The sequence below is a fragment of the Oncorhynchus gorbuscha genome, linkage group LG05 (genome assembly GCF_021184085.1).
Source record: "Oncorhynchus gorbuscha isolate QuinsamMale2020 ecotype Even-year linkage group LG05, OgorEven_v1.0, whole genome shotgun sequence".
NCBI classification, from domain to species: Eukaryota; Metazoa; Chordata; class Actinopteri; order Salmoniformes; family Salmonidae; genus Oncorhynchus; species Oncorhynchus gorbuscha.
The window spans coordinates 64,051,315-64,195,493 of record NC_060177.1 but is presented as its reverse complement, the minus strand read 5'-3'; the positions used below and the strand labels follow the sequence as shown (position 1 = coordinate 64,195,493).

General features: G+C 42.4%; 3 protein-coding genes across 10 annotated transcripts in view; 2 read left to right on the top strand and 1 right to left on the bottom strand.

Annotated features, from left to right (window-relative positions):
* The window catches only part of LOC124036292 (glutamine--fructose-6-phosphate aminotransferase [isomerizing] 1), a 23,569-nt gene extending 2,444 nt beyond the window's left edge, over positions 1-21,125 (top strand). The window contains exons 2-19 of the mRNA XM_046350667.1: positions 1,276-1,383; positions 1,700-1,807; positions 2,015-2,140; positions 2,733-2,791; positions 2,914-3,048; positions 3,148-3,209; positions 3,326-3,405; positions 3,496-3,610; positions 3,807-3,970; positions 5,147-5,242; positions 5,393-5,490; positions 5,707-5,827; positions 6,144-6,301; positions 11,956-12,070; positions 17,265-17,392; positions 17,927-18,094; positions 18,594-18,755; positions 18,874-21,125. Of these exons, the coding sequence (XP_046206623.1) occupies positions 1,276-1,383; positions 1,700-1,807; positions 2,015-2,140; positions 2,733-2,791; positions 2,914-3,048; positions 3,148-3,209; positions 3,326-3,405; positions 3,496-3,610; positions 3,807-3,970; positions 5,147-5,242; positions 5,393-5,490; positions 5,707-5,827; positions 6,144-6,301; positions 11,956-12,070; positions 17,265-17,392; positions 17,927-18,094; positions 18,594-18,755; positions 18,874-18,918 (2,048 nt within the window). The 3' untranslated portion in view covers positions 18,919-21,125. The remainder of the gene's footprint in view (positions 1-1,275; positions 1,384-1,699; positions 1,808-2,014; positions 2,141-2,732; positions 2,792-2,913; positions 3,049-3,147; positions 3,210-3,325; positions 3,406-3,495; positions 3,611-3,806; positions 3,971-5,146; positions 5,243-5,392; positions 5,491-5,706; positions 5,828-6,143; positions 6,302-11,955; positions 12,071-17,264; positions 17,393-17,926; positions 18,095-18,593; positions 18,756-18,873) is intronic.
* A 31,053-nt stretch (positions 21,126-52,178) lies between these two features.
* On the bottom strand, positions 52,179-102,811 carry LOC124036291 (anthrax toxin receptor 1-like). 3 transcript variants are annotated; one of them, XM_046350665.1, is made up of 19 exons: positions 102,687-102,811; positions 102,131-102,310; positions 90,750-90,821; positions 88,340-88,411; positions 87,303-87,384; positions 87,093-87,126; positions 86,859-86,938; positions 86,002-86,070; positions 85,787-85,867; positions 82,983-83,043; positions 82,241-82,339; positions 76,409-76,478; positions 76,223-76,301; positions 75,938-76,033; positions 74,599-74,640; positions 72,852-72,947; positions 71,698-71,865; positions 70,440-70,520; positions 52,179-53,687 (listed from the first exon to the last, which is right to left on the bottom strand). In XM_046350665.1, the coding sequence occupies exons 2-19, from the start codon at positions 102,289-102,291 to the stop codon at positions 53,244-53,246; spliced, it is 1,887 nt and encodes a 628-aa protein (XP_046206621.1). In that variant the 5' UTR covers positions 102,292-102,310; positions 102,687-102,811; the 3' UTR covers positions 52,179-53,243. The 3 variants fall into 3 exon arrangements, with proteins under 3 accessions (XP_046206621.1, XP_046206620.1, XP_046206622.1); XM_046350664.1 differs by lacking the exon at positions 102,687-102,811 and having other exon boundaries at positions 102,131-102,656; XM_046350666.1 differs by lacking the exons at positions 102,131-102,310; positions 102,687-102,811 and adding an exon at positions 101,306-101,594.
* Positions 102,812-118,224: 15,413 nt separating this feature from the next.
* LOC124036290 (KAT8 regulatory NSL complex subunit 3-like) lies at positions 118,225-134,949 on the top strand. 6 transcript variants are annotated; one of them, XM_046350658.1, is made up of 22 exons: positions 118,226-118,472; positions 119,017-119,289; positions 119,470-119,640; positions 119,830-119,920; positions 120,032-120,217; positions 122,593-122,724; positions 124,241-124,357; positions 124,445-124,543; positions 124,956-125,027; positions 127,053-127,127; positions 127,274-127,431; positions 127,753-127,816; positions 128,000-128,188; positions 128,283-128,439; positions 128,721-128,798; positions 131,115-131,291; positions 131,534-131,621; positions 131,799-131,926; positions 132,357-132,463; positions 132,574-132,772; positions 134,156-134,268; positions 134,360-134,949. In XM_046350658.1, the coding sequence occupies exons 2-22, from the start codon at positions 119,078-119,080 to the stop codon at positions 134,360-134,362; spliced, it is 2,616 nt and encodes an 871-aa protein (XP_046206614.1). In that variant the 5' UTR covers positions 118,226-118,472; positions 119,017-119,077; the 3' UTR covers positions 134,363-134,949. The 6 variants fall into 6 exon arrangements, with proteins under 6 accessions (XP_046206617.1, XP_046206614.1, XP_046206613.1 ...); XM_046350657.1 differs by having other exon boundaries at positions 134,153-134,268; XM_046350661.1 differs by lacking the exon at positions 131,799-131,926 and having other exon boundaries at positions 118,225-118,472; positions 132,373-132,463; positions 134,153-134,268.
* Positions 134,950-144,179: the final 9,230 nt, after the last annotated feature.

Below are 144,179 nucleotides of genomic sequence, written 5' to 3'. Positions count from 1 at the left end.
TTACCTTGGCTTACTGCATTTGCGTAACAGGCAGTCTCCTTGTGGAGTGCAACGAGAGAGAAGCAGGTCGTTATTGCGTTGGACTAGTTAAATGTAAGGTTGCAAGGTTGGATCCCCCGAGCTGACAAGGTGAAAATCTGTCATTCTGGCAGGGCAGTTAACCCACCGTTCCTAGGCCGTCATTGAAAGGCCGTCATTGAAAATAAGAATGTGCTCTTAACTGACTTGCCTAGTTAAATAAAGGAATATAAAAAATCAGCGCCCAAAAATACCGATTTCCGATTGTTATGTTTACTTGAAATCGGCCCTAATTAATCGCCCATTCCAATTTATCGGCCGACCTCTAGTTTAAACCCTCTGCCATTGTTCTTGTTGTGAGTTAATGTATGTGGGTTGTTGATGGCAATGGGGCTGGGCACAGGTAAAGGGGCATATGTAGGCAAACCTCTTTTCATCCTGTCATTTTTGGAATAAATGTCATTGTTTTCAATTGGTATCATATTCCTTTCAGATGAGTTCTAAACCTCACAGTAGCATAACCTAGAGCAGCTCTTGTGTAATGGTAGTGTAGTACCCTACACCTGGTCCTTCTGTCAACATATTGCCCCAATAGTAGAATGCCCTGTTCCACTTTCCACTGAGTCTCCTACATCTCAAGGTGACTCCCTATGTAAAAACCTGTCTGGTAGCCTAACATCCAGGGCAGGCTGTGCCCTCAGCAACTGATGGGTGTGTGAACTACTGTGTAGTTCCACACAACTGTTTCCAATTAGGCCCAACTACCAGCCTGAAACACCATCCCAATCCACAAGAGGTTGAACAAGTCGGACTGCTTTCTGTTCTTGTTTGTTGACTTACTGTCAATGTATACACAGTTTCAGGTCACTGTTATACTGCAATTCCTACAAGATGACTGACTCCATAGCTGCTTTACTTGCGTTACTGTTTGAAAGTTTTCACCTGTGGAAATTCTTGGTGTAGTTGTTGTTTTTAAGGTTGCTGTGAATTTTAATGAGACAGTCATTGAACAGCCTGCATATTACAATCAGCTAGGCTAGCTAGTCAATGGAACTGTCAGCGTCTCCTCCACAATACTCCTATTTGAAAAGAAAGCATGCATATTGTTTTTAGTTTTATTGACTTAATCACAGAAAAACCAAAAGCAAACCAGTATTAGGCTTTGTTCACTTAATCCCTTAAAACAGTTCCTTTGCTGTATATTTTGTTCGTGTTCCCTAGTTGAAATCTGTTTCTCTGTTCCTTCCTTCCCGTCAGGAATTTTTGCCTATCTGAACTACCATGTGCCACGGACTCGCCGGGAGATCCTGGAGATCCTCCTCAAAGGCCTGCTGCGTCTGGAGTACCGTGGCTACGACTCTGCCGGTGAGCTGATAGAGGCTGCTTGTGTCAACACACTGGCTGCGTCTGTCTCCATGTTTATCTGCTGCCTTTCCCTGTCACTGTAGACCCGTCGGCAGGCATCAGTTATTCTGCTGCTTATCTACAGGAGTCCATGTTTTTGTTCTTTCTCTCCTAATGATAAAAAAAATGCCCTAGTCTTGAGCAGGACTATCTAATCACAGTTACATTTCTGCTCTGTCTGCTGTCAGACTGTAGTATGTGTAAAATAACTTCCAAAATCACACAACAGAGGCATATTTGAGTACTCTGTAGAAATACAATTCTCTCTCCTTGCCAGGAGTTGGTATTGATGGCGGGAACGGCAAGGAATGGGAGGCCAATGCCCGGTCTATTCAGCTGATCAAGCAGAGCGGAAAAGTGAAGGCTCTTGACGATGAGATCACCAGTAAGACTACATTTTATGTGTCTTTGATGGCTTATGTCTGTGTTCAGCATTTGTAAGAATGTTTACTGATTAGATAAGTGGATTTGACTGAAATGAATAGAAGGCATATACAGTACAATGAAAATGGCTCAAACCTACTTCATGTAGGGTGCATTTGAATTGATTTATGAAGCTTGCCTTTCAACAGTGTTTGTGTTGGTCCCACAGAGCAGCAGGACATGGACATGGATGTGGAATTTGATGTCCACCTTGGCATCGCCCACACTCGCTGGGCTACCCATGGTGCCCCCAGCCCTGTCAACAGCCACCCACAAAGGTCTGACAAGAGCAACGGTCAGTACTACAGACATTTCCTAAACTTGTTGTAAAATTAAGGCCTCTCTTCGGTGTCGACAACACATTCTCCTAGATATTGACTGACTATATATAGTAAATAGGGATTTCTTTTTTATTTTGAAATGGTATTTTACCCCCTTTTTCTCCCCAATTTCGGTCTTGTCTCATCGCTGCAACTCCCCAATGGGCTCGGGAGGTGACGGTAGAGTCATGCGTCCTATGAAATATGACCCACCAAACCGTGCTTCTTAACCACCCGCTTAACCTGGAAGCCAGCCACACCAATGTGTCGGAGGAAACTCTGCTCAACTGACGACGAGGTAAGAAGTCTTTAGAGCGCGATGAGCCAGGGAAGGACCCCCGGCAAAGCCCTCCCCTAACTAACCCTGACGTTGCTGGGCCAATTGTGCACCGCCCTATGGGACTTGCGATCACGGCCGGTTGTGATACAGCCTGGGACCAAACCCAGATCTGTAGTGACTCCTATAGCACTCCAATGCAGTGCCTTAGACCGCTGCGCCACTCAGGAGGTCCAAATAGGGATGTTTTTATTTTAAAAAGTGTATGTGTGTATCGTCTTTTTCTTTAGAGTTCATTGTCATTCATAACGGAATTATCACAAACTACAAAGACCTGCGGAAATTCCTGGTAAGCAGAGCAACATTTCAACATATTAAATATTTTGCCTAAAGCACTCTGTTTCTTTCATTAATCAAGACTACCAGCAAGAGTTATTAGACTTCCATGACTGACATTCTACCATTCCACAGGAGAGCAAGGGTTATGAGTTTGAGTCCGAGACAGACACAGAGACCATTGCCAAGCTGGTGAAGTACATGTATGACAACCGTGAGAGTGAAGACCTCAGCTTTGCTACTCTGGTGGAGAGAGTGACCCAGCAACTAGTAAGAGCCTGTTTCTCTACAGAGATTCTCCTAAAACTGTCCAGAGATCAGGTCTCGTGACCCGTCTCGTGATTAACACTGTTCTATCTTATCTCTTAGGAGGGAGCTTTTGTCCTAGTCTTCAAGAGTGTCCATTACCCTGGGGAGGCAGTAGGCACTCGGTACACTGCTACTACACTTCTAGTTACTCCTTGTAATGTAGAGGAATACTATCCAGTCATGATGCATCTTTCATTTTCTGTAATGATTGTGATTGTTTGTGTTTCTATGTAAATAGGAGGGGAGGTCCTCTGCTTATTGGGGTGAAAAGTGACCACAAGCTGTCCACAGATCACATTCCTATCCTGTATCGATCATGTACGTTATTAAAGTAACTGTTCTCAATGTCAGAATGGAAGAAGGTAAGCAGCTGTTGTGTGTCTAACGTACTGTATTGTATGTCCCCAGCCGGTAAAGACAAGAAGGGCTGCCCCACCCTGCCCAGGATGGAGCAGGACACCTGCCACACACTCTTCGCTGAGGACAAGAAGTCTGTGGAGTACTACTTTGCCTCTGATGCCAGGTCAGACTCCTCACTCTTTTACTCTATAGTAGTGATATCCCACTCATACATTGTTAGGTTTATTTTAGAATACCCTCAGAATCAGTCTAGACAATTGTTTGGTCAAGGTCTCCTCCTAGGAAAGTGGGAATGAACAACTTCATAACATTTGCACAACAACTAATTGGTGTTGACTGTTGCTCTGTTGTCATGGCAGCGCGGTGATTGAGCACACCAACCGGGTGATCTTCCTGGAGGATGATGACGTGGCAGCGGTGACGAATGGACGACTCACCATCCACCGCATCAAGCGTACAGCCGGAGACCACCCTGCCCGCGCCATCCAGACCCTGCAGATGGAGCTGCAGCAGATCATGAAGGGTGAGGGGAAGGTGGAGGGTAGAGGCTGGGTGCACAGCACTGTCATGGGTAACCCTCTGTAAAGATGATGGCGTTACTGAGGAATTGATGAGAGCCCTAGAATGCTTGTAATGGATTATTATCATTGTCAATATAGTCACAAATAGTACAGTATACAAGGGTGATATTTACTTTGGCCTCTACTGCACTCTACAGTAATAATGTAGAAACAATGCTTGTTATTGCAACACATAGCACTCACACAATTTCCCCTGTCTCTTTCAAGTATCTAAGGCCATATGTGTACAGGTACACCACCATATTCTAATGTTTCAGTATCCTGCCCTGTAATTTTAGTCCAGGAGCCTGTTTTTACTGTGCAGCTGTAAATAGCAGCAGGTTTCAGATCTGTTGTACTTTTGAGACACACACACACACACACACACACACACACACACACACACACACAGCTGGGTGTTTATGGGGATGACTCTGGTCCCCAGGGAAGAGGCCTGCATCAAAGGCTCAGACACCCTGGCTCCATCGCAGAGATCACACCAAGCACTTCTATATTGAGCTCACTGCTTGGAAACATCAGTTTCCTGTGGAGTAGACTGTGACTAAAGCTTTCATGATCTGAATTCTCAGAGTTCTGCTGTAAAGAGATGATTTTCCTCCTGAAAATCAGATTTCTCCCACTTCTCCATGTCTCCAGCAGAGGATGCTGATACACTACCTGTCATTTTCAGGAGACATTCCTTTGAGGTCCTGTCATTTAAGCCCCTGCCTCTCTCTTCTCCTAAGCCTCCATTCCAGGAGCTCTGCTGAAATAACCTAATTTGCATGACCTAAATTACGGTCAGCGCAAAAGCAGTCTGCAAAACATTCTCGTATTTCATTGTCACAAAGGGTGGTGCAAGGAAACCGCCATTTCCCTGTTGCCTCTTGTTTATTTTATTTAGTGAAGACATGCCTGATGATGTAAGTCTGCATTTAAAGACACAAGATCATTGTTATTTATCTCCTGTGTTATTTAACTCCCAACAGCTATAAAAGGCTGAATTAGATCAGCAAAACAACATGGTTTCCAGACTGGCTTACTTTAGTAGTCATTATGTGGCAACAGTAACCTTTACAAAATCTTTTTTTGTGATGTTGTTGAAGACTGAACCAATGTTTTTTTTGAACGCTTTTCAGGTAACTACAGCTCCTTTATGCAGAAGGAGATCTTTGAACAGCCAGAGTCTGTGGTTAACACCATGAGAGGAAGGGTCAACTTTGATGACAACACGGGTGAGATGACAGTTCCAGTGTAATACACAATGTCTGTCATTATATCCATCAAGGTTGTATCCTCATGATCAACTTCTATCTGAATACATACCAAGGAAAGGGATATTTGATTACTGTATTTTGATTGGCTGTTTCTGTTTGTGTCTGTAGTAATCCTGGGTGGACTGAAGGATCATATTAAAGAGATCCAAAGGTGTCGACGGCTCATCCTAATTGCCTGTGGCACCAGTTACCATGCTGGGGTGGCGGTGAGTACCACATTCCCTCTTATAAAGGCAGCAATATTAGGTCACTGGCATAAAATCGCATCGACTAGAGCCTAAGGCTTCAAGATAGGAAAAACAACTATACAAACAGAGACTTAAAAGTAAGTTATTGCTCTGAGTTGTACATGGAAACCTGTTTTTCAGTGTGGATGTTTTGTGTGTCCAGTACTGATGAACAGTGCTAATCTTTCCCTCTAGACTCGCCAGGTACTGGAGGAGCTGACTGAGCTGCCTGTTATGGTGGAGCTGGCCAGCGACTTCCTGGATAGAAACACACCAGTGTTCCGTGACGATGTCTGCTTCTTCATCAGCCAATCAGGTGGGAGGATCGGTGTAATCTGGAAGTGTCTCTTTCTCCAGGGACCTGAACATTGTCACGGTGTCTGTCTTTGTCTGTACACAATACGGCTTGTCTCGTACAAGCGATGTCTCATTCAAGTAAGTGCTCAGCCCTATGCCAATGCACCCAAAGCAATTCCTTTATCTCTTTACTGCTTGTAACTTCATGTGTTGATACTGAACGTATAGGCTTGACGATATCCAGTATTCTTGTCTATAGAACCTGATATTGTAAGCAACCTCCTTATAGTATTTAGCCTTTAGAGTGCTGATTGCATTGCTATCATTGTGTGCAGGTGAGACAGCAGACAGCCTGATGGCCCTGCACTACTGTAAGGAGAGAGGAGCCCTGACGGTGGGCGTGACCAACACAGTGGGCAGCTCCATCTCCAGAGAGACCGACTGTGGGGTGCACATCAACGCTGGGCCAGAGATAGGAGTGGCCAGCACCAAGGTGAGGGGACAGAGTCACTGCTGCTCGTAGCATAGCATTTCTCCAGACTGATGCCTTTCCCGTTGTTCACATACTGTTCTGTAGACACTCTGGCTGTTGAAACAGGAAACCTTCCCTTCACCATCCTCAGCTCTGGTCAAAACAATGTCACTTCTGTGGTGGGAAACGCAGGCAGGTTTTTAAAATTGTACCTTTATTTAACTATGCAAGTTAGTTAAGAACAAATTCTTAATTTCAATGACGGCCTAGCACGACAGATTTTTACCTTATCGAATCCCTGAGTTGACCTTGCAACCTTTCGGTTACTAGTCCAACACTAACCACTAGGCTACCTGCCGCCCCAGGTTGAAGTGTCTGTGAAGACTCTCCATTCTGGGTAGACTGTTAGTATTCTCTCAGGGTAGGGAAAATCCTCTATCCAGCTCCATTGTGTTTCAGTTAGTCAGACGGCACAAAGTTTTTTTGGAGATGAGTGGAACTCACCACTGAGTTCCAAACAGCCTCTGGAAGCAACGTCGGCTCAATAACTGTTCGTCGGGAGCTTCATGAAATGGGTTTCCATGGCCGAGCAGCCACACACAAGCCTAAGATCAGCATGTGCAATGCCAAGCGTCAGCTGGAGTGGAGTAAAGCTTGCCGCTATTGGACTCTGAAACACTGGATATGCATTCTCTGGAATGATAAATTACATTTCACCATATGGCGTCTGACGGACGAATCAAGTTTGGCGGATGCCAGGAGAATGCTACCTCCCACAATGCATAGTGCCAACTGTAAAGTTTGGTTGGGGAGGAATTACATTTACATTTAAGTCATTTAGCAGACGCTCTTATCCAGAGCGACTTACAAATTGGTGCATTCACCTTATGACATCCAGTGGAACAGCCACTTTACAATAGTGCATCTAAATATTTTAAGAGGGGAAGGGGGGGTGAGAAGGATTACTTTATCCTATCCTAGGTATTCCTTAAAGAGGTGGGGTTTCAGGTGTCTCCGGAAGGTGGTGATTGACTCCGCTGTCCTGGCGTCGTGAGGGAGTTTGTTCCACCATTGGGGAGCCAGAGCAAGGAACAGTTTTTACTGGGCTGAGCGGGAACTGTACTTCCTCAGTGGTAGGGAGGCGAGCAGGCCAGAGGTGGATGAACGCAGTGCCCTTATTTGGGTGTAGGGCCTGATCAGAGCCTGGAGGTACTGAGGTGCCGTTCCCCTCACAGCTCCGTAGGCAAGCACCATGGTCTTGTAGCGGATGCGAGCTTCAACTGGAAGCCAGTGGAGAGAGCGGAGGAGCGGGGTGACGTGAGAGAACTTGGGAAGGTTGAACACTAGACTGGCTGCGGCGTTCTGGATGAGTTGTAGGGGTTTAATGGCACAGGCAGGGAGCCCAGCCAACAGCGAGTTGCAGTAATCCAGACGGGAGATGACAAGTGCCTGGATTAGGACCTGCGCCGCTTCCTGTGTGAGGCAGGGTCGTACTCTGCGGATGTTGTAGAGCATGAACCTACAGGAACGGGCCACCGCCTTGATGTTAGTTGAGAACGACAGGGTGTTGTCCAGGATCACGCCAAGGTTCTTAGGAATAATGGTCTTGTGCTGTTTTTCATAGTTCGGGCTAGGCCCCTTAGTTCCAGTGAAGGGAAATCTTAATGCTACAGCATTCTAGACAATTCTGTGCTTCCAACTTTGTGGCAACAGTTTGGGTAAGGCCCTTTCCTGTTTCAGCATGACAATGGCCCCTTGTGTAAAGCTGTATACAGAAATGATATGTTGAGGCCGGAGTGGAAGAACTTGACTGGCCCGCACAGAGCCCTGACCGCAACCCCATCGAATACATTTGGAATTAATTGGAACACCAACTGTGCGCCAGGCCTAATTGCCCAACATCAGTGCCCGACCTCACTAATGCTCTTGTGGCTGAATGGAAGCAAGTCCCCCTACCAATGTTCCAACATCTAGTGGAAGCATTCCTAGAAGAGTGGAGCCTGTTATCGCAGCAAAGGAGGGACCAACTACATATTAATGCCCATGATTTTGGAATGTAAGGTTCGACAAGCAGGTGTCCACATACATTTGGTCATGTAGTGTACTTAATTTTGCAATAACAGGACATTTATGCCAATATACTGCACGGTTGGTTTTCTGTGTAGTTAATGCAAACCCTGAAGCACTTGGGGACTAATGTCAATACATAGTGCATGTACAGTTGAGGTCTGAAGTTTACATACACTTAGGTTGGAGTTATTAAAATGTTTTTCAACCACTCCACACATTTCTTGTTAACAAACTATAGTTTTGGCAAGCGGTTTAAGACAACTACATTGTACATGATACAAGTAATTTTTCCAACAATTGTTTACAGACAGATTATTGAATTTATAATTCACTGTATCATAATTCCAGTGGGTCAGAAGTCCACATGCACTCAGTTGAATGTGCCTTTAAACAGCTTGGAAAATTCCAGAAAATTATGTCATGGCTTTAGAAGCTTCTGGTAGGCTAATTGACATAATTTGAATCAATTGGAGGTGTACCTGTGGATGTATTTCAAGGCCTACCTTCAGACTCAGTGAATCTGCTTGATATCATGGGAAAATCAAAAGAAATCAGCCAAGACCTCAGAAGAATTGTAGACCTCCACAAGGTCTGGTTCATCCTTGGGGGCAGTTTCCAAATGCCTGAAGGTACCACGTTCATCTGTACAAACAATAGTACACAAGTATAAACACCATGGCCGTCATACCGCTCAGGAAGGAGACGCGTTCTTTCTCCTAGAGATTAACATAATTTCATGCGAAAAGTGCAAATCAATCCCAGAACAGCAGCAAAGGACCTTGTGAAGATGCTGGAGGAATCCTGTACAAAAGTATCTATATCCACAGTAAAAATGAGTCTTATATCGACATAACCTGATAGGCCGCTCAGCAAGGAAGAAGCCACAGCTCCAAAACTGCCATAAAAATGCCAGACTACAGTTAGCAACTGCACATGGGGACAAAGATCGTACTTTTTGGAGAAATGGTCTGGTCTGATGAAACAAAAATATAACTTTTTGGCCATCATGACCATCGTTATGTTTGGAGGAGAAGGTGGAGGCTTGCAAGCCGAAGAACACCATCCCAATCGTGAAGCACGGGGGTGGCAGCATCATGTTGTGGGGGTGCTTTGCTGCAGGAGGGACTGGTGCACTTCACAAAATAGATGGCAGCCCCCCCGCATAACATCTCAAGACATCAGTCATGAAGTTAAAGCTTGGTTGCAATTTCAATGTCCCCAAGCATACTTCCAAAGTTGTGGCAAAATGGCTTAAGGATGACAAAGTCAAGGTACTGGAGTGGCCATCACAAAGCCCCGACCTCAATACCATAGAAAATGTGTGGGCAGAACTGAAAAAGCGTGTGTGAGCAAGGAGGCCTACAAGCCTGACTCGGTTACACCAGCTCTGTCAGGAGGAATGGGCCAAAATTCACCCAACTTATTGTGGGAAGCTTCTGGAAGGCTACCCAAAACATTTGACCCAGGTTAAACAATTTAAAGGCAATGCTACCAAATACTAATTGAGTGTATGTCAACTTCTGACCCACTGGGAATGTGATGAAATAAATAAAACCTGAAATAAATAATTATCTCTACTATTATTCTGACATTTCACATTCTTAAAATAAAGTGGTGATCCTAACTGACCTAATACAGGGAATTTTTACTCGGATTAAATGTCAGGAATTGTGAAACTGAGTTTAAATGTATTTGGCTACGGTGTATGTAATCTTCCGACTTCAACTGTAGTTAACCCCTCTGTCTCTTGAAATGAGAACTTCCCCTGAGAAGTTTCTGGATCCTTTCGGAAGAGGTTATTTGAAACCCCTATATGCCACTGCCCTACACAAAACGCATAGTGCCTGATATTCTCATTTTTACACTGTAAAATGTAGGAATCCATGGTTCCCCTCCTCTACTCTGAGCAGTCATCCTACAGTGAGTTCCATTCAGCAGTGGAGTTCCAGTCCCAGCTGCAGAGAAAACGAGAGGCGGGCCCCTCCCTTCTCAGGCTTGGCTCAGGGACCCTCCAGTAGGTCCAAGTCTCCAGCACAGAGCAGAAAGCCTTCAGAGCACGTCTCAGACTCCATCCTTTACTGTTTGGCTGGCCCAGGCCCACACACCCAACCCAGAACAGCATAGCTCATCACGTCAGAGGAAATGAAGTATTTCACCCACTGCTCAATACACGCTCCCGCTGTCTCTGTTTTTTGGTAACTTTTCATAATAATAATATTATTTAGATGAACTTTCTGGGGGACATTCAACTGGATGCTTCTGAAGTTTTGTTTTTATGATTCGTCCCAGAATCGAAGGCTTTCCTCAGAACTAGGCCTGCTGAACAACGTCCGGGTGAATGAAGGGGGTGGTTTTGCTCAGCTCCACACCTCTTGTATATATTTCACCACTCACTTCACCGCCTTAGCCAAACAATGGTGATTGTGGGAGTGAATGTAAGAAAATTAGAGCCTCCTGTAGTCTTTGTCCAAATAGAACATTTGGAGCATGCTTGTACACTTTAAAATAAAAAATAAAAATGTATTTTATGTAACTGCTTGTCATGCTGTATTGCCTGACATGAGAAGGAATGCTGCAGCAGATTGAGGCCTCTGGGACATGGTTGCGTCAGTGTGTGACAGGCTAGCATGTGGCGTGAGCTGCTTTTCTCTGTCCACATTCTGGACAGAGTGATGGGGGCTTTAACATGGAAGAGGACTGTGGCTGTGGCTTTAATATGTGGATTAAATGCACTGCCACAAATCTGAGTGGATGCCAAGGATTGTCAGAGTTGTGAGGCCCTGTGGTTGCACTGCTGTCAATGAAAATAGCTGCGTGAATGTTTTACAACCATGCCCTTGGGCCTTGGCTTTAGATGCTGGCACTCCTGTGTCCAGGGGTCCCGTCAAATGACTTGGCTCCTCTTGAAGAACATTGATTTAAATCTCCCAAACGGGTTCAGCGAGTCTTCTAATATCATCCTCCCTCCCTCCAAGAGTAGGAAGGATGATGACTGCAGGCTTGGGCTGAGATGTGGGGGTTTGTGAGTGGTAGTGCCATTTTTCAGAAGCATAAACATGAAGCGCATCATGGTTTTACTCTCTTCAGTTCTAGTTAAGACCAGCTGTTTACGTGCTGTTTGTTTTTCTGGTGTCTTATTGTGAGGGGATGTGTTCATCGGTAGCGTTGCCAGATTGTGTGCTCATAATGCTAGCTAGCTCTCCACTGTCCTGTCCTGCAGTAAAGGGCATATGGGTGTCCAGCCCAGCTCTCCATCCACATTTCATCAGGTCCACATTATTGTGGAGCTGGAGACCAGCGCTGGCAACCAGAGCAGGTGGACAAGACGCTACAGCTCCAATAACTGTACTGCAAAGCAAACAACGGGGGGATTTGCCAACCCAGGCGTGTTGCTGAGCTCAGGGTTCTGTCAACTCTGGCCCAGGATAGAGAGCGATGACTGTTAGGATGCCTTTTGTTTAAATCCAGCAGCCCTAGATAGGTGAGAATCACATTTCTGAGAGGGAACAGCAGCTGGGCGACAACTGGGACCTCAAGCTTTCTGTACTGTCTGATTTCTCCCGGAGCGTTAAATGCATTATGTCTGTGTGTATTCTGTTTTGCAGGCCTACACCAGTCAGTTTGTGGCTCTGATCATGTTTGCGCTGTTGATGTGTGATGACAGGATCTCCATGCAGCCACGGCGACGTGAGATTATCCAGGGACTGAGAGTTCTGCCAGGTAGGCCAGACCACATGCACATCTTCCAAGACATTGCATTGTACTGTTCATGACCATAAACGCTAATGTCGGTGTGACGCTCACAAGGGATGTGCAGATTCTTTGACACTTGTTGTACTGACCTACTGTAATATAGACAGCAGTAGGTAATGGTCGGGGTTAATGGTCGGAGTTGGGTACAGTGGTTCCTCCTTTTAAAAGTTGTCATACTGCAGCACACCTTGTGGTTGGCGTTACTAGAGATTTTAAAACTTTTTTTTTGTAAGAACATAGTATATGGGATTGATTTTAAGATGTTGCTTAATTAATTTGATTAACATTATGGTGTTTCTATTCCAAGAAAAACTAAACCCTTGGGGTTTCCGTTAGGATGTAACGGAAAATATGCCGCCATACAACGTGATGGTTGGGAGTAGGCTACAGTTCTAAGAACATAAGAGGATTGGCGGATTCAAAATTAATATCTAAGGGTCATAACATTTCCACACTGTAATTGTAGTGTAACCAATACCCAAACGGTGATTCAGTGAAAATAAAAATCTCATTAATTTATCAAGACCAGTCCCCATGCTTGTCTCAGAGCAGCGAGAAACGATGCTGAAATAGTTATTGCTTCGAAATCTTATTGCTTCTAACTTCAATATGCTTTTAAAATAAATTAGACCTACACCACTTCAGCACATTACTCAACACTAGTGAGACTCATTTTTCCTACAGTAGGCTTACAGTACATCTAAATAAAAATATGTTGTTTCAATGACATGACTCCGCCAATAGTTACATTTAGAGGATTTGAGGATTCTAAATTAATATCTAAGGGGCATTTTTCATTAGGATCTGTGAGAATATCGAAGTGGCATTTATATAATTCTAAATTAATAATATAATAATTGCTTTGTTTAAAAATGTACAATATTTTGGAGATTATTTTCTTTTCATTTAACCTAGAGTGAGTGAGGGGGGGGATAAAAGCCATTCTTGAACATGGGGTGAGACATTCTCACAAATTTGTAAATAAAGAAAATTTGATATTTAGAATTATTTCTGGAGAAACCAAAAGCCGCCTCATGTATCTCCTGGTGGCGGCTGGCACGAATATTGGACCAGCATCTGTTGCAATGCGGTTTGCACTTCGATGCAGTGTCTTAGACTGCTGCGCCACCTGGAAGGCCCCATCCACAAAGTTTTTCATGCTGATCAATTGCCTTGCACAAAGTATCAAAATACAGAGAGGTGTTGGTAAAGGTATATTGATTGTCCTGCTAATAGCTCATAATGGAGTATTATAATACTGTACATGGTGTCCAGGTCAGGATAACCAAAACATTTCTTTATTAAATACTATCAGAGTGAATGTTGGTACTTATTTATTTTGATCCAAAGCCATGAATGAGTGAGTCACTGCGCTTTATGTAGGTGCCAAGGCGATATGATTGTGCCATCAACTTAATTATGAATAACTTTTATATTTTGTATATATTTTTTTAGATTCAATTTTTTTTTTTTTTTAAATATAAAGATTTGTAATCTGAATAAAGGGAAAAATAAGATTTGTGAAGGCCAAAACATTTTTTTCTGTTTTTGAAGGGAGAGAAACACTGGGCCAATTGTGCGCTGCCCTATGGGACTCCCAATCCCGGTCGGATGTGATACATAATACTTTTCCCCCTTCCACATGTATTAGATTCCAATTGATAAATGCATTTTTTTTTTATCAATTAGGATATTTGAGTTTAACCACAATATTTTATCTATTATTTGTTCTGTTTTCTGGTGGATTAAACTGAAATTGCAACCAATCACGGCCGGTTGTGATACAGCCAACCTAACTAAGAAATACATTTGACGATAGAATTCTCCCCCCACCCTCATATTAGGCAAGTCTATTGTCCTGCTAATAGCCCAAATGGCACTGTACAACATGACTGTGTGTTTGGAAGAGTATTTTCCAGTAAGCAACTATTTGTTTACCTTCATTAGCCTACTTTGTTCCAATATTTCTGTCATTCTGTGATATTTATTCCCATAGTAATTTGTTATGGATCTGTAAGGAAGTAGACATCTCTGTTTTGAAAGAGTATTTTTACCATTTTATTAACGAAAGCATAAAGATGCTGATAAAGCATATACTGTACAGTACTTCATCTGGCATTTTCCGGTTGAATAAGGTCGCCCACACGCACTTTAAACATTTGGATAATAAAACATTTAAATTATTTTGAAGATGGAAGCCATTTGCATTTGTTTGTTAGGCTACTGTGCAGTCTGACAAGTAAACATGGTAAAGTGCCTAATTCCTTACATAAGGGAGAGCAGACCATGTCCAGACTTTCTCGGTGACCTCAAATACTCATTAACTCTTTCTTTAATGCTTTTTCGCATTGCATTAGTCACAGACAGAAACTTCTGAGACACTGTATTAATGATGAACACCTGGAGATTCACTGGTAAGCCAGATTTGCCTCAGGATCCATCCCAGTTGGTATTCTGTGTCTACTTGTGGTATCTCTCTTCAGTTACACATCCTTGGAATATCAGAACAGTTTAACGGTCTGGGCGGCCCTTGCTGTGCTCTGATCCATGTGCACCTTCATCAGATGAGCAGAAGGGTACTGCCCTGAGCCCCCATCGTTTACAGTGGCCTATGATAGAAACGGTAGATTAATTAAATGTGACTCAAAACACACAAATGCTGTGTACACATAAGAATCTAGCAAAACTAACCACTTTCTTGGCAACCATGCGTTTTTTCGGTGCGGCCTGTTGTCCAGCCCTTTGTCCACTGATCTCCACGGATGGTTGTCGACATGGTTGTAAGCTCTGCAAAAACACATTCACGTTTTTAGCTCACAATAATTTTTTATTTAACCTTTATATATTGATTTTATTACGCTGTATTCCTACACATATATAATGCACTGAAATCAAAATACCTTTAGTTTTGGTGATCCTCTCAGCTCTGGCTCATTTTCAAGTCCTCTTGAAAATCCTATCTCTGGAACGGTTGGCACCATAGAAAGAAGCTGGCTTGATGAAAACGATGTTCATTTCGTCTGGGGGATGTTCACACCTACAGTAGCCGGGCTATGAAGAGTCTATTGTCCTGCTGATAGGGCTACACCTACAAAGTACACTGTCCTTCACTACTGTAAATAAAAACATAGCATCTTGTTTACATTCTTTATTGTAACCACAATGTCACAAATAATTTGTAACTACCTTTCCAATTACTTTTAGAGTTTGGGTTTTACAAATGTGCACTTTTCATGCCAATTTTCATAAAATCCAGTTTGGATTTAATAACTTTTGACTGACGCCTATAGTGAGAGGTCTAATTCTTTAATATTTAATAATATCTGCCCTCTGAATTCACTTCTAAGGGGCTTTTTTCATGCAATTTATTAGTTCCATTGTTTTATTAGTTCCATTGTTTTATTTTGAATGTGCAGACCGGCACTAAGAACAGCTAAAACGTTTCCCTAGTCAGTGCTGTTATTAATGCAATGCCCCTTAGTGTTGGTCTGTGCTACCCAGTGGTTCGGGGGTCCACCCTCCCTTCACCATGGGCTAGGTCTGTCTTCTGTGCTCTGCTCTGCGGCCCGTGCCTCCTGCCCTCGTGCCTTGAACCTTGTGCGTCTACCCCTATCTCAGGGTAAAGCTGGAGAACTGCAAGGCAATCCAATTGTGCGCCACTCTGGAGCAATGACCAATATTTATTGTCATGCAAGAAATGTTGTTTGCAGAATTCTCAGCCTACTACGCTTGTGAAAAACAGGGTTGATAATATATGTAAGAATATCTAAGGGACATTTATATCCTTCTAAATTCATTAATAATAATAGATTTGTTTTCAAATGTAATGTGAGCGAGGAGAAAGGCCATTCTTGAACATGGTGAGACATTGTTTTTAATTTGTTATTTAGAATATATATCTGTTTTTAGAAGGAGAGAAATCAAAATCCTACCATCACGTCACGGTCGCAGCCGGCATGAGTATTGAACCAGCATCTATAGCAACGCAGTTTGCACTCTGATGCAGTGTCTTCGACCGCTACTCCACTCAGCCGCTGTACAACGTGACCGGTCGGGAGTAGTCTACAGTACTATAAGAGCAAAATGATCCTAACATTTCCACACCCTAATTGTAGTCTGTTTCTCTTAAAATAAAAACCTTAGTCTAACAACAGTAAGTAATACAGATGAGTAGTAACAAAATATGTTTTTCCAGGTGTGTGCTGCAGGACAGAGGAATAGTAATTATTACACTATTGTTCTAAATTCCATCAGTACTTTCATCATTCAGTTCATTTGAAATTACATTTTGAAGTCGTGCACAATTATCAGTTTCAGTGTGTCTTATGTCACCTATGCATTGTCAGTTAGAGACACAGTAGTGCTTTGGGACCCAAAAGTATAATCAGTGCTCCAACTCCCCCCTGCTCTGGTCTGGAGCAATGAAGTAGTGATGCAGGATACTGTAATAAACCACAAATGACCTCTTAAGTCCCGCAGCATAATCGCAAAGCTTTTAGTTGAGAACCACTGTAATGGTCGGAGTCAGGCAGCCAGAGAGAAATGGGGAAAGGACATTCATGTTCGTAGGCCTCCTGGGTCTGTCTTCGTTATCTGGCAGCCACGTCGCTCCAACTTTACTGTTTTTGTATGCTTTGATATCAGAGAGCTAATGCAAGGGCTGGGCTGTGGAGGCTTCCTCAGGGAGAGGGAGAGTACAGGGGAGAGGGGGGAGGTTTTAGTAGCTGGGTCAGTCCTGGCTATTTGCCCTGGCACACTCCCCTGGACCCAAAGCCTATGATGGGATCGGGTTTCCCTTATGGTAAGCTAATTTGGTTCGGAATGCCACACTGCTCTTTCCCCTGACCCAAGCCCCCATTGACCCCAGCCTCCAGGACCTGTTAACAGTGGCTTGCTGGACTGTGCCTTAGGATGGGTGTTAGAACTGTAAACTGTCTCATCCAGGGGGTTGGTGTGATAATCTATTTTCTGATGTGTTTGAAGACATTCAACAGATCATTACGTTTTTGTTTCTCCCAGATGTATTGGAATATTATCAGCTAATATGATCTACCTCCTTTTTGTCTGTTTGTATTTGTCTATCTGTGTGTGTGTGCCTTCTCTTGTCCCTTCTCTCACTGTGTGTGTGTATATGCCTGCTCCTGTCCGCTCTCTGTGTCAGACCTGATCAAGGAAGTGCTGAGTCTGGATGATGAGATCCAGAGACTGGCTGCAGAGCTGTACCAGCAGAAGAGTGTTCTCATCATGGGCCGAGGCTACCACTATGCCACCTGCTTGGAGGGAGCACTGGTCAGCTCACCTACCTCTATTTCCCATTCATAAAGCTATCATAATGTGTCTTCAGACATGAATTCTACTGGAAACTCCATTCTCAACTCCTAAATGAGATTATCATCACTTTCTAATAGCCCACAATAAGCCTCTGCACAGCTGTGTAGAAAATATTCTGCGCCAGAATCACGTAAGCCCTAGTGGAGCCTAGCCTGCAGGAATGTCTGCTAAAGTGTTTTGGATCACAGCAACTAATTAGACTGCTCTAGAAACGTCTCTCTTACATAATTGCAACAACACTCCACATTATTTATGGATTCTTAAAGTACTATGTATTGGCAATCCTCCAGTATCTCAAAAAGAGGCACACCAATGTGAAGGGAAATTGTTTGCTCAGTGTGCAGTACTCCTCAGTCTGTCCTAGTGTTCCCAGGCCAGTCTACTGATCCCTTTAGAATTTAAGATACTTGGGTTGAGTGTCTTTGTGTATGGGAGTCGCAGTGGGTGGCTTCCTATCTGACTGAGGTGTTTGTGCCTCTCTCTCCTCTCCAGAAAATCAAGGAGATCACGTACATGCACTCAGAGGGCATCTTGGCTGGGGAGCTGAAGCACGGCCCTCTGGCCCTGGTCGACAAACTCATGCCCGTCATCATGATCATCATGCGAGACCACACCTACACCAAGTGTCAGAACGCACTGCAGCAGGTGGTGGCCCGCTCGGTAAGAATTGCCAACACGTGCAATATTTCGAAACACACGATTTAGCTTTCCACCCCCCAACTGTTTGAAGGTTGGAACCACAGTAAACCATTGCCAATTATGTTATCTGGTTGTTAAAATGGTAGATTTTTACCACCTGTTGTAGTGACCACTTACCTTCCAGTGTAAAATAAATATGACTCAAAGACATAGATATTAATGGCTTTATGCACACATACTTTACACATTAGATATGTTATAACAGTAATATCAAAAGGACCTCACTATTCCATTCACCACAATAGTGGGAGGAGTTATTTCACCATGACATCACCACTCTCACTAATCGACCACAGATGTGGAACTGAGTTTTGGGTTTGCGACATGAAAATAAAGTGAAAGCAGGTATTCTTCAGGTGAAGTACCAAACTATCACGTTCACATTTCCAAACCGAACTCCAGGTAAAAGGAAATGACACGCGGCGTTGTCCTGGAAACACACCATTTGTTTTGTTTACAGGGCCGACCCATCGTGATCTGTGACAAAGATGATTATGAGACTGCCAAAAGTTCGAGCCGCACCATCAAAGTGCCGCACTGTGTGGACTGTCTGCAGGGCGTTCTGAGTGTCATCCCCCTGCAGCTGCTCTCCTTCCACCTGGCTGTGCTCAGGGGCTTTGACGTGAGTACTGCATGGTCACTGAGTTGGGTTCTTGCTGTAGGCCTTCATAACAGGTAGTTTATTTCTTAGGGTTATAACTTGGCAAATTTAGAAATATCTAACTCTTCTCCCAATACAGGTGGATTTCCCAAGGAACCTGGCCAAATCTGTGACGGTAGAGTGAAACATGCCATTTGAAGCCCCAAAAACCCATTTCACTTCACACACACACACACACACACACACACACACACACACACTACGCAGGAACAGCTGTCATATGGATACCAAGAGGAGCAGAGAGAGCACACTTTCCTGTTTTATGTCTTGTCATATTTTTATGCAATTGTTACTCTTGTACTCTAAACATTCTGTATCTCTGTCACTTCTCTCAAAACACATTTGAAGGCATTGTTATGAATTGTATTGCTTTTTTGTCAAGTGTGGTAAGGTAAGGGTTGGCAGTAATGTTGGCATTTAGGAGCTCACGTCGGTTACTGGAGTGCATGCAGTTAATGATCCAACTAAAGGAAAGATGCAAAAAATATCTATTTTGGATGATGCCGAACAGTGCTCAAAACTGAAATGTGCACATCTTTTCAATGTTTACTACTTGCAGCTGTTTTTTCAGTTAATTCAGCTGTTTGTTGGCTGAAGTCGAGTCTATAGGAAAGTCTTACTGAAGTTTCTGGTTCTTTTGGTGTTTCATTGGTGCAATGATTTTGTCTATTGAGATCAGTTTTCTTTGGCAGCTACAACATCTATAACCGTCATTTGAAATGTTTCTGTTACTTTTGTGTATGTTGAGTGATGTCTTAAATCATTCCCAGTCCTATTGTAGTCCCAACTCTAAATCTGAAGTGCTTCCAGGAAGAAAGTCTGTTAAGTCATGCATTAGCCTACTGACCTGTGCCAGAGGTTGAGAACTCCCCCTTGGTTTTCCTCGGAATGCCATAATGACAAATGATTTTTGACTTGTAACTTGTAAAAGTTTTTGAATGTTTTATAGTACAACAAGAAACTTGTAACATGCTTGCTTGTGTATACTATTGTGTAACTTTTTTAGTCATTGGCTAGGTTACAAAAGCAACTTGCAGTGATGCACTCCTTGTGGTTTGGCAGACCTCCTATAGGAGAGTTAACAAACTCTCGCCTAAACCATGTGGAGCATCTGAATGATTGACTGTCCTGGCATAATAATCATGCTTTTAAAATTCTAACAGCTACTGTGTCTGAGTGACATGATTTGAATAATTTACCCAATCATTTGAAAGATGGCACCGTACAATGTTAGACATCTACAATGAAGACTAGTGAAATAATGAAATTATCACTTATCTCTCTAAGCCTATGTTACTGTCATTGTGACTTGGTGGAAGTGTAGCAATATTCAAAACTCTTCAATTTCACTGGTCTTGTTGACCTATTTTCTGCCTTGTTGCTGAGGAGGCTCAATGTGGGTCTCTGGTCTACCATATAACTCTAAATAGAAGAAGTACCAAGTGAAATGAAGTTGCTGCTCAGAGTGCTATTTGCACCAACATTTTGCCTACCCCATGCCCTGCCACCATACCAATTTTAATTGCAATATTGGGACCATTTTTTTTTTCCTTTCTATTAATTTGTACGTGTCGTCTCATTTTGTTTACTTGGTAGAGAGCTTCTTTTTGATCTGAATGTGACTGACATTCAAGATGTCCCCTGTACCCAAAAAAGGTCACTATTTTACAATCGCTTATGCAGTCAACAACCAAAAAACCTTTTCTATGTTAAATTTGCTTTGAGTAACCAAAGGTATGGTTTTAGAGATTATGTTCGTAGGGGTTTGTGTGTACTGTACGTGGTCTGTCCAGAAGAGGCCTACAGGGAAATACAGCAAGCTTGTTAAAATATGTAGCTGCTATTGTAGATGGAACTCAACATGTCAGCTGTGTGCTCTCCCAAATGTCTAATAAATTAGTTTTTTTATAAACCAAGGTTGAAGCAAAGCAGATACACTGGTTTGCATGTAAAATCACAGAGAAGAAAAATACTTTCTAAATAATGGGCCATTCTAGTTATTTTATTTTCAGTTTAAGATCTTTGTCTTGCTGTTGCAATCAAGCCTTAAAATTTGAGTTTTTAGGCAAATCACCTGAAAAGTGGTCTCTATTCAGCCTGCATCTGTTTCTTCTTAATTGTATTGCATTTACTGAGCCAGTGTGTACTGTATGCGCCCACGTTGACTAAGGACCCTAGCAAAGACCCAGTTTTAAACTGGACATGGGACTATTAGAAGTGATTTTGTAACCCATGAACCGCTTTAGGGTCTTTCTATAAATAACAGGGCCAACGTGTGACATTGGGATCAAAATTTCTAAATGGTTTGAAATAAAGGCTTTTCATGCAGTTCCACATGTGTACTTAAATGAATAAAAGTGAATACATGCAAATTGACTCCACTCCTATACAACATGGGCCTAGGACTATACATCTATTAAGCAAGGTTCATACAGATATTGGCATGTCGAATTCAGGACTTTCAGGGACTTTTTCAAGCACTTAATTGTAATTTTCAAAGACCTTTATGTTATACAAATGTTTAATTTATATAGTGCCTTCAGAAAGTATTCAAACCCCTTGACTTTTTCCACATTTTGTGTTACAGCCTGAATTACAAAATGGATTAAATATATTTATTTCTCACCCAACTATACATACACACACTACTCCATAATGACAAATTGAAAATGAAATACAGAAATATCTCATTTCCATAAGTATTCACACCACGTCATTACGTTGTAGAAGCACCTTTGGCAGCGATTTACAGCTGTGAGTTTTCCATACCCAGATTGTACATTTTCCAATTCTTTAAGCGCTGTGAAATGTTTTTGATCATTGCTAGACAACCATTTTCAGGTCTTGTCAGATTTTCAAGTAGATTTAAGTCAAACTGTAACTTGGCCACTCGGGAACATTCACTATCTTCTTGGTTAGCAACTCCAGTGTAGGTTTGGCCTTGTGTTTTTAGGTTATTGTCCTGCTGAAAGGTGAATTAATCTCCCAGTCTCTGGTGAAAAGCAGACAACCAGGTTTTCTTCTAGGATTTGACCTGTAGTACTTAGCTCCATTCCACTTCTTTTTTTATCCTGAAAAACTCCCCAGTCCTTAAAAATACCCATAACCTGATGCAGCCACCACTATGCTTGAAAATAGAGTGGTACTCTATTCAGGACAAAAAGTGAATTACTTTGCTAAATATGTTGCAGTATTACTCTAGTGCCTTGTTGCAAACAGGATGCATGTTTTAGAATAGTGTTATTATGTATAGGCGTTCTTCTTTTAACTATCAATTGTGGAATAACTACTGTTGTTGATCCATCCTCTTTCTACAATCAGTCATAACTGATATAAAGTCAAGTGTTTTATCATTGCAATGCCTCACGGTGAAAAAACTGAGCGGTGTCCTTCTTCTGGCAACTGAGGTAGGAAACACTCCTTTATCTTTCTAGTGACTGGGTCTATTGATACACCATCCAAAGTGTTATTAATAACTCAAAGGGATATTCCATATCTATTTTATTTGTTTACCCATCTACCAACAGGTGCCCTTCTTTGTGAGGCATTGGAAAACCTCCCAGGTCTTTGTGGTTGAATCAGTGTTTGAAATTCACTGCTCGACTGGGGGACCATAATTGTATATGTGTGTGTGTGTGTGTGTGGTACAGAGATTAGGTAGTCATTCAAAAATTGTTAAACACTTATAGTCCATGCAACTTATGACTTGTTAAGCAAATGTTTACTCCTAAACTTATTTTAAGCTTTCCATAACGAAGGGGTTGAGTACTTATTGACTCAAGCCATTTCAGCTTTAGATTTGTAAACATTTTTAAAAACAATTCCCCTTCGACATTGTTGTATTGTGTGTAGGCCAGTAACCATATATATATATTGAATCCATTTAAAGTTCAGGCTGTAACACAACAAAATGTGGAAAAAGTCAAGTGTGAATCATTTCTGAAAGCACTGTAATTGTACATATAGAACACCCCCCCCCCCCATGAAACAATTTGTAAATAATTATCACGGACTTATTAACAGCTGTAACAAGTTGTCCACTGTAGGAAATCCTCAGTGGTATCCTACTTAAGAGTTTCCCAAACTCGGTCCTGGGCACCCCCTGAGTACACGTTTGTTTTTTTGCCCTAGCACTATACAGCTGATTCAAATAGTCAAAGCTTGATGATGAGTTGGTTATTTAAACCCGCTGTGTAGTGCTAGGACAAAAAAAAACGTGCACCTGGTGGGGCCTCAGGACCTAGTTTTGGAACACTGCCTTAGTTTATAGAAAGACCCATTAACATTGAGGTCCTGCAACATATGTTGGAAACTATTGTGTTATTGTAGGTGTGGGGTGCTTTATGATCTGATTTACTAGAACTGATGTTATATTAAAGTATTTCTCTTTCAGTGTCTGTTTTTAGAGTCTTTAATATTGACAGTGGGATTAGGTACTCCCAGAAGTATGCCCCTAGAGTAACAACTTCAAATCCAATTTATTTCTAAAGCCCTTTTTACGTCAGCTGATATCTCAAAGTGCTGTACAGAAACCCAGCCTAAAACCCCAAACAGCAAGCAATGCAGGTGTAGAAGCACGGTGACTAGGGAAAACTCTCTAGAAAGGCCAGAACCTAGGAAGAAACCGAGAGAGGAACCAGGCTATGAGGGGTGGACAGTCCTCTTCTGGCTGTGCTGGGTGGAGATGATAACATGGCCAAGATGTTCAAATGTTCATAGATGACCAGCAAGGTCAAATAATAATCACTGGTTGTCGAGGGTGGGACTGGTCAGCACCTCAGGAGTAAATGTCAGTTGGCTTTTCATAGCCAATCATTCAGAGTATCTCTACCGCTCCTGCTGTCTCTAGAGAGTTGAAAACAACAGGTCTGGGACAGGTAGCATGTCCGGTGAACAAGTCAGGGTTCCATTGCCGCAGGCAGAACAGTTGAAACTGGAGCAGCAGCACGGCCAGGTGGACTGGGGACAGCAAGGAGTCATCGGAGCAGGTAGTCCTGAGGCATGGTCCTAGGGCTGTTTCCTCTACTTCGAGAGAAAGAAAGACAGAGGATTAGAGAGAGCATACTTAAATTCACACAGGACACCGGATAAGACAGAAATACTCCAGATATAACAGACTGACCCTAGCCCCCTGACACATAGACTACTGCAGCATAAATACTGGAGGCTGAGACCGGAGGGGTCGGGAGATCCTGTGGCCCCATCTGACGATACCCCCGGACAGGGTCAAACAGGCAGGATATAACCCCACCCACTTTGCCAAAGCACAGCCCCCACACCACTAGAGGGATATCTTCAACCACCAACTTACCATCCTGAGACAAGGCCGAGTATAGCCCACAAAGATCTCTGCCACAGCACATCCCAAGGGGGAGCGCCAACCCAGACAGGAAGATCACATCAGTGACTCAACCCACTCAAGTGGGGATGAAAGAGCACCAGTAAACCAGTGACTCAGCCCCTGTAATAGGGTTAGAGGCAGAGAATCCCAGTGGAAAGAGGGGAACCGGCCAGGCAGAGACAGCAAGGGCGGTTCGTTGCTCCAGAGCCTTTCCGTTCACCTTCACACTCCTGGGCCAGACTACACTCAATCATAGGACCTACTGAAGAGATGAGTTTTCAATAAAGACTAAAAGGTTGAGACCGAGTCTGCGTCTCACATGGGTAGGCAGACCATTCCAGATTGTCAGATTCAACAGAATATCTCTTTTGTTTCTTGGGACCTAAAACAAGCATCTCTGTTTTGAAAGTAGAACATTTGCAGCCATCCACTTCCTTATGTCTGAAACACAGGCTTCCAGCGAGGGCAATTTTGGGACTTCACCATGTTTCATTGAAATGTACAGCTGTGTGTCATCTGCATAGCATTGAAAGTTAATATTATGTTTCCGAATGACATCACCAAGAAGTACAATATGTGTCCTAAAACGGAACCTTGAGGATCACTGAAATGTACAGTTGAGTTGTCAGAGGACAAACCATCCACAGAGACAAACTGATATACAAACTGACAAACTGATATCTTTCCGACAGATAAGATCTAAACCAGGCCAGAACTTGTCCGTGTAGACCAATTTGGGTTTCCAATCTCTCCAAGAGAATGTGGTGATCGATGGTATCTAAAGCAGCACTAAGGTCTAGGAGCACGAGGACAGATGCAGAGCCTCGGTCTGATGCCATTAAAGTTAATTTACCACCTTCACAAGTGCAGTCTTAGTGCTATGATGTGGTCTAAAACCAGACTGAAGTGTTTCGTATGCATTGTTTGTCTTCAGGAAAGAAGTGACTTGCTACGCAACAGCTTTTTAAATTTTAATTGAGTGGAATGGGAGATTCGATATAGGCCCATAGTTTTTTATATTTTCTGGGTTAAGGTTAGGCTTTTTCAAGAGAAGCTTTATTACTGCCACTTTTAGTGAGTTTGGTACACATCCGGTGGATAGAGAGCCGTTTATTATGTTCAACATAGGAGGGCCAAGCACAGGAAGCAGCTCATTCAGTAGTTTAGTTGGAATAGGGTCCAGTATGCAGCTTGAAGGTTTAGAGGCCATGATTATTTTCATCATTGTGTCAAGAGACATAGTACTAAAACACTTGAGTGTCTCTCTTGATCCTAGGTCCTGGCAGAGTTGTGCAGACCCAGGACAATGCCTGCCCTTAGTATCTCTATTCCACTGCTCCTGCCATCTTTGCACCACCACTGTCCATATCAGGCTTTTTGTCTCTGCCTTGCTCATTGAAACTACAACATCAACATCCACACTACTATGTACTTGTTTAGCCAGAACATCAACTGCCACGTTCCCCTCCACCCCCACATGAGCTGGGACCAGTGGAGGCTGGTAGGAGGAGCTATAGGAGGACGGCCTCATTAATGTCTGGAATGGAATTGAGAGAACGGAATCAAACGTGGTTTCCATATTCTTTATTTGTTCGATACCTTTCCTTTGATTCCATTCCAGCCATTATAATGAGCCTGTCCTCCTATAGCTCCTCCCAAGTTAATCTTATCTGTATACCCATCTGTCTAATCATGCCATGGGTTTGTAGTACACGCATCGCGCCGACAGAAACATACATCTCTCTGGTAAGAAGAGTGGCGGGGGCGTATGCCTCATGACTAACGGGACATGGTGTGATGAAGGAAACATACAGGAACTCAAATCCTTCTGTTCACCTGATTTAGAATTCCTCACAATCAAATGTAGACCGTATTATCTTCTAAGAGAATTCTCTTCGATTATAATCACAGCCGTATATATCCCCCCCCAAGCAGACACATCGATAGCTCTGAACGAACTTTATTTAACTCTTTGCAAACTGGAAACCATTTATCCGGAGGCTGCATTCATTGTAGCTGGGGATTTTAACAAAGCTAATCTGAAAACAAGACTCCCTAAATTTTATCAGCATATCGATTGCGCAACCAGGGGTGGTAAAACCTTGGATCATTGTTACTCTAAATTCCGCGACGCATATAAGGCCCTGCCCCGCCCCCCTTTCGGAAAAGCTGACCACGACTCCATTTTGCTGATCCCTGCCTACAGACAGAAAATAAAACTAGAGGCTCCCACGCTGAGGTCTGTCCAACGCTGGTCCGACCAAGCTGACTCCACACTCCAAGACTGCTTCCAGCACGTGGGCTTTAATATGTTTCGTATTGCGTCAGATAACAACATTGACGAATACGATGATTCGGTGTGCGAGTTCATTAGAATGTGCGTTGAATATGTCGTTCCCATAGCAACGATTAAAACATTCCCTAACCAGAAACCGTGGATTGATGGCAGCATTTGCGTGAAACTGAAAGCGCGAACCACTGCTTTTAATCAGTGCAAGGTGTCTGGTAACATGACCGAATACAAACAGTGCAGCTATTCCCTCCGCAAGGCTATCAAACAAGCTAAGCGTCAGTACGGAGACAAAGTAGAATCTCAATTCAACGGCTCAGACACAAGAGGCATGTGGCAGGGTCTACAGTCAATCACGGACTACAGGAAGAAATCCAGCCCAGTCACGGATCAGGATGTCTTGCTCCCAGGCAGACTAAATAACTTTTTTGCCCACTTTGAGGACAATACAGTGCCACTGACACGGCCTGCAACGAAAACATGCGGTCTCTCCTTCACTGCAGCCGAGGTGAGTAAGACATTTAAACGTGTTAACCCTCGCAAGGCTGCAGGCCCAGACCGCATCCCCAGCCGCGCCCTCAGAGCATGCGCAGACCAGCTGGCCGGTGTGTTTACGGACATATTCAATCAATCCCTATACCAGTCTGCTGTTCCCACATGCTTCCAGAGGGCCACCATTGTTCCTGTTCCCAAGAAGGCTAAGGTAACTGAGCTAAACGACTACCGCCCCGTAGCACTCACTTCCGTCATCATGAAGTGCTTTGAGAGACTAGTCAACATCCATGGTCCTCAATGAGGAACGTCCAGCCCCCCACTTCTTCCCCGTCAGACAACGAATCACATTTAGCACCTTACACTTTCCCACCACTCTCTCAATGTGTTCTGCCTAAGTCATCCTAGTGTCAAAGTACACCCCAAGGAACCTGAAGGCCCCCAACCTCTCCAAGGTTATCCCATATAACCTCAAGCGTACTTCATCTCCCACCTTCCTCCTGGTAAAGAACACTGTCTGGATTTACTCTACAGAGAACCTGAATCCCCACATTAATGCCCATTGCTCTACCTCATCAATCGCTTCCTGTACCTTCCTGACTATATATGGTACATTTCTTCCCCACTTCCATGAGGCCCCATCATCTGCAAATAACAACCTCCCAATATCAGGCCGTACCTGAGAGTAAACATCATTGATCATGATTTAGAACAACAGAGGACTAATCACACTCCCCCGCGGTGTATTGTTATCCACCAGGTAGCTTCCTGAGACTTCCCCACCCTCACCTGGATAGACCTTCCAAACAGGAAATCCTTTATCCAGTTGTACATTCTTCCTTCTAACCTTTTTCATCTCTGCCATGGTAAATGGTGTATTCAACGCATTATTTACATCCTGCCTCCTATCCAGCACTCCAGGGTGCTCCTCTCTCGTTCTTTCTCTCCCCCTCTATGACAGATTTTCCGAGCTATGCACTTAGACAAACGCTTTGGCCATCATCATCTCTGCCTTCTCATCTGTTACTGCCATGTCCACCCCACTCGTCAACACTGGATAATCCCACTGCCTTCTGACCCCACCCATCCTCTTAATCATCCTCTACAGGTGTCGCCCTTCCAATGGTGTCAGAGAACCGAAGCCAACATGACCTTTTTGCCTGATGGATTGTTCCCCCCACAAGGTCCTGGGCCTGCTTATACTGAATCAGATGTTGTAAATTATACGTTATTTTCAGTACTCTAAATGCACTGTTACTAGTCCTCACCATTGCCCCGCACTCCTCCGTCCACCATGGTACTGCTTTCCTCCTCCTCCCTTATCTCTTAGATATAGCCCCAGTAGCTGCCCCCACTAATGCTGTTCTCAGTCGTCTCAAATAAAACTGTGAAGGACCTCGGCATTACTCTGGACCCTGATCTCTCTTTTGACGAACATATCAAGACTATTTCAAGGACAGCTTTTTTCCATCTACGTAACATTGCAAAAATCTTAAACTTTCTGTCAAAAAATTATGCAGAAAAATTAATCCATGCTTTTGTTACTTCTAGGTTAGACTACTGCAATGCTCTACTTTCCGGCTACCCGGATAAAGCACTAAATAAACTTCAGTTAGTGCTAAATACGACTGCTAGAATCCTGACAAGAACCAAAAAAAACGTATCATATTACTCCAGTGCTAGCCTCACTACACTGGCTTCCTGTCAAGGCAAGGGCTGATTTCAAGGTTTTACTCCTAACCTACAAAGCATTACATGGGCTTGCTCCTACCTATCTCTCTGATTTTGTCCTGCCGTACATACCTACACGTACGCTACGGTCACAAGACGCAGGCCTCCTAACTGTCCCTATAATTTCTAAGCAAACAGCTGGAGGCAGGGCTTTCTCCTATAGAGCTCATTTTTTATGGAATGGTCTGCCTACCCATGTGAGAGACACAAACACGCACTGACCAATTTACAGTAGCTATTACAGTAACAAAAATGCCATGCTATTGTTTGAGGAGAGTGCACAACAACAAAACACTTTTATCACAGCAACTGGTTTGATACATTCACCTCTAAAGATAAATAATGTACTTACATTCAGTAATTGTGTTCTGATTTGTCATCCTGAGTGTCCCAGAGATCAAATGAAGCATAGTTTTGTTTGATAAAATATTTTTTTATATTCAAATGTAGGATCTGGGTTCTACAGTTTGAACCCCTGCTGTCTTTGGCTCCACAAACACACCCTGCCCGGCCATCTAGATGTGTAATAGTTAGCATATAAGCTTATGATCCATCATGTATGACATTCCTGGGAATGTGTAAACTTACAAAAAGTATATGGTAATAAAACATGTATGTTCTTTATAGTTATGTGCTTAAAAATGTATCAATTGACCAATTCTGGAACATTTGGGCTGACTTAATATTTAAAAAAAATATTGTCCAGTATTGCAATGCTTCACTGGATCAATCTGGAACTTTGCACACACAGTGATGCCATCTAGTGGCCAAAATCGAAATTGTGCCTAAACTGCAATATTATATTATGGCCTTTCTCTTGCATTTCAAAGATGGGACAAACAAACAAAATAGAAAACGCATGTTTTTTTGTTTGTATGATCTTTTACCAGATCTAAATGTGTTACTCTCCTACATTAATTTCACTTTTTTTTTACATTACAGAAGAAGACTACGACAACTATTGTGTAGTCCATTGACAGTTTTAGTTGTATGTTGACTGTTGATGCCTGCTCCTATCAGTTTAATGACTGGGTGTGTTCAACCAAGGAGCTTAACAGAGCACATGTCTTAGAGCAGTAATCAGTTGGCTTTTATTGCAATTGGAAAATACTTAACTGTTAGCTTCCCAGAAGAAATTACCAGATGTTTTTTTCTGGATTCACCGGATTCAGGATTATTTTATGACAGACAGAGAGACATGCTACCATATTTTTTCAAAGTATGTAGGGGGAACTGTACAAAACATTTAAGAACACCTTCCTAATATGGAGTTGCACCCAGCCCCCCCCCCCCCCCATGTTGCCCACAGAACAGCTTCAATTCGTCAGGGCAAGGACTCTACAAGGTGTTGAAAGTGTTCCACAAGGATCAACAATTAAAATGCCACATATAATTGGAAAGAGACAACAGTCTGTGCTACATAACATAAGAAACATACAAGGTCCAATTCCTCACTAAGCCCTTGAGGGTGTAGAGTTACAGACTCGGGAGAGGCGAAGGTCGAGAGCCATGCGTCCTCCAAAACAAGACCCTGCCAAGCCACACTGCTTCTTCACACACTGCTCGCTTAACCCGGAAGCCAGCCGCACCAATGTGTCGGAGGAAACACCATACAACTGACAACCGTGTCAGCGTGCATGTGCCCAGGCCCGCCACAGGATTCACTAGAGTGTGATGGGACACGGATGTCCCGGCCGTCCAAACCCTCCCCTAACCCGGACGACGCTGGGGCAATTGTGCGCCACCTCATGGGTCTCCCGGTTGTGGCTGGCTGTGACACAGCCCGGGATCAAACCCGTGTCTGTAGTGATGCCTCAAGCACAGCGATGCAGTGCCTTAGACCGCTACGCCACTCAGGAGGCCGGGTGTAGAGTTTTTAACTAGAAGATCTATCGTGCTTCTCACTAGAGAAGACGTTCATCCATATTGCGGCTTGAGAAAACATTGTCAATGGCACACAGAGAACTGGAGATCAGTCACAGCATGATTAGCCTCATGAATGTCTGGCCATTGGTGGTTTTAGGTCATTTCTTCAGATGGCACTGCGATGCTCGTTGATGCGTAACCGTAGTTGTCTGCGTGTAATACCAGTGTATTGCAAGCAGCATGGACAAGACAGCAGATACAATACATTGTTAAAACCTCAGGTAATTAATCTATTGATGGTGTATTCTTTATTTGTGACGAATACCTGTACAGGCCACACAATTGCGGCTGGGTAAGAATCCAGTAGCATCATCCAGATGTTCCTTATTTTGATGTGTCATAAGTGCCTGCACTCACCAGCATGTCCCTTATGCCTCGGTCACACCAACAGCATTATTGAATTTTGATACACCAGAAGTACATTCATTTCCAATGGAACGCTGTTTGCCTTGCAGCATTGCATTGCAGAGGCAGTTGCAGTACGTTGCAGTACGTTCTGTGTGGTGCATATGCTGGATTTATCGAAGTATGCGTCAAACTGTATGCGTAGACGGTTTGACAGAAATGGTAGCAGAAGGTGAATGTTGAACTTTTCTTTCACACATATCCAGATGATGCGTACTATTTTGCTCAACGCAACGTTGCAGGGCAAAGGCAGCATTCCGTTGGAAATCAACGTACTTCTGTGTACCAAAATGTAATTATACTGTTGGTGTGATCGAGTCATTTACACCTCAAACACACCAACTGTGGCATTGTGTTTTGGTACACCAGATGTACATTCATTTCCAATGGAATGCTGTGTTTGCCTTGCAGCGTAGCGTTGCAGAGGCAGTTGCAGTGCGTTTTGTGAGGTGCATATGCTGGATTTATCGAATGCATGCATCAATTTGTATAGATAGACTTGACAGAATGTAGCAAAATGTGAATGTTGAACTTTTGTTGCACACATATCCAGTAAAGAAAACAGTGGGATTACATAATAAAATTCAATATTTTATTCATTTATTTGCCAAGCAGCATACATATTATTTATTCGATGACATCTACAAAGAATTATGACAGCCTATAATATAATTTCCCTCCAAAATGCATAGTTTTATACGACATACAGTTAGTATTATAACAATGGGAAAGGGTAACCTAGGGTCCATACCAATAGATCTGCAAAGGTGTAGAAAGGAAATAAGGAGATATATATTAGATACTAATAAACAAATGAAACAACTGACTATGAAATTTGTTTTCATTGAATAAGTATTCAAGTACAGGAAAGAACGTGACAGATATGTGTGTTGTGAAAATGTTACAAAAAAATAAATCAAGTATTGAAAGAGGTGTGTGTCTGCATTTATGTGCGTGTAAAAACACAAAACTGTATGTGTAGCTAAATCCATGTAATCTGTAAGAGAACAACAAGAGTGTATTTTTGACACAACTGCAGGCAGATACAGGGACTACTCATATGCAGCCTAGACATAGTAGGGGACTTCAGACATGGCCATAAAGAGAGAGTGGGTTGGGCACTGGAGATCTGAGGTGCAGAGAGGAGTGGAGGAGGAGTGTGTGTCTGAAAAAACTAAAAGTTCATGTGTAGCCAACATTTAGGTCAACACAAATTTCACCTTTAGTTTCGTAAAATAACAAGAGTATCTGAATTCTCCAGTGTGTGAGTTTTAATTCAGTCCATTTTCATGCAATCTATGTACAAGTAATAATGATTGCTATCCTAAGTATTTACGTTATGAATTCCATCCATTTTATACTCAAAAAGCCTACTAACAAGGACATAAGGTTTAAGGTAAGTTACCTTAAGGTAAGGTAAGTTGGAAAATCTTAATTAAGGTAATTTAGAAAATCTCAGTTGCATTTCCTTGATTCCTCGGGTCCTCTCTCCTCACCTCCCGGTTCAAAACCCATTGGAGGAGGTCAGTATGAATGAACCTGACATTCCCTCTCTCTAAGCCTTCCTCCAATGGTCTTTGAGAAGGAGGCAAAGAGAGAGAGGACATGAGGTTGTCAAGGAAATACAGTTGGTATTACTCTCTCTCCAAAGAAGAATCTAGACAGTCAACACACCCCATCACCAGTCTGCCTGCCTTCTACCCTCTACCTGCATCTGCTCCATCCCTATGGTTAGCCACCACCATTCATCTCAACAGCTACCTCAGGCAGAGGGAGATAAAAGGGAAGGGCACTGAAAATGTGAGGTGCCTCGAGGAGAAGAGCAGTGTGCCTGTGTGTCTCTGTCTCTGAAAAAAAATTAAGAATGTGTAGCCATAACACAGCTAAACAAACAAATGGCCCTTGGACGTCATGGACCAGTCGATGGAATGAATTCTCAGGTGTGTGTGTTTTAATTCAGTCAATTCAGAAATCTATGTAACATTAATAATGAATGCTATCCTAAGAATTTAGTAACAATTTACTTTATGAATTGAAATGGAATTGACTCATGTGTGAAAGGAAAGGGAGGGTGATCAAAACATAAACCAGACAACTCCTCTCCTCTTGTCCTTCCTGTGAGCTGGTTGGCTAATTTGACTCCATCTCTGGAATGGAAAAGAAAAACAACACATACACACATTACATATTATAACACCATAGAAGGTGAGATTTGTGTTAACAAATACTGCTTGTATAGTGTAGTTAGTGGCATAAATATTGGAGCAGTGCAGTAAAGTTGGGAACTCTTGCTGTTTACTCATGGAATTTGTATTTCAGATTAAAAAATATGATAGGCAAATATTTAGACAGCAAATTGTTGTTTCAGGGTATTCTCTAATCCAGAAACAACAGCTATAAACTTGCCTCATATTATTCCTTTGTACAGTGCATTCAGAAAGTATTCAGACCACTTTCCATTTTCCACATTTTGTTATGTTACAGCCTTAATCTAAAATGGATTAAATAAAACATTTTCCTTATCAGTCTACAAACAATATCCCATCATGACAAAGTGAAAACAGGTTTTTAGACATTTTTGCAAATGTATTAAAAATAAAAAACAGAAATACCTTATTTACGTAAGTATTCAGGCATTTTACTATGAGACTCGAAATTGAGCTCAGGTGCATCCTGTTTCCATTGATCATCCTTGAGCTGTTTCTACAACTTGATTGCCTGTGGTAAATTCAATTGATTGGACATGATTTGGAAAGGCACACACATCATCTATATAAGGTCCCACAGTTGACAGTGCATGTCAAAGAAAAAACCAAGCCATGAGGTTGAAGGAACTGTCCATAGAGTTCCGAGACAGGATTGTGTCCAGGCACAGATCTGGGGAAGGATACCAAAAGATGTCTGCAGCAATGAAGTTCCCCAAGAATACAGTGGCCTCCATCACTCTTAAATGGAAGAAGTTTAGAACCACCAAGACACTTCCTAGAGCTGGCCGCCCTGCCAAACTGTTAAATCGGGGGAGAAGGTCCTTGATCAGGGAGGTGACCAAGAACTCGATGGTCACTGACAGAGCTCCAGAATTCCTCTGTGGAGATGGGAGAACCATCCAGAAGGACAACCATCTCTGCAGCACTCCACCAATCAGGCCTTTAAGGCAGAGTGGCCAGACGGATGCCACTCCTCAGTGAAAGGAACATGATTGCCTGCTTGGAGCTGGGAGACGAGATGAACAGAGAAAAGTACAGAGATATCCTTCATGAAAACCTGCTCCAGAGTGCTCAGGACCTCAGAATGGAGGGAATGTTCACCTACAGTACACACAGACACACACACACACAGTTATCTGACCAAATGATCAGGGGTAGTTTCTACCATCATTTATATTACTATATATTTGTCTCAAACACACACACACTTCATTGGCTAGGTTAGCAAGCTAGAGAGCTAGCCACATCTACAACTTCATTACTAAACTGAACTGGCAATCCTATTATCGTGGACACGTGTCACCAAGCAGAATTTTTTGTGTTTATGTCCCTGTAGCTGTCAGCAGTTGTGTCAAAATGACACGGCTTTGAGGATACTTTTGAGGTATCTACACATGTGTGTAAATACCTGCATTCAGTATAGTTGCATAGCTGCGCAAAATGTCATGCAGCATTGATGCAATTATGCTGTCTTTGTGATCACGGCATTAGGCTGCGGGACCTAGAATGAGTGAACATGTGAAGATCATGAAACACATCAGGCCCGCAGTTTGCAATACATGCTAGTGTTGTCTGATCATGTTTTTAATGTAAGGAGTGTATGAGGTACAGTACACCACAGAAATGTATTACTGTTTTTCTTATTGCATTTGCCTTGTAATGTGTCACATTGGTCCATAGCCCGGACCTGCTGTGGAGTAAACCTCTGTGATGGAAATCCAATAACTATTTATTTGCTTCCATGATAAAATCCTAATTTCAAGTGCAGATGTGTCTGATGTGTAAGAATTGGTTGTATTGCAAGGCCCTCTTCAAAGAGCCAGAGTGGTAGCTTGATGCGTGAAGGAGGCTGTTTTTATCCGTAGGTTTGACATAGAGGGTAGTGTGAAACGAATTGTCAAAAATTGCACGTGTCTTGAAAATGTATCTTGGCAGGGTCCCTTTCCAAACTGAAGTTAATAGAATCAAACAATCAAACAATAGAATCAATAGAATCAAACAACAGAATCAAGCCCTATCATCCTTGTTCAGCTTTAGTTCAGATAACTGATTGATGAAATGACCTGTGTTTCTTAGGTAGATGATGTGGAAATCAATTAAATTAGACAAATGTTCGGATAGAAAGTCATTAATCGCCACAATTGGATGTCCAGGGGGAAACTCCTGGTAATCCTTTTGTGGTTTTGGTCAAATATTTATAATGGCCGTGGTAGGCTGCTTGTTGGTGAGGTAACCCCACTCCCTGTCAGTCAGATAGCCTGCCTCATGAGCTCTGCTGAAAAAAAAAATGAATGTTGGTTTTATACACACAGGTAGGGTCACCTTTGAGTTTGCGGTAAGAGTAAGTGACAAACATTTGTCTATGGATTTCTCCATCATAATAAGATCTATTAATGATTGCCAATCCACCTCCTTTATCACAGCCCTTGAAGATAAGGTTGGGATTTTTAGAGCTGGAATGAAGCATCTCCCTTTGTATCTTGCTGCAGTTGGAAACTTATTTTGTATTTCCATTAGCAACAAATAATGTAACAACATCTCTCTCCACAAGTTGGCAAAACATATCAATAGCCAAGTTATTTACAGGGTGGTCGAATGTGCTCTTTGATCTGAATACTGGATGGTTAACGTCATTAGCATTTCAGACCTCAAGAGGTAATTCAGCTTAATGGAATAAAAAACACTTGAAAAGTTCTACCTTGGTTAGTAAGGTGTTGGTTCTCTGTGTAGGGACAAAGGAAAGTCCCTTGCTAAACATACTCTCAGTGAAGATGAAGAGACTATAAGCAGATAGGTTGACTAGTAGTGGGTCAGGACCCTGTTCGCACCACGCCGGTTGTGTCTGCGTGGTGGCCTTGCCTCTTCTCCTTCTCCTCCTGTGTTTTTTGAGCCCCTGGTCTGGTAGCGATGGTAAAGTTTGGTCAACCAAGTAGAGAGATCAAAAAATAATGATCTGCATCAGATTGAGGGCAATTCTTATACACTAGATTCAAAGGTTTGAATGTCGCATCTAAAACGGATCTGTTTAGATAGGGAGGAAGTTTTAGGTTTCTGTCTGGGTACCAGTACGTTCCTTCTGTGTGAGGTCAATGACAAGGACAGGTCCAGAGAAGCCTTATTAAGGATCTCCCACCATTTAGTGCAATACTACAACAGTGGGTTGTGTCGGACCACAGTAGGCTCTTTCTGTTTTCAGAGTCCTCTCTGTATTATTTCAGTGCGCACATACTAACTAAGAGTGGAACCATTAAGAAATTGCCTTGACCTTTTTTGGGACAGAAACTTGAGTTTGCAGGTGATATCATCAGTAGTCACAGATGGAGCATTGAGGGTCCCATTGCACGGAAAAAGGATAATAACAATGTCTTATTTTGTAAAAGTACACTAGATATGTGTAACAGTGCCTCTTCAACCTCAGGAGGCTGAATAATTTTGGCTTGACACCTAAAACCTTTACAAAAGTTTACAGATGCACATTTGAGAGGATCCAGTCAGGCTGTATCACCTTTTGGTATGGCAACTGCACCTCCCGCAACCGCAAGATTCTCCAGAGGGTGGTGCGGTCTGCCCAATGCATCACCTGGGAAAAACTAACTACCCTCCAGGACACCTACAGCACCCGATGTCATAGGAAGGCCAAAAAGATAATCAAGGACAACAACCACCCGAGCCACTGCCTGTTCACCCCACTATCATCCAGAAGGCGAGGTCAGTAAAGGTGTATCAAAGCTGAGACAGAGACACAGAAAAACAGCTTCTATCTCAAGGCCATTAGACTGTTAAATAGCAATCACTAGCACTTTAGAGGCTGCTGCCCTATATACATAGACTTGAAATCACTGGCCAATTGAATAATGCAACACCAGTCACTTTAGTAATGTTTACATATTTTACATTACTCATATCATATGTACGTATTCTATTCCATTCTACTGTATTTTACTGTATTCTACTGTATTCCATTCTACTGTATTTTAGTCTATGCCCCTCGTCCAAATATTGATATATTCTTAATTCCATTGCTTCACTTTAGATTTGTGTCTATTGTTGTGAAAATGTTACATATTACTTGTTAGATACTACTGCACTGCTGGAGCTATAAACAATAATTTCGCTACACCCGTAATAACATCTGCTAAACATGTGTATGTGACCAATACAATTTGATTTGTGGACACCCCTTCAAAGTAGTGGATTCGGCTATTTCAGCCACACCCTTTGCTAAAATCAAGGATACAGCCATGCAATCTCCATAGACAAAAATTGGCAGTAGAATGGCCTTACTGAGCTCAGTGACTTTCAATGTGGCACCGTCATAGGATGCCACCTTTCCAAGTCAGGTCGTTAAATTTCTGCCATGCTAAAGCTGCCCATCAACTGTAAGTGCTGTTAGTGTGGAAACGTCTAGGAGCAACAACATCTCAGGCGCAAAGTGGTAGGCCACACAAGCTCACAGAACGGAACCGCCGAGTGCTGAAAATCGTCTGTCCTCGGTTGCAACACTCACTACTGTCATGATGTTGGCCTCTTTTCTTATAGCAAGCCCCATCCCCCTCTCCCTGCCTCCCCCTTGCCTCCTTCAACTAGGTTGTTGTGGTCAGAGAGGTCGGAATTCCTGAGGATCTCCTTATGGACACACAGTATAGAGAGAGTAGATTTTCATGGAGAACAAAGGAAATCCTTCCACCTCACAGAACTTGAGGTACGAACAAATTTCATGTTCCGAAGAAAGTATAAAAGATTGGTGAAGAATCCAGCTACGAACTGGTCCGTTTGTCACAACTTGGGGAAGCTCATGGGAGACGGTGTGGCCACATTACCATAACGCTGTTTATATAATAGCCTCAGATATGAGGTTGAATGAGTGAGTAATGAGTGAGTATGATACTGTTTGTATAATTGTGTAATAGGATTTTGGACTGTTTAATGAAGAAAAATACAATTCCCTTTTGATTTGAACTAAATCTGAGCCCAGTTAGGGTCAGGCCTCCTGGGACAGCCCTTTTTCAGCCCTTCTGAATAAAACCCCCACTCGGGTTTTCGATCAGCAGACCGAGTTTAAAGGTTAAAGGTTGCAGACCATGTTTTTTTCCATTAGGGGAGACAAAGGTTGTAGACCATTGCTGAATCTTTTAACCATACCACGTGGTTAAACTCTTAGACTATCGATACCGACAGAATAAGAACAAGTCTTTGATATTAATTACTAATCTGCAGCTAGGAATTCGGTATCATTGAACGCGAAGAACGACAACCGCCGAAACATCCATTCTATAATGAAATGAATGAATGTCACTCTGAACTATCCATTATAACCACGACAGTGAGAGAGAGGGAGAGAGATGGACAATTCTACAAAAGAAATGAACTTTTCACCAGCAATCAAGATGACACACTGAGCGTAAATATATATATTGATTGCAGTTGTTCCCGAATGAGTGAGTGTTCATGTGCAAAGCATTAGCATTTCAATTGTTATAATTATCACTATGTAGTGACTTCTTAGTCGACCCCCACTTCTCCTTTTGTCTAACAAGCTGCCATGCCGGTTCAGCCCATTAGGGCACATTCTCATTTCATGTAACCACATTTACCATATTTAATGTTTGTTTATGCAGTTCTGTGAATTACTTAGTTAGTAATAAATAAATGGTTTAAGACAATTGATGTATGGATGACTCATAGTGAAGACTGAGTTGGAGCAGATAACCAACAATTTACGACGTTTGGAATGAGACTAACATGAGGTAAAGTAAATAATTAATTAATCAGAAGACTATGGATCAGATATGAAAATATCTGAAAAGTTATTTTAGGAAATTAATACTTTGTAATCTGAATATTTTTCCTTGGTGCCCCGACTTCCTAGTAATTATGGTTACATGATTAATCAGTCTAATCGCGTATTAACTAATTGCAGAGAATCGTTGATAAAAACTATCAGTCTTCAGTTAATGTTAGTAAAGACACAACACTTCCGAGTTCCAAAGGTACAGGGGGGCTCGAGGTCTGAGGAGACCCCTAAACAATTCATATCAAGTCTGAGAAATGTAAGTTTGTAATGTTGTCTATTCGGCCAAAAACGGAGTCTGCAAGAGCAGGCCACAGCAAGCCCGTGCCCTAACCTGATTTACCCCCGCCACCGGATGCTATGGCTAACTCTCGGCCCCACGGGAACACTGACTGTGTAGCTGCTACAATCCATGATGGGCACCCTCTCTACCAATCTCAGGTCAGAAATATCAATGGTCAAAGACAAGCTTAAAAATCTAATGAGAATATACAGAATAAGCTCGACGCACACGGAAAGGCCTTATCGGAGCTCGAGCGCGGTGCTACAGACCACAGCACTCGCATTAGCGAGTTAGAGGCTAACGTTGGCTCATTAGCAACTAGGGTCGCATACCTCGACAATAGATGGAAAGTAGAATGCGGAGGAACAACATTTGTCTTCTGGGAATACCGGAGGGAGTGGAGGGCCCAAGACCGACAGAGTTCATGGCCCAGCTGCTTCAGGAGCTGCTTGGCCTGGAGGAGAAGCCACTGCTAGACCAGGTCCACTGCACCCTGCATTGCCGACCCCGGGATGGAGAACCCTCGTGACCATTTGTCATCAGGGTGCATTTCTTTCATATCCGCATCTCCTCTCCTCTACAAGACTCTTGATATTTGCGGACTACACCACGGCTGTGGCTAAGAAGCGGGCATAGCTTCGGAGCTGTGAAGCACCAGCTATGCGCCTGCCTGGGCAGGAAGTTCAGCCTCATCTACCCTACCCTTCTGAGACTGATTTTACCGGACGGCTCCACTACAGATTCGAGGACCCGGCTCTAGCAGCCGATTTCATCAACAAGAACGTGAAAGCGTCTGTTGTACCGTATGGTGTGGAACAAATGGTTGGTTAGCTGGTCTTGTTAGCAGGCCAGCTGGCAGACTGGTTGGCTAGCGTAGCCAACCTTTCTGGGTTCATTGACACTTGAATGTCGTTATTTTTTTCTTTTCATTACCAACCCATGTTGGTGAGTATACAATTGACTCCTCACTATAATGTGATACAATGCAGATATGCATATATATATATATATTCTTTATTCCACTCATTTTACTGCTTTTTATTTGTATCATTACTATTTTACTTTCTTCTTAAGCCGCCTCAAATGCCAATATCTGGCTGTTTTCATGGTTCAGTTGCAGTTTTTCCACTTTTATTGCTCTTAAATCTCTCTTAACCGAGGTTAGTTTTCCTTAGACTCTATGCATGGCTGGTTTACTCTTGTTAATTAGTCACAAATCTCAGATAGCAAGGAGAGTTATCATGCTTTACTCAAAAAAAATGTATTTAGGGTTTTGCTTGAATCTCAGTTGGGGAGATGCTTCGGCAAGGGAGGTCGTGAGGGAAGTGGTTTTTCCCTCTTTATTTGTATATAGTTTGTATATGTTTTTTTGCGCTTTGTTGCTTGTCTTTGTTTTTTAAATTTGCTCTATTAGGGTCAACTAAGATATTTAGTTTACATTGTACCTTGTCCTTTACATGTCCTCTCTCTCTCTTAAGACATGACTCAGCCTAGTGAAGTCCACCCAGCAGGAGGGAATGGTTTTAATTTTCTTAATTGGAATTTCAGGGGCATCAATAACCCAGTTAAACGTAGTAAGGGGCTCCATCACCTTCATCAATTGGAAGCTCACATCATCTTTCTCCAATAAACTCATCTGAAGGTATCACAACACTCAAGTCTTAGGTGCAGATGGGTGGGTCAGGTGTTCCATTCCTCATTTCAGAGTAAGGCAAGAGGGGTGGCTATTTGTCTTCACAGATCGGTACCTTTTACATGTTCTAATGTGATCGCAGGTCCCCATGGTAGATACCTAATTGTTCGTGGTAGGCTGCTCAATACGAATGTACTTTTTGTTAACATATAATTGGGACAATGGTGATTTTTTTTTCAAATTGGTTTTCTCTACACTCCCCGATATGTCCCCCCCATATGTTGATCTTAGGTGGTGACTAACTGTTGGTTAGACCCAGATTTGTATCGATCCTCCACTAAACCTACTACCTTGTCAACCTCAGCTAGAGAATTTGCAGTTTCAGACCCTTAGGGAATGTTTAATCCATCTGGAAAAGTATTTTTTTTTAAATCTCATCGGTTCACCACACTTTTACACACACAGACTACTTCCTTGTAGATGACAGACTTCTCCATTCCATATCTTCAAGTTCATATAATCCAATTGTTGTATCTGACCATGCCCCTGTTATTATGGAAGTGGTCTTTCAAACGGTTGTCAACCTGCCTATGGCAGCTAAAGACTCAACTGCTCAGTAATGAACACTGTCAATTTTGTTTTGGGTCAAATCAACTTTTTCATGAGTACAAATTGAACCCCAAACATTTCTGCGTCTACTCTCTGGGAAACTTTGACAGCTTATATCAGAGGTGAAATTATTTCCTACACAGCACATGAGAAGAAACTGAAAAATATAGGTTATTTATGTTAACACGCTGTATTGCCCAATTACATCACATTTATGCCGTTTCACCATCTCCAGATATTTATAAAGAGCGTTTAACTTTGCAAGCAGAATTTGACACATTATTAACAGACCAGGTTACTGAACTGCTTGTCAAGTCTAGAAGCACTTACTACGAACAAGGAGATGAAGCCAGTAAATTATTAGCTCACAAGTTACATCAACTATCATCATCACACCAGATTCCTAAAATGTGTACATCGTTTGGGATATCATTAGACCCTAGGGGGAGATCAGTGATGAGTTCAAGATATTTTACCAGTCTTTATATACTTCTGAAAGTAAAGCGGATAAATTGGAATTGGATTATTTCTTCCACTCACTTGTTTTGCCTTCTGTCAGCCGGGATTTGGTAAAAATATTTGAGCAGCCAATCACTGCTGAATAATTGTCTAATGCTGTCAAATCCCTTCAATCCGGGAGAAGCTTCTCTCCAAAATAGCCCCTATTCTAATTGAAATGTACAATGAAGCATTTGTAAATGGTGCTCTCCCACAGACTCTCCCACAGGCAACCATTTGTCTTATTCTTTAAAAAAACAAACACCCTCTTGACTATGTATCATATCATCCAATTAGCCTGCTAAATGTCGACTATAAAATTATAGCCAAACTTCTGGCAACGCGTCTGGAAACAGTCCTCCCATCGATCATCATTCCGAATCAAACAGGATTTATTAAAAATAGACACTCATTCTTCAATCTTCAACAATTATTTTATCATATATACATAATCCCTCTGTCACCAATGCCTTTGAAGCCATTTTATCCCTGGATGCAGAGAAAGCGTTTGGCCCGGGTGGAATGTAAATACCTTTTTTTACACTAAAAAAAATAGGCTTTGGCTCCAAATTCATTACTTGTATGACTTCTGTACTCATCCCCTCAAGCCTCTGTCAGGACTAATAACACTAAATCAGTTTGCTTCCCTTTGCAACAATCGACATGCCAGGGTTGCTCTTTAAGTCCCTTACTGTTTGCCCTCGCCATAGAACCCCTTGCAATAGCACTTCGCTCCAACCCACTTATCAAAGGTATAGTCAGATACGGACACGAACACAAACTGTCTTCATACGCAGATGATTTATTATTATACACATCCAACCTTTCTGTTTCTGTTCCTGCTGCCCATGCCACTTTCACATCCTTTGGTGAGGTATAAACTGAATCTCAGCAAAAGGGAATTGATGCTGCAAAAAAATTCACTTTACATAATTTGCCATTTAACAGTAGTTTTATTTATCTCGGGGTGAACATCACAATCAGATTTGAAAACCTTTTTTCAGGACAATTTTGCTCCTCTTTTAACCCATACTAATGACGATTTGGAACGCTGGACTTTGCTACACCTCTCCTTAGTTGCAATAATGAATTATATAAAAATGAATTCTCCCTCATTTTTTATATCTCTACCTGTGCCTACCGATTTTTCTTCCCAATACGTTTTTCAAAAAGATTGACGGCGTAATTGGACCTTTCGTATGGGACAAAAAGCCAAAAGCAGCATTTGCAGAGGCCCAAACCAGACGGAGGTCTAGCACGACCGGATTTCAGATTCTGTTATTGAGCCGCTAACCTTAGGATAATTCAGTACTGGTTGCAGAGCAGAGATATATTCCCACCCCCAATTTGGCTAGAGATGGAGGCCGCCTCATCTATACCAGCATCATTGTCTTCCCTCGCTCACTCCTCCGTTGCAGGCCCTCCTCCTTTACCAAAAATATATGTGTCAAAACAACATTGAAGATCTGGAATCAATTTAGATCCCACTTTGGGTTTCAGACAACCTCTTCTTTCACTCTGTTGGCCTCAAAGCCAGCTTTTCCCCCATCTATGGTTGATGGTGCTTTCTTAACATGGTCTAATCTTAGTGTTAAAAGATTTAAAGATCTCTATATTAACAATACATTTAGTACGTTTTAACAATTATCAGCTAAATTTGGTCTCCCCAGACATAATTTCTTTAGGTTCTTACAAATCCGGAGATATGTCCGCTGCATAGATCCCAGATCCCCCCCCCCTCCACCCTTCCTGGTGAAAGACAGTTTGACACATTTCTTATCCCACTTCCTACTCTGAAAGGCACCATGTCAATAATCTATAATAACATTTTCTCACTACAAACCACCTCATTAAACAATATTAAATCCTCATGGGAGGAGGAACTGGGTGAGGAAATATCTCATGAACCATGGGAAGGAGTACTTTAAAGGATTATACATACCTCTTCTATTTGTTCCTCGGCACGATCTCATTCAATGCAAACTCATTCATAGGGCTCACTGGACCAAAGCAAGACTTCACAAAATTTACAAGGATGTGAACACTAATTGTGTACGATGTAACCAGTCTCCTGCTAATCATGTACACATGTTTTGGTGTTGCCCATCTCTGGTTGGTTTCTGGGAAGACATCTTTAACACACTCTCAGAATTAAGCGGCACACAGATCGAACCAGACCCTTTTACTGCATTATTTGGGGTTTCCTTACCCACATTACAACTGACCATATAAGGCCAAAATGAATAAGGCACTTGTTGTCACTTTGTTAGCAAGACGATTCATTTTACTGAGATGAAATCCTCTGCACCCCCTTCTCATGCTCTTTGGATTAAATCCTCTGTACCCCCTTCTCATGCTCTTTGGATTAAATCCTCTGCACCCCCTTCTCATGCTCTTTGGATTAAATCCTCTGTACCCCCTTCTCATGCTCTTTGGATTAAATCCTCTGCACCCCCTTCTCATGCTCTTTGGATTAAATCCTCTGCACCCCCTTCTCATGCTCTTTGGATTAAATCCTCTGCACCCCCTTCTCATGCTCTTTGGATTAAATCCTCTGTACCCCCTTCTCATGCTCTTTGGATTAAATCTGTTTTGAATTGCATAAAGTTAGAAAATATTCAACACACACTCAATGGGTCTATAGACAAATTCTGTGCTATGTGGGCTCCCTTCTTATGACTATATTTCCCTGCAGTTCCAGAGTGATGTATATTTATATATTGGTGATGTAAGAGACCTGGTATGTGTATACACGGCATCTCAGATGTTAAGGATGACTATATTATCTGTGCTAGTTGACCTGTAACAACTGTATCAATATATATATATTTTTTGTCTTTGTTTCTTTGTTGGTATATTTCTTTGTTATATGTGTTGTTTTATATTACTATAACTGCAATTATTTTGTAAATGCTGGTGTTGAAAATCCAATAAACAAAGTTTTTTTAAATGAATACTATATAGGAATAGATTTAAGTTATTGAAGTATAAATCATCAAAGTTACGATAGATTGCCATAGATTCTCTGTTAATTACCAATATTACTGAAGATTCCAGTAAATTAGGTAAATTACAGGTAGCTTTGCAACACTAGTCCCACTACTGTATATGCCCAAAACACAGCACACCTTTCCCCCAGTCTCTCCAAATTTCCTGAGGATGTCTAATATTTTCTGAGATAGCTCACTTCATTTGTACGTGACATAATTTTAGAAAATGAACATCTGAATGCTGTTAGCTGCAGTACACATTTTATTTTCTTTATTCTATGATTGAGGCAGCGAGGTACAGTCTGTGCACTGCTAGGGACTCAATCACACTCAAGTTCAAAATTGCTAAATGGTGCATTATTTGTGAACCCAATGCCAGTCCATTGTCCTGCTGACTCCAACATCCTTAAGAAAGGGGATGAAAAACATATTTCTCCAGCTGGTAAATGTAATGTTTATCTATTGTATTCATTTTAGTAATGAACATCTTTAAGAGAGGCTTTAAAATAGGTACAATAATAATGGCATGTGGATGTTTTACCAGAATGAGTTTGAAGCATGCTTATGATCCAGCTGGTATTTGTGGATAAGGGGGTGGCTTTATGAAACATGAGGTAAGTCTTTACAAGTCTCTGATGATGTGTTAAAACTGTGGGTCATTGCCAGTTTGCAACTTGTCACTAGGAGCACCATGAAGTAAATCTCAATAGTACAGTGCACAAGGATTTAACCAATCTGCTTTAAATCCGTGATTTTCAACTCCAGACAGTGCTCTAAATGTCACAAACAAGCGTTATACTGTGTTTGAATGACAACAAACCATATAAAAAGACACCATCTGAATACATTTCTTCATGGTTTTAAGGTGTACTTCATCAATTCTAAATAAAAATGGATTTCACAGCAATGACAGGTAACACAGTCTCCAGGCTACACTTCTGCTTATGTTGTGAAAGCCTAGCAGGTACTGTCATGTTTTGTCATAGATTGTCATGTCTTGTCTCTGTGCTTTCTCTTCTATTCGTTTCCCCCTGCTGGTCTTATTAGGTTCTTTCCCTCTCTCTATCTCTCTCCCTCTCTCGTTCCGTTCCTGCTCCCAGCTGTTCCTCATTCTCCTAACTACCTCGTTTACTCTTTCACACCTGTCCCCTATTTTGCCCTCTGATTAGAGTCCCTATTTCTCCCTCTGTTTCCGCTTCTGTCCTTGTCGGATCCTTGTTTGCTGTCCTGTGTCCTTGTTCCGTCCTGTCGTGTTTTTGCCTTCTTCAGATGCTGCGTGTGAGCAGGTGTCTCTATCAGCTACGGCCTGCGCCAACCCGAAGCGACCTGCAGTCTGTGGTCGCATCTCCTGTTGTTCCCCTCTACTGACTAGAGGATTTCAGTTATTCCTGTTTGGACATTACCAGTGAAAGAATTCAGGATTAATCGTTTTTTGTTAAGACTGGAATAAACTCTTTCTGTTAAGTCGCTTTTGGGTCCTCATTCACCTGCATAACAGGTACAAGTAAAGAACTGGAAACAAGTCAATAAGTCTGTCATGAAAAAGTGATTTCATCACAAAGGAACACAGAGTGACTACACTTCAAGTTTTCTAAAATACTTCCTTCGCTACATATATTCAGACTGCTAAATATTTGGAAGTGCCTTTAACTATACAAAACCAGACATCTGCACATCAACTTGACTCAGTACAAAGTCAACTTTCCATTATGAGTGCCTCCAATCTTCCTACTATGGATAGGTAGAAGGCACAGGAGGTTGGTGGCACCTTAATTGGGGAAAACGGGCTTGTGGTAATGATTGGAGCGGAATCAGTGGAATGACATCAAATACATGGTTTCCATGTGTTTGATGCCATTCCATTCACTCCGTTCCAGACATTTTTATGAGCCGTCTTCCCCTCAGCAGCCTCCACTGGTAGAAGGACTATATTACACCTCATCTGGAGGGATAGAGATGACGACTTGATGCTACAGGGAAGGGGATACTTGGTCAGTTGCACAACTGAATGCATTCAACTGAAATGTGTCTTACACATTTTAAACCAACCCCTCTGAATCAGAGAGTTGCCGGGGGATGCTTTAATCAATGTCATTGGTGCCCAGGGAGCAGTTGTTGTTGTGGGCTAACTGCCTTGCTCAAGGGCAGGACGACAGATTTTTCCACCTTGCCGGCTCTGGGATTCGAACCAGCAACCATCACTCTTAACCGCAGGGGTACCTGTCGCCCCGATGATACTGATCCATTGTGTGGACAAGACCACAGTCACTGGACCAAAACCACACTCTGATGCCTACAAATGTGTATGAGTGTGAAAAGACAAAAGTATTCATCCCCCATTGGCGTTTTTCCTATTTAGTTGCATTACAACCTGCAATTCAAATGGATTTTTATTTGGATTTCATGTAATGGACATACACAAAATAGTCCAAATTGGTGAAGTGACATGAAAGAAGTTACTTGTTTCAAAAAAATCTAAAAAAGTCAAATTGGAAAATTGGTGCATATTCTTTCCAAAACTTTGAACATCCCACGGAGCACCATAAAATCCATTATTAAAAAATGGAAAGAATATGGCACCACAACAAACCTGCCAAGAGAGGGCCGCCCACCAAAACTCACGGACCAGGCAAAGAGGGCATTAATCAGAGAGGCAACGAAGATACCAAAGATAACCCTGAAGATGCAAAGCGCCACAGCGGAGACTGGAGAATCTGTTCATAGGACCATTTTAAGCCATACACTCCACAGAGCTGGGCTTTACGAAAGAGTGGCCAGAAAAAAAACATATTAAAGAAAAAAACAACTTAAAGAAAAAATAAATAAATAATAACACGTTTGGTGTTTGCCAAAAGTTATGTGGGAGACTCCAAACATATGGAAGAAGGTCCTCTGGTCAGATGAGACTAAAATTGAGCTATTTGGCCATCAAGGAAAATGTCTGGCGCAAACCCAACACCTCTCATCACCCCAAGAACACCATCCCCACAGTGAAGCATGGTGGTGGCAGCATCATGCGGTGGGGAGGTTTTTCATCGGCAGGGACTGGGAAACTGGTCAGAATTGAAGGAATGATGGATGGCGCTAAATACAGGGAAATTCTTGAGGGAAACCTGTCTGTCTCCCAGAGATTTGAGACTGGGACGGAGGTTCACCTTCCAGCAGGACAATGACCCTAAACATACTGCTAAATAAACATTTGAGTGTTTTTTGGGGGAAACATTTAAATGTCTTGGAATGGTCTAGTCAAAGGCCTGACCGCAATTCAATTCAAAATTTGTGGTATGACTTAAAGATTGCTGTACAACAGCAGAACCCATCCAACTTAAAGGAGCTGGAGCAGTTTTGCCTTGAAGAATGGGCAGAAATCCCAGTGGCTAGATGTGCCAAGCTTATAGAGACATACCCCAAGAGACTTGCAGCTGTAATTGCTGCAAAAGGTGTCTCTACAAAGTATTGACTTTCGGGGGGGTGAACAGTTATGCACTCTCTAGTTTTCATTTTTTTTGTCTTGTTTCTTGTTTGTTTTACAATAAAAACATTTGCATCTTCAAAGTGGTAGGCATGTTGTATAAATCAAATGATACAACCCCTCAAAAAATATATTTTAATTCCAGGTTGTAAAGGCAAGAAAATAGGAAAAATGCCCAGGGGTGAATACTTTTGCAAGCCACTGTAGTTCCATCAAGTGTGTTTACATAAGACTCATTATCTCCTACTGGCAAGAGGAAGTGTTACATAAAACACCTGGTGCATTAAATCTTTTGGCCCATAGACTGCCTAAGACTTACATGCTGACCACACCGCTCACGTTGTGTGTGCGAGCATTGCAATATAAATGTACACATACAGGTTAATCAATAATTTCACCCACACTGCTCGCACGCGTTAACGAGTGTGTGCGTAACCAGGAACTTGGTTCTATTTGTGACGCTTGAAACACTGCAGGTTCTGCCTCTCCCATCTCCTCATTGGTTTTTAGGAGCATTTACCCACGTGGGTGATTGAAAGATGAACTGAGGTTCACATTCCAGTCCAGTTGGTGGTGGTAATACACCTTAAAGTTGATTGCCAACCGCCATATAAAGTCCAAAGAAGAAAAAGAAGCCTGAAGGAGGAGAGATTGAGTTTATTATTTGAGTTTATTAAATTTTTACAGGGACAGTGCACATTAATCAACGTTTCAGTAAAAGTGCCGGTTTTAGCGAGCCGGCTAATTTTCAACCGCAGTCCCTGGGCAGGTGGACCTCAGTTCATCTTTCAAATAAACCCTTTTATCTGTGGATTAATTGTCAGAGTAGAGGAACTTCAGGTCAAATAACAACCCAATGATTATATCCCAGGATAAATTCGCTAGCAACAGCAAGCTATTTAGCTAAATTGCAATACATTTTTAAGGCTTTTCGACCTGTCCCCAAATTAATGTAGTTGGTTCAGAGTTCGTTTTGATATTTCAACCTGCGTGTTCTGATCAGGTGTGAGTGGACAAAATCATCAGGCGCACGATGGCGCGAGCGGTCTAGTCAGCATGTTAGTATCAATGGGTGAAGTCGTCATAGCCTGGTTTAGAGGCTTACCAACAATGACAAAATACCATGTGAACCCTGAAAGGCACAACTTGAAGAATCTACTGTAAGGCCAAGGATATGTTTGTCAGGAATTGTATTGATTAAATTTACACTACCAAAGGTATGTGGACACCTGCTCTTCGAACATCTCATTCCAAAATCATGGAGATTAATATGGAGTTGGTCGTCTAGAATGGCATTGTATGCTATAGCATTAAGATTTCCCTTCACTGGAACTAAGAGGCCTAGCCCGAACCATGAAACAGCCCCAGACCAGTATTACTCCTTCAACAAACATTACAGTTGACACTATGCATTAGGGCAGGTAGCGAATTTGTCTGTCAGACTGCCAGATGGTGAAGCATCACTCCAGAGAATCTCATTTCCACTGCTCCAGAGTCCAATAGCAGCAAGCTTTACACCACTCCAGCCGATGCTTGCATCGATGCTGCTCAGCCATGGAACCCATTTATTGAAGCTCCCGATGAACAGTTCTTGTGCTTATGTTTCTTCCAGATGTAGTTTGGAACTCTTTAGTGAGTTTTGCAACTCGGTAGTGGGTGTTGCATCCATGGACAGACCATTTTTTACACGCTTCAGCACTTGGCGGCCCTGTTCTGTGAGCTTGTGTGGCCTACCACTTCGTGGCTGAGCTGTTGTTGCTCCTAGACCTTTCCACTTCACAATAACAGCATTTACAGTTGACCAGGGCAACTCTAGCGGGGCAGAAATTTGACTGACTTGTTAAGGTGACATCCTATGATGATGCCACGTTGAAAGTCACTGAGCTCTTCAGTAAGGCCATTCTCCTGCCAATGTTTGTCTATCAAGATTGCATGGCGGTGTGCTCGATTTTATACATCTGTTAGCAACGGGTGTGGTTGAAATATCCATATCCACTCATTTGAAGGGGTGTCCACATACTTTTGTATATATAGCGTATACAAAATGAAACCCAACTATGTCACATTAACCATTAATACTGCTGACATGAATGTCATATAATTGTTAATTGAGGACTCGTTTGCACACATTTACGTTAATCTATTTGCAATAATTAATTTGTTCACTGTGACAACCATACTCCAATGCTGAGTGAACAATACAAAGACACAGACATTTATACACAATGTATACAAAAAAATGTTATGAATGATAAACTAACAAACACCCATTAATTAATCAAACACTGTTACATGCATTAACAAATTACTTAAACCACGGGAATGTAATTGCTCTCAGATAATATTGTGTTTTTAATTAAAGCCCCCATGCAGTCTTTTGAATTTTTATATCAATGTATGTCTAATAAATCACTGTGTGTTTATTGAAAATAACTCCAAATATACAGTACCAGTCAAACGTTTGGACATACCTACATACCCTATTCAAGGGTTTCTCTTTATTTGTACTATTTTCTACATTGTAGAATAATAGCAAAAACATCAAACTATGAAATAACACATATGGAATCATGTAGTAGCCAAAAAAAGTATTAAACAAATTCCTAAAAAAGTAGCCAGCCTTTACCTTAATGACAGCTGTGCACACTCTTGGCATTATCTTAACCAGCTTCACATGGAATGCTTTTACAAACCTCTTGAAGGAGTTCCCACATATGCTGAGCACTTGTTGGCTGCTTTTCCTTCACTCTGCAGTCCAACTCATCCCAAACCATCTCAATTGGGTTGAGGTCAGGTGATTGTGCAGGCCAGGTCATCTGATGCAGTACTCCATCACTCTCCTCTCTTGGTCAAATAGCCCTGACACAGCCTGGAGGTGTGTTGGGTCATTGTCCTGTTCAAAAACAAACAATAGTCCCACTAAGTGCAAATCAGATGGGATGGCATATGGCTGCAGAATGCTGTGGTAGCCATGCTGGTTATGTGTGCCTTGAGTTCTAAATAAATCACTGACAGTGTCACCAACAAAGCACCCCCACACAATCACACCTCTTACATGCTTCACCGTGGGAACCACACACGCAGAGATCATCCATTCACCTACTCTGCGTCTCATAAAGACACGGAGGTTGGAACCAAAAATCTCATCAGACCAAAGAACAGATTTCCACCAGTCTAATGTCCATTGCTTGTGTTTCTTGGCCCAAGCAAGTCTCGTCTTCTTGTTGGTGTCCTTCAGTAGTGGTGTCTCCTCTTAACAGTTGATGTTGAGATCTGTCTGTTACTTGAACTCTGTGATGCATTTATTTGGTCTGCGATCTGAGGTGCAGTTAACTCTAATGAACTTATCCTCTGCAGCAGAGGTGACTCTGGGTCTTCCTTTCTTCTGGCGTCCCCATGAGAGCCAGTTTCATCATAACCCTTGATGGTTTTTGCGACTGCACTTGAGGAACCTTTCAAAGTTCTTAATTTTTCACGTTGACTTAAAGTAATGATGGACTGGCATTTATCTTTGCTTATTTTAGCTGTTCTTGCCATAATTTGGCAAGACAAATTAACAAGGCACATCTCTTAATTGAAATGCATTGCATGTGACTACCTCATGAAGCTGGTTGAGAGAATGCCTTTGACAGATTTGCACTCTTGGCAAAGGGTGGCTACTTTGAAGAATCTCAAATATATTTAGATTGGTTTAACACTTTTTTTTGGTTACTACATGATTCCATGTGTTATTTCATAGTTTTGATGTCTTTACTATTTTCTACATTGTAGAATAACAGTGAACAAACAAAAACCCTGGAATAACTAGGTGTGTCCAAGCTTTTGACTGGTATTGTATGTTCTATCATTTATTTCCCTGAGCCTTCTTTTGCCATTGAAATGCTCAGACTGATTGTGTGGGTGTGTAGATAAAAAAAAAAGGTTTATCAGGTCTTACACAAAAAGGACATTATAATCATTTCAGAGTGTACTTTCGACATTATAGTCTAGAATACTAAAAATACAAAAAAAACATGGAGAAAAAAAATCACATTAACTACACTGCCCATTTAAAAGGCTCAATAAGGCACTAAATCATCCTCTATGCTGACATTATGCAAACCTGCCATTGACTTGACAATTGTGCAGTGCAGCAGGGTGATTGGCACTGGGACTTTGGGATTCATCGAGATATTACATTTACTTACTGGATTTAGTTTGGCTAATCTCTAAAGAAACTACCACTGGCAAAAAATAATTCCGCTGCTCATAATAACTTATTTGTCTGTGAGAAACAAATATTAAATGTATAAAATTCAGACTGATACATTATTGGAATGTCATTTGGAGACATCTCTCCATTCTTTTCTGAATATAATACCTAATATAATGCCAACTCTCTAGAGCCTTAAGTTTTTTGAAAAAGATGCAAACATCCAACACTTGGCTTTGCTTTGTCACAACGATATCCACCCATTCTTGTTGGTTCTAGAATGGAAGAGATGAGCTTAGCCCTCATGAACTTGACAAGGTAACAGACCTGGCCATCTATGGACAACATAGATGTATTTCTATGAGGAAAGCTGTCCATCAGGAGACGTCTGTAGAACCTTAAGTACAACTTATCTTTGTACTATTGACCTAGATGTGTACATGGGCCACTGTAGACAAATAGTTGACAAGTCATCAGCTGGTTGTTTGTGGTGTGAGCCACACAGATATCCTGACTGGCAGTGGAATGAGGGGACAGTCAAAGACTTAGGGGAGACAGGACAAATTCCTGTTGATCTTCCTTGTCCTAGTCATCCCGGGTCCCTCTCTCTTCCAATCACTACTGAGGATCTACAGATGGGCATGGTGGTGGGCGGGTAGGAGGTGGTGGCAGGGAGCCTCGTCCTGGTGGAGGGGGTAGAGCGCCGGTTGGGGATGCAGGTGGTGGAGGGGAGGGGGGGGCACATAGGAGGAGGGGATATATACAGAGTGGTTGGAGGAAGGGCTCGAGTTGGAGGAGGAGTGTAAGGTGGAGGTGTAATAGTAAAAAAAGAAGAGGGTGTTGAGGGCAGTGTGGAGGTGGAGGATGGTGAAGGGGAAGCTGGGGGGCTGTTGGGGGGAGGGGGGAGCATGCCTTGGGGAGGCGGTGGACTAGATCCTCTTGGAGGTGTGTAGATGGTGGCTGAGTGATGGTTGTAGTGGGGGTAGCGAGGAGGAGGATTCAACTTGACCCGGGTGAAGTTCATGCATCGGCCCTGAAACGTAAGACAGAGACAAGGTGAGAAAAACGCAATGTACTACTTCTGAATCCACTGGTCTGTTGTAGAGGTGGTGTGCTTCATAGTAAAAGGCATTAAAAAGGTATGCATTATCCAGTCTCCATACATATCTAAAGCCCTGTTTATACCTGCCGCTAACATGAGTCCTTCATCCTGATCTTGCCCGTTTATACTTATAAGATCTGATCAAAATCAGTTCCCAATGCGTCTTTTAACTACACCTGTCAAAAATTGTGGGCACATCAGAATGGGGACAAGATCAGGGCAAATGACGCATGTTTGAACCAGGTATAAAAGTGGCTTGAGAGACAGAGCTCAGGATTAAAATTAGGAAAGTCAGTCACATTGATGTTCCACAGACACCAGTGACAAGACACATCACAGGAGGTTGGTAACACCTTAAATTGGGAAGGACGGGCACGTGGTATTGCCTGGAGCGGAATCAGTAGAATGGTATCAAATACGCCAAGCATGTTTGCTGCCATTCCATTCGCGCCGTTCCAGCCATTATTATGAGCTGTCCTCCCCTGAGCAGCCTCCACTGATACACTTTTATTTTATTGCTTTGTCAGGTGAGCTGGTCAGTTGAATTTGCTGTTAAATGAAATAAATCTGGAGGCATAACAACGTGGAATGGACTGATCGCTACACTAGATGTTCATTATGGCAACCAACTACATTATAGCAACCAACTACATTATGGCAACCAACTTTTTAAGGGCATGTACCTTGTCCGTCGTCTACACTTCTGTTTCATATCGCTGGGTTGGGGAGACAAACACACATTCTCTGATTTCCCCTCATGATTCATGTCTGCATAGTGTCAGTGCTAAATCCAAAGAAATATCCTTGTTGCAAAAAAAATCCTCAAAAGAAGATATTTGTGATGCTATCCCATGCTAAACAATGTCAAAGTCCTAATCCTTAAAAGGACAAAGATCAGAGAGTACCTATGATTGAAGATTAATGTATTTATATTCTAAACAATAGCCAGTGGTTTGGAACATTAGAAAACGGCAACATAAAAGTGTCTTAATAGGGCGTTGCGTCACCACAAGCCAGAACAGCTTCAATGCACCTTGGGATAGATTCTACACCTTTCTGGAACGCTATTAGGATGTCTACTGCTGACTACCAGAATTTTGGTATCTTATAAGGATTGTATGTAATTATCACAAGACATCTAGTGTTTAGTTTATTAATTCAAACAAAAAAAAGGCACATACAGTCTGGGACTTATTGAGACAAGATGGCTAGGCAAGATGCAACATTGTTGAACACAGTATGACAGCGAGATGATTATAAAACTAAAACAAAGCAGAGGAACATATCTTATCATTGCAATTACATCGTATGGTACATTCTAAATGGGCACAGAAGGCATCAAATAGTTTTTTTACTTTATTTTTAAAGCTGCCCACACTGGACAGTTTTTATGGGCAGAGGCAATTCCTCTCTGAGGCTGCTGTATACAAGAAAATACCTTTCCCAGCATACTCCTGAACCTGTATAAGCACACATTTGCAACACCTGATCAGGTGCTGTGAGTGAGTGTGCATCCCTAATATGGAGAAAGTAATCAGTTAGATTACTCCTGTAAACCAAACCCAGTCCATGGACTCACTTTCAGTACTACCCTGATCAGCTTGTTCTGGGCAATATGAAGCTTCCCCTTCAGAAGCTTAGATAAGCCCCCAAATCGGGAAGTACTAGCGTAGTCAAAATGGCATTGAATGAGGGCAGTGGCTAACATTCATGGAGTCCTTGTCAAACCACTTGGACTTTTTTAGCCAAAACGCAGTCCTGGCCGCCTTAACCTTCCCTAGCACTTTAGTGGCCATGCTCACACCTCCCAGGCTTACATCAAGGATGCGTCCTAGGTAGCTAACAGAGATTTTAGTAGTCAGCACCTCACTCCCTAACTCCACTCTGATTTCAGAGGACCTACACAATTTAGGTCTGGACCCAAAAATAACTGTGTCAGTTTTACTTAAGTGCAGCGCATCATCTCTAAGCCATTTTTTAATGTTAGTAAGCTCTGTGCTAAGTATGCTCTCCAACATATTTGTACTTTTATGAGACAACATAAATGTATAGTCATCCGCATAAAGGAAAAGACGGCAAGAACAAGCATCGTTCATAACAGTAGAGGCCCAAGCACGCTCCCTTGCGGAATGCCAAAACTAATTGGTTTTGTCAGAGACAGTGAACCATTAACCTCTTCCACTTGCTCCCTACCTGACAAATAGGTCTTTACCTAGCCTATAGGGATACTGCTTAACCCTAGTGCCTCTAGTTTGGAGATTAGGAGACAGTGGTTAACTGTATCAAAGGCCTTCTGTTGGTCAAGCAGTACCATTCCACACAGATTTCCCTCATCAATCTCTTTCCTGATGAAGTCAGTCAAGTAAAGTAGATGTGAATAAGTGGAGTATGTTTCTCTGAACCCTGACTGAAAATCATATGTTAGACTTGGTTGACATATTCATAAATTTGCTTATGTACAAATCTCTCCAGGATCTTTGATGGTATACCGAGGATAGATACAGGCCTATAATTCCCAGGGTCAGACTTTATCCCCTTATACAGAGGTATAACTTTAGCTTGTTTCGTCCCTGGGAAAGATGCCTTGTTCAACAGAAAGATTAACAATATAGATAATAATATCAGCAGAATCTCTAAGAAACCTCACATGAATATTATCCAGGCCTGTGGTTTTTGAGCATTTAAGCTTCGCTAGTGTACTGGCTATTTTAGCTGTTGCTACCTTTACAAAAGAGAATGTTTGGCTCTGCATAATACTTACTGACTTGATTGTTTCCATACAAACCAGAACTGGTGGGCAGCTTGCTTACCAGCTTACTGGCAACAGAAGTTAAAATAAATCAAATAAAATTTTCCCCCTGATGTTCAGTTCAATACTGTTTAGTTTGTTTTTGGTAGAACTACTACAACATAGTTCCTTAAAATGATTTCCAAAGCTTTTTAAGAGTCATTTTTTCTCTCAATGATTTTTAAAATCAGCAAGGTAACCCCACTTAGCTTCATCCATCCTTCTCTGTGCTTCATTTGTGACGTTTATATAGGAGAAGAATCAGGCTGCTCTTGAGTCTAGAATGTCATGATTAAACCAAGGGCTCGCTCTGCTTTACCCTGACCCGTCTTAGGGGAGCCATCACATTTACCAGATCAAGGAATCTACATTTCGCTTCCCAGGCACTGTCTACCCCTACACTATCCAGCACAGGTGACCAGTCAAGTTTACCCACTTGCTCCCTAAACATTTCAACACTGTTGTCTAACAGTTTAGTGACACCTAAATATATCTTAAAAAACTCTCCTTGTGCAAAATGTAATAAAAATATATATTACTATTACTCTGAAAAATGTTGGATTTATCAGACATCAATATTAAGTCAATCATACTTTGCACTGTTTCACATACCCTGGTGGGATCTTTTATCATTTGGGTCAGAGCAAATGATATACATAAGTGCATAAATATAGTCATCCGGTTGGGCTATCCAGGTTGGGTTATCCCTTTTGCAGACATCAGTATTGAAATCACCTAACAAAATGATTTCCTTCACCAGGGAATCACTACAGTTTGACAATTTAGAGACCTTAATAGAATGCATTCTGATTGGCAGGCCGTAACACACCCAACAAAAATCGTCTTGTTATTGGGAAACCAGACATCCAGCCAGACAATGTCAACATCGATTAAATCCAAACTGACTTTATAAGCAATATTCAAGCTTACAAAGGCAAATAAACCCCCACCGTTCTGATTCCGATCCTTCCTGACAGAGTAATTGCCCATCTCAATTTCTGAGTCACGAACAGATGAATCCCACCTTCTCTGTAAAACATAAGTCACCCACCTCTGATTTGCGAACCAACAGGCGTATCTCATCAATTTTCGGTAGTAGGCTTCTGACGTTTAAATGTAAACCTCGCTGAATTCCCGATCCACTTGTAACCGCCTCCCGCTGCACTGCCTCTGCTGCTATGGAGCACTCCTCCCCAGGTGCACGCATTGCCAGCTCACCTACCGCTGCTCTGTCGTCCTCACCACCACGTCCCCCGCCTCTGGTGGCCTGTGCGCTGCTGTGGAGCCCCCCCTCCTCTGGTGTGCTCTCCATCCTAGGTGAGTCCTCTGGTCCCACTCCACCTTCGATGCTCACACACCCCGCGGTACAGCACACCGACAGCGAAGGTAAGTTTCATTGACCCCATGCCCAAAACTAGGACGGCTGCATTTTAGATTAATCAACTGCACGCATTCCAATCATACCAATGCTTTGCAGTTAGTCTTAACCCAACGTTTGCAGGAGGTGCATAGGCCGTTTAATGGCGTTTGTGATAAACTGAGGTGGAGGGCATTGATGGATATCACTCAATAGGAGAAGGCATAGAGTTATTATAAGATCTCCACAATTAATTTGTGATTTCTTACTGGCCTTGGATGATCATTTTGGTTTGTGCCATGGTCTATTGAAAGTTTGGTATATAACATTCCTTCCAATTCCGAAGTGCTGGATGCCATCAAAAGTGTTGGCAGGACTGAAAAGTTGCTGAGAATTTACCATTCTTTCATCTAGATGCAGATGCAATTATTTCCAGTGATGTTTAAAACAAACAAATTAAAAGTGCTGCCACCATGCTAAATTTGCCGATTGCCATCTTGCACACACTTTTAGTGGCCCTTGAGTACAGCAGATTATCACAGGTGTCTATAATTATCTCTGGCCGTCTGTGCGGCCTTATCACGTGGAAGATTAAATTAGATGATTTTAAAATAATCGGTATGACAAAGATGTAAAACATTATCCTAAATATAAACCAGCAACTTAGTGAATACCATTGGTGTTTGATATGAGGGTTTAAGCATGAAATATACTTTATAAATGCACATGCACCATGTCAATATGCGTCACACTGGTGGCGTTTGTGGAAAAAGTCAATAGTTGAAAGAGTTCATTGAAAATATTGCCAATGATTATTTAATAAATTTGGCAATGTTCTCTTGAACATATGGTCTATCTGCTAGAAACTCATGAACAATATTGACACCGATATAAAAATGAATACTATATATGGATATATATTTTTTAAAGATTGGTAATTAACAAGAAATCAATGGCAAAATTACTGAAGATTCTGGTAAGTTTGATAAATGACCAGTAGCTTTGCAACCCTAATGTCACCACATCAACGTTTTCCTTGTCTCTAATTGAAATCACTACAGCCCCAACACAGGGGCAGCGGAGGAAGCATGGGCTCAGCTCTCTCCCGACTAGCACTGTCAGGGCACTGGAAAATTGGATAAAGGGCATTGGACTGAGTAGGTAATGTCCAGAGGCAGTATTGATTGTGTCCTGACCAGTTTCTGTCCCTCGTAGATGCATTGATTTGAGGGGAACTAAAAACAAATGCCTTGACTTGAGATCTTAATTGCAACCAGAGCAAACTTGTTCACTGAGAGTCAACAAGAAAACTAGAGCTCTCCGCCTAGCTTCCTGTGTACTAATTAACAGCTTTCTGAAGGTTGAACTCCTACTTTTAATTATGAAAGGCTTAGTGGTGATTAAAGCCAGCAGTCATCTATAGTGTGATAGGCAATAGTGTAATTTTTATTTTGTAGCTTTTTTCTCATGTGCTATGCTTTGCTTAAGGCAATGTCATGAGTCATGACAACGTTCCACATTTTCTGATGTCTCTGTGTCATTTCCACGGTCTCTCGTCACCATGTTACGGTGAAGAGTGCAGGCCAATGGAGCTGCAGTAAACAGTTCTACCTAAGAAAACGGCATTGGTCTTTGTTTGCAGTCAGTGTCCAAAACCTTTCATGTGCCCCCTGCATGCCCCAGTGCTTACCCTCGCCCTGCTGGGTACCTTACACACACAAAGGGTTCCAAAAGGGTTCTGCGGCTGTCCCCATAGGAGAACTCTTTTTTTGTTCCATGTAGAAAACTCTGTGGAAAGGGAACCCAAAAGGGTTCTACATGGAACAAAAAAGTGGTTATTTTTGGTTCTAGATAGCACCTTTTTTTCTAAGAGTGTACTGTAATATCCTCACACTCATCAACAAGTCACACAATAACCCACATGGCGTTATATACACGGAAGAAAACGAATAAATCAGCCACATTGCACAATATTGCCAAAATCTTTGGAAAATGCAAATATCTTTGCAGAAATCATTGTTTGTGCCCATCTCTCAGATGACATGATTGAAGAACTTTGCTGACAATGCACTTCAGTTCCATCCACCCTGAATAGCTAAACATTAATTCAGGTTTAAGTGAAGGAGCAAGTAGAGTCTACAGAATCAATATTCCTCTCTGTTCTCCCTTCCAGCCCCCAGCCCAGTCACAGTGGACCACAGCTCTTATCACAAGCCTGTAACTCTCCAAGGACAGGCTCTGAACAGTAGAGGTCAGCCAGTCTGGGAGGAGGAGTTGTCAAGAGGGGTTATATTTAATTTAAGTCGCTCTGGATAAGAGCGTCTGCTAAATGACTTAAATGTAAATGTAAATGTTACCTTCTGTTAAAAACATCTGAGGTCGATGTCCGTGGCCGCGCAAAAAATTGTTGACATCAACACCTTTTATTAAATAAAACCCTGTGTGTTTACACTAGAGACTTCCTGTTTTTGCATGGGCTGCATCACATCAAGGCCCAGGATTCCGGTCTGGAAGCACGCTTTCAAATTACCAGAGGATAGTTAACTAACCTACGGTCCAGCAAGACAATTCCCATAGACAGCCCCATAGAGAAGCCAAATTAGAAAATTCCTAATAAGAGACTTTAGTCATCACATGCATTGAATTATTCAAATGATTGTCGCTGATGCCGCCCTCCCCCCCATCACTCACAGCCGAAGATAGGAACATTTTATATTCATACTCTGACGTTATGAGCCCAGCTGGCGAGGGGGAAGTGGCGGTTGGTTTGTTTAGCTGTCCACATGCTTGGCACACTCCCTGAGCTGGCTGAGTTCCTGGAGAATGTTCGCGTGATCCAGCGGTCTGTCCATATGTGTAGTAATCCCAGTAAAACCGGATCTAGAAAGATGGCAGCAAATTCGAAATGGCGTATGTGAGTGTGAGTAGTATACGTTGAAAACAACGGTTGGTCATCTTGGACGCTGTGTCCATTTCATTAATAGCTCAATGGTCGCAATCCACTGAATCAGAATTGTTTGAGCCAGTAACTATTTGGATCTCACTATCGAAACCTGAGACTCAGAGGCTCCACAAGAGTCGTCTGAAGGTAACCCGGTACTGGGTGGTAGAAATGAATACAAGTGAATATGGGGTAGAATGTGCCAAAACAAAAGGGGTTAAATATATGTAAAAACAAATATATATATATATATATATATAACCTTAGCTTTCTCATATCACTCAGATACAGGACAAACACTTAAAAACAAACATTCTTCCTTTTGATTATTTTTTTTTTTACTGTTTTCCAATGTATAAATGTGTTATTCAATGCATTTCTATGGGTTAACAGCAGTAAGGCCAAATTCAATGTTTCATCAAATAATGTTTGTATACTTTGTTTATGCCTACAGGGGTTCTAAAATAAAATAGCAAAATGATCAATGGTATAACCATCTGAAAACAATTCCATATGTTAGCTTAGTAGATATCACCCTCTAAAGTGAGTTGAGCGGACGGGGGGTGAATTCATTAAATTGGGATACATTATGTCTAGTTTCTGAAGTCAGTTTTCCCTTCAGTTCTCTCTTTCTATGTCTGCTTTATTGCTAACAGCTGTACCTATTTCGGTTGCTACATTTTCTGTTGTTTCAAAATGTACTCCTGCCAACCCCTATGCAAAGCCTGATTATTGAGTCACCAAATAAAAACAGACTGGCTTTATGGAGGTGGTGGGAGTGATGGGGTTAATTATATTGCCTCCCGAGTCTATTGCCTCCTGAGTGGCACAGTGGTCTAAGGCACTGCATTGCAGTGCTAGCTGTGCAACTAGAGATTCTGGGTTCGAGTCCAGGCTCTGTCGCAGCTGGCCGCGACCGGGAGGCCCATGGGGCGGCGCACAATTGGCCCAGCATCGTCCGGGGTAGGGAGGGTTTGGCAGGCAGGGATATCCTTGTCTCACCGCGCACTAGCGACTCCTGTGGCGGGCCTGGGCGCAGTGCACGCTGACACGGTCACCAGGTGTACGGTGTTTCCTCCGACATATTGGCGCGGCTGTCTTCCAGGTTGAATGGGCATTGTGTCAAGAAGCAGTGCGGTTTCGGAGGACGCATGGCTCTCGACCTTCAACTTTCCCGAGTCCGTACGGAAGTTGCAGCGATGAGACAAGACTGTAACTACTACCAATTGGATACCACGAAAAAGGGGGTGAAAATAAAAAAAAGATACATTTTCTAACCAATATACCTAAATTACAAGTAAAAATGCAAGAAAGGAATTTCACTTGTACTTGTGCACGTGACATTAAAAACCTAATTCCCTTTTTGCTTGGATTTCATAGTTCCCTATTTAAATATAACATACATACTCTACCAGTCAAAAGTTTTAGAACACCTACTCATTCAAGGGTTTTTCTTTTGACTATTTTGACTATATTCTACATTGTAGAATAATAGAAGACATCAAAACTATGAAATAACTCATGAAATAATGTAGTAAACCCCAAAATATTTTGTATTTGAGATTCTTCAAAGCTTTGCACACTCTTGGCATTCTCTCAAACAGCTTCATGAGGTAGTCACCTGGAATGCATTTCAATTAACAGGTTTGAGCCAATCAGTTGTGTTGTGAAAAGGCAGAGGTGGTATGCAGAAGATAGCCCTATTTGGTAAAAGAGCAAATCCATATTATGGCAAGAACAGCTCAAATAAGCAAAGAGAAATGACAGTCCATCATTACTTTAAGACATGAAGGTGAGTCAATCTAGAACATTTCATCAAATTTGAAAGTTTCTTCAAGAGCAGTTGCAAAAATCATCAAGCGCTATGATGAAACTGTCTCTCATGAGGACCGCCACAGGAAAGGAAGACCCAGAGTTACCTCTGCTGCAGAGGATAAGTTAGAGCTATCAGCCTCAGAAATTGCAGACCAAATAAATGCTTCACAGAGTTCAAGTAACAGACAGATCTCAACATCAACTGTTCAGAGGAGACTGCGCCAATCCGGCCTCCATGGTCAAATTGCTGCAAAGAAATCACTACTAAAAGGACACCAATAACAAGAAGAGACTTGATTGGGCCAAGAAACACGAGCTTTCGTCTGATGAGTCCAAATTTTGGATTTTTTGTCCCAACCGCTGTGTCTTTGTGAGATGCAGAGTAGGTGAACGGATGATCTCCGCATGTGTGGTTCCCACCATGGAGCATGGAGGTGGTGGTGTGATGGTGCTTTGCAGGGGACACTGTCTGTGATTTATTTAGACTTCAAGGCACACTTAAGCAGCATGGCTACCAAAGCATTCTGCAGCGATATATCATCCCATCTGATTTGCGCTTAGTGGGACTATTATCTGTTATTCAACAGGACAATGACCCAACACACCTCCAGGCTGTGTAAGGGCTATTTGAGCAAGAAGGTGAGTGATGGAGTGCTGCATCAGATGACCTGGCCACACAATCACCTGACCTCAAACCAATTGAGATGGTTTGGGATGAGTTGGACCACAGAGAAGGAAAAGCAGCCAACAAGTGCTCAGCATATGTTCCTCATGAAGTTGGTTGAGAGAATACAAAGAGTGTGCAAAGCTGTCTTTTTTTTGTATTGTTTTATTTGTTTTTTTGTTTTTTTAATAATATTTGTATTTTTATCGTTTAACCTTTATTTAACCAGGTAGGCTAGTTGAGAACAAGTTCTCATTTGCAACTGCGACCTGGCCGAGATAAAGCATAGCAGTGTGAACAGACAACACAGAGTTACACATGGAGTAAACAATTAACAAGTCAATAACACAGTAGAAAAAAAGGGGAGTCTATATACAATGTGTGCAAAAGGCATGAGGAGGTAGGCGAATAATTACAATATTGCAGATTAACACTGGAGTGATAAATGATCAGATGATCATGTACAGGTAGAGATATTGGTGTGCAAAAGAGCAGAAAAGTAAATAAATAAAAAGTGTGGGGATGAGGTAGGTGAAAATGGGTGGGCTATTTATCAATAGACTATGTACAGCTGCAGCGATCGGTTAGCTGCTCAGATAGCTGATGTTTGAAGTTGGCGAGGGAGATAAAAGTCTCCAACTTCAGCGATTTTTGCAATTCGTTCCAGTCACAGGCAGCAGAGTACTGGAATGATCAGTGAGATACACCTGCTGGAGCGCGTGCTACGGGTGGGTGTTGCCATCGTGACGAGTGAACTGAGATAAGGCGGAGCTTTACCTAGCATGGCCTTGTAGATGACCTGGAGCCAGTGGGTCTGGCGACAAATATGTAGCGAGGGCCAGCCGACTAGAGCATACAAGTCGCAGTGGTGGGTAGTATAAGGTGCTTTAGTGACAAAACGGATGGCACTGTGATAAACTGCATCCAGTTTGCTGAGTAGAGTGTTGGAAGAAATTTTGTAGATGACATCGCCGAAGTCGAGGATCGGTAGGATAGTCAGTTTTACTAGGGTACGCTTGGCAGCGAGAGTGAAGGAGGCTTTGTTGCGGAATAGAAAGCCGACTCTTGATTTGATTTTCGATTGGAGATGTTTGATATGAGTCTGGAAGGAGAGTTTGCAGTCTAGCCAGACACCTAGGTACTTATAGTTGTCCACATATTCAAGGTCAGAACCATCCAGGGTGGTGATGCTAGTCGGGCATGCGGGTGCAGGCAGCGATCGGTTGAAAAGCATGCATTTGGTTTTACTAGCGTTTAAGAGCAGTTGGAGGCCACGGAAGGAGTGTTGTATGGCATTGAAGCTCGTTTGGAGGTTAGATAGCACAGTGTCCAATGACGGGCCGAAAGTATATACAATGGTGTCGTCTGCGTAGAGGTGGATCAGGGAATCGCCCGCAGCAAGAGCAACATCATTGATATATACAGAGAAAAGAGTCGGCCCGAGAATTGAACCATGTGGCACCCCCATACAGAGACTGCCAGAGGACCGGACAGCATGCCCTCCGATTTGACACACTGAACTCTGTCTGCAAAGTAATTGGTGAACCAGGCAAGGCAGTCATCCGAAAAACCGAGGCTACTGAGTCTGCCGATAAGAATATGGTGATTGACAGAGTCAAAAGCTTTGGCAAGGTCGATGAAGACGGCTGCACAGTACTGTCTTTTATCGATGGCGGTTATGATATCGTTTAGTACCTTGAGTGTGGCTGAGGTGCACCCGTGACCGGCTCGGAAACCAGATTGCATAGCGGAGAAGGTACGGTGGGATTCGAGATGGTCAGTGACCTGTTTGTTGACTTGGTTTTCGAAGAACTTAGATAGGCAGGGCAGAATGGATATAGGTCTGTAACAGTTTGGGTCCAGGGTGTCTCCCCCTTTAATAGAGGGTCCAGATTGTCAAGCCCAGCTGATTTATACGGGTCCAGGTTTTGCAGCTCTTTCAGAACATCTGCTATCTGGATTTGGGTAAAGGAGAACCTGGAGAGGCTTGGGCGAGGAGCTGCGGGGGGGGCGGAGCTGTTGGCCGAGGTAGGAGTAGCCAGTCGGAAGGCATGGCCAGCCGTTGAGAAATGCTTGTTGAAGTTTTCGATAATCATGGATTTATCGGTGGTGACCGTGTTCCCTAGCCTCAGTGCAGTGGGCAGCTGGGAGGAGGTGCTCTTGTTCTCCATGGACTTCACAGTGTCCCAGAACTTTTTGGAGTTGGAGCTACAGGATGCAAACTTCTGCCTGAAGAAGCTGGCCTTAGCTTTCCTGACTGACTGTGTGTATTGGTTCCTGACTTCCCTGAACAGTTGCATATCGCGGGGACTATTCGATGCTATTGCAGTCCGCCACAGGATGTTTTTGTGCTGGTCGACGGCAGTCAGGTCTGGAGTGAACCAAGGGCTGTATCTGTTCTTAGTTCTGCATTTTTTGAACGGAGCATGCTTATCTAAAATGGTGAGGAAGTTACTCTTAAAGAATGACCAGGCATCCTCAACTGACGGGATGAGGTCAATGTCCTTCCAGGATACCCGGGCCAGGTCGATTAGAAAGGGAGAGTTTGACAGTGATGAGGGGTGGTCGTTTGACTGCGGCACCGTAGCGGATACAGGCAATGAGGCAGTGATCGCTGAGATCCTGGTTGAAGACAGCGAAGGTGTATTTGGAGGGCCAGTTGGTCAGGATGACGTCTATGAGGGTGCCCTTGCTTACAGAGTTAGGGTTGTACCTGGTGGGTTCCTTGATGATTTGTGTGAGATTGAGGGCATCTAGCTTAGATTGTAGGACTGCCGGGGTGTTAAGCATATCCCAGTTTAGGTCACCTAACAGAACAAACTCTGAAGCCAGATGGGGGGCAATCAATTCACAAATGGTGTCCAGGGCACTGCTGGGAGCTGAGGGGGGTCGGTAGCAGGCGGCAACAGTGAGAGACTTATTTCTGGAGAGAGTTATTTTCAGAATTAGTAGTTCGAACTGTTTGGGTATGGACCTGGAAAGTATGACGTGCAGGCTATCTCTGCAGTAGACTGCAACTCCTCCCCCTTTGGCAGTTCTATCTTGACGGTAGATGTTATAGTTGTGTTTGGAAATCTCTGAATTTTTGGTGGCCTTCCTGAGCCAGGATTCAGACACGGCAAGGACATCAGGGTTAGCAGAGTGTGCTAAAGCAGTGAGTAAAACAAACTTAGGGTGGAGGCTTCTGATGTTGACATGCATGAAACCAAGGCTTTTTCGATCACAGAAGTCAACAAATCAGGGTGCCTGGGGACATGCAGGGCCTGGGTTTACCTCCACATCCCCCGCGGAACAGAGAAGGAGTAGTATGAGGGTGCGGCTAAAGGTTATCAAAACTGGTCGCCTAGAGCGTTGGGGACAGAGAATAAGAGGAGCAGGTTTCTGGGCATAATGCGCAGACAGGGGTATGGTGGGGTGCGGGTACAGCGGAGGTAAGCCCAGGCACTGGGCACTGGGTGATGATGAGAGAGGTTGTATCTCTGGACATGCTGGTTGTAATGGGTGAGGTCACCGCATATGTGGGAGGTGGGACAAAGGAGGTATCAGGGGTATGAGGAGTGGGACTAGGGGCTCCATTGTGAACTAAAACAATGATAACTAACCTGAGCAACAGTATACAAGGCATATTTACATTTGAGAGGGACATACAGCAAGGCATACAGTAATCACAGGTGTTGAATTGGGAAATCTAGCTAAAACAGTAGGTGAGACAACAGCTAATCAGCTAGCACAACAACAGCAGGTAAAATGGCGTTGACTAGGCAACGGGGCCGACAGATAACACAAACAAGCAGAATGGAGTACCGTGATTAATGGACAGTCCAGCGTGCATCAGCTATGTAGCCAAGTGATCAGTGTCCAGGGGGCAGCGGTGGATGGGGCAGGGGAGCTGGACTGGCGAGTGTTATCCAGGTTAAAAACTAACAATGACTAAATAGCTTGTAGCTAGTTAGCTGGTTAGCTTCTGGAGGTTCTTGAGTGTGTTCTAATAATTAAAAATAATAGCGATTCCGTATCTCATTGGGTGAGGCAGGTTTCCGGAAGGTATAAACACATTTGAAAGAAAATCGGGAAGAGATATAAAGTACATATGGGCCACTGACTGTTTGGGACGCGGCGATGCAGACGGTTAGCAGGCCTGTGCTAACAAGCTAAGAGTTAGCAGGCCGGGGTAAACAAGGTAGTAGTTAGCGGACCTGGGCTAAACAAGCTAGCAGTTAGCAGGCCGGATTAGCAGGCAAGGAGATAGCGAGGGCTAGAGAGTTAGCCTTTGGGGGACGTCGCGATGTGGTGAGTCTATTTATTCCTCTTCATGTGGTGACATCGATAGACCGGTCGTGGGTCCGGGTATTGTAGCCCAGGAGTATGCTACGGTGGCAGCACAGGGGCTCTGGCCGGGCTAACTTCAAGCTACGTGGGTGGAAACGCTAGCCAGGAGTAATCAACCAGGGTTGCGGTTTAGCTCGATAGCTAGTTGTGAAGATCCAGCTGAAAAAAAAATTCCGTTTGCAGTGGGAATCCGGGGATAAAAAAATAAATAGGTCCGTTATGCTCTGGTTAGCGTCGCGTTAGCTGAATACCGCTAGCATAGCTGGTGGTTAGCTGGCTAGCTTCAGTTGAGGGGTTCCGGTTCCGAAGTAAATATAAATACTTTAGGAAGAAGTAGCTACATTGGGTGAGGCGGGTTGCAGGAGAGTATTTGGAAGCTTAGGTTTAGCAAAATGTTTTTAAAGGTATGCGAAGGAAAAAAAAAGTAAAACGAAAAAGAGACGATATATACAGAGAGACGATACGACAGGACGACTTACTGCTATGCCATCTTGGAATTTAGGCAAACGGTGGCTACTTTGAAGAATCTAAAATGGCTACTTTCCATATGTGTTATTTCCTAGTTTTGATGTCTTCAATATTATACTACAATATAGAAAAGTTTAAAAAAAGAAAAAAGAAAAAAGAAAAACCCTTCAATGAATAGGTGTCCAAACCTTTGACTGGTACTGTCTATATACAGCTCCAGAATAAATTAAGACCACTGCAAAAATATCAGTTTCTCTGGTTTTACTATTTATAGGTATGTGTTTGGGTAAAATTACATTGTTTTATTCTATAAACTACTGACAACATTTCTCCCAAATTCTTACTAAATATAGTAATTTAGAGCATTTATTTGCAGAAAATGACAACTGGTCAAAATAAATTATATGCAGTATTGTCAGACCTCGAATAATGCAAAGACATTTTTAAACAGCACAATACTAATGTTTTCATTTAGGAAGAGTTCAGAAATAAATATTTGGTGGAATAACCCTGATTTTCAATCACAGCTTTCATGTCTGCTAAATGACTTAAATGTAAATGTAATGTGTCTTGGCATGCTCTCCACCAGTCTTTCACATCGATGTTGGGGGACTTTATGCTTCTCCTGGCGCAAAAGAAATTCAAGCAGCTTGGCTTTGTTTGATGGCTTGTGACCATCCATCTTCCTCTTGATCACATTCCAGAGGTTTTCAAAGGGGTTCAGGTCTGGAGATTGGGCTGGTTCAGGGTCTTGATCTGACGGGGTCTTTATCTGGTGGTCCTCCATCCACACCTTGATTGACCTGGCTGTGTGGCATGGAGCATTGTCCTGCTGGAAAAATCAATCCTCAGAGTTTGGAAACATTGTCAGAGCAGAAGGAAGCAAGTTTCCTTCCAGGACACCATTGCACGTGGCTTGATTCATGCATCCTTCACAAAGACAAATCTGCCCGATTCCAGCCTTGCTGAAGCACCCCAGATCATCACCGATCCACCAAATTTCAGTGGGTGTGAGACCTGGAGAGGCCTACAAGCCACAATGTCTTGCACCCACTGTGATGATCTGGGGGAGTCGCCTCTTCACTGTTGACATTGAGACTGGTGCTTTGCGGGTACTATTTATTGAAGCTGACAGTTGAGGACTCGTGAGGCGAGTCCTCAACTAGACACTCTAATGTACTTGTCCTCTTGCTCAGTTGTGCACCGAGGCCTCCCACTCCGCCTTCTATTCTGGTTAGCGCCATTTTGCACTGTTCTGTGAAGGGAGTAGTACACAGCGTTGTACAAGATCTTCAGTTTCTTGGCAATTTCTCACATGGAATAGCCTTCATTTCTCAGAACAAGAATAGACTGATGAGTTTCAGAAGAAACTGTTTCTGGCCATTTTGAGCCTGTAATAGAATCTGCACCAGATACTCAACTAGTCTAAAGAAGGACAGTTTTAATTCTTCTTTAATCAGCACAAGTTTCCAGCTGTGCTAACATAATTGCAAAAGGGTTTTCTAATGCTCAATTACCCTTTTAAAATGATCAACTTGGATTAGCTAACAACGTGCCATTGGAACACAGGACTGATGGTTGTTGATAATGGGCCTATGTACGCCTATGTAGACATTCCATTATACAAATCTGACGTTTCCAGCCATAGTCATTTACAACATTACACATGTCTACACTGTATTTCTGATCAATTTGATGTTATTTTAATGGACAAAAAAAGAAGTTTTTCTTTCAAAAAGGACATTTTTCTAAGTGACACCAAACTTTTGAATGGTAGTGTATATAATTATTTTATTTCATTGTCATTTAGCAGACACTCTTATCCAGAGCGACTTACATTAGTGCATTCATCTGTAGATAGCTAGGTGAAACAACAAAATATCACAATCGTAGCAAGTACCTTTCCCCCAACACAGTTGTTCAGCAAAGTCAGTGCTAGTAGGAAAAGACAAGCACTCAATGCACTTGGGGTAGGTAAAACCTTCTTGTTAAATAGATGACCTTCAGAACCTTTCGGTCTGAGAGATTTAAACAGGTCAATAAACATCATGTGGTGATATAATAGTATAGCTAAAGTACTGTATGTTTTAGAGACTCCTGTACATAACAATTGTGTTACTGCACATGTCAGTTGGTTACAGGTTTCTGGATCAGGAAAAGTGCAAAGAGAAGTCGTTTTCCTGCCATGGAAACCATGATGTATTTCAGAGTGCACCGGGTTCAATCTGAAGCAGTCAGAGTTGGCTTGTATAAGTGGGCCTGATTTTTGTCCTCACATGAGCCTTGCTCGGTCTACATGTATTCAACTTGTTGGCTCTTACCTTGTCTCCTGGGCGTGGTCTCAACACAGACACGTGGTAATAGCCTTTTGACAGCAACACCCACAGAGCGTCCAATTTGCCCTGCAATCACAGAGCAGTACACAATACCAATAAGACCTTTTAAGATGCTTTTTGTTTTTTTTGTGAGTTTGTGTGTATTGTGACTAAGTCACTATACAGCATGTATATTTACACTCCATAGTCATACTTTCAAACTCAAACCACAACTCCACAATTGTCATTGAATGCCTATCTGTCACCAACAAGAGGATTCACTTTGTAGATCGTAATCCGATTTAATGATAAAACATCTGACTCAGATTATTTCAATTTTCCTCCTCAAAGCCAGAGCCTGAACAAATGATATTTGATCATTGTGAATTCTGCAAAGACCCAGCCACTGCTAAGAGGTTGGAAAATAATCTGTTTTTCTTCACAAAACTGCTAGCTCTGCAGCCCTTGTCTCTTGGAGGTCAGTCAAGTGTGTATCTGGTTTATATTAGCTATCCCCTGCTGACTGTCAGGATGTATAGAACAATGCCTTTAACTAGCTCCTGGACCTGTGTTTAGGGGCACCATGCCAGTGGTCACCTAAGGACTGGGACACCATCACTCAAATATTCCACATGAAATTCCTACATAGTCAACTCTAGCTTCAACCCATCCCATCAGTCTATACACAAGATATACAAAACATTAAGAACACCTTCCGAATATTGACTTGCACCCCCCCCCCCCTCCCCTCTGGAAACCTTCAAATCTTTTGGGGCATGGACTCTACAAGGTGTCAAAAGCGTTCCACAGGGATGCTGGCCCATGTTGACTCCAATGCTTCCCACAGTTGTGTCAAGTTGGCTGGATGTCCTTTGGGTGGTGGACCATTCTTGATACACATGGGAAACTGAGTTGCTGTTCTTGACACAAGCCTGTGTGCCTGGCACATACTACCATACTCTGTTCAAAGGCACTTCAATATGTTGTCTTGCACATTCACCCTCTGAATGGCACACATACGCAATCCATGTCTCAATTGTCTCAAGGCTTAAGAATCCCCTTCACTAAATTGATGTAAGTGGATTTACCAAGTAACAACAATAAGGGATCATAGCTTTCACCTGTATTCACCTGGTCAGTCTATGCCAAGTTCATAATGTATTGTACACTCAGTGTATATAATATAGGAAGCCATGTTGTGTATGTGATTGCACTTGACAGCTTTGTGTGCAATGCGTTTCTTTTATATTGGCCATGTCAATACCTTGATTGGTGAGTACCACTTGTGAGGGCCTGGAGGCTTGCGCATGCCATTATTGAGAATGCGGGTGGGGGACTGTATGAACTCCTGCTCAGGCATTTTCACCCTGGCATTCTTTGCCTTCTCCAGTTTGGCTCCCTCCTCAGTAGAGCCTTTCTCACCCCAACGCACCTGACAAATAATAACAAGCAGAGATTTTTAAACATGTCTAGCTTCATTTCAACCTGGCACATTCAATTTGTCACTGTCTACACCTGTTGTTTATGAAGCATAACAGTGAAATGCTTACCTAAGGGCCCTTCCCAACAACTCAGAGAGAAAAATGTAGGAAAAATAACACAAGGAACAAATACACAATGAGTAACGATAACTTGGCTATATACCAGCACCGAGTCGAGGTGCAGGAGTACGAGGTAATTTAGGTAAATATTAATAGATAATGAATAGTAGAAGCAGCGTATATGAGGAGTCGAAAAAGTTAGTGCAAAAAGTGTCAATGCAGATAGTTAACCAAAGAGCTGGTCAGACTATTTAAATAACAATTTAGCAGCCTTATGGCTTTGGGGTAGAAGCTGTTCAGGGTTTGTTGGTTCCAGACTTGGTGCATTGGTACTGCTTGCCATGCGATAGCAGAGCGAACAGTCTATGACTTGGGTGGCTGGAGTCTGACCATTTTTAGGTGCTACCCCTGACAGCGCCTGGTATAGAGGTCCTGCATACTGGTGCGTACTGGGCCGTACGCACCACCCTCTGTAGCGCCTTGCGTTCAGATGCAGAGCAGTTGCCAAACCAGGGGGAAGAGGCATTATCCTGAGGGGGAAGAGACATTATCCTGAGGGGGAAGAGGCATTATCGTGCCCTCTTCACAACTGTGTTGGTGTGTTTGGACCATGATAAGTCCTTGGTGATGTGGACACCGAGGAACTTTAAGCTCTCAACCCGCACCACTACAGCCCCGTCGATGTGAATGGGGGCGCGCTCGGCCAACCACTTAGTGTGTGCTTGGTTGTTTGCCATTGCTGATCTGTCAAACAGAGTTCCTAGATCAAATAGCATGGAGAGAACAGCTGTAGATTGACAGGCGATTGAGGGCAAGTACAGTATTATGAAATCAGCTTGTCAGAGCTTAAATACAGCAGGGTTCCAGCGAAGCTCACCTCCATCCTTTTGATTCCACCCACACCTCTGCCCCCATAGTAGGAGGCATCGACCGTGGGCCACTTCTTCTTAGGCATCCCATCTTCTTCCTCATCCTGGGGGGGATAGTGTAAAGGTCCCACTCTTTGCACAATGTCCCAGACAGGGTTAATAAAAATTCAGGGTGTGAGATAATACATAATTTCATACAACACTGGCACTGTCGGTTCTGAGGTACAGCCTATACACCAAGCACTCTGCCTCTCCATCTCTCATATACCCTACTCACAATCTAATATTTCAAGCCCTGGGTATGATTTCCTTTTTATGTCTAAATTAGTCTCCTTCTCCTCTCTCTCCCCCTCGCCTTCTCCCGTCCAGTCCATGGCATGCGTCAGATCAGAGGAAATGACCGAACCCACAGCCCCCCTCATGTTTCAGCTCTTTAATAGACCCAGATTCACACTAATCGAATCCATCAGGCCTATGATCAGGGCCTGCCAGAGAGGAGGCGGAAATAACAACAGGCTGACGCCATTGCCCTCACAGAGACACGGACAATGGGCAAAAAGCTTCACAGAAAACTGGAGGAGATACCTCCTGTATGATTTAATTGAATTAGAGGAGTGGGGGAGATGATTACTTCACACGTTTTGTGTACATTCCATGTGCTTGTTAATGAGGGTATTTTATGACAATATCTTACACAAACTTCTAAAAAGACAGATACATCTATGATATACAAGTTGAGAAGAAAAGTACATTGGACTGTCACTACACACCTTTTTGGCTGCCTCTCTATTCCTTCCTGACTTTACAACCAAAGTTGCATCCAAAAATGGAACAAAGGATTTATACTAAAAGGAAAATAATTTCAACATTATTAAATGAGTATGGGCTGTAAAAACTGTGTCATTAAAAATGAGTCACATATGACCTGGATAGAATTCCGTTGCTAGTTGAGAATGTTTTGTAACTAGAGTCATTTGCGATGCTGTATTATTGTGAAGAAAATATTATATTAGAATTATTTGATTAATCAGATTAGTCAGTGAATTCCCAGTGGGATCTCAAGAAAGGGACTCCAAAAACAGATGGCTCTTAAATAAGACCTTAATTGAAAGCTTAAACTAAAAAAAGGAATCCCATATAGTGATCTAAACAGACAATTATTCTCAGCTTTATTATCATCATACAGGGGAGGTATAGAAATGGATTATCAGTTTGTACAGTGACCAAAGATGGGTCAAAGAAGCTCTCATGCCTTTTTATCAGAATGTGTTTGCTGAGAGTAAGGGCTGGTTTAGGACAAGATGAGCTGAGGGGATAGACAGGGCTTCATAGTGGGAGGGTGTTGTCCTCATGACATGGGTGGAAGAAACATCTTGGTCATATGTGGTTATTGAAGAAAATGGACCATAAGCAATGGGTTCCTACACCTATTAAAAACTCCAAATGCATGTGCTACATGTCAGCCAGTCCACTATCCTTGTAGCCTAGTTTTTTCTCTCGTGGATAGGGAATATACATCAAGGATAACTGTTGTTCAGTAAAAATCTCTAAAAAAAGAATGTGACTACTTTAACTATAAAACAAATGGCTGCAAGTGTATTTATGTTCTGCTTAATGGCCATTACATAATTTAACAGCCATATCATTGTGTAACAGTGAGTGAATGGAAACTTTTCTTCTGGAGACTAATAGAAGATATAAAATATATTAACTCCCCCCCCCCCCAAAAGTAATCAACATCAAGGGTTTACCTACCGAACTGTCTTCCACTACCGCTGGTGGGGGCTCATGGATAATCTATGGTGAGAAAGGGGGGGGGTTACACCCGTGACATGAATGTAAAAAACAAATGTACTTCAAAAACGCATTAAAATATATGTCACAGTAATGTGTGCCAAAAACAGGGTTGCATGAAAACACATGGCTCAGGAATTGTTTTTCTCTCTCCTTTTTCCTACTATTTACAGGGGGGGGGGGGATAGTAAAAGGCATGCGAGTCTATGCTCCACGCTCACTTGTTTTTCTGTTTTTAGCTATGAGGAAATTCAAGAAACCCTGTGTAAAATGTGTTCCAGAAAAAAGGACATCTTTTAACTACCAGCTCCTCCTGTTGGATTTTGGCAGAGCCCTGTGATGATGTAGAAGAATATTAAAATCATTGAGATGTTTAGTAAATATTGATCATCTGTATTTTCCTCATTCACTTTGCTCAATCTATAGGAAAATACATGCTTGGTGTGTCCATGGCTAACAAAATGTTGAGCAACTATAACTAAGAAATGAACCCGGTCAAGGCAATGAATATTCCTTACTTGAAATTAGACTTATTTCCCCCTGTGCTTCCCAATCCCAAAGGCTGGGATGCTCTCTGATTTCCCATGGTAACATAGCATCACTCTCCTAAACTGTGCTATAGGCAAGGGTTTCCACTGAAAATAACTGACAAGAACTAAAAAGAGAGAGAGAGAGTAACATATAAAAAAAATACAATTTTCTGCATCTTTCCAACTTTTCTGTTTCCAGGCTTGATGGGAAATTGGTTAAAAAAGTGGTTAAATTGTGATCCATTTTGTCAGGCCTGGCTGGGACGGTTTATGTCTAAATACAAGAACAGCATAAAGAAGCTATATCGTCCTCGACCTTGGAGCTGAGAACCACTGTCCTGTGACCTCCAGTGGAACAAACTACTTCAACCAGAGGGACTAAGTACTTCAGCACACCTTTACCACTGACCTCTGGTGGCCTCTGGGCATAATGGTCTAATAAAATCAATTGGAGGCAAAAAAGGCCAAAGAGTCTCATCCTTCACTGACTCATAGAACCCCTCTCACCATGGAAATACTGTTTAGATTAGCAAGATGACTTGAGTGTGATTTATTCAGATAAAATAACTCCGTAAAATACATCCATGATCATCTGTGAGCATTATGCCAGTGTATAAAGGACATAGAGTTCTCTCAGAAAATGCTTCAAGCTACACATAGGTCTACCATATAGGGTCATTTGTATTTAATAAAATATAAGCTTAAAAAGGTTCACGCTTGTAAGACACTGTCCATGAGTGTGAATGTGACATACAGTTTATGTGACTCACCACAGTGCAGCAAAGAGGCCAGAACCACCAGAGAATCATGAGGATTAAAAGCAGCATGAGGATGAGCAGGGCGATTGCCAGGATGGTTCCATCAGACTGGGACAAAGAGAGAGAGGGAGAGAGAGAGACACAGGTCAAACTCAGTCTCCACTGACCTGCATGTTCCACCACAGTGCAAAGGCTGAGACCCATCAGAAAGTTAAAGTGCCTGTAATCATGTAACTACAGGGGACTACCTGTCATAGTTTGGGGGTGCAACAACATGCACCACCCCACTATACTTACACAGCCCACTGTTGTAATGGTGACTGAGCTGGAGATAAAACTGAGACCTTCATTCATGCTGACATAGAGGTTGGCTGCCCTGGAACACAACAGGGGTGTAAAGAGATAGCGTGTGGTTAGGATGTGACAGAAACATCAGCAGATAAAGAGAAAAACTGATATTCTTTCAGTGATTATAGTACTTACATTCCCTCTTCCTGGAGAATGGGTGCAGGACAGAGGAGATACGTATCTTCCACTATTAATGGCTTCACACCTAGGAGTACAGGAGAACAAAGGGTCACAACATTGACTCATACACAAACATATTGGTTCTGCTCTAGTCGTAGTGTAATTCAGACTGCACAGATCAGAACCCATTGACCTTTTGAGAAGTGGAGCAACTGTATACCTACCGTACCAGTCAAAGGTTTGGACACACCTACACATTCAAGGGTTTTTCTTTATTTGTACTATTTTCTACATTGTAGAATAATAGTGAAGACATCAAAACTATGAAATAACACATAAGGAATCGTGTAGTAAAAAAAGTGTTAAAATATTTTATATTTGATATTCTTCAAAGTAGCTACCCTTTGCCTTGATGACAACATTGCACAATATTGGCATTCTCTCAACCAGCTTCATGAGGGAGCCACCTGGAATGCATTTAAATTAACAGGTGTGCCTTGTAAAAGTTGAGGAACTTCTTTCCTTCTTAATGTGTTTGAGCCATGTTTGACAAGGTAGAGGTGGCATACAGCAGATAGCCCCACTTGGTAAAAGACCAAGTCCACATTATGGCAAGAACAGCTCAAATAATCAAAGACAAGCGACAGTCCATCATTACTTTTAAGACATGAAGGTTAGTCAATGTGGAAAATTAACTTTGAAAGTGTCTTCAAGTGCAGTCGCAAAAACCATCAAGTGCTATGATGAAACTGGCTCGCATGAGGACTGCCACAGGAAAGGAAGACCCAGAGTTACCTCATTAAATGTTAACTGCACCTCAGATTGCATACCAAATAAATGCTTCTGAGTTCAAGTAAGACACATCTCAACTGATCAGAGGAGACGGTGTGAATCTGGCCTTCATGGTTGAATTGCAGGAAAGAAACCACTACTAAAGGACACTAATAAGAAGAAAATACTTGCTTTGGCCAAGAAACACGAGCAAGGGACATTAGACCGGTGGAAATCCGTGTCCTTTGGTGTTAACCTCTGTCTGTGAGATGCAGAGTAGGTGAACGGATGATGTCCACATGTGTGGTTCCCACAGTGAAGCATGGAGGAGGAGGTGTGATGGTCCTTTTCTGGTGACACGGTCAGTGATTTAACCAGCACGGCTACCACAGCATTCTGCAGCGATATGCCATCCCATCTGGTTTATGCTTAGCGGGACTATCATTTGTTTTTCAACAGGACAATGACCCAACACACACCTCTTGGGTGTGTAAGGGCTATTTGACCAAGAAGGAGAGTGATGGAGTGCTGCATCAGATGACCTGGCCTGCACAATCACCTGACCTCAACCCAATTGAGATGGTTTGGGATGAGTTGGACCGCAGAGTGAAATAAAAAAAAGTGCTCAGCATATGCTTCAAGACTGTTGGAAATGCATTCCTCATGAAGCTGGTTGAGAAAATGCCAAGATTGTGCAAAGCTGTCATCAATGCTGTCATTAAGGCAAAGGGTGGCTTCTTTGAAGAATCTCAAATACAAAAATATATTTAGATGTGTTTAACACTTTTTTGGTTACTACATGATTCCATGTGTTATTTCATAGTTTTGATGTCCTCACAATTATTCTACAATGTAGAAAATAGTACAAATAAAGAAAAACCCTGGAATGAGTAGGTGTGTCTAAACTTTTGACTGGTATTGTATATCTTGAACTTAGAACTATATCATGTCCCAAATCTTTCTTCAACTGATGTCTGGAGTTCATTGACTAATGATCATGAAATGTCATCATCTAAATTGGATTATTGGTATTGGACTGTGACAGGACAATCTGATTAATGAGGACAACAGAACGAATGTCATACAGTATCGGTAACTCGAGACCAATCTAACATAATACAGAGATGTTGGAGGACTGATTTCAATACCTCTAGTTTAGACATGTACACCCATTTGACCAGTGGTGGAAAAAGTACACAATTGTTATACTTGAGTAAAAGTATAGATACCTTAATAGAAAGTTACTCAAGTAAAAGTGAAAGTCACCCAGTAAAATACTTGAATAAAAGTCCAAGTATTTGGTTCTATAATATAATTAAGTATCAAAAGCAAATGTAATTGCCAAAATATACTTAGGTATCATTTCAAATTCCTAATAATACAGTAATCCAGACACCGCCTTTTTCTTGTTTTTAAAATGTATAGATAGTCAGGGGTACACACTAACACTCAGACATAATTTACAAACTATGCATGTGTGTTTAGTGAGTGTGCCAGATCAGAGGCAGTAGGGATGACCATGTGTTATCTAGAGTGTGTGAATTGGACCATTTTCCTGTCCTGCTAAGCACTCAACATGTAAGTAATACTTTTGGGTGTCAGGGAAAATGTATGGAGTAAAAAGTACATGATTTTCTTTGGGAATGTAGTGAAGTAAAAGTTGTCAAACTATAAATAAAGTACAGATACACCAAAAAACGACTTAAGTAGTACTTTTTAAATGTATCTTTTATTTTTACACCACTGCATTTGACAGAGCAAAGAAAAAATATTATTTAAAAGCTTAATCTTCGTTTTTAAAGAGAACCTTGATTTTTCCTGTGTCCAACTTATGAAACTTTTGAAAACAGATCCAGTGAGCATCGTCGTTGCCCAAGCAGCCTGTTTATCCTGGCTCAGGTTGAACATACCCCGGCACTGAGGAAATGAACATGAGCACTCCACAGCAAACGGATGACAGCTCCTCTCCTGTAACACCCCTTAAGATGGAGGGGAGGAGTGGGGAGCAGGAGATCAATACTGCTGCCTGCCAAGCTAAGCTCAGAGCCAACACAAACTCAGCCAGATATCCCACTCAGAGTTCAACTGAGCAGTCACCCACCTTACACTCTGCATGGACTTAAACTATCAAATGGGACAGAGAGCTGAGAGCCTTTTTTCAGGCAGATTGACTGGCTGGTTGGCTGACTGGCTAGCTGACTACAAAGGACTCTCTGGTCATTCTCTCAGGTGAAGGGCTATCGGGGCCCAAATCTCTGCAGTAGTCATGTTTCTACCATGCACTCTTACAAAATATCTAGAACCTAAAAGGGTTCTTCAGCTGTTCCCATATGAGAACCATTTGAAAAACGTTTTTTGATTCCAGGTAGAACCCTAGGCATTCAGGCCAAAGAGTTCAATCTTGTTTCTCATTGTCCGAGAGTCCTTTAGGTGCCTTTTGGCAAACTTCAAGTGAACTGTCATGTGCCTTTTATTGAGGAGTGGCTTCCATCTGGCCACCCTACCATAAAGACCTGATTGCAGCACTCCGTCCTTCTGGAAGGTTCTCCCATCTCCACAGAGGAACTATGGAGCTCTGTCAGAGTGACCATCAGGATCTTGGTCACCTCCCTGACCAAGGCCCTTCTCCCCCGATTGCACAGTTTGGCCTGGCGTCTTGGTGGTTCCAAACTTCTTCAGTTAAATAATAATTGAGGCCACTGTGTTCTTAGGGACCTTCAATGCTGCAGAAATGTTTTGGTACCCTCCCCAGATCTGTGCCTCGACATAATCCTGGTCTCAGAGCTCTACGGACTATTCCTTCGATCTCATGGCTTGGTTTTTGCTCTGACATGCACTGTCAACTGTGGGACCTTATTTAGACAGGTGTGTGCCTTTCCAAATCATGTCCAATCAATTGAATTTACCACAGGTGGACTCCAATCAAGTTGAAGAAACATCAAGGATGATCAATGGAAACAGGATGCACCTGAGCTCAATTTCAAGTAGTTATGTAAATAAGGTATTTCTGTTTCTTATTTGTGCTAAATAAAATAAAAATTAACAAACGTTTTCACTGTCATTATGGGGTATTGTGTGTAGATTGATGTGCAAAGTAAATAATTTAATCAATTTTAGAATGAGGCTGTAACGTAACAAAATGTGGAAAAAGTCAAGGTGTCAATACTTTCCGAATGCACTGTAGAACCCTTTCCACAGAGGGTTCTATATGGAACCCAAAAGGGTTCTACCTGGAATCAAAAAGGGTTCTCCAATGGGGACAGCTGAATGTTTTTGGAACTCTTTTTTTCACCTAAGAGAGTGTAGGAATCTAGATACTGCCCCAACAGCTTTGCTTCATCTTACACTGTATTAAACAGTTTACTCTGTGCACATGAGAAAAGGTCATGCTTTACTGCTGAGTGTAGATATGCTCACAGTTTAATCTTACTCAATAAATTACAGTCTGTGCTGATCAGTAACTAGCCTCTCAGTGAGATGATCTCAAAATGTTATTCAACTAATACTGGGACAATACAACAACTGGACATAGCTAATACCATAATGTGGCTGCGAAATAAATCTTGCCGTCATTCAACACAGATTTCTGGAGGACTATGCAATCTCAATAAAGTTACTTTTTCCTAATCCACCTCTTTTTATCACATCACTCGGTGTGGATTCTTATTCTTCACATATCTCAATGCTGCTGCTCACTAGCCATCAGGGCAACATTGTCACCGAGAGGAAAGAATACCCATGACGTGTCTTCACTGCCAAAGCTCAGAGGGCCTAGATTTGCTCCTGCTGGTTTCTGGAGACATCCATTCAGCTGCTGAACACATGTAGCTACACATTGCTCCTTCCTACGAGGTCCCAAAACTTTTGTAGGTTATGGAGAGGCTATGATGGTGTTTGTGGTGGTTAGGGCTTCTGCAGATTACAGGAGAGCCCACCATGGGGCAAGGTGAATCAGTCATGTGACACCAATGACACTCATCCACAGGAAACAATAATCCAATGGCGATTTATAGGTGGCCCCTGTTGTGTCTGAAATGACTAAAGGGTTTAGGGCTAAACATGCTCTACTGGACAGTTGGTACACAGCTGTCTATCCTTTTTTCCTAAATCGTTTCCATGTCTTCCGCTTGTTTGTGGGGAGTTGTGCATTTAACTACATACAAACAATTAACATACTGGGTCACCGTAAACCAGTCTCTTCATCACTCTACCTCAGAGTGGGAGAAATGTGTTAGCAGTCCCTAGGTCATTCATGCTAAGCAGCACCATACTGTAAAAGTTATTCAACCGTAGTATTGAACGGCGCTGAAGACTGCACTTTGATCTGCTATCAAATTCCAAGGATGAAATCCTTCATTGCAATTCAGACCTTCTGAATGAAGGCCAATAACTTACTTTAGAACGGACATCAACTTGGTGCCTGTGTCTTTTCTCCAGACCCTGTTCTGACATAGAGGGTAAAACCTCTTCCAGCCTAGGCATCCTATTCTTCTCTTCCCTTCAGGCCCAGACTCCAGACTTGCTTATGCATCAGCGCTGGCTATTTTCTATTAGAGCATGGCCTCCCACAGCTACATGTTGGCATGCATCAGAGGGGGCTGGTCTCACACATCCATTAGGCCACTTCTAAAGATCACAGGGGAACTTGGATGTGCCTCTAGGACTTTCCCCCTCACTAACTTCTGTGTGGCACTGTTTTCCCTTGATCTTCTGGCTCTGTCACAGTCCCAGGCCATTAAAGCACAATGTACCCTTCAAAAGACACAAACCAGTAATACCAGGAACAAATGGCATGAGCACTTGTTTGGGCATAGAGAACCTCTGCTGACTCTGCACTCCTGAAGAGCACTTTTGGGAAGCACTGTGAGACATAATTGGTAAACATTGACTTTTTACCATGTCCAACTCATACAGTAACTCACCACGTTGGTCACACATTTCCTGAGCAGTTTGCAGCTGCAGGAATGGCGTCTTTGTGTTTGTTATTACATGATTAGCAAATGACGTACGCATTATGAACAAGCCATTGAAACAGAGCACCATTGTCTATTTACTTTCAGTTCGTATTCCACTTACTCTTGGTGAGTGTGTCGTTGATTCGGAAACTGCACAGGACCTTATGGACATTCCGAGCATGGAGGAAGCCGTTTCCTCTCACCACCACCTGGAACGTTTCTGGAGGGAGAAGAGAGGAGCACAGTGACTGAATTTGTCCCACCACATGTAATACTGTAGCTGTTCAGGCTAACATCTGAGTATCATCTCAGCATCTCACACTCTGGTTACATTCTGCCAACTAACTGCCCTGACCATAGTAGTTGTTGAAAATAAATTATTTCTCTGGATGCCTGGATAATTGAGATCTTGCGGTCAATGAGACTTCAACTGCAGTTGTTCAGACATGTGGATATATATAGTGGCTCTCTGGAACCAATACCACAGAACCCAGAAAACATGAAGCGTAAATACTTATCTTTACAGTGGGGAAAGTGGTGGGTTGTAAGACTGTAGAATGGACAATGACTGATCAGCATTTACACAGCAGAAAAAGTCAGCTATGATTTGTGTCCTTAGTACAGTAGTTAAATGGAGTTGAGACCAGGCCTGGGTTGAATCGTTCATGACAAATGAAGTTGCTGCTACTGTGTGTAGGAGATACTGTATATACTGCACACCAGGCTCCTGCCCCTGCCAAGGTTGATTTTTCTTCTCTTCCTGTTGTGAGCTCCAATGTGGGGAGCCTTTAAATGTATGATTTAGTGAAGACCTGAGAGACCAGAGAGGATAAATGGGTTGGGCCAGAGGTCTATAAACTTACCTCCTGCACAGATACTGGAGGGCTCAGCCGCCAGGATCTCAATACAGGACTTCTTTAATATCTGGGGGAGGGAGGTGAGAGGTGAGAAGGAGGGAGACAGGGGGGGGGGAACCAAGGTCTAGACATTCTCACAGTATTTCACACTTGTTACAGAAGGTTGTGTGTTTATTTGTTGAGAGTATTGGTTTACAATATAATCCCTATACTCATTTTCCTGTCAATTACAGTAACAGTGTGTATCAGTGCACCTCGATACTATGATCTGCTTGATGTCTCCTGTTCTCATCTCTGTGCTCCTCGTGTATATCTCTCTCTATACCCCCACTGTCCAGGGAAAGTATGTGTTGTATTCCTGAAGATCAGACTGACTTACAATATGCTACCCTTCTTCCTCGACTCTGAGCCAAGAACTTTCAGCATGCTGTTAATGGGATCCAGATGACAGTCAACTGGTCTGACCCCTATCTCTGCTAGAGAAACTCAGTGCCCGGATGACAGTGGCCTCTCCACCACGACTCTCCTTTTCTTTCATCCGTTCGCTTTTTCAATTGGCTGAGTGGATACAACAATATAAGTACATTCCTTTGAGGTGGAAGCTAGAAGATATAACGAATTCATTCACTGATCCTATTTGGTAAGAGCTTGGATTAAAAGCCGGGAAGTCACAGCATGTTTTCCTGGAATGTTGTTCCTGGTGAGTTTTGATGGCCAGAATATCTGTTTATATTTTTCATTTGTCCTATTTTCCCTCGTTTCCTATTAGAGTAATGGATTGAGAGAGATGTTCTGCGGTGAGGATATGAGTTCCATGTGGAACCATTTCCTCTGACCTCCTAGAACAGGTATAATTATCAAACACCAGTGTGCATATTAAAAATGTGTTATAAACTGGGTGGTTTGAGCCCTGAATGCTGATTGGCTGAAAGCTGTGGTATATCAGACCGTATACCACGGGTATGACAAAACATTTATTTTTACTGCTCCAATTACATTGGTAGCCAGTTTAGAATAGCAATAAAGCACCTCCGGGGTTTGTGATATACAGTCGGGCAAAAAAGTATTTAGTCAGCCACCAATTGTGCAAGTTCTCCCACTTAAAAAGATGAGAGGCCTGTAATTTTCATCATAGGTACACTTCAACTATGACAGACTAAATGAGAAGAAAAAATATCTAGAAAATCACATTGTAGGATTTGTCATGAATTTATTTGCAAATTATGGTGGAAAATAAGTATTTGGTCAATAACAAAAGAGCCTCAATACTTTGTCATTGCCAACAAAGGGTATATAACAGAGGTCAAACACTTTCTGTTAGTCTTAACAAGGTTTTGACACACTGTTGCTGGTATTTTGGCCCATTCCTCCATGCAGATCTCCTCTAGAGCAGTGATGTTTTGGGGCTGTTGCTGGTCAACACGGACTTTCAACTCCCTCCAAAAATGTTCTATAGGGTTGAGATCTGGAGACTGGCTAGGCCACTCCAGGACCTTGAAATGCTTCTTACGAAGCCACTCCTTCGTTGCCCGGGCGGTGTGTTTGGGATCATTGTCATGCTGAAAGACCCAGCCACGTTTCATCTTCAATGCCCTTGCTGATGGAAGGAGGTTTTCACTCAAAATCTCATGATACATGGCCCCATTCATTCTTTCCTTTACACGGATCAGTCGTCCTGGTCCCTTTGCAGAAAAACAGCCCCAAAGCATGATGTTTCCACCCCAATGCTTCACAGTAGGTATGGTGTTCTTTGAATGCAACTCAGCATTCTTTGTCCTCCAAACACGACGAGTTGAGTTTTTACCAAAAAGTTATATTTTGGTTTCATCTGACCATATGACATTCTCCCAATCTTCTTCTGGATCATCCAAATGCTCTCTAGCAAACTTCAGACGGGCCTGGACATGTACTGGCTTAAGCAAGGGGAGACGTCTGGCACTGCAGGATTTGAGTCCCTGGCGGCGTAGTGTGTTACTGATGGTAGGCTTTGTTACTTTGGTCCCAGCTCTCTGCAGGTCATTCACTAGGTCCCCCCGTGTGGTTCTGGGATTTTTGCTCACCGTTCTTGTGATCATTTTGACCCCACAGGGTGAGATCTTACGTGGAGCCTCAGATCGAGGGAGATTATCAGTGGTCTTGTATGTCCTCCATTTCCTAATAATTTCTCCCACAGTTGATTTCTTCAAACCAAGCTGCTTACCTATTGCAGATTCAGTCTTCCCAGCCTGGTGCAGGTCTACAATTTCGTTTCTGGTGTCCTTTGACAGCTCTTTGGTCTTGGCCATAGTGGAGTTTAGAGTGTGACTGTTTGAGGTTGTGGACAGGTGTCTTTTATACTGATAACAAGTTCAAACAGGTGCCATTAATAGAGGTAACGAGTGGAGGACAGAGGAGCCTCTTAAAGAAGAAGTTACAGGTCTGTGAGAGCCAGAAATCTTGCTTGTTTGTAGGTGACCAAATACTTATTTTCCACCATAATTTGCAAATAAATTCATTAAAAATCCTACAATGAGATTTTCTGGATTTTTTTCTCTCATTTTGTCTGTCATAGTTGATGTGTACCTATGATGAAAATGACAGGCCTCTCATCTTTTTAAGTGGGAGAACTTGCACAATTGGTGGCTGACTAAATACTTTTTTGCCCCACGGTATGGCAAATATACCACGGCTAAGGGTTGTGTACTAGCAATCTGCGTTGCGTCGTGCGTAAGCACAGCCCTTAGCCGTGGTATTTTGGCCATATACCACACCCCCCCGGGCCTTATTGCTTAATTATTCTAGCTTTCCTTGTTGGTAGTCAGATCTCTTACCGAATCAATGACCCCCTGCAGTGCTTCAAAGCCATCGTTCACTGGGAATACATGGTCCTTGCTATCAGCAATCTTTGCCAGCTGAGGAAGAAAAAAAGTTTAATTCAGTTCATGCTGAACTTTCACAAACCCACCAACCTCCTTTTCATCTTATGTTTGGGACACAGTGTGCAATGTCAAATCAGAGCACACAGAAGCAAGACGTGTCCACACACCTGTGTCTCATTGAAGTCCTTCACCCCCACACAGTATACGGAGGCACCCAGACTCCGCGAGCGGTTGGCCTGTCAGGTATTCACAGAGGAGAGCAAAAACAAGAAAAACTTTCAAGACCTGGAATCTATTTAAGCACTGCATTGCACAACATGAACCAACACACAACCACAGAAAACCCTCCAGATCGCTCCTCTGGACCTGTGGTGACTCTGAGCCATAGATTTGAGTAATAGTTAAGAGATCACACAGCACTGAGTTCTTGTTGACTGACATTCAATATTGTTTCTAAAAAAATCATTAAAAATCTGATGGAAACACTTGAGTGGCTAGAGCCAATAGAGCTCACGATTCAAATGTTACATTTCATGAGCATCTGAAAGAAGGCCCTTCAGAACTGAGCTGACAATTTTATTCAATATGAGTGACAGCATAAAGCTTCAAGTTATTGCTCTGAGGCTCCCTGCTCAGGGTAAGTGGCATTTCCCCACAACATTTTGAAAGCTACTGAGAAAGATACCGTATCTGCATCACTTCCTCAAGTGTGTCCACGGGTGCTCAGAACTGATTAAACAGCCCTAGCTTGGCACGCCTGCTGCACCTGCACTCCCAAATAAACCATTGGTTCCTTGTGCAGATGTGCGGCGAATGACTCTGCCTTCTTTATTCATGGGCAGATGGGAGACGTAAATCTGACAGAAACGTTGACCCCCCCTTTTCCATCACTGAAAATAATGGATCAAAGTGCTACTGAGGTGATGTATATGGTGCTGCTGTTTGATCTGTGCCAACAGGAGTGCCGCTTCTGTTTACAATTTGTGGGCTCGTCTTTCTCCCTCTGGCTATATTTACTGTTCACCTCTCTCTCAGCATAGTAGAAGAGGTCCTCATGCAACTCTCCATCTGTGAGAGCTATGATGACACTGGCAGTACGGTATCCTATCAACAGACAGAAAACCTTTGATTAGGATGTAATTGCTGCCACAGCGCTATCCAAATAATAATGTCAGACTAACAGATAGACAGGAGAAATTAATATATCATGCACAACTTCCAGCAGGAAACAATTGAAAAATGAAATGTAACTACACACCTTCTGAGTTTCCATAATATATCTGCTCACTGGCCTGTAAAAAAAGATTAATTGGATTGAGACAGTACAATGGCTAAAGTGGTCCTGTGAATACAGTAACTCTTCCATACTGATACAGGTGCCATTTAGGCTCCAAACCATGTTCTTTGTTCTTAAGCCAGAATGGAGATAGATTCCAGCTCAGAGCTCAGCTAAAAGCAGACAGCTCACCCTCTGGATGCCCTCGTGCATAAAGGTGTCTCCACCTGGAAGTACCTTCTGGAGCTCCTCCAGACCTTTTCGAATCTGCTCCCTGAGCAAGCAAACAGATAAAAGGGCAGTTCATATTCATCATGTCTCACCCCTCACCCTGCAAAAGTCCTCCACTGGGCACAGATGTCAATTCAACATCTATTCCAAGTTGGTTCAACATCATTTCATTGAAATGTGGAAACAACGTTGATTCAGCCAGAGTGTGCCCAGTCTTATAGATCTAAGTGCAGCTAAAAAGCTATTATAACTAAATGACCTAGATCTTCAAATGAGAGGTAGCTTTAGGTTTTGATATAAAATTATAAATGTGTGACGTCCTACTACCAAATCATAATGTCAAACTCAAACATTGAGTACAGCATTGAACTGCATGCATGCACACCCATAATCATCAACAATTGAGTTGTTTTGAGCCCTCAAATCTAACAGATTTTCCTTTTGACTGATTTCTTGTACAACGCATAGTCTTCTCCCAAAACTAAAAGCTGACAGACAGATATGATGTGACAAAGACAATAGGCACAGAGACAAAGACCTATCATGATCTCTATTGAAGTGGTATTCCACTGTGACGGGCTTTATGTGTGCTTTGGGTTTTAAGAGTGTCCTATTGGCACAGGACATTGTCTAGCAGATGGTGGGGGAAATGAGTCCTGTGTGAAATGAGACAGCAGGAAGACCATAAACATTGAAAATGTTTCTGTGCCTGCGTGGACAATGCACCTAAGGAAAGATTAGACTGATATGCGACATGTAATATATTGCGAGCCACATGCTGAAGCTTACAGTTTGCCAAAGAATTGACAGCATTGTCAGTCAAACTCAATGTGAGGGTATTGTTCTCTGTGATTCTTATGTCTCTAATTCAATGAACCTTAAATAATGCATGTTTCTCTGGATTCTTGATAATCAACTCAGTTCAGAATCAGAAAATACCTGACATCTTGTGGAGAGGTAATACCCCAAATCCTAAGAAAGAAAGATTGTTCCCTCACCTGTCTTCTGTGAGCCGCATCAAAATCCTTCCCTCAGTGGAGAACACAATGAAGGACATGCGCAGCTGTGGACTGGAGAGAAATTGACAACATTCATACAGTATATTAACTTTCTCTACATTTTAGTCATATAGCAGACACTCTTATCCAGCGCGACTCCAGTTAGTGCATTCATCTGTAGATAGCTAGGTGGGACAACCACATATAACAGGCATAGAAAGTACATTTTTAGTAGTCAGCGATAGAAGGGGTGGGGGGGGGGGGGGGGGTGATCTGGTATCTTTGTCTGGTAGACATGCATACCCACACACACTTTATTTTTAAAATATTTTTTTTCACCTTTATTTAATCAGGTAGGCTAGTTGAGAACAAGTTCTCATTTACAACTGCGACCTGGCCAAGATAAAGCATAGCAGTGTGAACAGACAACACAGAGTTACACATGGAGTAAACAATTAACAAGTCAATAACACAGTAGGAAAAAAAAGAAAAAAAGAGTCTATATACATTGTGTGCAAAAGGCATGAGGAGGTAGGCGAATAATTAAAATTTTGCAGATTAACACTGGAGTGATAAATGATCAGATGGTCATGTACAGGTAGAGATACTGGAGTGCAAAAGAGCAGAAAAGTAAATAAATAGAGTATGGGGATGAGGTAGGTAAATTGGGTGGGCTATTTACCGATAGACTATGTACAGCTGCAGCGATCGGTTAGCTGCTCAGATAGCAGATGTTTGAAGTTGATGAGGAAGATAAAAGTCTCCAACTTCAGCAATTTTTGCAATTCGTTCCAGTCACAGGCAGCAGAGAACTGGAACGAAAGGCGGCCAAATGAGGTGTTGGCTTTAGGGATGATCAGTGAGATACACCTGCTGGAGCGCGTGCTACGGGTGGGTGTTGCCATCGTGACCAGTGAACTGAGATAAGGCGGAGCTTTACCTAGCATGGACTTGTAGATGACCTGGAGCCAGTGGGACTGTCGACGAATATGTAGTGAGGGCCAGCCGACTAGAGCATACAGGTCGCAGTGGTGGGTGGTATGAGGTGCTTTAGTAACAAAACGGATGGCACTGTGATAAACTGCATCCAGTTTGCTGAGTAGAGTATTGGAAGCTATTTTGTAGATGACATCGCCGAAGTCGAGGATCGGTAGGATAGTCAGTTTTACTAGGGTAAGTTTGGCGGCATGAGTGAAGGAGGCTTTGTTGCGGAATAGAAAGCCGACTCTAGATTTGATTTTAGATTGGAGATGTTTGATATGAGACTGGAAGGAGAGTTTACAGTCTAGCTAGACACCTAGGTACTTATAGTTGCCCACGTATTCTAGGTCGGAACCATCCAGGGTGGTGATGCTAGTCGGGCATGCGGGTGCAGGCAGCGAACGGTTGAAAAGCATGCATTTGGTTTTACTAGCGTTTAAGAGCAGTTGGAGGCCACGGAAGGAGTGTTGTATGGCGTTGAAGCTCATTTGGAGGTTAGATAGCACAGTGTCCAAGGAAGGGCCGGAAGTATACAGAATGGTGTCATCTGCGTAGAGGTGGATCAGGAAATCGCCCGCGGAAAGAGCAACATCATTGATATATACAGAGAAAAGAGTCGGCCCGAGAATTGAACCCAGTGGCACCCCTATAGAGACTGCCAGAGGACCGGACAACATGCCCTCCGATTTGACACACTGAACTCTGTCTGCAAAGTAGTTGGTGAACCAGGCAAGGCAGTTATTAGAAAAACCGAGGCTACTGAGTCTGCCGATAAGAATATGGTGATTGACAGAGTCGAAAGCTTTGGCCAGGTCGATGAAGACGGCTGCACAGTACTGTCTTTTATCGATGGCGGTTATGATATCGTTTAGTACCTTGAGTGTGGCTGAGGTGCACCCGTGACCGGCTCGGAAACCAGATTGCACAGCGGAGAAGGTACGGTGGGATTCGAGATGGTCAGTGACCTGTTTGTTGACTTGGCTTTCGAAGACCTTAGATAGGCAGGGCAGGATGGATATAGGTCTGTAACAGTTTGGGTCCAAGGTGTCTCCCCCTTTGAAGAGGGGGATGACTGCGGCAGCTTTTCAATCCTTAGGGATTGACGATATGAAAGAGAGGTTGAACAGGCTGGTAATAGGGGTTGCGACAATGGCGGCGGATAGTTTCAGAAATAGAGGGTCCAGATTGTCAAGCCCGGCTGATTTGTACGGGTCCAGGTTTTGCAGCTCTTTCAGAACATCTGCTATCTGGATTTGGGTAAAGGAGAACCTGGAGAGGCTTGGACGAGTAGCTGCGGGGGGGGCGGAGCTGTTGGCCGAGGTTGGAGTAGCCAAGAGGAAGGCATGGCCAGCCGGTTAACAGTTGAAAGTTTAGTTAATATTGAATTTATATAACTTTACATTACAGGGTCTTTGCAAATTATTCTCACCTTATGAACTTATGAGCCAGATGTTCCACAAAGTGATAGATTTCAATCCAGTGGTGCTGCACACTCCCAGATCTGTAAAGAGAGATAACATATTGATGAGTGTTTTGTATAAACAGTCTGGAGGAAGTGGAGAGGTTAAGCACTATCTGACAGATTGGGGACGAGAGTCAGGGGAATCAATGTGTACTGCATCTATCTGTATTGTAGAAATGTAGCATCTGCTTTAAACATTTTCACTATTATGTGAATCCTATAGCACAGTAACAGACTGTTTGACACAAAGGGGAAAGGGGATACCTAGTATGTTGCACTACTGAATGCATTAAACTGAAAGGTGTCTGCCTTAAATTGAAGTCTGCATCGTCAGCGCCAAGGGAGCAGTTGTTGTTGGGGGTTAACTGCCATGCTCAAGGGCAGAACGATAGATTTTGTCTACCTTGCCGGCTCTGGGATTCAAACCAGTAACCTTTTGGTTACTGGCCCAACGGTATTAACCGCTAGGCTAGATGCCGCCAGGTATTAGATGCACACCTTTCTACAATATTTTTTTTTGCACTTTTTACTTGACTTTGTGCTACTTCTTCTGCACATCACGCTGTATCCTATGCTTAACACCCCGGCCGTCCTACAATCTGAGCTAGATGCCCTCAAATCTCACACAAATTATGAATGAACCCACCAGGTATAACACCAAATCTGTAAACACGAGCACCCTCAAAGATATCATCCTGACCAACCTGCCCTCTAAATACACCACTGCTGTCGTCAAACGGGATCCCAGCAATCACTGCCTCAATGCCTGCGTCCGTAATGGGTCTGCGGTCAAATGACCACCCTTCATCACTGTCGAATGATCCCTAAAACACTTCTGCGAGCAGGCCTTTCTAATCGACCTGGTATCCTGGAAGGATATCGACCTCATTCCGTCAGTAAAGGATGCCTGGTTATTCTTTAAAAGTGCTTTCCTCACCATTTTAAATAAGCATGCCCCATTAAAAAAATGTGGAACCAGGAACAGATTTAGCCCTTGGTTCACTCCAGACCTGAATGCCCTTGACCAGAACAAAAACATCCTGTGGTGTACTGCATTAGCATCGAATAGCCCCCGCGATATGCAACTTCTCAGGGAAGTTAGGAACTAATACACAGAAAGTTAGGAAAGCAAAGGACAGCTTTTTCAAATTTGCATCCTGTAGCACAAACTCCAAAAGGTTCTGGGACAATGTAAAGACCATGGAGAATAACAGCACCACCCCCAGCTTCCCACTGCCGATGAATCCACGATAATTGAGAATTTCAATAAGCATTTCTCTATGGCTGTCCATTCTTTCCACCTGGCTATCCCCACACCCCAGTCAACAGCCCTGCACCCCCACAGCAACTTGCACAAACTTCCCCAATTTCTCCTTGACCCAAATCCAGCTAGCTGATGTTCTGAAAGAGTTGCAAAATCTGGACCCCTACAAATTAGCTGGGCTAGACAATCTGGACACTCTCTTTCTAAAATTATCCGCCGCAATTTTTGCAACCACTATTACTAGCCTGTTCAACCTCTTCCGTATCGTCTGAGATCCCCAAAGATGGGGATGACTGCGACAGCTTACCACTCTTCAAAGGGGGGCGACACTCTAAACCCAAACTGTTACAGACCTATATCTATTCTACCCTGCCTTTCTAAAGTCTTCGAAAGCCAAGTTAACAAACAGATCACCAACCATTTCAAATCCCACCTTCTCCGCTATGCAATCTGGTTTCCGAGCTGGTCATGGGTGCACCTCAGCCACGCTCAAGGTCCTAAACGATATCATAACCGCCATTAATAAAAGACAATACTGTGCAGCCGTATTCAATCGACCCGGCCAAGGCTTTAGACTCTGTCAATCACCACATTCTTATCGGCAGACTCGACAGCCTTGGTTTCTCAAATGATTGCCTCGCCTGGTTCACCAACTACTTCTCAGACAGAGTTCAATGTGTCAAATCGGAGGGCCTGTTGTCCGAACCTCTGGCTGTCTCTATGGGGGTGCCACAGGGTTCAATCCTTGGGCCGACTCTTTTCACTGTATACAGTACATCAATGATGTCGCTCTTGCTGCTGGTGATTCTCTGATCTACCTCTACGCAGACGACACCATTCTGTATACTTCTGGCCCTTCTTTGGACACTGCTAACTAACCTCCAGACGAGCTTCAATGCCATTACAACTCTCCTTCCGTGGCCTCCAAATGCTCTTAAATGCAAGTAAAACTAAATGCATGCTCTTCAACCAATCACTGCCCGCACCTGCACGCTCATCCAGCATCACTGCTCTGGATGGTTCTGACTTAGAATATGTGGACAATTACAAATACCTGGGTGTCAGGTTAGACTGTAAACTCTCCTTCCAGACTCACATTAAGCATCTCCAATCATGCTGCCAAACATACCCTGGTAAAACTGACTATCCTACCGATCCTTGACTTCAGCGATGTCATTTACAAAATAGCCTCCAACACTCTACTCAACAAATTGGATGCAGTCTATCACAGTGCCATATGTTTTGTCACCAAAGCCCCATACTACCCACCACTGCGACCTGTATGCTCTCGTTGGCTGGCCCTCACTTCATTTACGTCACCAAACCCACTGGCTCCACCTCATCTATAAGTCTTTGCTAGGTAAAGACCTGCCTTATCTCAGCTCACTGGTCACCATAGCAGCACACGCTCCAGCAGGTATATTTAAATGGTCACCCCCAAAGCCAATTCCCCCTTTGACCGCCTTTCCTTCCAGTTCTCTGCTGCCAATGACTGGAACTAATTAAAAATATATATATATATTTTTTAATTATCACTGAAGCTGGAGAGTCCCTCACTAACTTTAAGCATCAGCTGTCAGAGCAGCTCACAGATCACTGCACCTGTACATAACCTATCTGTAATTAGCCCATCCAACAACCTCATCCCCATATTGTTATTTATTTTTGCTCCTTTGCACCCCAGTATCTCTACTTGCACATTCATCTTCTGCACATTTATCACTCCAGTGTTTAATTGCTCAATTGTAATTACTTCGCCACTACGGCCTATTTATTGCCATACCTCCCTAATCTCACCTCATTTGCACACACTGTATATAGATTCCTATTGTGTTATTGACTGTACGTTTGTTTATTCCATGTGCAACTCTGTGTTGTTGGTTGTTGTCGCACTGCTTTGCTTTATCTTGGCCAGGTCGCAGTTGTAAATGAGAACTTGTTCTCAACTGGCCGACCTGGTTAAATAAAGGTGAAAACATTTTTTCCCCCCATCCAACCATTACAGTTCGACGATATATTAATCTTGGCTGAATGTAGTCTTTCCCTGCCAGTGTGTACTGTGGCAACACTCCGGTATGCCTCTTCTTTCCCGAAAATGAGGGTATTGGTTCGGAAGCACCCATTCTATTAGAACACGCAAACACCTTGGTTGGAAAGCAACAATGTAGCCTATAACTCTGATTGATTAGATAGTTGCCATCTTTGGACTGCACCAATGATCTCATGCTGATGAAGATCAGTGAAATCCTTCTTCTCAGATTACTGTCAATGTGTTTATAATGCAGCCCCAGTAATGATCTCATGCTGATGCAGATCAGTGAAATCCTTCTTCTCAGATTACTGTCAATGTGTTTATAATGCAGCCCCAGTAATGATCTCCGTCTTATTGGAGTCAGGTAAATGATCAGTCATTATGTGTTACTAGAGTCAGGTAAATTATCAGTCATTATGTGTTACTAGAGTCAGGTAAATTATCAGTCATTATGTGTTACTAGAGTCAGGTAAATTATCAGTCATTATGTGTTACTAGAGTCAGGTAAATGATCAGCCATTATGTGTTACTAGAGTCAGGTAAATGATCAGTCATTATGTGTTACTAGAGTCAGGTAAATGATCAGCCATTATGTGTTACTAGAGTCAGGTAAATGATCAGTCATTATGCCTATATGCCTGAGTTATGTATTTGAATTAGGCCAGTCTAACGGGGCTGTAGTACCGTACTCAACATCACTACGTATGCATAGCTGACCGATTCATTACAGATTTTTGTGGTTTAAATCTCCTTGTCCTTATTTGATGATTATGTTTTGTTAACTCACTCCAGTCTCCTTCTCGCCTCATTTAACACCTGATTTAGTTAACAAAAGGTACATCTCAATAGGTGGTCCAGGTAAGTCATGACATCACAAGTAGGGGGGTGGGTCTGTCCTCTTTTGCTCCTCAATGGAGGGGGAGGCCAATGACATCACAACTACCCATCAGACCAACTCATTGAATGCCCTACTCCTTGAAGTTTTCAGTTGTGTCTAAAAAATTATATATTTTTAAACACTATTTTGCTCAAAACATTTTTTTTTACTCATGAGTGTATGTAATTTAATGTATTTATACTTGGGCTGTCACTTTTCAACAGTTCAAAAATCACTGAACTCTAACCTTGATAATGGTTGCTTACAATTAAATGTTGTTGACAGTAGGTTGACCGGCCATATGACTTTGTCTTTCTTTCTGTGTGTCATTCTTTTAATTCCTGTCTTTACTCCCATCCTCTTATTTCACTGTCCTCTTCTTTCTCCCTCTCGGAGCATCTCAAAACACCTCTTTATCCATTGTTACCAGGATACGAGTCCCAGCACAGACAGCGCAGCCAAAAGGCTGAAACATTGGAACATCTGGACCTAATGGAGAAAGGGTTCTGCAGACACACAGAGGAGTTGATACAGAGAGGAGTGATGATCAGACAGAGAATACAGAAGGACAGTTATGGTAAAAAGGGATATCAGTTCAATCAAAGAGAGGTAGAGGAAAGCAGCCAGAGAATGACTACATAGACCCCATGAATGACCACATGGAACACTTCCACATCAGCGAATGGAGATCCTAATAAAAAATAAAATACTACATATAATGCAGAATCAGAGGAGACAGTTCAAAATAATGGCTGGAACGGAGCAAATGGAATGTGTTTAATGTATTTGATAGCATTCCACCTATTCCACTCCAGCCATTACCACGAGCCCGCCCTCCACAATTAAGGGGCCACCAACCTCCTGGTGTCTAACATTCTCCTTTTTTATGCATTTTCTGTTAGCAAAACATTGTGCACACACACAGCAGTATGTTCATCATACTCCTTACATCAGTCTTTTGAATCTTACAATTCTGCCTGAATTTCCACTTAGCTAAAATGTTATGCCACCACAGAAATGTCTGCCTGGAGTTGGCATTCTGATGTAGGGCAAAAGGGAAAAAAAACTATCTTCATCCACGAGTAAGAGATTAAACAATGGAGGAGAGGAAAAGGCAGACCCAAATGATAGAGTCTGAAGCCTGCTCACCCACATTAGACAAATAATCATGCAGGCAATAATGAGTGTTGTCATTTGAAAGTATTGGAGTTCAGAGGGTAGCAATATCTATTAAAACCAGAAGAGGCTCTATTTTACCCTATTAGGTATGCCCCAAAAGATCCACTGCCCTCACCCACCTGGAAAAAGGGAATGCACAAGTGAAGATGCTTGAAATAGACTACAGCTTGGTCTTCAATACCATAGTACTCTCTAAGCTCACCACAAAGCTCTCGGCCCTGGGACTTAACTCCTCCATATAGAACTGAGTCCTAAACTTCCTGACGGCCACCCCCAGGTGGTGAAGGTAGGTAACGTCACCTCCTCCACACTGACCCTCAACACGGGGGTACAGTTCCAATTCCATCAAAATCGCTGATGACACAACAGTAGTAGGTATGATTAGCAACAACGACGAGACGGCCTACAGAGATGAGGTAGGCACTCTGATGGCGTGGTGCAAGGTAAACAACTTCTCCCTCAAAGTAAGCAAATCAAAAGGAGCCGATTGTGGACTTCAGGAGGAACCACGCTAGGCACACCCCCATCAACGGGGCTGCCGTGGAGACGGTCACAGTTTCTCTGTGTCCACATCTCAGAGGAGCTGAAATGATCAAACCTCAAAGACGCCGTGGTGAAGAAAGCAGGAGATTTATGAAATTCGGCCTGTTCCCGAGGGCCCTCACAGTGTTGGACAGGTGCACCATCGAGATCGCACTGTTGGGCTGCATCAGCCTGGTATGGCTCCTGACCACAAGGTTCTACAGATGTCGCACACCATCTGCCCTCCTGGACACCTACAACACCAGGTGTCACAGGAAGACCTAGAAAATCATCAGGGACCTCAGCCACCCGAGCCACAGCCTGTTCTCACCGCTTTCATCACTTGCCACTTAACTGCAAAAGTTGCCACTTAACTGCAACAACTGTATAGAATTTAAAACTAGTTATAAATAAATAAATAAATAAATAAATACACACTGAACAAAATTTTAAAATGCAACAATTTCAAGATTTAATTGCATTACAGTTCATATAAGCAAATCAGTCCATTTAAATGACTTCATTAGGGCCTAACCTACGGATTTCACATGACTGGGCAGGAGCGCAGCCATGGGTAGGCCTGGGAGAGCCCCCTGGGGTTTCATCAGCTGTCCGGGTGGCTGGTGAAGGAGCCAGATGTGGAGATCCTGGGCTGGCATGGTTACACGTGGTCTGCTGTTGTGAGGCCGGTTGGACGCACTGCCAAATTCTCTAAAATGTCTTTGGAGGTGGCTTATGGTAGAGAAAGGAATATTCAATTATCTGGAAACAGCTCTGGTGGACATTCCTGCAGTCAGCATGCCAATTGCACGCTCCCTCAAAACTGTGGCATTGTGCTGTGTGACAAAACTGCACATTTGAGTGGCCTTTTATTGTCCCCGGCACAAGGTGCACCTGTATAAATGATCATGCTGTTTAAATCGGCCCTCGATATGCCACACCTGTCAGGTGGATGGATTATCTTGGAAAAGGACAAATGCTCACTAACAGGGATGCAAACACATTTTTGCACAACATTGGAGAAAAATAATGCATCTGGAAAACATCTGGAATCTTTTACTTCAGCTTATGAAACATGGCACCAACACTTTACTTTTTACCTTTATTTAACTAGGCAAGTCAGTTAAGAACAAATTCGTATTTACAACGACTGCCTATCCCGACCAAACCCGGACAACGATGGGCCAATTGTGCGCCGCCCTATGGGACTCCCAATCTCAACCGGATGTGATATAGCCTGGATAGAGATACATACACACATGCCTTTTTCTATTATTTTACTTAGTATTATTGTTTCACTCACTTCTCTGACCTGCATTGTTGGAGCATTGTTGTGCATGTGACTCAAACTGATTTGATTTGCCTTTGCTCATAATAATTAGGCCCTTTTGATGGAGGATAAGGAAGGAATTTGGGTGAACTAACACTAAGGAGAACTAGTGCAGAAGTGACAGAGAAAGGCTACCTACAGTAGAAATACATCTGAGAATATCATAGGGTGGCATAAATGAGATATTATTGGTTGTGGTTGAAATGCTAAAAACTGGGGCAGCTCCATGAAACAGACGGTACCAGTCTGAAACAGTCCAACAACATGGCTGAGTGAAAATGAAAACATGAAAGAATCAGCAAGCTAGTTAGTTGCACGCAGGATTGATTTGTCCACATGTTAGTCACACATTTCGTGCCAGCCTAATTCTGAAATGGATTAAATAGTTTTCCCCCATCAATCTACACACAATACCTCATGATGACAAAACAAAAACAGTTTACAATTTTTGGCAAATTTATTTTAAAAAATGAAATATCACATTTCCATAAGTATTCAGACCCTTTACTCAGTACTTTGTTGAAGCACCGTTGGCACCGATTACAGCCTACAAGCTTGGCACACCTGCTTTTGGGGAGTTTCTCCCATTCTTCTCTGCAGATCCTCTCAAGCTCTGTCAGGTTGGATGGGGATCATCACTGCACAGCTATTTCCAGGTCTCTCCAGAGATGTTCGATCGGGTTCAAGTCCGGGCTCTGGCTGGGCCACTCAAAGACAATGAGTGACTTATCCTGAAGCCACTCCTGCGTTGTCTTGGCTGTGTGCTTAGGGTTGTTGTCCTATTGGAAGGTGAACCTTCAACCCAGTCTGAAGTCCTGAGCGATCTGTAGTAGGTTTTCATGAAGGATCTCTCTGTACTTTGCGCCATTCATCTTTCCCAACTAGTCTCCGAGTCCCTGCCACTGAAAAACATCCCCACAGCATGATGCTGCCACCACCATCTCTCACCATAGGGATGGTGCCAGGTTTCCACCAGACGTGACGCTTGGCATTCCGGCCAAATAGTTCAATCAGAACAGAGAATCTTGTTTCTCATGGTCCTTTAGGTGCCTTTTGGCAAACTCAAAGCAGACTGTCATGCGCCTTTTACTGAGGAGTGGCTTCCGTCTGGCAACTCTACCATGAACGCCTGATTGGTGGAGTGCTGCAGAGATGGTTGTCCTTCTGGAAGGTTCTCCCATCTCCACAGAGGAATTGTGGCGCTCTGTCGGAGTGACCATCGGGTTATTGGTCACCACCCGAATCAAGGCCCTTCTGCCCTGATTGCTCAGTTTGGCTAGGCGGCCAGCTCTAGCACGAGTCTTGGTGGTTCCAAACGACTTCCATTTAACAATGATGGAGGCCACAGTGTTCTTGGGGAGCTGCAATGCTGCAGACATTCTTTGGTTCCCTTCCCCAGATCTGTGCATCGCCACAATCCTATCTCGGAGCTCTACTGACAATTCCTTCAACCTCATGGCTTGGTTTTTGCTCTGATATGCACGGTCAACTGTGGGACCTTATATAGACAGGTGTGTGCATTCCCAAATCATGTCCAGTCAATTGAATTTATCACAGGTGGACGCCAATCAAGTTGTAGAAACATCTCAAGGATGATCAATGGAAACAGGATGCACCTGAGCTCAATTTCGAGTTCCTGCGACCTGGCCAAGATAAAGCGTAGCAATTCGACACATACAACAACACAGAGTTACACATGGAATACACAAAACACAGTCAATAATACAGTAGAACAAAAGAAAACAAAAAGTCTATATACAGTGAGTGCAAATGAGGTAAGTTAAGGAAATAAATAGGCCATGGTGGCGGAGTAATTACAATATAGCAATTAAACACTGGAATGGTAGATTGGCAGAAGATGAATGTGCAAGTAGAGATACTGGGGTGCAAAGGAGCAGAATAAATAAATAAATACCCGTATGGGGATGAGCTAGGTAGATATACGGACTGTTTACAGATAGGCTAAGTACAGGTGCAGTGATCTGTAAACTGCTCTGACAGCTGGTGCTTAAAGCTAGTGAGGGAGATGTGAGTCTCCAGCTTCAAAGATTTTTGCAATTCGTTCCAGTCATGGGCAGCAGAGAACTGGAAGGAAAGACTACCAAAGGAGGAATTGGCTTTGTAGATAACCTGTAGCCAGTGGGTTTGGCAACGAGTATGAAACGAGGGCCAGCCAACGAGAGCGTACAAGTCGCAATGGTGGGTAGTGTATGGGGCTTTGGTGACAAAACGGATGGCACTGTGATAGACTGCATCCAGTTTGTTGAGTAGAGTGTTGGAGGCTATTTTATAGATGACATCACCAGTAAGTCGCTCTGGATAAGAGCGTCTGCTAAATTACTTAAATGTAATGTAAATGTAAATCACCGAAGTCGAGGATCGGTAGGATGGTCAGTTTTACAAGGGTATGTTTGGCAGCATGAGTGAATGATGCTTTGTTGCGATATAGGAAGCCGATTCTAGATTGTAAATCTCAGCCTCATGGCAAAATGTCAACAAAAGCATGAGATGAGCTATAAAACAGCAACAACAACAAAATCTCTGCCCCATGACAAAAAGTGTAGAATTGCAGCAAATTAGCTTAAAACTGCAACATTTTATCTTAGCCTCATGACAAATGCTGTAAGTTAGCTGCCCCCCCCCCTCGGTGTCCCGGGGCCCCAATGCGGCAGTCCGGTCCTGCCAAGTATGACAACATTTGGATCACTTCTGTCAAGCCTTACAAAGTGTGCTACATTATGGGGATAAAATTGTCCGTTTTGCGCCTACATGACTACTGCATAAACTTTACAAAAACCACGTGATCAAATGTAATTTTGACTGCAAGTTTCTGCAGTTGCTCTTTACCAACTTCATCCCGCAGCCATAGATTGCATTGTGGGAGGCTCTATTGTCAACCTATAATTAGGGTGTTTTTGTTTGACACACAGAAACGTGACCAAACAGGAACGAACTTTGCCAAGATTCATGTACACCAGTGGTCACCAACCTTTGAGTCAAGATCACTTTCTCAGTCAAAATGCAAGTCAATATGTACCACTCAGATTATGATTTTTATTTTATATTTTAAACATGACTTTACATTTTTTACATTAATCTAATAAAAACAGTTCTATAAAGATCTTGATTTGTGCAGTAGGCCTAATACATTATCACAGCATATTGGCTATATACCTGGCCTGCCAATATTGTTCTTCTCAGACCATATTATATTTCAAAACTCGAGCTTTCATAAATTAGATCAGGTGTAGCACTTGCAAGGCACAGCTGAACATAAATGTAAATAATTTGCTGTTTTATTTTACTGGATTAATGGTACCTGCATCTGCCAGTGCTTTCAAGGCAACTGGGAACCAGGACAAATCATGACGTCAGTGATCTTCAGGTAGTGAAGTCGGAGTTCTAGAAAGATGCCCGAGTTTCCGGCTTGGAATTCCGAGTTCAAAATGATTTTCCCCAGTCAGATGTCGGAAGTACGAGGTTTCCAGTTGAACACAGCATTAGTCTCAGCCTCTCACGGTCACATTGTTCTAAAGAGACTTACACGCTTATCAAAACGTCATGCCAGGGTAAGCCTACATGAAACACAGGCCTTATTTTAAGTGTTTCTAAAATCCCCTGTGGAAAAAATTATTGGAACCATTTCCCTGTTTGACCGCTAGGTTTTATGGGTATTATGACTCATACTGTGGTACTCTATGCCTACCTGGTGTGCAGGGCTTCTGAATCAAGTACACCTTCCACCAACAGCGCAACACAAAAAAAAGAGCAAACCTGTATCGTTGGCTTTTCTTACAGAAATGTTTGGTGGTCAACTAGGAACGTTGTAATTTATTTTTATTTCACCTTTATTTAACCAGGTAGGCCAGTTGAGAACAAGTTCTCATTGACAACTGCGACCTGGCCAAGATAAAGCAAAGCAGTACGACAAAAACAACACAGAGTTACACATGGGTGTATTGTCTTGAAGATCAATCGGTTGGTGACCACTGATGTTATACAGTGAATATGTACAAATGAATGTGATATTTGAGTCTCTCTCTCACCAACTGATAGTACACACAGTTATGAACTCTGCCCCCAATAGTGTATGACAAGCAGTGGAGAGATAAGGTGGAAAGAGAATGATGAATGACAAACTCACTTGTCCAGGACAAAGTAGAGGTCAAAGCTCCCGAAGCAGGATGGTCCAGTCTCCCCCCTGTCCTGGTTGTGCCCAGCATTACCAGCTGTCAGCACCACCAGCACACTCACAACACCAAGCAGCACTGGTAACCAGGAGCCTCTGCATCCATATAAAGACATTATTCCAGTTTGGAGGAGCCTATTTCACATAAAAGGAAGAATAAAACCACTTTGGAAAACAGGTGGAGAAAAACCTTTCCTTTGTACAAAAAGAAAACTATTCCTTATTTCTGTATATTGATCCAGTATTCTTCAGCATTGAAAATAAGTTATCTGAAAGGGTGCAGTGGAAGGCAGAGAATGCACTGATGCTATGAATCTAGTCCGTCTCAACTGAGTCAGGAAGCTCTAATAACTGGATAAGAGACAATCAAGCACAGGCTACATGCTGTGAGCACATAACCGCAAAACTCCTGGTCTTCCTTTGTCCTACTTCCCAACAGTAAGAAAATAGCTACAAAGTAAGTGCATTCCAGGCAGCTCCACAGAAAACGATGTAATTGTGTCTAACTTACAGTCAGTCAGTCCCTTTCCAAAACTCTGACTTTGTTTTTCATTTTTTTCACGTGGTTGAAGAGGGAATTCAAACAAGTGAGAAAGACAAACTCCACTTCTACTGCCATCTACTGGTTACAATCGGTGGTGACAATGTTCTTAGGAGCTTATCTGGGACCTCCTTTATCAACCATGCGTACATACAATTCGTGTTTTATTTTATTTAATTTCACCTTTATTTAACCAGGTAGGCATATTGAGAACAAGTTCTCATTTACAATTGCGACCTGGCCAAGATAAAACTAAGCTGTTCGACACATACAACGACACAGAGTTACACATGGAGTAAAACAAACATACAGTCAATAATACAATATAAACAAGTCTATATACGATGTGAGCAAATGAGGTGAGATAAGGGAGGTAAAGGCAAAAAAAAAGAAAAGGCCATGCTGGCAAAGTAAATACAATATAGCAAGTAAAACACTGGAATGGTAGATTTGCTGTGGAAGAATGTACAAAGTAGAAATAAAAATAATGGGGTGCAAAGGAGCAAAATAAATAAATAAATACAATAAATACAGTAGGGAAAGAGGTAGTTGTTTGGGATAAATTATAGGTGGGCTATGTACAGGTGCAGTAATCTGTGAGCTGCTCTGACAGTTGGTGCTTAAAGCTAGTGAGGGAGATACGTGTTTCCAGTTTCATAGATTTTTGTAGTTCATTCCAGTCATTGGCAGCAGAGAACTGGAAGGAGAGGCGGCCAAAGAAGGAATTGGTTTTGGGGGTGACCAGAGAGATATACCTGCTAGAGCGCGTGCTACAGATGGGTGATGCTATGGTGACCAGCGAACTGAGATAAGGGGGGACTTTACCTAGCAGGGTCCTGTAGATGACATGGAGCCATTGGGTTTGGTGATGAGTATGAAGCGAGGGCCAGCCAACGAGAGCGTACAGGTCGCAATGGTGGGTAGTATATGGGGCTTTGGTGACAAAACGGATTGCACTGTGATAGACTGCATCCAATTTGTTGAGTAGGGTGTTGGAGGCTATTTTGTAAATGACATCGCCGAAGTTGAGGATTGGTAGGATGGTCAGTTTTACAAGGGTATGTTTGGCAGCATGAGTGAAGGATGCTTTGTTGCGAAATAGGAAGCCAATTCTAGATTTAACTTTGGATTGGAGATGTTTGATGTGGGTCTGGAAGGAGAGTTTACAGTCTAACCAGACACCTAGGTATTTGTAGTTGACCACGTATTCTAAGTCAGAGCCATCCAGAATAGTGATGTTGGACAGGCGGGCAGGTGCAGGCAGCGATCTGTTGAAGAGCATGCATTTAGTTTTACTTGTATTTAAGAGCAATTGGAGGCCACGGAAGGAGAGTTGAATGGCATTGAAGCTTGCCTGGAGGGTTGTTAACACAGTGTCCAAAGAAGGGTCAGAAGTATACAAAATGGTGTCGTCTGCGTAGAGGTGGATCAGAGACTCACCAGCAGCAAGAGCGACATCATTGATGTATACAGAGAAGAGAGTTGGTCCAGGAATTGAACCCTGTGGCACCTCCATAGAGACTGCCAGAGGTCCGGACAACAGACCCTCCGATTTGACACACTGAACTCTATCAGAGAAGTAGTTGGTGAACCAGGCGAGGCAATCATTTGAGAAACCAAGGCTGTCGAGTCTGCCGATGAGGATGTGGTGATTGACAGAGTAGAAAGCCTTGGCCAGATCAATGAGTACGGCTGCACAGTAATGTTTCTTATCGATGGTGGTTAAGATATCGTTTAGGCTGCGTGGCTGAGGTGCACCCATGACCAGCTCTGAAACCAGATTGCATAGCAGAGAAGGTATGGTGAGATTCGAAATGGTCGGTAATCTGTTTGTTGACTTGGCTTTCGAAGACCTTAGAAAGGCAGTGTAGGATAGATATAGGTCTGTAGTAGTTTGGGTCAAGCGTGTGTCCCCCTTTGAAGAGGGGGATGACTCTTCAAATGGCAGCTGCTTTCCAATCTTTGGGAATCTCAGACGACACGAAAGAGAGGTTGAAGAGGCTAGTAATAGGGGTGGCAACCATTTCTGCAGATCATTTTAGAAAGAAAGGGTCCAGATTATCTAGCCCGGCTGATTTGTAGGGGTTCAGATTTTGCAGCTCTTTCAGAACATCAGCTGACTGGATTTGGGAGAAGAAGAAATGGGGAAGGCTTGGGCGAGTTGCTGTGGGGGCTGCAGTGCTGTTGACCGGGGTAGGAGTAGCCAGGTGGAAAGCATGGCCAGCCGTAGAAAGATGCTTGTTGAAATTCTCAATTATAGTGGATTTATCAGTGGTGACAGTGTTTCCTATCTTCAGTGCAGTGGGCAGCTGGGAGGAGGTGTTCTTATTCTACATGGACTTTACAGTGTCCCAGAACTTTTTTGAGTTAGTGTTGCAGGAAGCAAATTTCTGCTTGAAAAAGCTAGCCTTGGCTTTTGTAACTGCCTGTGTATAATGGTTTCTAGCTTCCCTGAACAGCTGCATATCACGGGGGCTGTTCGATGCTAATGCAGAACGACATAGGATGTTTTTGTGTTGGTTAAGGGCAGTCAGGTCTGGGGAGAACCAAGGGCTATATCTGTTCCTGGTTCTACATTTCTTGAATGGGGCATGCTTATTTAAGATGGTTAGGAAGGCATTTAAAAAAAATAACCAGGCATCCTCTACTGACGGGATGAGATCAATATCCTTCCAGGATACCCCGGCCAGGTCGATTAGAAAGGCCTGCTCGCTGAAGTGTTTCAGGGAGCGTTTGACAGTGATGAGTGGAGGTCGTTTGACCGCAGACCCATTACGGATGCAGGCGATGAGGCAGTGATCGCTGAGATCTTGGTTGAAGACAGCAGAGATGTATTTAGAGGGCAAGTTGGTTAGGATGACATCTATGAGGGTGCCCGTGTTTAAGGCTTCGGAGAGGTACCTGGTGGGTTCATTGATAATTTGTGTGAGATTGAGGGCATCAAGCTTAGATTGTAGAACAGCTGGGGTGTTAAGCATGTTCCAGTTTAGGTCGCCTAGCAGCACGAGCTCTGAAGATAGATGGGGGCAATCAGTTCACATATGGTGTCCAGAGCACAGCTGGGGGCAGAGGGTGGTCTATAGCAGGCGGCAACGGTGAGAGACGTGTTTTTAGAGAGATGGATTTTTAAAAGTAGAAGTTCAAATTGTTTGGGTACAGACCTGGATAGTAGGACAGAACTCTGCAGACTATCTTTGCAGTAGATTGCAACACCGCCCCCTTTGGCAGTTCTATCTTGTCTGAAAATGTTGTAGTTTGGGATGAAAATTTCAGAATATTTGGTGGTCTTCCTAAGCCAGGATTCAGACACAGCTAGAACATCCGGGTTGGCAGAGTGTGCTAAAGCAGTGAATAAAACAAACTTAGGGAGGAGGCTTCTAATGTTAACATGCATGAAACCAAGGCCATTACGGTTACATAAGTCATCAAAAGAGAGTGCCTGGGGAATAGGAGTGGAGCTAGGCACTGCAGGGCCTTGGATTCACCTCTACATCGCCAGAGGAACAGAGGAGGAGTAGGATAAGGGTACGGCTAAAATAAATCAAAATTGGTCGTCTAGAATGTCTGGAACAGAGAGTAAAAGGAGGTTTCTGGGGGCGATAACATAGGTACAATGTACAAACAAAGGTATGGTAGGATGTGAATACAGTGGAGGTAAACCTAGGTATTGAGTGATGATGAGAGAGATATTGTCTCTAGAAACATCATTGAAACCAGGAGATGTCATCGCATGTGTGGGTGGTGGAACTAATAGGTTGGATAAGGTATAGTGAGCAGGACTAGAGGCTCTACAGTGAAATAAGCCAATAAACACTAACCAGAACAGCAATGGACAAGGCATATTGACATTAAGGAGAGGCATGCTTAGTCGAGTGATCAAAAGGGTCCAGTGAATAGTCAGGTTGGTTGGGGTCACGGCGATTTAGACAGCTAGCCGGGCCATCGGTAGCAAGCTAGCATAGGATGGAGGTCTGTTATTAGCCACCTTGTGCGTTTCTGTCGGTAGGATTAGTGGGGTTCCATGTGGTAGAGGGGATGAATCCAATTCGTAAAACATAAATTAAAAAATAAATAAATAAATAGATATAGTTATAGAGGCCCAAGAAATAAATATATGTATATATGTGGAGATTCTAAGATTTGCATGCACAACAAATGATTGGGATGTCGGAGATCTTTGTGGGCTATACTCGGCCTTGTCTCAGGATGGTAAGTTGGTGGTTGAAGATTTCCCTCTAGTGGTGTGGGGGCTGTGCTTTGGCAAAGTGGGTGGGGTTATATCCTTCCTGTTTGGCCCTGTCCGGGGGTGTCCTCGGATGGGGCCACAGTGTCTCCTGACCCCTCCTGTCTCAGCCTCCAGTATTTATGCTGCAGTAGTTTATGTGTCGGGGGGCTAGGGTCAGTTTGTTTATCTGGAGTACTTCTCCTGTCCTATTCGGTGTCCTGTGTAAATCTAAGTGTGCGTTCTCTAATTCTCTCCTTCTCTCTTTCTTTCTCTCTCTCGGAGGACCTGAGCCCTAGGACCATGCCCCAGGACTACCTGACATGATGACTCCTTGCTGTCCCCAGTCCACCTGGCCATGCTGCTGCTCCAGTTTCAACTGGCCTGGGCCCTAGGACCATGTCCCAGGACTACCTGACATGAGGACTCCTTGCTGTCCCCAGTCCACCTGGCCATGCTCCTGCTCCAGTTTCAACTGTTCTGCCTTACTATTATTCAACCATGCTGGTCATTTATGAACATTTGAACATCTTGGCCACGTTCTGTTATAATCTCCACCCGGCACAGCCAGAAGAGGACTGGCCACCCCACATATGCTCTCTCTAATTCTCTCTTTCTTTCTCTCTCTCGGAGGACCTGAGCCCTAGGACCATGTCCCAGGACTACCTGACATGAGGACTCCTTGCTGTCCCCAGTCCACCTGACTGTGCTGCTGCTCCAGTTTCAACTGTTCTGCCTTATTATTATTTGACCATGCTGGTCATTTATGAACATTTGAACATGTTGGTCATGTTCTGTTATAATCTCTACCCGGCACAGCCAGAAGAGGACTGGCCACCCCACATAGCCCGGTTCCTCTCTAGGTTTCTTCCTAGGTTTTGGCCTTTCTAGGGAGTTTTTCCTAGCCACCGTGCTTTTACACCTGCATTGTTTGCTGTTTGGGGTTTTAGGCTGGGTTTCTGTACAGCACTTTGAGATATCAGCTGATGTACGAAGGGCTATATAAATAAATTTGATTTGATTTGATCAAACTGTTGCAACATATTTTCATTCATAAATCAGAACCATACTATATTTGTGTGTTACAATTACAGCCCCGCCTGTAAAACGCCCTCCATTATTCCTTTACGGTAAAAACAACTCACAAAAAAAACGTAATTTGCTGTATGATTTGGAGATGTTGGAACTGGACTATTACAGTTTCTAAAGCCAGTGGAAAATTTGATCACATGTATTTAAACCTCATTTTAATATTTTGAAGTAACTTTTTCAAAATAAAATGCATGCTAAAATGGCCTCGCATTCTGCTAGTTTGATTGTCTATTTGAACAATTTAAACGGAAATGCTACAGCACATTTCTATGGAAAATCAAATTGTTTGTGAATAATGTATTGTGTTTCTATATCTTACCTTGGTAGAGGCTCTGAATTTAAATAGGCTATGTGGAAGGACCACTAGAGGGCAGGCTGGGCTCATGGATAGTAGCCCAACAAAGCATGGGAGACAAGGTAACCAGAGTCAATTAAGCACAGCTGACGGTACTAATGAGATACTCTCCTTCCCCTATAAAAGAGAGAATGGAACCAGCAGAGAGAGGGGAAACTATCTCTGGAAGATGGCCACCGAGAGAGAAGCTGTGCTGAAAGAACCACGAAGACGGTGACAAACCCGTGATTTATGTTTGTTGTAGTTTAAAGATTATCCTATTGTGTTCTTGTTTCATCTGGAGAAGAAGATGTGTGTTTTTTCCTTGGAAGATTTTTCATTGATTATGTTAATGTTTTTGTTGACAAAATACCCTCAATAGAGAACCGTGTTCAATCAGAAAAACCTACTCCTGACTCGTTTATTCCACCTTCCCGCTTTAGAGTGACGCCTAATTACTTGGTACGCTCACAGCTACTATCACAGAGCAATACTGTAGCCAACCCATCCTTTCAAATATTATAATTAGGCTACCGGATCTCTACTTTTGAGCAGGTGGTTAGGCTATTAAATGAGTGATGGATAAATGGTAGCCTAATAGCTTTTGTGTAACGAGAATAAACCAGTTTTGTCCGAAAAGGAGCGACATGTCTGAAAAGACTGCGCACATACAAAAAATATTGAGGTGTGTGTGTGGTGTGTGTGTGTGTGTGCGCATATATATATATATAAAACAAATCACGACAACTGTGATGGAAACACAAAGTTTCGGTACCATTTTAAGATAATTTGTTCATTGGACACACGGGATCTTTTTCTGTCGGTAAAATGAGAAATGGCGGTGGAAACAACTTTATGTGGAAATATTGATATAATAACCATCATATGGAAGTAAACTTGGAGTCTGCCTCCCACTACAACTCGGGAAACCATGCAGTTTATGAGGCTACAGATTAAATAAATAATGATGAAATTCACAGGGTGGTGAAAGTGCAAGGTGATGAGCTTGATGCTCCTTTCCAATAAATGTCTAGGGTTTGATTTTGGTGACATGATGATCGATGCTTGACTGCCATTTGACAAATATTATTGTAGACAAGCCTACCCCCAAATTATCATGTAGACTAGCCTACCCCTACAGCCTACTGTATCTGCAAGCTGTTGAAGTGCACATGCCTATACCAGAGAGGCACGTTTCTAATTAATGCAACAGTTATTGTGACAAAACTACACTATATATACAAAAGTATGTGGGCACCCCTTCAAGTGAGTGGATTCACCTATTTCAGCCACACCCGTTGCTGACAGGTGTATAAAATCGAGCACACCGCCATGCAATCTCCATAGACAAACATTGGCAGTAGAATGACCTTACTGAAGACAGTGACTTTCAATGTGGCACTGTCATAGGATGCCACCTTTCCAACAATTCAGTTCTTAAAATGTCTGCCCTGCTAGAGCTGCCCTGGTCAACTATATGTGCTGTTATTGTGAAGTGGAAATATGGTCTGGGGCTGTTTTTCATGGTTTGGGATAGACCCCTTAGTACCAGTGAAGGGAATTCTTAACCCTAAAGCATAGAATGACATTCTAGATGACTCTGTGCTTCCAACTTTGTGGCAACAGTTTGGGGAAGGCCTTTTCCTGTTTCAGTATTACAATGCCCCCGTGAACAAAGCGAGGTTCATACAGAAATGATTTGTCGAGATCGATGTGGAAGAACTTGACTGGCCTGCACAGAGCCCTGACCTGAACCCCATTGAACACCTTTGGGATTAATTGGAACGCTGACTGTGAGCCAGGCCAAATCGCCTGGCTCACAAATCTAGGGGAAAGCCTTCCCAGAAGAGTGGAGGCTGTTATAGCAGCAACGGGGTAACCAACTCCATATTAATGCCCATAATTTTGGAATGAGATGTTTGACAAGCAGGTGTCCACATACTTTTGGTCATGTTGTGGATCTGTAGAGTTGAAAATGCGATGGAAACACTATGAACTACTGATGGGAAGATATGCGTATTTTCTTTATGTGTATTTTTAGAATATTAGCACGAAAATCTGTCACCCATATGATGGAAACCTAGCTATTGTCTAGATAGTATGTCTACTGAAAAATGTTTTTAGCTACAGTGGAAGCCCACAAACTTCAAAGCAAAATATCAACTATCTGTTCATCAATTAAATTCTACAGTATATTATAAACCATGCTCCCTTTGGGATGTAAAGATCAAAAGAGGTTACTTGAAAAAATAGCCTGTCTAATAGGTCTGATTTAAATCATTTATATTGTTTACTTGAGACACACTACCGTTCAAATTTTGGAGTCACTTAGAAATGTCCTTGTTTTTGAAAGAAAAGCAAAAAAAAGTGTCCATTAAAATAACATCAAACTGATCAGAAATACAGTGTAGACATTGTTAATGTTGTAAAGGACTATTGTAGCTGGAAATGGCTGATTTTTAATGGAATATCTACATAGGCGTACAGAGGCCCATTATCACAACTGTCACTCCTGTGTTCCAATGGCACGTTGTGTTAACTAATCCAAGTTTATCATTTTAAAAAGCTAATTCATCATTAGAAAACCCTTTTGAAATGATGTTAGCACAGCTGAAAACTGTTGTTCTGATTAAGAAGCAATAAAACTGTCCTTTAGACTAGTTGAGTATCTGGAGCATCAGCATTTGCGGGTTCGATTACAGGCTCAAAATGTCTAGAAACAAAGAACTTTCTTCTGAAACTCATAAGTCTATTCTTGTTCTGAGAAATTAAGGTTATTCCATGTGAGAAATTGTCAAGAAACTGAATATCTTGTACAATGCTGTGGACTATTCCCTTCACAGAACAGCGCAAATTGGCTCTAACCAGAATAGAAAGAGGAGTGGGAGGCCCCAGTGCACAACTGAGCAAGAGGACAAGTACATTAGTGTCTAATTTGAGAAACAAACGCCTCACAAGTCCTCAACTGGCAGCTTCATTAAATAGTACCAGCAAAACACCAGTCACAATGTCAACAGTGAAGAGGCAACTCAGGGATGCTGGTCTTTGAACCCCTGAGACATCAGGGGTTTGTTGTTGTGCACCCTCTTCATATAGCATGGCATTTTTCACTGTAATAGCTACTGTAAATTGGACAGTGCAGTTTTTTTTTAAAAATCACCTTTATTTACCAGGTAGGCTAGTTGAGAACAAGTTGTCATTTACAACTGCGACCTGGCCAAGATAAAGCAAAGCAGTGCGACACAAACAACAACAAAGAGTTACGCATGGAATAAACAAACATACAGTTAATAACACAATAGAGAAAAGGTCTATATACAGTGTGTGCAAATGAGGTAAGATAAGGGAGGTAGGCAATAAATAGGCCACAGGGGTGAAATAATTTCAATTTAGCGATTAAACACTGGAGTGATATACAGTGGGGAGAACAAGTATTTGATACACTGCCGATTTTTCAGGTTTTCCTACTTACAAAGTATGTAGAGGTCTGGAATTTTTTATCATAGGTACACTTCAACTGTGAGAGACGGAATCTAAAACAACTCAAAAAGGTTTTGGGACACTGCAAAGTCCATGGAGAATAAGAGCACCTCCTCCCAGCTGCCCACTGCTCTGAGGCCAGGAAACACTGTCACCACCGATAAATCCACGATAATTGAGAATTTCAATAAGCATTTCTCTACGGCTGGCCATGCTTTCCACCTGGCTACCCCTACTCCGGTCAACTGCCCGGCACCCTCCTCTGCAACCCGCCAAAGCCCCCACCATTTCTCCTTCACCCAAATCCAGATAGCTGATGTTCTGAAAGAGCTGCAAAATATGGACGCCTACAAATCAGCTGGGCTAGACAATCTGGACCCTCTCTTTCTAAAATTATCTACCGAAATTGTTGCAACTCCTATTACTAGGCTGTTCAACCTCTCTTTCGTATCGTCTGAGAGGGGGGTGACACTCTAGACCCAAACTGCTAACCCTATGTCTATCCTACCCTGTCTTTCTAATGTCTTCGAAAGCCAAGTTAACAAACAGATTACCGGCCATTTCGAATCCCACCGTACCTTCTCCGCTATGCAATCTGGTTTCAGAGCTGGTCATGGGTGCACCTCAGCCACGCTCAAGGTCCTAAACAACATCATAACCGCCATCTATAAGAGACATTACTGTGCAGCCGTATTCATGGACCTGGCCAAGGCTTTCGACTCTGGCAATCACCACATTCTTATTGGCAGACTCGACAGCCTTGGTTTCTCAAATGATTGCCTCACCTGGTTTACCAACTACTTCTCTGACAGAGTTCAGTGTGTCAAATCGGAGGGCCTGTTGTCCGAACCTCTGGCTGTCTCTATGGGGGTGCCACAGGGTTCAATCCTCAGGCCGACTCTCTTCTCTGTATACATCAATGATGTTGCTCTTGCTGCTGGTGATTCTCTGGTACACCACTACGCATACGACACCATTCTGTATACTTCTGGCCCCTCATTGGACACTGTGTTAACTAACCTCCAGATGAGCTTCAATGCCATTACAACTCTCCTTCCGTGGCCTCCAATTGCACTTAAACGCAGGGGAAACTAAATGCATGCTCTTCAACCGATCACTGCCCGCACCTGCTCGCCTGTCCAGCACCACTACTCTGGATGGCTCTTACTTAAAATAAGTGGACAACTACAAATACCTAGGTGTCTGGTTAGACTGTAAACTCTCCTTCCAGACTCACATTAAGTATCTCCAATCCAAAATTAAATCTAGAATTGGCTTCCTATAACGCAAAAAAGCATCATTCACTCATGCTGCCAAACATACCCTCGTAAAACTGACCATCCTACCGATCCTCGACTTTGGTGATTTCATCTATAAAATAGCCTCCAACACTCTACTCAACAAACTGGATGCAGTCTAACACAGTGCAATCCGTTTTGTCACCAAAGCCCCATACACTACCCACCATTGCGACTTGTACGCTCTTGTTGGTTGGCCCTCGCTTCATACGCGTCGCCAAACCCACTGGCTACAGGTTATCTACAAGTCTCTGCTAGGTAAAGCCCTGCCTTATCTCAGCTCACTGGTCACCATAGCAGCACCCATTCGTAGCACGCGCTCCAGCAGGTATATCTCACTGGTCACCCCCAAAGCCAATTCCTCCTTTGGTCGTCTTTCCTTCCAGTTCTCTGCTGCCAATGACCGGAACGAACTTTAAAAATCTCTGAAGCTGGAGACTCATATCTCCCTCACTAGATTTAAGCACCAGCTGTCAGAGCAGCTCACAGATCACTGCACCTGTACATAGCCCATCTGTAAAAAGCCCATCTATCTACCTACCTCATCCCCATAAAGTATGTATTTATTTATCTTGCTCCTTTGCACCCCAGTATCTCTACTTGCACATTCATCTTCTGCACGTCTACCATTCCAGTGTTTAATTGCTATATTGTAAGTACTTTGCCACCATGGCCTATATATTGCCTTAACTCCCTTATCTTACCTCATTTGCACTCACTGAATAGACTTTTTGTTTTCTTTTGTTCTCCTGTATTATTGACTATGTTTTGTTTATTCCATGTGTAACTCTGTGTTGTTGTATGTGTCAAATTTATCTTGGCCAGGTCGCAGTTGCAAATGAGAACTTGTTCTCAGTTAGCCTACCTGGTTAAATGAAGGAGAGAGAAAAAAAAAATTGCCTTTGCAGTTTAGGCGCAATTTAGATTTTGGCTACTAGATAGCAGCAGTGTACGTGCAAAGTTTTAGACGGATCCATTGCATTTCTGTGCAGAATGTTGTATTAAGACTGCCCAAATTTGCCTAATTGGTTTATTAATAACTTTTCAAGTTCATAACTGTGCACTCTCCTCAAACAATAGCATGGTATTCTTTCACTGTAATAGCTACCAGCAAAGCACTATCACACCTCCTCCTCCATGTATCATTGTGGGGACCACACATACGGGCGTCATCCGTTCACCTACTCTGCGTCTCACGAAGACACAGCGGTTGGAACCAAAATTCTTACATTTGGACTCATCAGACCAAAGGACAGATTTCCACCGGTCCAATGTCCATTTTACCGCAAAGGTTGGTATTTAGCCATTTGGAACTTGAGGGGAAAATGTATGTATCTCCACGTAAATCTCAGACCATGTGTACACACAAGATCTAGTGGATGGTCAACTGTATTGCAAGCAAATATTGTTATTTTTCGTGGAAATGGAGGTGTTTGAAGCACGGGAATTATAATGATAGTAAAATAAAAACATTAAAATGTAAGCCTAATGCTCAGACGGATGCATTTGTCATTGGGGGGAGATCACATAGCAGCATGTGGCTAATATATTTCTTTTACTTTTATTATATAGGCCTAAATCTTGATTATATTGCAGGGCATGCCTCTGCTTTTCTGATATGACTGGTTCATTCCTGCTACACCTCAAATATTGTGCTACCATTTATCCATTGCTCATTCAATAGACAACCATGTTTGAAAGTAAATAGACCGGTAGCCTATTTAAAATATTTGACAATATGGGTGACATTTTAGCCCCACAACCACAGGGCTCTCAAGAGGGTGGTGCAGTCTGCACAAGGCATCACCGGGAAGCTTCTATCTCAAGGCCATCAGACTGATAAATAGCCATCACTAGTATAGAGAGGCTGCTCCCTATGTGTGTATGCTCCCTATGATGTGTATGTAGGCTGCTCACTACATACACATCCCTACATACAACTTCAAATCATTGGCCACTTTAATAAATGGAACACTAGTCACTTTAATAATGTTTACATATCTTGCATTACTCATCTCATATCTATATACTGTATCTTAGTCTATTCCACTCTGACATTGCTCGTCCATAAATGTATACATTCTTAATTCCATTCCTTTACTTAGATTTGTGTGTATTAGGCATTTGTTGTGAAATTGTTAGATATTACTGGTTAGATTTTGCTGCACTGTCGGAACTAGAAGCACAAGCATTCCGCTACACCCGCAATAACATCTGCTAAACACGTGTATGTGACAAATAAAATTGGATTTGATTTATTTAATCTCAGAGCCTATACCAAGGCAGGAGATAGAAACACAACCATGTATTGATAAACAAAATATTGAACATAAATTCCTCTTTTGAATAGAAGTGTGGGCTCTAGGCAGCACTTTTAAATTGTTTGAATAGACAATCTTGCAGAATGTGTGGCCAGTGTTTGGCACTCGCTATAGAGCCCCACAGTGGAGCTGTCATAATACTCATAAAACCTAGAGGTCAAACAAGGAAATTGTTCCAACTGTTTTTCCACCATTAATTTTTACCATAGGGAATTATAGAAACACTTAAAATCCGGAGCATCCGGCGACGGTCCGCGGTCCGGTTCCACTGGTGATGACCCACCGTCCGATTCTTCCGGTGACGAGCCACGGTCCGGTTCCTCCGATGAGGAGGACGTGTCCACGGGCAGTCCTTCCCCGGAGGAAGAGCAGCTGGCCGAAGTTCAGCTGGTGATCCGCCCACACTGCTGCCAGACATGCAGAGATGCGATTCGCTCCCGACAATGATAGTAGATGCCCACCCTGACCCTCCCCTATTGAGTCCGGTTTTGCGGCCGTAGTCCGCACCTTTGGGGTGGGGTACTGTCACGCCCTGACCGTAGAGAGCTTTTATTCTCTATGTTGGTTAGGTTGGGGTGTGATTTAGGGGTAGGTTATCTAGGTGAATTATATTTCTATGTTGGCCTAGTATGGTTCCCAATCAGAGACAGCTGTTTATCATTGTCTCTGATTGGGGATCATATTTAGGTAGCCATTTTTCCATTGTGCTTTGTGGGATCTTGTCTATGTATAGTTGCCTGTGGGCATATTATTAGCATCACCGTTTGTTTGTTTGTTTGTTTGTTTGTTTGTTTGTTTGTTTGTTTGTTTGTTTGTTTGTTTGTTTGTTTGTTTGTTTGTTTGTTTTGTTCTTTAAAGTTTTCTATTCCAAAAATAAAGCATGGAAACATACCACGCTGCATCTTGGTCCACTCCAAATAATGATCGTGACATCTCTATTTACTCTCAGATTAGAAAATGCTAATTAGCATCAAAGTAGACATCATGCAAAACTGCAAATCCCTGCAAGTTAATCCTCAATTTGTCAATCTTGTCCAGATCATCATGGTATTTGTAGTTATTTTTGACAGCCACATTTGTAGCTAACTAGCATTTCATTTTTAGGGGGCAAATACAGGCGAATATATTGATAAGTCACTCTGTCCTCGAGAGATTTACACAGTTCTCAAAACGTAATGGGAAAAATGAATGGTGGAAAAACGATTGGAACCATTTCCTTGTTTTACCGCTAGGTTTTACGGGTATTATGACTCATACGGTGGTACTATATAGGCGGCATGCATTTTCAGTTTGAAAAATAGTATTTTTAAGACTTGACTTTTCAGTAACTGGGAAACATTGTAACAGTCCTGAACTACTTTGTGGTTATTTATCTGCTGCAGGCCTTGCTGCTGCTGGCATGGGCGCACTCCTCAACCACCTTTAGCGTCTCTGTCGTTCTTCCTCAGCCCTGTTTTGTTGGGTATTAACCCAAGAATGAGGGTGTGACAAGCTGGTTTGCATACCTGGAAGTCCATGTGTTTCCCTCTGACTGGACTTGTGTTGGGTGTGGATCTAATGTTTTCCCCATGCCAGCTGCTCGTTCTCTGGTTTGTGGGGTGTCTGTTTGACCCACTGCTGCAGTTTGGGTGGCTCATGAGGAATGTCCATGCACACAGGAGGTTTAGTGAGGGCACATTGCTTCTTCTCTTCACCCTTGGCTGGCTGAAGCACAGGTCTGGTGGTGCCTGTGTCGAGGCCCTTGATACCAGCAGAGGAGTGGTGGTTTTGCCCGGTGTTGTGGGTGAGGCCCTTGGCGTTGGCAGCAGGGTAGTTGGTCTGCCCAGTTTCGAGGATGGAGAACTCTGAGCAGGCAGCAGGGTGGTGACCCTGCCCAGTGTCAGGGACCATGGTGCCAGCAGAGGTGTGGTGGCTCTGCCCGGTGTTGAGGGCTGAGACCTTGGAGCTGTCAGCAGATGACTGTTAGCTACCTAACGGAACTAAGTTACTGTACTGTCTATGGCGCTACAACTGTACTGTTGTAGCGCCATAGACCTTCTAATATGTAGATGGCGTGGGGAGAAGCTCCAAAAATCATCTTCTCTCTTCAGGATGTTTATTGTAGATATAACTAACTATTATTATTATTATTATTATTATTATTATTTATTGTAGATATAACTAAAGTGTTATAACTTAACTCCAGTTCAGATCACACATAGGTGTACATATCAGGGCCATACAACAACTGAGGAACCAACAGAAAAACACAACCTAATTTACAATATCATGACAATTGGAACATGTAGGGATCATAGTAGGCGGGACATACTGCTTCTGTGGCACAACAATATTTTCCATAACCCAAAATATTGTGTTTTCAGCTGTTTCAAGCTGGTGTACAAAACCTAAAGTAAAAGACTCAAAAATGAAATGTAAGAACGGGAAATATAGAAATAGCGTATATAGAACACGTCTACAGCTTCTTAGACTTGCTGTCAATGAGAATGGCAGATCTATAACTCATATTTCTATGTGCATTTAGTGTGGTTGTACAAAAAGTTACATATTGCAGCTTTAAAACAGCAACATTTTCTCTCAGCCTCATTACAATATGTATAGAATAGTATGAGCTTGGCTATAAAACTGCACATGACCAAATTTATAGAATTGTAGGAAGTGAGCTGTTTCCCCACCAAAAAAAGACCTTGCGAAGGACGGGCGTAACTGCGGTACGCCTCTACACTGGGCACCATAACATGCACCGTCCTTAAGAAATAGGAATCCAGTCCGTGTTTTGTATATGTGTGCAGAACTAACTGTGGCGGTGGCTCGCGCCCACGCAAAACAAAAGAAATTCGGCCGTAATATATCAACGAGGCGTAGCTAGTAGCTAACGTCCGTCCTTCTCAAATTTGTGACAAAATCTAGACGTAGGTTGTTTGTTGACATTTATATATGACTTAATTTGGTGTAAATTATTGTTCGATTGCAAATACGTAATGCTATCAATGGAAGTAGCATGAAAAGGTGAGTAGCCGATGCTACTAGCGCGTGCTAGGTTTATGCTACGTTACCATGTTGGCTAGCTAATGCAATGTTCGCCTTGTTAAAATTTGCTACGATAATACACGTTGTAATGCCCTGTATAGTTATCAGTTGTCAGTTACCCCTTCTGTTAGCCATGCTCTAACGTTAGTTTAATGAATATATCGTGTTGTTGCTAACTAGCGTTAGCCGTCTAGCTAAGACATGTAGTTAGCCAACTAGTAACGTCATGTCAACAACGCAGAGCTTGCGTACCGCCGTGTATTTTACTATCAACCTTAGCTTCTTCAGAGACGTTCCCCCTATGTACTGTAGCTCGCTAAAAGAATAACGTTACGTGTAACTAGTTAGCGAACTAACGTTAGTCAACGTCACTTGACTAAGCTGACGTTACAAAATGGATAAGAATGGTGCTTGTACTAACCAGCTGTGGGCTAAAGAGGAGGGGTACAAATTACATGTGATGTCACATGATGATGTTTGATGAATATTATAGTGGTATTGATCACAGTTCCTCCTTGCTCAGGCTTGGATTGAAAGCAGAACTCTGTCTCAGAGCTGTAGGGCCCTTGGGGCCCCAGTAGAGGATGCACCGTGGTGTGGACAAGGACTTCCAGACTTCAGCGCGGAGGATGGGTACATCTTTGCTGTTCCAGTTGTCTGTCCATGAGCGTGAACTGGACTTGGTGTTCCTGGACCACAGCTATGCTAAGCCATGGAATGCCCACCCAGATGCCAGCAGTGCCCGGCCCACGCGCATGCTGTTCGTCACACCCCGTCGCCAACCTGATGCCGTTCCGTGAGTTTCAACCCTCATTATCCTCACCGATGACTCATTGCCCAAACAATTTTAACATTGAAAACCTGTGTCTCAGAACAACATTTAATTTTGTAGCAGTAGCTTTATCACAACAATAATAAAGTTGAGGCTTAAACTGGATGACAGCATTTACTGAAGTATGTTTGTATTCTTTTGCAGGGAATCAGACCTGTCAATAGATGTGGAATCTGTCACGCCTACACCTATTCCACTCTATGACAATCAGAAAGCACGCAGTGTTATGAAGGAGTGTGAGCGACATGTTTTATTTGCTCGCACAATTGCTGAGGGTCCCCCACCCCCTGATGACTGGGAGGAACACATCAACAAGTGAGTGGCCTCCACCCGACCTCCCTTTGAATAACCCTATTGGGGTTTAAAAATATATCTATGTTCCGTAAGGACTTATGTGTTGCAGATGCCTTGTTTGCTCAGCTCTTGTATACACCGTCTTTGTCTCAATCTCCATTTCAAATGGTGATAATCGTCAGACTTCATTACTGACTGCTTGTATTACAGGGCTGGATGGTCGGTCATTCAAAACAAGTTGTTTAATAAGGTGCTGAAGGCTCTGCAAGCTGAAAGACTGGCCCGGCTGGCCAATGAAAACGTGAGTTCATATGCACCAACTAAGTGCTTTTGTATGTGGTACTAATTCAGTTTCAATGACTATCAAAGTTCCTGTCCCTCTAGTCTTACCATCCCTTCCTCTGACTCATAGGCCTCCAATGAGCCAGTATTGCGCAGGATTGCTGTGGACAAGTGTGCCCGAAAGGTGCGCCATGCACTGGCCAGTGTCAACTGGGACACCAAATTGACCCAGTGGCTACACAGCACCCTGATAGAATCCCTCAGTCTGGCCATGCTGGCCGCTTACCTAGACGTACTGCAGACACTCAAGAGCAAGGTACTCCTCTGTCTCTTTCAAAATGTGTGCACACATTATTTGATGTTGTGACATGCATTCTTATATAGAGAGATACGTTCTATGACTGTGACAATCGTCAAATAAAGATTTTTTTATACCGCACATTTCAGACATGGAATTCAACACAATATGCTTAACAATGAAAATGAATACAGAAATATTTACTACACAACAAACATAAGAGGATTAAAAACTAAATAATAACTATCAAAACTGAACGACTTTAAGATCTCTTTTAAAAATGTCCACATTTTCGGCCCCCCTCAGGTCCTCTGGCAGGCTATTCCAGAGGCTGGGGTCATAATAACTAAAGGCTGCCTCTCCGTGCCTCTTGGTCCTAGGCTTTGGGATATTTAAAAGGCCTGTGCTAGAGGACTTGAGGGACCTACTGTCTAAATGACTTAAAAGCCTGTCTGACATGTATTGGAGTGCACAGTTGTGGATTGATTTTAAAAACTAATAGAAGAAGCTTAATTTATTCTAAAACTCAAAGGCTGCCTGTGCAGAGACCTTAAAACCGGTGTATTTTGTGCTCTCTGTCTGGTCTTGGTCATTACCCGTGCTGCAGCATTCTGCATGTTTTGTAGTTTACCAATGGCTTTCTTGGGTAGACCAGAAAGGAGATGAGTACACTAGTCAAGCCTGCTTGTAATGAAAGCATGGATGAGTTTCTCAGTATCAGCCTGAGTGAAGAATGTTCCTCAGGTGGAAAAAAGCTATTTGTTCACATTCCTGTGATTTGAAATTGAATTCAGAATCTAAAATAACACCTTTTTACCTGGTGTTTATCTTTACTGCCTGTGAATTAAAATGTGCAGCCAGATTCTCTGTGCTTTGGCTCCAACGGTAAGTACCTCAGTCTTGTCTTGATTTAGCTGGAGGAAGTTGTTAGCCGTCCAAGTTTTTAAATCATTAATACAGTCTAATTTATCTGTGGAGCTAAAATCCTGTGGTGACACAGATGGAAAGTTGTGTATCGTCTGCGTAGCAGTGAAAATCAATGCTGTGCTTTCTGATAATGCTGCCAACGGGTAACATGTATAAACTGAACAGCACCGAACCCAAAATCTAGCCTTGTGGAACGCCACATGTGATATGTATTTTCTCTGAGTTATGTTTACCAAGGGTGAAAAACTCTCGACCTGTTAAATAGGTCCTAAACCAATTAGAACTAGACGGTTAGGCACATCCACTGCTCCAGAAGGACATCATGGTCAACCGTGTCGAATGCAACACATAAATCCATGAGTACAAGGACATAGAGCTGTTGGGTATCTGCGCTGGGTCATTTACCACTTAAACTAAGGCTGTCTCTATTCTGTGGTAGACCTGAAAAGCAGATTGGAATTTTGCAAAAATACAGTTTGCACTTGAAATACTAATTTGGCTGTTTGTAAACCAATTTTTCAAGAATTTAGCTTAAGAATGGAAGGTTGGAGATTGGCTGACAATTGCTAAGCGCTGAATAATCTAGATTACTTTTCTTCAGAAGGGGTTTCACCATAGCAGTTAAGTGCCTGTGAACAGGGAGTGATTTCAATAGCTTACACTTCTTCAGATATGCAATTAAAATCTGTTTTGAAGGTGGGGGGGATAGGATCAAGAAGGCAGGTAGAAGGCTTAAGTTGTGATATCACTTTCCTGAGCATGTCTGTGTCAACCAGGGAAAATAAATCCATAGTGCCTTTGCGTGGTAGGCTAGGGCACATATCATAACTCTCATCAGGTCTTGCTTGATTGATACCCAGCTTAATGTTTATCTTATCTCTGAAATATGTCGCAAACAAAGTTCATATAGGTTTGCGGGGTTAGGATTTATCAGGCCATTAATGGTCAAGAAGAGCGAGCACTCTCAAATTATTCTGATTATTAGTGATCAAGTTAGAAAAATTAGCCCGTCTGGTAAGTTGTTTTCTCAATGTCATAATGGACCTGCAACTTTGACTTCATCTTCTGTTTTGCCTTTCTGTAATTTCTTAAATGTATTAGTTTCCTCACTCATCCAAGGGGTTCTCCATTAGAATGTTGGCTTTTTCAGCTTTATTGGAGCTATGGCATCAATGGTTGCCCTTTTATTTGCTATTAAAATTATCAACTAAATCATTACGAGGAAGGCAGAATCGGTGGAGTATTGTTCACACTCAGTTAAAATCTGTAGCAACTTCAGAGGTAAGATGGTGTTTCTTAATAATGCGTTCAGTATTACCCTGTGCTATGGACAAGAAGGTAGTAAAAAATACATAGTGGTGATCCGATAAAGTAGCAACAACAATAGTGGATATGTCAATAGAAAGCCCCTTGGTAATAATCGGGTTCAGAGTATGGCCAGGATGACTCAACATCTGTCTGTGCAGTTACCCTCGCTGATTGACAGGATGCTGCTGACTTCATCAGTGAAGACTGGAGCGGCCGGTGCAGAGGCCCTCTCTCTGCTACTGAAGAGGCCCTGGGACCCAGCCGTGGGCGTTCTGTCTCACAACAAACCGGTAGGTCTCTAATGCTAATCCCAGTCTGTGGTTCTGGGAGCAATCAGAATTCACTGCAGTCAGAATGAAAAAGACTATGGAAACATGCTCACATTCCAAATGGTAGTAGGGGTGAAATTGATAGTTGTGGCAGGAAGTGCTTCGTAGTTTCATCTTAATGTTTTTATTTTAATTTTTACCTTTATTTTACTAGGCAAGTCAGTTAAGAACAAATTCTTATTTTCAATGACTGCCTAGGAACAGTGGGTTAACTGCCTGTGCAGGGGCAGAACGACAGATTTTGTACCTTGTCAGCTCGGGGATTTGAACTTACCTTTCGGTTACTAGTCCAATGCTCTAACCACTAGGCTACCCTGCCGCCCCTACCGTTTTACAGTGCATTGCAAGAGTATTCATTCCCCTTGGCATTTTTCCTATTTTGTTGCATTACAACCTCTAATTTAAATAGATTTTTATTTGGATTTTATGTAATGGACATACAAAAAAATGAAATTAAAAATAAAAAACCCGGAAAAGTGGTATTTGTGGTATGACTTAAAGATTGCTGTTCAACAGCGGAACCCATCCAATTCGCTGGAGCACTTTTGCCTTGAAGGATGGGCAGAAATCCTAGTGGCTAGATGTGCCAAGCTTATAGAGCCATACCCCAAGAGACTTGCAACTGTAATTGCTGCAAAAGGTGGCTCTACAAAGTATTGACTTTGGGCGGGTGAATAGTTATGCATACTCATGTTCTGTTTTTTTTTTGTGTTATTTCATGTTTGTTTCACATTAAAAATATTTGGCATCTTCAAAGTGGTAGGCATGTTATGTATATCAAATGACACAAACCTCCCAAAAATATTTTTTAATTCCAGGTTGTAAGGCAACAAAATTGGAAAAATGCCAAGGGGGTGAATACTTCGCAAGCCGCTGTATATGCCTAACTTTGACCATTAAAAAAAATGAATGGTCCAGACATTGTTGTGAGTTCACTTGTTTTTCAGAAAACCACTCCCTAATCCTTGTTGTGCAGTAAAAAAACAAAACGTTAAAAAGACGCACACAAAAATACATCCTTTCAGAAACAGCAAATATATCAGTATAGTGATGCAGGTCTTTGTCATTCAGAACCTTATCTGCAACTTTATATTCCATTTTGTTCGACTCAAGCTGTTTCCCCAACGCTGCTGTGCAGGCTGGGTGTGTCCGTATAGTATACAGTACATCTAAAGACCTGCGTTTCTAAGATGCGTATTTGGGTGTTTTTGGAGCATTTGTTCATGGGTTTTTTCAAGGCCCCCATACTACACAACAAGGATAAGGAACTGATTTGCTATTTGGGGTATGTTTCTCAATAACAAGTGAAATCACAAAGGTGTCTATGACCCTTCTTTAACATTCCATTTACTTTTTTAAAAAGAAGAGAGATTTGGTTAAAATAAATTCTACTTTAATGTTTCTGGATTGACTTGGGATCCTTTGATTGCATTTGCTATTAATGTGATAATGACTGGGTTTCTATTTTGTATTGCAGAGCAAGCTTCCTGGCTCCCCACTCATCTTAATTGCACCATCAGGGCCCACCAATCCTGCTCTTTCTACCTCGCGCCGAATGAGATTTTGGCAGTCACAGCTCTCCTGCTTGGGAAAGGTTTGTATCTATTCATTCTCAAGTGTGATTGTGCATCACTGCGTTTTATACACACCCAATAGGTATAAACCAACATGTTTGTCTCAGGTAATCCCGGTAAATACCCACGTAAACAGCGGAGCCAATGTGGGCATCACTCAGTGTCTGGAGCACATGTTGGGCACTGTCAGGGCCAAAGTCATGGAGGTAAGGCTGTTGTCTGAACCTGAAGTTGTGTAGCCAAATATCTGTTCCTAATGGACTAGGTCTGCAGTATTCAAACTTTTTCAGCAGGATCTCCAACTGTACAATTGGTACATTTCAACAAATACATTTAAGTTCATTGCACTTTCATCTCTTATGAAAAGAAACCAATACATATATTTACTCAATATAATTATTTCTCAAATCATTTTTCTGGAAAACATTTCTATATTGTCCCATACAATAATCGGCATTCTTATTTTTTATTTAGATTTTTGGCAACCCCAGTGCATCACCACCATATTTGAATACCACTGGACTAGATTGTTGCTGCAATTTCAGATAGTTCTTTGAAGTTATGTGCTAGACTGTCTATTTGTCTCTTTATCTGCCCTTCAATGTATTTATGAACCAGGTCCACAGTCACTTCCCTCACAAACCCATTATCCTGGTTGGCTGGAATGTGGGAGCGCTCATCGCCTGTCATGTAAGGCTGCTGTGTGACTGCTGTCTCTGTCTACTACATGTCATCAACATTTTCTGAGAGTGTTCTCTGTGATGCTCAGAAAGTTATAGAGTGCCTTCAGAAACTATTCACACCTCGACATTTGTCATATTTTTGTTACAAAGTGTGTTTTAAGAGGGATTTAATTGTCCTTTTTTGTAAACTTTTTTTGAAAACTTAAACACTAATATACTGTATCTTGATTAGATAAATATTCAATCCCCGGAGTCAATACATGTTAGAATCACCTTTGGCAGTGATTACAGCTGTGAGTCTTTCTGGTTAAGTCTCTAAGAGCTTTCCACACCTGGATTATGCCAAATTTAACTATGTATTATTTTCTAAATTCTTCAGTCTCTGTCAAATTGGTTGTTGATTGTTGCTAGACAACCATTTCCAGGTATTCCCATAGATTTAAGTGTTTTAGGTTATTTTCCTGCCTCAAGAAATTAATCTCCCAGTGTCTGGTGGAAAGCAGACTGAACCCGGTTTTCCTCTAGGATTTGACATCTGCTCCATTCAGTTACTTTTTTTTTATGATTAAAAACTCCCAGGTCCTTAATAATGATTACAAGCATACCCATGATGCAGCCACCACTGTGCTTTAAAATATGGAGAGTAGTACTCAAATCAAATTTATTTGTCACATGCACATGGTTAGCAGATGTTAGTGCGAGTGTAGCGAAATGCTTGTGCTTCTAATTCCGACAATGCAGTAATAACCAACAAGTAATCTAGCTAACAATTCCAAAACTACTACCTTATAGACACAAGTGTAAGGGGATAAAGAATATGTACATAAAGATATATGAATGAGTGATGGTACAGAGCGACATAGGCAAGATACAGTAGATGGTATCGAGTACAGTATATACATATGAGATGAGTATGTAAACAAAGTGGCATAGTTAAAGTGGCTAGTGATACATGTATTACATAAAGATGCAGTAGATGATATAGAGTACAGTATATACGTATACATATGAGATGAATGATGTAGGGTATGTAAACATTATATTAGGTAGCATTGTTTAAAGTGGCTAGTGATATATTTTACATAATTTCCCATCAATTCCCAAGTGTGTTCTATTGGATTTACCCCAAAAGTGAATATTTTTTTGTTGCAGCAGCAGCATTTTTTGCAGCATTACTTTAGTGTGTTTCAAACTGGATGCATGTTTTGAAATATTTGTTCTGTACAGGCTTCCTTTTCACTCTTGTCAGTTAGGTTAGTGTTGTAGAGTAACTACAATGTTGTTGATCCATCCTCAGTTTTCTCCTTTCACAGCCATTAAACTCTTAACTGTTTAAGTCACCAATGGCCTCATGGTGAAATCTCCGGCAACTGAGTTAGGAAGGACGCCTGTATCTTTGTATTGATTCACCATCCAAAGTGTCATTAATAACTTCACCATGCTCAAAGGGATATTCAGTCTGCTTTAAAAATAAAACTTTTTTATTTTTATTTTACCTATCTATCAGTAGGTGCCCTTCTTTGCAAGTTATTGGAAAAACTCCTTGGTCTTTGTGGTTGAATCCGTGTTTGAAATTCACTGCTCGACATGGGGACCTTACAGATAATTGTATGTGTGGGATACAGAGATGAGGTAGTCATTAAAAAAGCATGTTAAACACTATTATTGCACACAGAACGAGTCCATTCAACGTGTGACTTGTTAAGCAAAAATACCCCTGAAATTATTTAGGCTTACCATAACAGCTGGGTTGAATACTTATTGAGTCAAGTCATTCCAGCTTTTGATTTTTTTATTCATTTCTAAAATAATTCGAAAAACATAATTCCACTTTGACATTTATTGTGTGTTGACCAGTGACAAAAATCAGGCTATAACACAACAAAATGTGGAAAGTCAAGGTGTGAATACTTTCGGAACATCTGGTGGTTATTGAAAACAATCCTTGTGGAATCTGAGCTCTGATCTGTGTTGTGATTGGTGCATGTGACGTTGGTGCACTGCACATATTGACGTGGTTGTCCTCTCCCAGGTCTCTCTCATGGAATACCTGACTGCTGTGGTGTGTCTTGGCTTTCCACTGCTAACCATCAATGGACCAAGAGGGGTAAGGAAATGTGCTCAAATGTTTCTTGCATTGTGGAGACATTTAGATATGATGCTTCGACTTGTCTTACACAGATCAACATAATTTTTCCACATGTCTCTGGATCTTAGATGTGTATTGACTGTTTTTGTATTGTTGACTGGCAGGATGTGGACGACCCCTTGCTGGACATGAAGACACCAGTGCTGTTTGTGGTTGGTCAGAATGCTCTGCAGTGTGGCACAGAGGCCATGGAGGAGTTCCGAGAGAAACTCCGAGCCGACAACAGCATGGTGGTGGTGGGGGGAGCCGACGACAACCTCAGGTGGGTTTACTCTAGTACTGGGAATTGCCATACGATATTATCACGATACTTAGGTACCCATACGATATGTCATTCAATTGTATATGAATCACGATTCTTTGTTTTGCAATTCCATGTTCCAAACATTTAGCTCACTATATGTATTTTTAAGACGGAAAGGTAGCAGCAGTTGAAAGCATTCAGTCACAGAATGTTTTCTTGTGAAGACAAAAGGCCTGAAGATTTCACTGCTCGCTGTAATTTTCTGCAAGGCTATTAAATTGAAGAATTTGAGTGCATCAGTTTGTTTCTCATACCTAATTAAATGTTTTTCTTCCTCAGAATCAACTCCACAAAGATGAAATCAGAGGGACTGACACAGACCATGGTGGATCGCTGCATTCAGGTTGGTCCATGTCGCTCTTGTCCTGTAAAGAAGCCATAGTGGTTTTATTCAAACAAATTTAGGTTAAGATTCTATGAAAACGTCAAAAGGATTTTAAGGATTTAACCCTAGCCATCAAACTCCTCACGTGGAGTTCCATTGAAATGCTTTTCATGCAGATATACGTCTGTCTCTCCTGTGTAGGATGAGATAGCAGACTTCCTGTCGGGGGTGCTGACGCGGGCGGAGAGCCACGGCCATGGCTCAGGAGAGCTGAGGGACCTTGACACGGAGAAGAAGAAGAAGCCTAGACGCGAGCTACCCTTTGACCTGGAAAGGGGCCGCCCCTCCTCTCCTGCCCTCAGAGTACCAATATCCCCCTCAGGCTCCGAGGTATGTCCTGCATCAGCTCAGGCACGCTCCGGGGAGAATAATATATACATTGCTGATCATTTGACTGGCTTTGTTTTTATGGTTGTGTTCTCAGGACCTATCCAGTGTGTGCAGTAGTCCCACCTCCAGCCCCAAGCCAAAGACGTCAGGACTGTCCCCAGCACAGAAGTCCAGTCTGATCACTGCCACACAACTCCTCAAGACCCATATGCAGCGGTCTGGGACTGTGCTCACACACAAGCAGGCACAAGGTTTGTGTGCCAACTAGCATGTACGAAAACAGACGCAGACACACACCACACCACAGCTCTCACATTTGACACATTTGTTTGTGTGCGCTTGTTTTAATGAGTCATTTAACTCTCTTGGAAGAATTGAATGCGATATTGAATGGTGAAAATGGTTTACTTGGACGCAAATCTTGTTAGGGCAGTAATGACATCAGAAGGGCACAATGGAACATGACTATCTTTTCATCCCTTCTCTACTCTCTTTCGACTATCCTTCCACCTTTCTTTTCAATTAATTTCAGCCCAGTTTGCTGCTTTTATGAAACAAAACATGCTTGTGAGGAAAAATCTTCCTCCTGGCACTCCCTCCTGTGTCTTTGGTAAGTATGTCTTTCTCCTTTCTTTTCTCTTCCTTTCTGTCTGCCATCTCCCTCTTACTGCCAGATCATTGATGTACATGGTTAACAGGGTCATATAACATTTTAAGTGAGCATTATACATACACTGAACAAAATATAAACGCAACAATTTCAAAGATTTTACTGAGTTACAGTGCATATAAGGAAATTGGTCAATTGAAATAAATTCATTCCCTAATCTATGGATTTCACATGACTGGGAATACAGATATGCTTTTGGTCACAGATTCTTTAAATAAAAAAGTGTAAACCTAATGCAGCATGACCCATCTCTTTTGCATAGAGTTGATCAGGCTTTTGATTGTGGAATGTTGTCCCACTCCTCTTTAATGCCTGTGCGAAGTTGCTGGATATTGGCGGGAACAGGATTACTCTGTCATACATTACATTACATTTAAGTCATTTAGCAGACGCTCTTATCCAGAGCGACTTACAAATTGGTGCATTCACCTTATGACATCCAGTGGAACAGTCACTTTACAATAGTGCATCTAAATCTTAAAGGGGGGTGAGAGGGATTACTTATCCTATCCTAGGTATTCCTTAAAGAGGTGGGGTTTCAGGTGTCTCCGGAAGGTGGTGATTGACTCCGCTGTCCTGGCGTCGTGAGGGAGTTTGTTCCACCATTGGGGGGCCAGAGCAGCGAACCGTTTTGACTGGGCTGAGCGGGAGCTGTACTTCCTCAGTGGTAGGGAGGCGAGCAGGCCAGAGGTGGATGAACGCAGTGCCCTTGTTTGGGTGTAGGGTCTGATCAGAGCCTGGAGGTACTGAGGTGCCGTTCCCCTCACAGCTCCGTAGGCAAGCACCATGGTCTTGTAGCGGATGCGAGCTTCAACTGGAAGCCAGTGGAGAGAACGGAGGAGCGGGGTGACGTGAGAGAACTTGGGAAGGTTGAACACCAGACGGGCTGCGGCGTTCTGGATGAGTTGAAGGGGTTTAATGGCACAGGCAGGGAGCCCAGCCAACAGCGAGTTGCAGTAATCCAGACGGGAGATGACAAGTGCCTGGATTAGGACCTGCGCCGCTTCCTGTGTGAGGCAGGGTCGTACTCTGCGGATGTTGTAGAGCATGAACCTACAGGAACGGGCCACCGCCTTGATGTTGGTTGAGAACGACAGGGTGTTGTCCAGGATCACGCCAAGGTTCTTAGCGCTCTGGGAGGAGGACACAATGGCGTTGTCAACTGTGATGGCGAGATCATGGAACGGGCATACACATCGATACAGAGCATCCCAAACATGCTCAATGGGTGACATGTCTGGTGAGTATGCAGGCCAGGGAAGAACTTCGACATTATCAGCTTCCAAGGAATTTTGTACAGGTCTTTGTGACATGAGGCAGTGCATTTTACTGAAACATGATGTGATGGCAGTGGGTGAATGGCACGACAATGGACCTCAGGGTCTCATCACGGTATCTCTGCATTCAAATTGCCATCGTTAAAATGCAATCGTGTTTATCTGTAGCTTATGCTTGCCCATACCATCACCTCACCACCACTATGGGGCATTCTGTTCAATTTTCACATCAGCAAACCACTCGCCCACTGCCTGGTACAGTTAACCAAGATTCATCTGTGAAGAGAACGCTTTTCCAGCGTGCCAGTGGCCATCGAGGGTGAGCGTTTGCCCACTGAAGTCGGTTACAACGCCAAACTGCAGTCAGGTCAAGACTGGTGAGGACGACAAGCACACAGATTAATTTCCCAGAGACTGTTTCTGACAGTTTGTGCAGAAATTCTTTGGTTGTGCAAACCCAGTTTCATCAGCTGTCCAGGTGGCTGGTCTCAGACAAAAGCTGCATCTGGGCTGACGTGGTTACACATGGTCTGTGGTTGAGGCCAATTGGACATACTACCAAATTACCTAAAATGATGGAGGTGGCTTATTACATTCTCTGGCAACAGTTCTGGTGTACATTCCTGCAGTCAGCATTCCAATCGCTCGCACACTCAAAACATCTGTGTCATTGTGTGGTGTGACGACTGCACATTTTAGAGTGGCCTTTTATTGTCTCCAGCACAAAGTGCCTCTGTGTAACGGTCATGCTGTTTAATCAGCTCCTTGATATGCCACATCTGTCAGATGGATGGGTTATCTCGGGAAAGGGGAAATGCTAACCGGGATGTAAAATTTCAGCTCATGAAACACTTTACATGTTGTGTTTATATTTTTGTTCAGTATATTCCATTATACTTTGAGAAGTGAATTTGTGATCAGGGTTGGAATGGTCTGGTCTGTTTATCCCAGTCAGTGATGTGCTGTGTCTGTGTTTCAGTTCCTGTATCCAGTGAGCAGACAGAGGGCCTGGAGAGAGACGAGCTGCGGGCCCATCTGAAGAGGAGGCAGACTCCCAGCCCCACTCCCACCAAAGCCTCCAAGAGAGCCAAGATTAAGGTGACCATTCTGCATGGAGAGACAGCAGGGGGCGCTGTCAGTTCTACAGCACAGGAAGGTAACTCGCTCAGATTTAACTATGAGCAGTTTTCTGAACCTCTAAGTGAATGATCCAGTAAAGAGAGATTGGAAGTTGTTGCCAAATGAATTGTAATATGTGTGGGGCTTTTATCTGAATGTTTATCAAATATTTTCTTATTTCCACTATTTCTAAAGTCATTAGAAACCATTTTCAATGTTATAGTGTGGTGTTGTCTGATCAGATTTGGCTTATTTTCTTAATTGTCTGTTCTAATGCAGGGGGTCCTTCTGGGATGCCCCTAGCTGTGACTTTGGGACAGACTGTGTCTGGAGCCAAGGAACTCTCTGGACTCCTCACATCCCAGCGGTAGGCCTGACACACACACGGACACACAATGATCTCCAACTCCTCAGACAATCTCCTGTTGGGCAGCTCTGTGTGCAGCAAAAGGATTGAGTTTTGGACTCTGGTTGGAAGTTGTTGAATAGGAAAAAACTATGGGGTGGGTAGCTACCACAGCTCTGGTTATGTGTGTTACTGCAGGTCTGGTAGTCTGACAGAGGTGTCTAGTGCCCTGAGCTCGGGGTCCAGCTCTTTCCACAACCTGCAGAGTTGCATGGTGTCAGGGTCCTCCTCACCAGTCCAGGCGCAAGCTCCTGCTACTGCCCAAGGTATCTCCTACCTGCCTGCATGACTGTCCTAACTCGGCACAGCAGCGGATCTCAAAGATGACAGTCTAGACTCTAGACACTGAACTACAACCAAAAATGTTGTACAGTATATTTTCACTGATTTGTTAGTTGTGCAGAGGAGCAGCAAATCCATCACACATTTAAAAGGGGGAGAGTTCTGTTTTATGTCCTGATTTTGAGCACTTCATGAGAACAACCGATCTGAGCAAACAATGTTATTGATTACTTCGAGTGTTACTTCTGCATTATCTATGGAAGCTTAACCATTGGCCTTTTCTACCAGAGGTTTTGTCGATTGGACGAATAGGGGTGGATCTCAACTGTTGTCAGTAGTTGTTGTTGAGCCTTCGTTATTGACTGTGTATAAATGTGAGCAGTGCTGATTCATTCTCGCTGTGTTTGTGTGCAGCACCTTCCGCCAGCAGCCTCCTCCAAGGCCTAAGTTTCAGTCTTCAGGAGATCGTGACCAAATCCCCTAGCCTGCCCACCACCACAGCTAGCATGGGCAGCATTCAGGTACACCCTGGACTTTCCTCCTGAACCTGCAAAAAGTATACTCCGTAATGTGAGTTTGTCTGTGTGCTAACTCATTGTCTGACTGACTCCACCTCTCCTATCCCCCTCAGGCCTCTGGTGGGAAGCCCCAGGGTCAGGTCCTTAGCTCCATAGGTACTGGCAGCAGCACTCTGCTCCGGGCAGTGCCTGTGGTCTCCACTGGAGGGCTGTCCAAGACCACTGCCATCCACCAGCTTCTCACCAATGGCGGGCTGGCCAAGCTGGCCAGCAGCCTCCCTAGCCTGGCACACATCTCCACCCAGAGTGCCGGTACGTCCCGAACTGCCAAACCACGGCGGCCACGCTGAATGCCCAGGGTTCTCCTTAACCCCCTGATTTTCGGAAAAGCTAGAATAGCAGGATGGGCCCTATCGCCAGGTCACCTTGGCCACACTACAGATAGCTGACTGAGATAGTGGACAGCATGATCAATAATGTGTATGCAGATAGTCATCCATGAGGATCCTAGGTGTGGTCAGTATCAGGAAAACCAGACTTGCAGCCATGTAACATCAAAGTGTACAGATTTGTATCGTAAGGGATGATGTGTTTTTGTACTAATGTTCATGTTTGGAAGAGCCATAAGGAAAACATCAATGAATACATGATCCAGGTGTATGTGACATTGGAATTAGCAGTTTGATGAAGTCATGTTTAATACATATTGTTTATGTATTAGTCTACACATTTCAAATGTAAATGCTTACATGAGAATCTTTGAATATGTTCATGTTTGCCCGTAGTTTCCTTGATACATGGAACTCATTGATACAAAATTGTTGTCATGATAATTGTGAATCAAGAGGGCCAAAAACAAATGGACATTCATGCATTTTGGAGTTTTGAATATCGCTTAAATGTCACATGACAACTGACGATGTCAATGGCCCTGTTCAGACTGCATTTGTTCACCAGATCTGTCCACTCGGTATATGCCTCTTTATGTTTGTTTCATTTTGATTGCTTGGTCTTCATGTTACACTTTGTAAATCCATTAATTAAATCACCTGCAACAAGCAAGCAGCAGCCATGATTCCAGATGCACCCAAGGACCCACGGACTCACTGGACTTTGTAGAGAGGAAAGAGTATGAGGAAGTAGCAATAATATTCACATCCGGCATACCACCTGTTTCTATCATTGCAATAAAGACTGGAAAATAACCCATGTTTTCATTCCTCTTTTTTTGATCGAGAAATGGGTGTTGCTGTTACGATATCCAAGTTGTCCACTCCTTTCCCAGGATTGCTGTTGTCTTTGATAGCTTCTTTTTTTGTAATTCTGTACAAAATTCAAACCTGGATTAATAATTATTTAAGCTAAGAGTAAAACGGTACTCATCTCTCTCTAGTCTACATCTCCTGACATGGACTATTCTTACCATTGAGAAAAGCAAGCCAGACATGACAATACAGGCGAAATGCAAAATAAGCCCTTGGGCACTGAGTTGTATTTTAAGAACTATTTCATTTGAAAAATTCCCTCATTGGATTAGCACACACTGCTGGATTTGCTATTCAGGAATTTCAGTTGGAATGTTGTCCGCTTTGCTGTGTCTGAGGGAAAATGCTGTCTGAACTAGGCTTGACACCCAGTTCTAGTATACATATCTGAGTAGATGTGTAACCCATACCATCACTTTGTTGGCAGCAGGGCTCAGAGCCCCCACCATTATAACTGTGATGCTGCGAGGACAGCCCAGCAGAATGACTACGCTGGGCCAGGCTGAGAGGCCACTGATGCTGTCCAAACCACCTGATATGAAGGTGGGTCTCCTCACAAGCAGCAATATGTTAACGTCTCCATCACATGTTCTAAAATGAAGATTTGTTTTCAAATCAAAATACTCTATTGCAGTGATGAACCCAAAGATCGCACACATCATGCCAGATGTGATACTCATCCTGGAGGAGTGACTGGACTGGCTATGATCCGACTCCATAGAAAAGGAGTGTAGCCATGTACCCCCTGCCCTTATGTCTATTCTCTCCCCAATGCAACAGATGAACACTTGGCGAATGGTTCCTTCCCCATGGTGTGAATTGACTTGTGTAGTGGACCAGTCTCCACGCAGCAGGAAACGTCATCAGCCCAACGTATATGTATGGTTACACTCATTTCAGTTAAGAGTTGAAGATGGTATAAAATATTGAAGGTATTTTATTTGTCACAAGGTCTCAGTTGACACTTTTTTGTAAGTCAATGGATAATGTAACAGCCATATGATAGTTGTATATGTGTAGAGGGGAAAATATTGTAATTGTTACCTGTTATGTTATTTTCTTGACCATTGGATCTTTAAATTAAGCCTGTCTTTTGAGATCATTACAACAGTTTTTTTTCTATATGCTTTGTTCTGTAACTTTGAATTATGCTAGGTGGAATTTTACAGCTAATATTGTTTCATGTTTAATTAAAGCCTTTTGGCCTGGCAAGATGTTTCAAAAGCCGAACCATGGAATTGATTTCTCAGTTCATGTTCAGAAAAAATATTTTCTATGTAGCGTGACAATGATCATGTTTAAGTAGGTGGACTATTCTTGGGTTGAAAATGTGAATTTACAGATCTACATTTGTAAACCATTTTACTTTTAAATGGAACAAAAGTGTGGTTCTCTCTGGGAGTCCTTACCTTTCAGTAATATAATCAAGAGAAAGAAATCCAGTCTTCACTGAACTTTAATTGTCAAACTGTGTTGGTCTAAATTATATTTATAATGTTATATCCAAAGTTCTGCGGCTGGCGGATTGTAATGATAATGCTTGGCACCATTTCATGTAAGTTTGAATAGATATTAGTGAAGAATTGAACAAGCATATAATCTCCAAACCGTATTCCAATTCAGAATACAATGATTGAACCGTGTCCTGCGCACTGAATGAATTTAATTTGCATGAAATGATGTGAGTGCATAATCATTCTCACAGGCAGCTGCATTAATATAGACCTACTCATTTAGCAGACATCCTCTGTTTCTGCATTACACACATGGGTAACGGTCCGACAAGATAGAGGACAGTGTGTTTTAGGTTTTAGCTCTTATATAAGCCAGGCTTTGTCTATTATAAGCAGACGATACATATACCCGTCAGGAAGATAGTGAGAGACCTCTGTCAACTAACTTCCCCACAGTTCATGTCCATTCCTTCAGCGATCCATGATGAGAAATATCATATTCACACTCTAGTATGGGACTTCTACTGTAACAACATGAGTGATCTACAGAGCATTCGGAAAGTATTCCGACCCCTTGACTTTTTCCACATTTTGTTACATTACAGCCTTATTCTAAAATGGATTCTGTTATTTCCACCCCCCCATCAATATACACACAATACCCCATATTGATAAAGCAAAAAAAGGTTTTATGAAATTTCTGCAAATGTATCCAAAAAAGCAAAAAAAAACTGAAATAATACATTTACATAAGTATTCAGACCCTTTACGCTGTACTTTTATGAAGCACCTTTGGCAGCAATTACAGCCTCAAGTCGTCTTGGGTATGACACTACAAGCTTGGCACACCTGCATTTGGGGAGTTTCTCCCATTATTCTCTGCAGATCCTCTCAAGATCTGACAGGTTGGATGGGGAGTGTTGCTGCACAGCTATTTTCAAATCAAATCAAATTGTATTTGTCACATACACATGGTTAGCAGATGTTAATGCGAGTGTAGCGAAATGCTTGTGCTTCTAGTTCCGACAATGCAGTAATAACCAACAAGTAATCTAGCTAACAAATCCAAAACTACTACCTTATAGACACAAGTGTAAGGGGATAAAGAATATGTACATAAAGATATATGAATGATTGATGGTACAGAGCGGCATGGGCAAGATACAGTAGATGGTATTGAGTGCAGTATATACATATGAGATGAGTATGTAAACAAAGTGGCATAGTTAAAGTGGCTAGTGATACATGTATTACATAAAGATGCAGTAGATGATATAGAGTACAGTATATACATATACATATGAGATGAGTAATGTAGGGTATGTAAACATATTAGGTAGCATTGTTTAAAGTGGCTAGTGATATATTTTACATAATTTCCCATCAATTCCCATTATTAAAGTGGCTGGAGTTGAGTCAGTGTGTTGGCAGCAGCCACTCAATGTTAGTGGTGGCTGTTTAACAGTCTGATGGCCTTGAGATAGAAGCTGTTTTTCAGTCTCTCGGTCGCACCTGTACTGACCTCACCTTCTGGATGATAGCGGGGTGAACAGGCAGTGGCTCGGGTGGTTGTTGTCCTTGATGATCTTTATGGCCTTCCTGTGACATCGGGTGGTGTAGGTGTCCTGGAGGGCAGGTAGTTTGCCCCCAGTGATGCGTTGTGCAGACCTCACTACCCTCTGGAGAGCCTTACGGTTGTGGGCGGAGCAGTTGCTGTACCAGGCGGTGATACAGCCCGACAGGATGCTCTCGATTGTGCATCTGTAGAAGTTTGTGAGTGCTTTTGGTGACAAGCCAAATTTCTTCAGTCTCCTGAGGTTGAAGAGGCGCTGCTGCGCCCTTCTTCACGATGCTGTCTGTGTGGGTGGACCAATTCAGTTTTCAGGTCTCTCCAGAGCTGTTCGATTGGGTTCAAGTCCGGGCTCTGAATGGGCCACTCAAGAACATACAGATAATTTTTCCGAAGCCACTCCCGTGTTGTCTTGGCTGTTTGCTTCGGGTCGTTATCCTGTTGGAAGGTGAACTTTCATCCCAATCAGAGGTCCTGAGCGTTCTGGAGTAGGTTTTCATCAAGGATCTCTCTGTACTTTGTTCCATTCATCTTGCCCTCGATTCTGAATAGTCTCCAAGTCCCTGCCGCTGAAAAACATCCCCACAGCATGATGCTGCCACCACCATGCTTCATCGTAAGGATGGTGCCAGTTTTCCTCCAGACGTGACACTTGGCATTCAGGCCAAAGACTTCAATGTTAGTTTCATCAGACCACAGAATCTTGTTTCTCATGGTCTGAGTCCGTTAGGTGCCTTTTGGCTAACTCCAAGTGGGCTGTCATGTGCCTTTTACTGAGGAGTGGCTTCCGTCTGGCCACTCTACCATAAAGGTCTGATTGGTGGAGTGCTGCAGATATGGTTGTCTTTCTGGAAGGTAAAAAAAAAAGTCAAGGGGTCTGAATACTTTCCGAATGCACTGTATATTGCCTCACACACTGAAATGCCAGATTTTTTTCACACAACTCAGAAGTCACCTTTCAGTGTAAATGAAAGCTTTTCCTGTCTGTTCTAAATGATTTGAAATGTCAAAAACAGCCAAATTTGCTCTTCTTGGTTGCTTTGCAGTTAAAATAAATAAAAATAAAAAAATCAGACTGCAATTTCATCATGATCTTTGTGTCAAAATGACACTTTTATTTAGTCAACACAGCTCCATCCTGTTCACTCCCCAAGCAATGGGCTGAGACACATGACAAATCACATGCTTACTCAGCTAATCTCAACTCATCTCTACTTTCAGTGTACAAATCAGTACACTATGTGTTTTTGCAAAGTTTGAGTAATGTAGTAGGCCTATGATTACACAAAGAATGAGGGGTGGGAAAGCTTTCCCTGGAACTTGACATTGAAGCTGACCTTTTAGCAGTGATGCCACTTAATCAACAAGATACAGTGGGCAGCTGAGCCAGCATTGGCCCAATAATGCTGGGGAGTTGGGTGGGCAGTTAGTTAGGAAATGATTCCGTCTGCAGCATTGTGTTTCATTAATCCTCTATTGAATATTTGGTGAAAGGTTTTTATAATATATGTGATAGAAATTAAAATAATCTAATAATTGGATTAAGTTGCTATTTTTGAGTAATCCATTGCTGTACCTTATTTGTCATGCCCTCCTTTTGGGTTTCTTCACAATCACATACATATTAAAATAGTTTCATCATTCTTCATGTTTATTTTTAGATAACAAAATGAGTGATCAGGTTTTTCTCTGCAGGTAAAATATTTCCATAACTGTAGTGTAAAATATGATCATTTTATGTGTTGGCAACAGGTGGAGCTTAACTCAATAAAAACCATTGCCTATATTTAAAATGATACAGTACGAATTATAACTCCCTTTTTTATTTAACATTGTATTTATTTTTCTCCGATTGTAGTTGAATATCTAAGGAAGTGATGATAATGTTCAATAGGCTGTGATAATGGTCACTGTGGCTTACAGAAGATTTCTACCTTGTGTCTGTTGTAAGGGAACCCTCTCTGACAATGTCACCCAGGAATAAAAGTGTATGTGTGTGTGCGTGCACATGTGTGTTGACTATAAGAGCAGAGAGAGGGGCATGATGATACACAAAATGTCACTTTGGTGATTTGTAGCTTTGGAATGATGATAGATTTGAGATTTTACTGACTCTCACATCACATTAAAAAAAAACATACACATTGACCAGGAGGTATCATAAGAATGATGCTCTTAATTTACCAGAATATTGTCCATGCACGCACATTTCGAGATCTTTTGCTGTGTTGAAATTAAATGTTTGGGTAAAATGTTATATATTTTTTCAAACATTGTACAAATTGAAAGGTTTTCCAGAAGGTGTACAACAAAAACATTAAGTTTAAGGGTTATCATTTTATATAGGCAAATATAAAGTATTTTCCTATAGCTGTGGCCCCTTTCCAGACCGAGGTAAAGACAGTTTCAAGTTGGATATTCGACGGATATTGTCGCTTTCTAACCTCAATAGCTTTCAAACCACTTGAGCCACAGACTCCAAATAAGTGTCATGATGTTGGAAAAATTGCGCACAACATTGCACAGGTCTTATTTTCACAATTTGGACATTAATTCGCTTTCAAAAGCTAATAAACCTGTGTAAATGTGAGAAGCATTTTGTATTCCAAGTTGAATTAGTTAGGGAGCGTAAAAAAGGTACAAACTATTTTTACAAAGTTCAGAATGTCCACTCAGTGGGCCTACACATTGCACAGCCTTTAGTTTGTCCATTTTCATCTCACATGGTTTTACATGAATTTTTCAAATGTAAAATTTCAATAGCTCCTTGGTCATGTGACCTCGTGACTTCAAACAAGGTTCAGAATATCCACTCAGTGGGTCTACACATTGCACACCCTTTAGTTTGTCCATTTTTTTTATCTCACATGGTTTTACATGAATTTTTCAAAATGAAGAATTTCAATAGCTCCTTGGTCATGTGGCCTACTGACCTCAAACAAGGTTCAGAATGTCCACTGACTATGCCTTCATATCGCACACTCTGATGCTTGTCTACTTTCATCTCATGCTATTAGACTTAAATCTGTAAGCTTTGCAGGCCTTCATTTCACATTGGTGTTCAATTTTTTAAAATTAAGTCAACAAATTTTCCATACTCGCAATAACTATCTTTCACATGGACACTGAAAAGATCCGTAAAATGGCTGTAAGTGGTATGGATCAAGGACAGGAGAGGTGTTCGAACAGAGGTGCTTAAAGGAAGGTGCACAGGTAGGCTTCATGAAAAACAATGTTTCATATGCTCTTTTTAATCACAGTAATAGGCAGTGATTTGTCAGTCACGGTGAGCTTGATAACGTGAAAGAATCCTTTTCATAGGATCACTTTCATATACTATACATTAAGACAAATCATTCTGCGTTGAGTATTAGAATGCCGTTTACATTACCTGATAATGACTTGATATTTGAGTGCATTCACAACAAGCCACCTGCACACAACTTACAAAATGCAATAGTGCATTCGAGGGTTCGTTTTTCTGATGAAAATAGTTATTTGATGCATGGCCTACTATTTCTAACTGGGAAAATAAATTCCTACGTCTTTTGTGAGTAAAATCCTTTTTCCAAAATTGATTTAGGTACATTTTTGTGAAGAGTTATGAGGGTTGTGATGTGGGTCATTTAATAGTAAAATAATTTAAGGGAATACATTTCTATATTGCTTCCCCAGCATCTGCATGAACGGTCAGGCCAAGTGTTTTTGGTTGACCCTGCTGGACAGAAAGAGAAGGAGGAATCAGAACAAGCTGCATTCAAATTCAGGACTTAGTTATTCCATTGTACTGGATCTAATACATATGATCATTTTACATACATTAATTAAGTGTAATAGTTTTTCATAACATACTGTGAAAAACTCTCTTGGCTGCTGGCTCTGTCACTTTCAGACATACGCAGAGCAGACAAGAACCACAGGGGTTCTCTGTAAAGAGAGAGAGTAATCCAAAGGGCACAGACACACCCCTTGACATTCAATTGGCACCGTTGACCTGTATGTATTCTCTCCTGATTGGCTCTGTGGTGCACAGTCTGGCAGTCTGACTAAAGGGCCAGAGGTATGAGGAGAGACATCCTCCTTTGTATTTATGGGAACAAATATTTCCTAACACTTTGGATCCTATTCTTGGACAGTTAGAAGACACAATGCATCAATACAACAACAACAAAAATGTATTACTAATTACTGTCCATGAGTAACCTCAACCTTGTGGGTCTATGGGTGTTTGGGCAAATAAAGTGCCAACTCAATTCTACCACTGACTAGTCTCTCATGCCCATATGAACGAGGACACAGGGCAATAGTTTTTCATCTAAACCAGCCCTTTTTTACTGGAATACACTAACCCCTAATTGGGGCTCTTGTCATATCCATTCTGGATTCTGAGTGGTAAAGTCATAGCTGAAAAATGCCACTATGTATGTGTATTCATTTTCCGCCAAGACAGAACTGCCAAAGGGGGTGGAGTTGCAATCTACTGCAGAGACAGCCTGCAGAGTTCTGTCAAGATATCCAGGTCTGTTCCCAAACAGTTCGAGCTTCTACTTTTAAAATTCCACCTTTCCAGAAATAAATCTCTCACTATTGCCGCTTGTTACAGACCCCCTCAGCCCCCAGCTGCACACTGGACACCAAATGTGAATTAATTGCCCGTCATTTATCTTCAGTTAGTAATGTTAGGTGACCTAAACTGGGATATGCTTAACACCCCGGCCGTCCTACAATCTAAGCTAGATGCCCTCAATCTCACCAAATTATCATGGAACCTACCAGGTACAACCCCAAATCCGTAAAATCGGGCCGCCTCATAGATATCATCCTGACCAACCTGTGCTCTAAATACACATCTGCTGTCTTCAAACAGGATCTCAGCGATCATTGCCTCATTGCCTGCCTCAGTAATGGGTCCGCGGTCAAACGACCACCCCTCATCACAGTCAAACGCTCACTAAAACACTTCAGTGAGCAGGCCTTTCTAATCGACCTGGCCCGGGTACCTGGAAAGATATTGACCTCATTCCGTCAGTAGAGGATGCCTGGTTATTCTTTAAAAGTGCCTTCCTCACCATTTTAAATAAGCATGCCCCATTCAAAAAATGTAGAACCAGGAACAGATATAGCCCTTGGTTCACTCCAGACCTGACTGCCCTTGGCCAGCATAAAAACATCCTGTGGCGTACTGCATTAGCATCGAAAAGCCCCCGTGATATAGTGGGGCAAAAAAAGTATTTAGTCAGCCACCAATTGTGCAAGTTCTCCCATTTAAAAAGATGAGAGATGCCTGTCATTTTCATCATAGGTACACTTCAACTATGACAGGCAAAATTAGAAAAAAATCCAGAAAATCACATTGTAGGATTTTTAATGAATTTATTTGCAAATTATGGTGGAAAATGGGTATTTGGTCACCTACAAACAAGCAAGATTTCTGGCTCTCACAGACCTCTTCTTTAAGAGGCTTTTCTGTCCTCCACTCGTTACCTGTATTAATGGCACCTGTTGGAACCAAGGCTTTCGACACTGTCAATCACCACATTCTTATCGGCAGACTCAACAGCCTTGGTCTCTCAAATGACTGCCTCGCCTGGTTCAATCCCTGTACAATTAATTCTCTATTGTCATAGATTTGGTGGGCACTGTCATCTGTGATCTTTGTGATATGACTTTCTTTAAGCAAGTACTGATGAAACTATCACTTCATGTTTTTTTTCTTAAAGTCTACAAACGCTCTACAGTCGTGGCCAAAAGTTTTGAGAATGACACAAATATTAATTTCCACAAAGTTTGCTGCTTCAGTGTCTTTAGATATTTTTGTCAGATATTACTATGGAATACTGAAGTATAATTACAAGCATTTCATACGTTTTTTTATTGAAAATTACATGAAGTTGATGCAAAGAGTCAATATTTGCAGTGTTGACCCTTCTTTTTCAAGACCTCTGCAATCCGCTCTGGCATGCTGTCAAATACCTTCTGGGCCACATCCTGACTGATGGCAGCCAATTCTTGCATAATCAATGCTTTACTGTTGGCATGACACAGAACTGATGGTAGCACTCACCTTGTCTTCTCCGGACAAGATTTTGTCAGGATGACGCAAACAATCGGAAAAGGATTCATCAGAGAAAATGACAGTAGTCCAATTCCTGTACCTTTTGCAGAATATCACTCTGTCCCTGATGTTTTTCCTGGAGAGAAGTGGCTTCTTTGCTGCCGTTTCTGACACCAGGACATCCTCCAAAAGTCTTCACCTCACTGTGCTTGCAGATGCATTCACACCTGCCTGCTGCCATTCCTGAGCAAGCTCTGTACTGGTGGTGCCCGATCCCACAGCTGAATCAACTTTAGGAGACGGTCCTGGCGCTTGCTGGACTTTCTTGGGCACCCTGAAGCCTTCTTCACAACAATTGAACCACTCTCCTTGAAGTTCTTGATGATCCGCTAAATGGTTGATTTAGGTTCAATCTTACTGGCAGCAATATCCTTGCCTGTGAAGCCCCTTTTGTGCAACGCAATGATTAACTTTATTTAACATGTTTATAATGTAAGACAATTTATGATATAACACAATGGATGGCTAATTTGTCATTCGTCATATTTGATATTATTTATAACGTGTTACACTTTGTTTTGTTTTAGATTGAATGTTTTGCATGCCAACGGTGGTTCCATGTGCTGTGCCAAGGAATGAAGACAAATGAGTTCAACAGAGTGAAGAACACAAACTGGAAGTGTGGTCTTTGTTGTTGAAAATGTATGCTCTACCCCATCCACACTGAAGAGGCTCTGAAATGTACATCAACCAGGGATAAAGAGAAAGTTAATACTGTGAAATGTTTCATAATTTAAGTGTCTGTTGACATGTTGGAAAGATTAAAGGTCTACAATTGGTTTAATTTGTCAATATTACATTTTTATTAATTGATTTACTGGCCACCGTTACTGTGGTTACATGTTCAGTATATATATTGACCAGCAAACCCACTGCAGCCTTCCTCACTAGCTCCCTCTCCATCTCTGCTTTGGACAATTAATAGCATGACTCTCGTACTTTGCCCTTTTCCTTTATGGTTGATATTAATGACAGGGAAAATAAGTACTTAAAACTACCAATTATTGTTGATAAATATTTTTTTTAAAGGATAAACACAACACTGGACTGAACCCCCTAATGGTGAAACTAATAATAATGTACCACAATATAGAAGATACATGACTAGGTTATGCAATAGGGGTGTATATCCACTGCATGCTTCTTAGGTGTGTAATTGACATGCCCAAGGAGCTATTGAAAATGTGAAACTATGTACAATGTACTTTACACTGCGTGATTTTACAGTACACAAACAAGAGTGTGCAATATAGAAGGGTAATCAGCGGACATTAGGTCACATGACCAAGGGGCAATTGAAATTCAAAATGTTGAA

Bases quoted from the DNA above. Each gene is read 5' to 3' on its own strand.
- LOC124036291 (XM_046350665.1), bottom strand. From the start codon at position 102,291: ATGTCTTTATATGGATGCAGAGGCTCCTGGTTACCAGTGCTGCTTGGT. The intron at 86,071-86,858 runs GTGAACAGTAAA...AATACCTGACAG, and splicing joins TCTACTATGCTGAGAGAGAG to GCCAACCGCTCGCGGAGTCT. The intron at 71,866-72,851 runs GTGAGCTTCGCT...ATTATTTGTCAG, and splicing joins GTGGAATCAAAAGGATGGAG to GTGCGTTGGGGTGAGAAAGG.
- LOC124036290 (XM_046350657.1), top strand. From the start codon at position 119,078: ATGCACCGTGGTGTGGACAAGGACTTCCAGACTTCAGCGCGGAGGATG. The intron at 122,725-124,240 runs GTAGGTCTCTAA...TTTGTATTGCAG, and splicing joins TTCTGTCTCACAACAAACCG to AGCAAGCTTCCTGGCTCCCC. The intron at 125,028-127,052 runs GTAAGGCTGCTG...GTCCTCTCCCAG, and splicing joins GAGCGCTCATCGCCTGTCAT to GTCTCTCTCATGGAATACCT.